This window comes from Pleurodeles waltl, chromosome 1_2 (genome assembly GCF_031143425.1).
Source record: "Pleurodeles waltl isolate 20211129_DDA chromosome 1_2, aPleWal1.hap1.20221129, whole genome shotgun sequence".
Lineage (NCBI taxonomy): Eukaryota > Metazoa > Chordata > Amphibia > Caudata > Salamandridae > Pleurodeles > Pleurodeles waltl.
The window spans coordinates 144,446,684-144,590,862 of record NC_090437.1 but is presented as its reverse complement, the minus strand read 5'-3'; positions in this window follow the sequence as shown (position 1 = coordinate 144,590,862).

Genomic DNA, 144,179 nt, shown 5'->3' with positions numbered 1-144,179 from the left:
TATGTATAACAGCAAAATGTTAATAAAAAAATATTAAAAAAAAAAAAAAATCAAGCACAAGAAAAGGGCTCCCTGCTTTACTGGTGTTAGTGCTGGGAGAGTGCTGTACCTTGTCATTTTATTTTTCTTTAAAGAGTAGCTATTGGCGCTGCCTTGTGTTCATGGCTGGGCAGCTCATGAAGAGTGCTTCGTTTTGGTCAACTATGGGTTCTGAGAGCACCACCGAGTCACTGTTGTCGTGACTGGGGGCTCCTTTCCCTCTGGCACAGTGGAAGCAAAGAGGAGTCTGCCGGCGCAGACACAGCACGCCTTCCTCTGGTGCACCCGGGGCACATGCGTGCACGACTTCCATGGAATCTTACCTCAGCAACCCGGGCCAAAAACACAGAGCTGCCGGCTTGCATTCGCAGACACTGAAGACTGACTTGGGCCATTGCATCCCGAGGAGAGAGGAGGTGGGAGCTCAGATGGCTCTGGGGGGCTCCTGGCAAGCTGCCCCAGGAAGTCAACACTCGTGGACAAATAGCATCTGTGCCACACACACTTGGGTGTCCCCTGTGTGATTTCTTTCCCTCCTTGGTGTGGGGAACTGGAACCTGCAGGGGCTGCCCCTCCCCACAGGTACAACGCCATATTCATTCAGGCAGCTGTGATGCAGGGCTTAGCACTGGGACCGATCCAGGTCCCCTTTAAGAATAGTGTGTGTGAGTCCTTCCTGGGTGGGACCTTTTGCGGCACAAGTAGAAGGATGGAGTGGCGACCCTTGATGGAGGTCCAAGATCCTGCTAGTACTTGGTTGAAGTACAGCATTTTCTGTAATAGGAGTGCAGGAGCCCTGGGATTGGGATGGGTGTGTTCCGTCTACCTCATAATTTTGAAAGGAAGCACAGGCACACTATGACCTTTGTTTAGAAGGCATTAATGGTGAGGACCTCCTAATCCACAGTTCACTGCATGATATCTTTGCTTCCCTCAGTGTTTTCTTCATACCGAGTTTCATGCCCTGATGTGCAGTATCATCTCCTGGCTGGAGAAATAAATGTCTTTCAGTGATTACATTGCAGGCATTGGGCAGGTGTGTTTTGGTATGACATGTACTGGGGAAGAGACAAATGACATATGCAAAGGATGAGAACACTTCTTGTTACAGTCGTGATGCTGATGTTCGGACTACTGCTTGCTTTTCCAGAGTAATTGTAACATGTGTGATGATCAGACCACTGCTTGTGTAGCAAGGTATTAATGATACATATTGTTTTTGGTTTACTGATGCTTTGTGCAATACAGTTTATTTTTAAATAACTTGTTGTGGCGTTTTCTGGTGTATTTATTGTGTACTGGTGTGTGTGTTGTGCAAACACTTTACACATTGCCTCTGTGATAAGCAGACCTGCTCGTGCCAAGCTACCATGGGGTGAGCCAGGGATATCTTGGGTGTGTAGCTCCCTTGCCCTGACTAGAGTGGTGGTCCCTGCCTGGCCAAGATGCCTACCCTAGCCAACCAGGGGCCCCATTTCTAACACATATGAACTGAAGCTCATAGGCAAATCTTTCAGATTATGATAAAAGAAAGGCAAAGCCCTGAATAAGTGGTGAACTCTGCTGCAAAATATGTGTTGCCTGAAAGTTGTCAAGTTGGTTCCACAACAAAATAGCGACATGGAAATAGACCTATTTCGTAAATTGATGTCTTTATTAATGACTGTATGTGATTAGCTAATGATGAGAAGATACATTGTATAAAGTATAGATTTACATTTTCATTAAAAAGAGTGAACCGTATTAATGCAGTTTGGATTATTTGAATGCGCCCAACAAATACAGGTATTATTGTCTAATTCTATAAGCTAGATTGGGCAATTGCCTTTTGTTAAGTCAGATAGGCGCAAAGCACTCTCATATAATTGCCCAACAATTTTCCATTATCATGGGGTACTTAGTAGCTCATTCAATCTTGTTCTGCTGATGTGGTGTTAATTTCTCCTGGGTGCTAGCAGAGAATAAATATTGGTTGAGATTCGAAATTATTCAAGATGAATTGTTCTTATCATATTTTGTGGATTTTGTCTTTCACAGTCAGGAGAGACTTATGGCCGGAGTCACAGACATCTCCTATCCCAGCCTCAGCAGCTCAGGTAAAACAATCTGTAGTTTATAATCCAATAGTGTCAAATCAAACTTATTGTTGAGTTTAAAGATATATTGTAATATTGAAAAGATTTAGTTTAACCTAAGTTAGCAGTGTTGATTTATTTAATCATTAGCAGTTTCTCTAGCTCGTTTCAACTGACCCCTCCACCCTGTGTCAAATCGTTTTAAAGGAGGAAAAAACATCTCACATGTAAATCAGCAGGTGCTACAACAAGAAATATTGTTCAGAGACACGAAATAAGCAAGTAGTGTTTAATTCACAATAGGTAATACATTTTGATTTTCCTTTTTCATGTAAACAAAATATACATTCACAGTCAGTGTCATTGTCCCGGATGACTTTTCACCTAAACGGCCACACAGTGTGTTATAAACTCAATTAAATAATATAGCATCACACCTTGACCCCCATATAATTCTGCGTCGACCAAAGGTTTTCTTTTGACCCAGCGTCACCATAGTCCGACTCCAGGATGAACATATTTTGAGGTGTTTCCTATATACACCTCGAGCCTTGTAGGCCATACCTTCAAATGTAGTGCAGGGATTCAGTCTATTAACCCCTTAGCTGCTGGGCCTTTTCCCCCCCAGTGCTGAGCCCTTTTTTGGCTATTTGGGGTAGTTCGCGCTTAGGGCTTCATAACTTTTTGTCCACATAAGCTAACCACGCCAAATTTGCGTCCTTTTTTTCCAACATCCTAGGGATTCTAATGGTACCCAGAGTTGGTGGTTTCCCATGGAGGAGACCAAGAAAATAGCGAAAATACAGTGAATTTTTAGTTTTTTCCCAAAAAATGGGAAAAAAGGGCTGCCGAAGAAGGCTTGTGGTTTTTTCCCTGAAAATGCCATCAACAAAGGGTTTCTGGTGCTGAAATCACTATCTTCCCACCTTTCAGGAACGGGCAGACTTGAATCAGAAAACCAAATTTTTCAACACAAATTTGGCATTTTACTGGGACATACCCCATTTCTACTATATTTGGTGCTTTCAGCCTCCTTCCAGTTAGTGACAGGAATGGGTGTGAAACCAATGCTGGATCCCGGAATGCTAAACATTTCTGAAAACTAGACAAAATTCTGAATTCAGCAAGGGGTCATTTGTGTAGATCCTACAAGGTTTTCCTACAGAAAATAACAGCTGAAATAAAAAAATATTGAAATTGAGCTGAAAACAACAGCCATTTTTCTTTATGTTTTACTCTGTAACTTTTTCCTGCGATGTCAGATTTCTGAAAGCAATATACCGTTTTGTCTGCTGGACTCTTCTGATTGCGGGGATATAAAGGGCTTGTAGGTTCATCAAGAACCCTAGGTACCCAGAGCCAATAAATGAGCTGCACCCTGCAGTTGGTTTTCATTCTATACTGGGTATACAGCAATTCATTTGCTGAAATATGAAGAGTGAAAAAGAGGTATCAAGAAAACCTTTGCATTTCCAAAATGGGATAAAGATAAGGTTTTGAGGAGCAGTGGTTATTTGCACATCGCTGAATTCCGAGGTGCCCATACTAGCATGTGAATTGCAGGGCATTTCTCAAATAGACGTCTTTTTTACACACTCTCTTATATTTGGAAGGAAAAAATGTAGAGAAAGATAAGGGGCAATAACACTTGTTTTGCTATTTTATGTTCCCCCAAGTCTCCCGATAAAAATGATACCTCACTTGTGTGGGTAGGCCTAGTGCCCGCGACAGGAAATGCCCCAAAACACAACATGGACACATCCTATTTTTTTTATAGAAAACACAGCTGTTTTTTCCAAAGTGCCTACCTGTAGATTTTGGCCTCTAGCTCAGCCGGCACATAGGGAAACCTACCAAACCTGTGCATTTCTGAAAACTAGAGACCTAGGGGAATCCAAGGAGGGGTGACTTGCGGGGCTCGGACCAGGTTCTGTTACCTAGAATCCTTTGCAAACCTCAAAAAGTGGCTAAAAAAACAAGTTTTCCTAACATTTCGGTGACAGAAAGTTCTGGAATCTGAGAGAAGCCTCAAATTTCCTTCCACCCAGCGTTCCCCCAAGTCTCCCGATAAAAATGATACCTCACTTGTGTGGGTAGGCCTAGCGCCTGCGACAGGAAACGCCCCAAAGCGCAACGTGGACACATCCAAATTTTTGGAAGAAAACAGAGGTGTTTTTTGAGAAGTGCCTACCTGTAGATTTTGGCCTCTAGCTCAGCCGGCACCTAGGGAAACCTACCAAACCTGTGCATTGCTGAAAACTAGAGACCTAGGGGAATCCAAGGGGGGTGACTTGCGGGGCTCGGACCAGGTTCTGTTACCCAGAATCCTTTGCAAACCTCAAAAAGTGGCTAAAAAAACAAGTTTTCCTAACATTTCGGTGACAGAAAGTTCTGGAATCTGAGAGGAGCCTCAAATTTCCTTCCACCCAGCGTTCCCCCAAGTCTCCCGATAAAAATGATACCTCACTTGTGTGGGTAGGCCTAGCGCCCGCGACAGGAAACGCCCCAAAGCGCAACGTGGACACATCCAAATTTTTGGAAGAAAACAGAAGTGTTTTTTGCGAAGTGCCTACCTGTAGATTTTGGCCTCTAGCTCAGCCGGCACCTAGGGAAACCTACCAAACCTGTGCATTTCTGAAAACTAGAGACCTAGGGGAATCCAAGGAGGGGTGACTTGCGGGGCTCGGACCAGGTTCTGTTACCCAGAATCCTTTGCAAACCTCAAAAAGTGGCTAAAAAAACAAGTTTTCCTCACATTTTGGTGACAGAAAGTTCTGGAATCTGAGAGGAGCCACAAATTTCCTTCCACCCGGCGTTCCCCCAAGTCTCCCGATAAAAATGATACCTCACTTGTGTAGGTAGGCCTAGCGTCTGCGACAGGAAACGCCCCAAAGCGCAACGTGTACACATCCACATTTTTGGAAGAAAACAGAGGTGTTTTTTGAGAAGTGCCTACCTGTAGATTTTGGCCTCTAGCTCAGCCGGCACCTAGGGAAACCTACCAAACCTGTGCATTTCTGAAAACTAGAGGCCTAGGGGAATTCAAGGAGGGGTGACTTGCGGGGCTCGGACCAGGATCTGTTACCCAGAATCCTTTGCAAACCTCAAAAAGTGGCTAAAAAAACAAGTTTTCCTCACATTTCGGTGACAGAAAGTTCTGGAATCTGAGAGGAGCCACAAATTTCCTTCCAACCGGCGTTCCCCCAAGTCTCCCGATACAAATGATACCTCACTTGTGTGGGTAGGCCTAGCGCCTGTGACAGGAAACGCCCCAAAGCGCAACGTGGACACATCCAAATTTTTGGAAGAAAACAGAGGTGTTTTTTGCGAAGTGCCTACCTGTAGATTTTGGCCTCTAGCTCAGCCGGCACCTAGGGAAACCTAGCAAACCAGCACATTTTTGAAAACTAGAGACCTAGGGGAATCAAAGGAGGGGTGACTTGCGGGGCTCGGACCAGGTTCTGTTACCCAGAATCCTTTGCAAACCTCAAAAAGTGGCTAAAAAAACAAGTTTTCCTCACATTTTGGTGACAGAAAGTTCTGGAATCTGAGAGGAGCCACACATTTCCTTCCACCCGGTGTTCCCCCAAGTCTCCCGATAAAAATGATACCTCACTTGTGTGGGTAGGCCTGGTGCCTGCGACTGGAATAGATCACACAACGGTCAATGTTGGTCCTTACGTGAGGCAGCTGTTGACCCTGGGGTGATCCATTCCTGACACAGGCACTAGGTGTAGGCACTCAAGTGGGGTAGTGTTTTTATCAGGACAGGTGAGGAGTCAGTGGGTGGTAGGAATGTTGTGGATCCCAGCATATTCCTGTAGTTTGTATGACAGAAATGCGAGAACAATTGAGTTTTTTTTCAACATTTCAGCTTTGCAGGGTATTCTGGGTAAGAAAACTTTGGGGAATCCACACAAGTCACACCTCTGTGGACTCCCCTGAATGTCTAGTTTCCAGAAATGTTTGGGTTTAGTGTGTTTCTCTAAATGGCCGCCGAATCCAGGACCAAAAACACAGGTGCCTGCCTTACAAAACCAGTTTGTTTTGCCATAGACAATTTTGATGTCTCCACAATATGATTTGGGTGGTGGAATTTGGGGCTGAACTAAATTGGGGAGCTCCCAAGAGAGCATTCTCTCTCTGCTTGCCGCCGCATTCACCTGCTCTCTGGGTTGGCCTAACCCACTATTACCCAGTTGCACGAACAGCTTGCGAAGGGACAGCAGGACTGTCCTCATCACCTCCCTCATAATGTACTGGAAGAGGAGTTTTCGAATGGGACTCCTCTGACTGAAAAATCACTCCCAGAGTCTGCGCCATTGTCCTATCCCTCAGATGCTGTCTCAGTATCTGATGTCTCAGTCTCTGATCCTATGTCAGAGCGGTCCTCTATAACCCGAGTGCAGGCAGCAGTCATCCATCAAGATGCCATCTCTGCTATTGGCTAAACTGTTGCTCTAAAACACTAGCCTACGTAGACAGTCACAAAATCGATGGTGTGTGTGAGATACGAGCAACAGTAGAGGCCACCTTACCTGCGCTTCTTCCCTCAATCAGCACGTACTTTCAAGACACTCAAAAAACACCTTGTCACATACCATTCGTCACAGTCTTTAGCACCTCCTGCGCCCAGTCCAACAATCATTATTGGTGCTCCCACTCCCTCCTCCTCGGATTCCCTCATTACCACCCAGCAAAAGTGCCCTTCATCTCTCCATAGACTTTACTAATGTACTCAGCTATTTACATAAAATACAGATGTGCTCTTTGCAGTAGGCATATAAACCTTCTGCGCTTCTTTATGGCACTAAAACTGCCACTAGACAAGTCGGACCCTTTTCCCCCCAGGGAAACCACACACATATTGACAAAAGTGATATATATATGACAGCCAACCACCTGAAACTCAACTCAAGCAAAACCGAAATAATCCTCTTTGGCCCACACAAAAACACCTGGGACCCCCCATGGTGGCCCACCACGCTAGGCCCTGCACCCACCCCCGCCAACCACGCACGCAACCTCAGCATCATCCTAGACTCCTCCCTCTCGATGACCCAACAAATCAACGCTCTTACCTCCTCAAGCTTCAACAAACTCCGTATACTGAAAAACATTCAAATGGATCCCCACAGAGACCAGAAAAACTGTCACTCACGCACTCATCAGCAGCAGGCTTGATTACGGGAACGCCCTCTACGCCGGCACCACTCTAAAACTCAAGCGCAAACTACACGCATCCAGAACTCAGCAGCACGACTCATCCTCGACCTCCGCCGACACAAACACATCTCTCCACACCTCAAATCCCTCCACTGGCTTCCCATTGACAAAAGGATCACCTTCAAGATCCTCATCCTCGCACACAAATCACTCCATAACACAGGCCCTGCCTACCTCAACGAGAGTCACCTTCCACACCCCCACACGAAACGTCCGCTCAGCTGACCTCTCTCTCGCCTCTGTCCCCCGCATCCAACACACCACCACCGGGGGCAGATCCTTCTCCTACCTTGCACCCAAAACCTGGAACGCCCTCACAACACACCTTCGCAAGACCCAAAACCTACTTCTTTTCAGGAGGGCCTCAAAACCTGGCTTTTCGAACAGTGAACCTCCCAGCCCCTTTCCCTCCCCCCGTCCCCCCCCCACTCAGCGCCTTGAGACCCTCACAGGTGAGTAGCGCGCTTTATAAATCTCTTTGCTATAGATCTACCTCTATATATATATATATATAGATATATCCATGTACCTAGATATATCTATCTACATAGATATATTTAGATCTATATATACATATATTTTTTTTTAGTTGTTGTATGGTTTCCTTGGGGGCCAAAATGCCCCCCAGGGAAACCCTACATCATCTAAAAAAAAATATTGCCCCCACAGGGGGTCACCCTGCCCAGGGGCGACCCCCTGTCATTTCATTTTATTTATTTTTTGAAAAAAAAAAAATCCCCTGGGGGCACCTACCTTTTTAAAAAAAAGAAAATTATGCCGGGGGAGGGGGGGCGGCCCGTTTTCGGGGGGGACGCCCCCCAAAGTGAAATCCCTGGTGTCTAGTGGTGTTTCCTGGCCCCCGATCGCAGCTGTGCTGCGATCGGGGGCCAGGAAACAGTTTCAGAAGGCCTCGTAAGAATGGGGAGAGTCTCCCCTTTCTTACGAGGCCTTTTCAAAGTGTTTCGATCGGGGGGGCCAGGAAACCTGAAAGTGTTTCCTGGCCCCCGATCGCAGCACAGCTGCGACCGGGGGCCAGGAAACACTTTCAGGAAGGCCTCGTAAGAAAGGGGAGTGTCTCCCTGCTTCCTGCTTTGATGGGGAAAACACCTTTGAAACGTCAGCGCGCTGCGAAGGGGGGGTGGGGGGCGGGGGGAGACACGGAAGCTTCCGTGTCTCCCGAGGGAAGTTAAAAAAAAAAAAATCCTCGGGTGCGACGCACCCGAGGATTTATTAATACCCTTCCTGGTGTCGGCCACTGGTCGTGACCCGCACCAGGGAGGGTGTGTGGGCGTCGGCCAGTGGCCGACGCCCGCACCAAAGGGGTTAATTTGTGCAGTAACTGAGGGCGCCGACATCTCACCAATGGCAAGCTATGTCTCTCTTTCCACCACCATATAGCCTACAACCACCAATGCTCGAGTACTTCTGAGAACCCCAAAGGGGTCCAGAACACTCAGTAGACCACCTTCGGATCAAATTTCAACTGTCTACCCGATAAATCACTCATATGCCCGTCAACAGCCCTCCAGTGGTGATTCATTTCCATCATCCTTCTGCACAGGAAGTGACATCACTGGATTTTCCACCATCCGTCTGCACAGTAAGTGACATCACTAGATTTACCATCAGCTACCTGCACAGGAAGTGACATTGTTGGTTTCCCACCAAAACTGTCTTTAAAAGAAGGAGACAAGCAAGAGCACTTGTTCTATCATCCATTCATACAGAAAGTGACATAACTGGATTTCTCATCCATCTACATGGGAAGTGATATCACTGGTTTCCAGCCAAAGCTGTCTTCAAAAAGAGAAGCCAAGCAAGAGGACTCGTTTCTAACACCCATCTGCACAGGATGTGACATTACTTTATTTCCCATCATCTATCTGCACAGGAAGTGACATGACTTTTCTCCCCTCTTAGGACCTACGTAATGACTGCCGCAGAGTGGATGTGCAGCGGACGCGTTCAGCAAGTGCAGCACTGGTGCGCTAAAGGTATGCCAAATGCAAGCCTGTCTGTGCCTGTCCACGCATGGACTGCAGGGATCACCCCCAGCAGCAGGATCCCTGGCTGTCCCCACTCCTGCCACTACCATGAGTACCTCCACATCCTCAACCCTGCTGCTCAACACACTGCTGTCTCACTACACCAGATAAAATTGAGAGAGCATTCTCCTGTGCTTTCTGCAAGTTTTCTGTTACTTACCCACACCAAGCACTCACCTCACTGACAACCCCCAACAACCCACTCTCTCACACTCACACAGTCCTGCAATCACCCACACAACACTCCACATTTGCATGCCTGTGACTCATTACCCAATCACTCACGAAATACATCACAGAGATCTGGGACCTGCTTCAAGACATTGCCTCTGGCCTACTTTTTCTTATGGAAACATGTCTGAACCCTTCAACGCCAACCCCTGCTGCTAAAACATTGGCGGGCAAAACAGACTTCACAAGCCCGGAGACAGATAAGTCATCATCCACAAGAACACCATCTGCTTCAACAGATCCACGGACAGGGCATTGTCCAACATGGAACTCCTGTCATTCAAGCCAACTTAGTTGCAGACCACAGGGGACCACGCAACAGCTTTACTGACACCACCACAGACTTTGTTGCCACGCTCATCCTCATTGATAACAATTGTATCCTACTTGGAGACTTGAACTTTCAACTTGAAGACCAGGCCGACCCCAACTCAAGAGCACTCTTTGAGACCTTGGAAACTTGGCCTTTACCCAACCAGTAAAGGGACTCTGCCACATTGACTGCCACCACCTGGAACTTATTTTTACTAATTTTGACAACATCTGAGTCAATGATCCCACACCAGTCCCCTGGAAAGGCCATGCCTTCATCAAGTTCAGCATGCCAGTCTGTTTCAAATGCACGTGCCACAAGGCTAGACCAGGCAAAACTGGATTAGCATCACTGACAAGGACTGGAACACTGCTCTCAAAACCCACCCACCCAAACACAGGAACAGCCACCACAAAGCCATCAAGAATTTCCACAATTAGATCACCTGGTATACCCCCTTGTTGACCCCCATCAAAGCAATATAACAAGATTCAGATCCAATCACCATTTGGCACACAGAGGGGCTCTGATAAAATGTCGCTACAAACAACTTGAGCGCAAATGGGGAATGAGCCAGGACAAAGGGGGGAGGTGCACGTTCAAATCCGTCCTAAGATTCAGCCTGCAAATGATCTGGACTACCAAATGCATTGTTATGGTGAACTACATCAATGCCAGCACCAACAAAAGTAAAGAAAGTTTCATCATTGTGAAATATTTCACCTCATCATTGCCCACCTGCAACTCGATCAACCCCTCACATGACCTCTACAACAATCTCTCTCACTTTTTTAGCAACAAACTCCCCACCATTTATAACAACTTCAGCTCACAACTGGACCCAAAAGACCTCCAAAAATCACCCAAAGAACCAGTACTAACAACACAGCCCATCATCATTCCAGAAGAAACCACCATCACCAGGAAGCCCATACACTGAGGGGCCCTATCAGACCCCTACCCGTATCTCACACCTTTGCCAAAGGACAACAAACCATTAGTGCCATGCTCACACCCATTCTGAATGCCTCTATCTTTTATGCAACCTTCCAAGATGCTTGTGAACATGCAATTGTCCTACCATGCGTGAATGAAGAAATAGGCAGGTGCCTCCTGTGTCTGCGTGTGACTGATAGCTGTCTGGAGGGCTGCTGGAGCCGGTAGTTCTCAGCACCTGGCCCCCTTCAAGCAGACAATAATCCCACACTGTGGTAGAGCACAAAGGAAGGCATAGGCAAGCACCTCCTGGTGTCTGTGGTGACTAGTAGCTGGCTTCAAGACCGCTGGAGCCTGTAGTCCTCAGTGCCGACCCCCTTCAAGCAGACAATAACGCCAAGATCTTAGAGAAAATCATTAACAAACCCCTCATGAAAATAGCTCAACAAACACAAACTCCTCGACACCACTCAATCTTGTTTCAGACCCAACCACAGCATGGAAACTGCCCTCATTGCTGCCATGGATGATAGCCACATGACTTTGGGCAGAGGAGACAGGTTAGCCCTCAAGCTCCTGGATCTCTCTTCAGCATTTGAAACAGTCTCCCACCCCATCCTCATCCAACACCTACAAGACATTGAAATCGAAGGACATGCACTCCAATGGATCTGCTCCTTCCTGACTGGTAGGACTCAGTCAGTCAGCCTGGCACCTCAGACACTCATGACCTCATCTAGGGAGTTCCCCCTAGGATACTTCATGAGCCCAGCCCTTTTCAAAGCATACATAACCCCTCTATCCAGCCTCATATGCTTTGACAATGTCAATGCCCTTTCCTATGCCGATGACACACAACTTATTCTCTCCCTTACAGACAAGACACCCAGTACCTGCATCGAGTTCAGTGTCTGCATGACTGAAGACGCCCTATAGATGAAGATCAACTGTCTAAAACTAAACACCCTCAAGACCAAAATTGTGATCTTTTAGAAGATTGGCCAACAGAGCTAGGATCAATACCCACCCCCACCACCCAAACCAAGAACCTCCAGATCATCATCGACCGTAAATTCAACATGACCTTCCAAGTCAATGCTGTCACCGCCTCATGGTTGCATACCCTGGAGATGCTGAATACGATTTTCAAATAGCTCCCACAGAGCACCTGGATAACTGTCACACACTTGCTCTGGTCACATGCATGCTGGAATAGGTGAACATCCTCTATGCGGAAATCAACAAAATGCCCAGCAGAAGGCTGCAGACCGTTAGAATCACTCAAAACTTCCCATGCCGCCCTCATATCACACCACACCTAAGAAGCTCAACTGGCTCCACATTCACAAGCACGCTCAATTCAAACTCTTCATCAAATCTTTCAAGGCACAATGTAATACTGGCCCAGCATGCCTCAATATCACATTGCTTTGACAAACCTTCCAGATACCTCTGCTTTCCTGGACTCCTGTTTGCACAAATCCCAAACATACAGAAAACCAGATCTAGTGGTTGAGCCTTCTTCTAAATTGCTCCTAAAGCTTGGAATGAACTGCTGCTTCCCAATGAGCCTCTTCCTCACTTCTTGAATTTTGAAGGAAGCTAAAGACTGTTTTTTCATGGTAGTTCCACTAGGCCCTAAGTGTGATGCTCACTTTCTCAGCGCCAGGATAACCTCCTAGATCACAGTGCATGGGTCACTGACAGAATATCAGAACCAAAAATTTAATGTGGACAGAATATAGAGTCATATATATTGAGGATCATAATATCAAGAAGGTAAGTGCAAATAATTAAGTATAGCTGTACTATTCTTAACTCCACATCTAAGTACCTAGAAAGTATATACATATATTGTCACAGTACATATATGTGTAGTTATACATAGTAAATTTTTACTTACCGATAGAACCTTACCTTTACAATATTTTTGCCCTCAATATTCTTGACATGATATTCTGCCCCACAATATTTTTGGTTCTGATATTCTGTGCAAACACATAGTGTGAGCTACAAATCTGCTTAACATAACGTAACATAGCATAACATAACATGACATAACATAGCATTATATAACACAACATGGCACCAAATACGTTTCAGTGCAGTGTGCCAGTAGCGGATAGAGCGGCGCAGGGTGGGGGGGGGCAAAAGTGGGAGGAGGCTCTATTATATAACAAGTTTAATGTTTAATGTGGGTCGATAAGTTTGAGTTACAGTTGGTTAACAGTCCATATCCCCACACATCCAGTCATTGATAGGTACCATATGGGATGCCCACTAGTGCAGATTGACATCTTTCCAACCTAGTTCTATGGCGACATGAAACACTTGCCAAACGACACTCAGTAGTTTTTGCTCACCCACAGAAACTAGCTAATCCGGGCTTGGAGATTATCAAAGAACCCGGAGAGCAGACTATTTGAGTAGTGTTAAAGAGCATATAGAAATCAAGGGAGGAAGACCATCCTAAATAATGCTACACAGCCTGCCATAGTGGGTGAATTGCGCCCCCACCTTGGAGTCGGCCTTTATATTGTGTAATAATGGTAGTCTATTGAGTTCCCAATATTGCTGCTGATTAAAGGTGGTTGTCATTCCCAGATAAGAGAAGTTGTCACCCGAAGCCCACATCTATCGAAGCTGGGAGTACCTTTCCCCTTACTGGGACTATCATGGATTTCTACCAGTTTACCCTGAGCCCTGAATCATCTCCCTAGAGACGTGAAATTTCCATGAGATAAGAAATCACGTCCCCAGGGAGCTGGACATATAATACCATACTATAAGCATGCAGGGAGACTATCCTCTAAGTCTCCCAGCCACTGAAAGCTGTGCACCCGGCGTTCACTATAATTTGCTCTGTGAGCAACTCCATGACCAATGCAAAGTGAAACAGCAAGAGGGAGTAGCCCTGATTAGTGTATCACTCTAACGGACAGGATTCCATTAACCCGAACTACCACCCACAGACCAGTATAAAATGTTTCAACCCAGCAAAGAAAACAGTCACCTAATCGCATTTTATGAAGAATCACCAAGAGGAAAGGTCAGTGGACAGTGTCAAAAGCATGCTCCAGATCCCAGTTTTAGAGCTCTGGGAGTTGCTTGTACTTACCCATATTAAGGGGACAAGCAACCAAGGTGGCCAAATCAATGACACCTTCAGAGACTAGCACAGCCTCTGTGGTCTCCCTAACAAGACCAATCCCAACTAAATTACCAAAAGTGAGCCCAGCTACTCCCTTGATTGGCTATTAGTAGGTTTGCTCCAACCACCACTGCTATTACTAGGGGCACTAGAGGTTGCAGTATTGGTTGTGGTAGTGGGAGGTTTGGTGCTTTTCTTTGGACAACTTGCATCAGTTGTCCAATGGCCTATTACTTTACATAAATAGCACCATGGTTTCTTTACTTGATTAGAAGAGGATTTGGACCCACCACCAGAGTGTTTTTGTGGGCCTGATGAAGACTCATTTTTAGATTTCTCCCCACCCTTGTCTGAAGACTTACCATCCTTCTTCTTGCCATCCTTGTCACCCCCTGCATGAACTTTTCTGTTCACTCTTGTTCAGACCCATTTGTCTGCCTTCTTTCCCAATTCTTGGGGAGAGGTCTGATGTGAGTCCACTATATATTGGTGTAACAAATCAGACACACAGTTATTCAGAATATGCTCTCTCAAGATTGAATTGTACAGGCTTTCATAGTCAGAAACTTTACTGCCATGTAACCACCCCTCCAAGGTCTTCACTGAATAGTCAACAAAGTCTACCCAGTCTTGTGAGGACTCTTTTCTGGTTTCTCTGAACTTAATCCTGTATTGTTCAGTGGTTAAGCCAAATCCATCCAAGAGTGCATTCTTCAAAACTGTAAAATTATTGGCATCACTTTCCTTAACAGTAAGGAGCCTATCCCTACCCTTTCCACTGAAAGATAGCCATCTTCCACTTTCAACTTATTGAGTTCCTTTTCTAACATCCTGTCATCAGGGTGGGTGAGTTGGGAATGTTTTGACACAGAAGAATGAAGTGAATGAACAGAGGGAGACCTGTCCCTAACAGTTGGCACCCTAGCAACCTGGCCTGCAGGAACAAAAACATCCCTACTGTGATGGGAGCTTCTATTACTACCATCATTGCTAGGTGGTCTGCTAAGGGGAAGATTAGGAAGGGCACCCTCTAACACTCTTACTGGGGGCTCCCCTGAGTCAGAGTGTGAGCTATCTCCTAACTTCTCAATTGAACTGCCAGCTAAAGACTTATCATTTTCAATAAGCATGTTAGACAATAATTCTCTAGAGGGGTTCTTTCCTACCACTAAACCTCTATCAATGCAGAGACTCTTTAGGCCCTCAAAGTTAAGGTGGTCATAAGCTGTACTGACCAAATTAAGAGGAGTTTCAACATCAGACATGATAGAAAAAGGTTTAGGGAAAGATAAAAGAGAGAAAAAGTTTTAGGACTTTTTTAAAGAACAGGAAAAAAATTGTTTTCCAATTTTTGAAACTTTTTGAAAGTTTAGGAGTACTTTTCAGCACTTAGCAGATAGTGTAAGAGAAGAAAAGCAAAACTTTTTGGTTAGGTGTACATACACTGAACTTGTTTTGTATATTATTCTCTTATGAAAAGTGCACAATGACAAAGTGGTAAGTAGTTGCAAGTACTTATCCTACCCTGCACAACCAATGTAGGAGGCTGGCCTGGCTTGTAGTGGGTACCAAGGGGTACTTACACTCTGTACCAGGTCCAGTTATCCCTTATTAGTGTAGAAGAGGTGTTTCTAGCAGCTTAGACTGATAGAAGGTAGCTATAGCAGAGCAGCTTAGGCTGAACTAGGAGACATGCAAAGCTCCTACTATACAACAGGTGTCATATGCACAATATCATAAGAAAACACAATACACAGATATACTAAAAATAAAGGTACTTTATTTTTATGACAATATGCCAAAACTATCTCAGTGAGTACCCTCAGTATGAGGATGCCTAATATACACAAGATATATGTACACAATACCAAAAATATGCAGTAATAGCAAAAGGAAGTAATGCAAGCAATGTAAAGTTACAGTAAATTGCAATAGGAGCACATAGGTATAGGGGCAACACAAACCATATACTCCAAAAGTGGAATGCAAACCACAAATGGCCCCCAAACCTATGTGAGCTTGTAGAGGGTCGCTGGGACTGTAAGAAAACAGTGAGGGTTAGAAAAATAGCCCACCCCAAGACCCTGAAAAGTAGGTGTAAAGTGCACCTATTACCCCCATAGAGCAGAGAAGTCGTGATAGGGGGTTTCTGCAAAGAGGACCAACACCAGCAAAGCAACAACAGTGGATTTCCGGACCTGAGTTCCTGTGAAACAAGGGGACCAAGTCCAAGAGTCGCGACAATGTCGAGAGTGGGCAGATGCCCAGGAAATGCCAGCTGAGGGTGCACAGAAGCTGCCACTGGATGGTAGAAGCTGTGGAATCTCCAAGAACGAAGAGGGTTAGAAACTTCCCCTTTGGAGGATGGATGTCCCATGTCGTAAAGAAGCTTGCAGAGGTGTTCCCACGCAGAAAGACTGCAAACAAGCCTTGCTAGCTGCCAGAGTTGCTGTTAGGGTTTTTGGATGCTGCTGTGGCCCAGGAGGGACCATGATGTCACCACTTGGATGAGGAGACAGAGGGGGCGCCCAGCAAGTCAGCGAGCCCTCACAGAAGCAGGCAGCACCCGCAGAAGTACTGGATCAGGCACTTAGAAGAGGAGTGAACCAGAGTCCACCCGAAGTCAGAAAAGGGAGTCCCATGACGCCGGAGGACAACTCAGAAGGTTGTGCACTGCAGGTTAGATTGTCGGGGACCCAGGATTGGCTGCGCACGAAGGAAATCCTGGAAGAGTGCACAGGAGCCGGAGCAGCTGCAAATCACGCTGTACCCAGCAATGCAGTCTAGTGTGGGGAGGCAAGGACTTACCTCCACCAAACTTGGACTGAAGAGTCACTGGACTGTGGGAGTCACTTGGACAGAGTTGCTGAGTTCCAGGGACCACGCTCGTCGAGAGGGGACCCAGAGGACCGGTGATGCAGTCTTTTGTTGCCTGCGGTTGCAGGGGGAAGATTCCTTCGTCCCACAGGAGATTTCTTCAGAGCTCCTGGTACAAGAAGGAGGCAGGCTACCCCCAGAGCATGCACCACCAGGAAACAGGCGAGAAAGCAGCAGGAGAAGCGATACAAGGTTGCAGTAGTCATCTTTGCTACTTTGTTGCGGTTTTGCAGGCGTCCTGAGCAGTCAGCGGTCGATCCTTTGGCAGAAGGTGAAGAGAGAGATGCAGAGGAACTCTGGTGAGCTCTTGCATTTGGTATCTGAAGAATTCCCCAAAGCAGAGACCCTAAATAGCCAGAAAAGGAGGTTTGGCTACCTAGGAAGGAGGATAGGCTAGTAACACAGGTAAGAGCCTATCAGAAGGAGTCTCTGACATCACCTGCTGGCACTGGCCACTCAGAGCAGTCCAGTGTGCCAGCAGCACCTCTGTTTCCAAGATGGCAGAGGTCTGGGGCACACTGGAGGAGCTCTGGGCACCTCCCCTGGGAGGTGCAGGTCAAGGGAGTGGTCACTCCCCTTTCCTTTGTCCAGTTTCGCACCAGAGCAGGGCTGGGGGAATCCCTGAACCGGTGTAGACTGGCTTATGCAGAGATGGGCACCATCTGTGCCCATCAAAGCATTTCCAGATGCTGGGGGAGGCTACTCCTCCCCAGGCCTGACACCTTTTTCCAAAGGGAGAGGGTGTAACACCCTCTCTCTGAGGAAGTCTTTTGTTCCTTACTTCCTGGGCCAGGCCTGGCTGGACCCCAGGAGGGCAGAAACCTGTCTGAGGGGTTGGCAGCAGCAGCAGCTGCAGTGAAACCCCGGGAAAGACAGGTTGGCTGTACCCGGGTCTGTGCTAGAGACTCAGGGGATCATGGAATTGTCTCCCCAATGCCAGAATGGCATTGGGGTGACAATTCCATGATCTTAGACATGTTACATGGCCATGTTCGGAGTTACCATTGTGACACTATACATAGGTAGTGACCTATGTATAGTGCATGCGTGAAATGGTGTCCCCGCACTCACAAAGTCCGGGGAATTTGCCCTGAACGATGTGGGGGCACCTTGGGTAGTGCCAGGATGCCCACACACTAAGTAATTTAGCACCCAACCTTCACCAGGTGAAGGTTAGGCATATAGGTGACTTATAAGTTACTTAAGTGCAGTGGTCAATGGCTGTGAAATAACATGGACGTTATTTCACTCAGGCTGCATTGGCAGGCCTGTGTAAGAATTGTCAGAGCTCCCTATGGGTGGCAAAAGAAATGCTGCAGCCCATAGGGATCTCCTGGAACCCCAATACCCTGGGTACCTCAGTACCATATACTAGGGAATTTTAAGGGTGTTCCAGTATGCCAATGTGAATTGGTGAAATTGGTCACAAGCCTGTTAGTGACAATTTAGAAAGCAGAGAGAGCATAACCACTGAGGTTCTGGTTAGCAGAGCCTCAGTGAGACAGTTAGTCACACACAGGGAACACATACAGGGCACACTTATGAGCATTGGGGCCCTGGATGGCAGGGTCCCAGTGACACATACACTAAAACAACATATATACAGTGAAATATGGGGGTAACATGCCAGGCAAGATGGTACTTTCCTACAGTGGTCATTATGAATATGGCGGTAAACACTGCCCCGCCGGCGGTGGTAACTACCGCCAACTGGCTGGCTGGCCGGACCGCCAAATAATGAAGCAAATGAGAAACAAGTAGAGGTCCATCCACACACTGCCATCTTTGTAGTCCTGACGAGGACGGAGGAGGCTGCCTACAGGCCGGCGGAAAGGTCCTTCCCACCCACCAAATAATCAACCACCAGACCGCCAACAGTTATCGGGCGGGAACCACCGGCATGCAAAGTGCAGAGGAAATGAACAATTTAAAAGGAAACCCTCACCGGAGGCACACGCAACACGGCAACGCAGACATGGAGAGAGAGCTGGAAATAATGGAAGCGCTGGTTCTTGCCGTTTACCTCCACGACCGTGACCAACGACGAAGGCGACAACGGTAAGTACCGCAACCTAGTACACATGGGAAAAAAGGGCACACTTACACACCCACCCCACCAACCTTACAATGCACTCCCAACCCCTCCCACATCCCAAGCCATACAAACCATAACAAGATGTACTTACCAGACACAAGGCAACGAAGACCTGCACCAAATTACACATATGTGCACACCACACACCCCCAGTGAAATGCTGCAACAACATCACAATAATGTGCCAAGAGCACTACCGGGCACTGTAAATGTATTAACTGGAGAAAACTTAATGTCCGAATAAGGCCATTGGCCAGTCCATGCGAAAGACCCTGAAGGGCCAAAATAGCCCAAACTTAATTCAAGCTTATGCAAAAGCTACTCCACTTGAAGGGGGCATCAATAGGGCAGCCAGGCACCTCAGGGAACAGGGACAGGTGGTTGCGGGGTTGGAGACTTACGTCTGGAAGGGGGGGCTTCGGCTTAGGTTTGGGAGGTGGAGGGGTTAGGGCTTGCCCTTGGAAGGAGGGGGAGTGGGCCTGGACCAGGGGGTGGCAGAGGGACCTGTGGCAACACGGGCCTCCCTGGGGAAGGGGCACAGGATTGGGAAGGGTGGACTGTGGCAGACTTGGACGTAGAAGGGGTGGACTGGGCAAGGTGATGGGCACATTTAGGGACGAGACGTGGTGGGCCACTGGGTTTGAACAGGTCAATACGGGCAAGGAAAAGCTTTTTAGGGCCAGTAGGAGAGGATTTGGAGCCAGGTCTGGGAGTGGAGGTTGAGGGAGTGCTTGCATGAGGTGTAGATGTGCCGGACGTGGATGCAGGTGCCTGTGAAATATGTGGATGTGTGTGGTGTGGATGTCTGCGAATGTTTGAGTGTTTTGGGAGGAGGGGGGGTGGACACAGTGGGACAAGAAAAGCTTCCAGTGTACATGGATGTTGTCTGGGTGTCTGCAGGTCTGGTGAGTGTGCTGCAAGTGTCTGTAAATGTATTCATGGTGAGTGCAGGTGTGGTGTCTTGGGTGCATGTCGGGTTGTCAGATGTTATGAGAACTGCATGAATGGGGCAGCAACAGTGACTAAGGGTGTAGTGAATATGGGAGTGCATGTTGAGGTGGTAGACAGGGTGGCCAGGGAGGTTGAAACACTGTGGGGAGGTAGATGTTGTTGTGTGTGCATTTAGTATGTGTGGTGTGTGCATGCTTGTGGTGGGAAGTGTGGTGGTTGTGTTTCTCTGTGTGCTTCTTGTGTGTTGATCTATGGGCATGGCTGTCTGTTCGTATATTTGGGATGGGTGAAGCGAGTGGGGTGCTGGAAGGGGTAAAGGTGGTGTGAGGTGGGACGGAAAGACCAGGGACACTGACTGGCGTCAAAGAGGAGACCAGAGCCTGAAAAGATCTCTGTAGGCCAGACATGGTATAGTGAATGCCTTCCAGGTAGGCATTACATTGCTGCATCTGGGATGCTAGCCCCTGGATGCCATTCACGATGGTCTTCTGCCCTACAGAGATGGTCCTCAGGAGGTCAATAGCCTCGTCCGTGAGGGCAGCAAGGCTGACTAGGGTAGGGGATGAGGTGCCTGGGGCGAAGGAGACCTTAAGCTTTTAATCACAGTTTGGTTTTTATTTTTATGTAGAGAGCACTTTAGCACTTATACTGACACATAATTCACTTACACTGCGCCGTTACACAGGAGCACCTTGATTACTTTACTTTAAGTTGTAGAATGTAAGTTTCTAATTAATGTGATATATTGTTTACGAACTTCATCGGTAAAGAAAGTTCTCTACGGTACAACCAACTGTTGTGGAAATGTATTCACATTTTTCCCCTGGAGGAAACAAAAATCTTTTTGTGATATTGTTCACTTACCCAAGTACCAGGGTACTAGGTTTGCCCCATTTTTTCAAGACAAAATATAACATGAACTAAACTCTCTGAAAAGAGGAGTTGTGTGACAGTGCGTGGTGGGGGGTTCATACCAGCACACTGCATCAGAGGAGGGGAACATAGTGCAAGAAGCGCGATTCATAATACTGAGTAACAACAAACATGCCTTCTGTAAATTTGCTCCACGACCTTTTTCAGTCTGTGGTTATCAAACTGCCTGACAAGGGAAGGGACATTGTGCTACAGCATAAAGTAGATTATCATTCAGAGATTTTGTGCCAATTGTCTTTTGAGGAGCACCACAAAAAATTGATAGGTGATCCTACACAGGAGATTGTCTCTGTGATAGAGTCAGCAACTAACATGGGTCTTTTGTCTGACTTCCAAACTAAAAATGAATATGCTCTCCTTAACAGAATGTTTCCCAAGATACCAACATTATATACGCCACTAGTACCAAAGATACATAAGAATCTGGGAAGCCAGTAATGGAGACCAATTGTTTTTGTGAAGGGATCTATTTTGGAACCTCTGTGGAAATCTTTAGACTTTTTTTTAAAACCTATTGTTACCAAAATGAAAGCCTCTATAGAGGATTGTTTGGACATGGTAAACACCTTTGACAATACTCCCCTTTGATTTTACAATGCAATTATTGTCCATAGTTGACATCCAGTCATTGTATAAAAACATTCCTCTACAAAAAGATCTTCAGGCAATTAGATTTGCCCTAAACCAAAGCTAACAACCAAATTTTGTACTCACCGTCTCATCCTCATTGTAGAGACTGACCTAACAAAAATGTCTTCAAATGAAAAGAAATACATTATGTACAGACTAAGGGTATGACAATGGGGCAGGCTTTGCTCTGGATTTGGCCAACATAATATGGATCATTTTGAACATCTATACCTTTACGCAGATAGTAGCCCTCTTGAGACAAAAATAGCTCCTAGGCGCTACTACGCTGATGATATTTTGTTGTTGTTGGCTGGAGACTAGGTCTGCTTGAACAATTTTCTTATTTAGCTCAATTCATGTAGTGATGACATCCAATTTACAAGGTCACATCATTCAAAATAAATTAGCTTTTAGACTTGAAAATAAATTCCCACCTAAAGAAAAAAAGCTATGAATTAATAGTTATTTAGATTATGTTTAAACTTAATTAAAACTAATTTAATTATATTTTAATGAAAATGTTACATTCATTTGTAAATGTGATATTTTTTTAAAATATTTTATAATTAAATAATAAATATATTTTACTTTTAGATTTTCTTAACATTATTCTTATTTATAGTATTAACTATTTTGAATAATGTCATTTAATTTAGCGATATCTAGTATGGGTTTTATTTTAAGTCCTTACCATCGTTATTTTCTAACGGAGGGTTTTGCTGTAGCAGAGGTTGGTCATGTGTGGTGCTGGATTTACTATTGTTTTATTTTGACAGCTGTGAGTTAGACTTATAAATTGGCTCTATACTCTGTTTTATCCTGGCTGTCTGGCCAATCCCTGCTGTAGCATTGATGCAGGGCTAATCACAGAAAGCTGTGCTCAGTGGAACTCCTTCAGGAAACGTCTGTCCACTACAGAAATATCCAAGAATGGGACTAAACCAAACTTGATATGAAACAAGAAAAAACTTTTATATATTGTCCAAGAAATTGGCATTACAAAATCTGTTGATACTCATGGAAGGGTTTAAAGTTGATATCTGGACTATTAGTCCACAGACCATCCTGATCCCAGATTCTCAAACAGTCTGCAGAGTTTAAAAAATAGGAGCCCAGACGAGGGTGTTTCTTGCTCCCAATGTCTATTTCATAATGGCTCTACCAAAGTACAGTATGTGTACCTCAAAACAGTGCCTATATTGCCTTAAAAGTCATAGACCAGGTCCTATGGCCAACTCCTGCTGTGCATGCACAAGGGCCCTGCTGAGAAGGGATAAGCCACCCATCAGCTAAGGAGTGACTGAGCATGGCAGAGGCATGTGATATTTTGTGTATTGTGTGGAATCTAGCAATGCTGATGATCCCTAATCAGGACAAAACTGGTTGATTTAGTTCCCTGGCAGTTTGGGCCGAACTGTTCCTACTTGAGCAGGGTCAAGATAGATTTTCATATGGCTGGATCCAAACTGAGGTGGCATGGCTGGAGAAAAATGATGTACTAGGATACTGCCTGAGCAATTGACAGTGTCTGAGACTAATTCAAGCATTCCATTCATCGCCTTGTTGTTGTTGCATTTGTGAGGCATATGCCCAGATGAGTCCTATGCTCACTGTGCCACCAAAATCAAGCTATATATGGCTGGTGAGACCTAATTGGGGTGATGCTGGTCCTAGGTTGCTTGTGTTCCAATTCAAAGAGGGCCTGGGAGTTCAGGCTGGTCTGCTCCCTTTGGAGTAGGGTCAAGAATGGTTTGCATTTTACTGGGTCTAAATTGAGGTGGAATGGTGGATGAAAAACAATGTACTGGGATGTGACCCGAGCAATTGTCAGTGACTGAAATTAGTTCAAGTATTCCATCCACCTCCTTGTTGTTGGCGTATTGTGTGTCTTCAGTTTTCTTTTGGAAGGAATGAGCATTTGCCTTGGGAGTGTACCCTGCATTGCTGCTCATATAGAGTTACTGGATGTGTCCCTGCTATAAAAGCCTGCCTATAGGGGAACCCAGTTGTTGTTGCTTGGTGGACGAGTTACACAGTGAGATGAGAGACTGCACAAGAAAGTAGAGGTGATCACAGCATTGGGAAATACCAGAGAGAGAGCCATGCTGTAAGGATCGGCTGTGAGCCCCTGTGCTCCTGGCTGCTGAAAAGCCTGTTTCACAGAGGCATAATGGACACCCCCACAGCCCTTGCAGTGCAGGAAAGCCCCCAGGCTTCAGTCCATGAAGAAAGCCCCCTCAGCTTGTCCGCTGTCCGTGCTGTTAACGTGTGGGTTTCTCCAGTGCTTAATTTGTAAAACAACGAGTGCCAGTGCCGAAGGCGCTGCTCAGAAGCCCACAGCCAGTGCTATTAAATGCTAGAGTGTGGAATACCAAGACTGTATAGCCCTTAATCCACCTCAGCCCTCTTTAACCTACTGCCAAACACTTCCTGCACTTTTATTTTACTTGGAGGTTCCAGCTTTTTGCCTTGGTGACACTTTTTCAGTCTTTCACTTCCTTCTTTCCCATTTGTATGTTTTCCTTTCTCAGTCTCGGGAAAGGTCTGATGAGTAAAAATAACTGTTGGTCCACAAAAATTAGTGCTACCCACCAGCAACCACCTGCTCAAATTAAGCACTGGATCTCCCCAAAGCAGCTGCTTAAAGCACCAATCTCAGAGCTGACCCCGTGCAGGCCCAGGATTGTAGAGAAACAAAATAATTAATTTGTTTCTCTTTCAGGCAGCTCCTGCAAAGCCCAACTCCAGAGTGGATGGGGCTCCTTCAGATGGAATATTTTTTGTTGAGCAGTGCTCACCTGAAAGGGAAGACGTAGCACCGGACCAATGGAAATGTTGTAATGTGCTTTCCCATGCAGATTTTGTTTTTTTCCAGTTTGAGTTGAGCATCCCGGGTATGTGCACCTTACTCAGTGGAAGACAATTTCATAATGTATCAGATGAAATAATATCCCCTTGAAACGACATACTGCATAATTTTACAATGTTGAGGATTTCTTTCCTATGTTATAAAGATAAGCGTTCTGGACAATTATCCAGTAATATATGTTTTCACATGTGCATAAATGTAGTTCATTATACAATAAGGTCCGCAATTTTTGAAAAAGCATGATCACATATTTTTTTGTTTTTAGATATGAAAAGCTGAGGGAGGAGGGTACCATGTGTCAATGCGAACTGCCCATTTACAAAGGTGGATTGACACCTGACAAAGACAGGTTCTGGATGCATCACATCACATTGTTACTTAATTGAAAGTATGTTTCCTACTGATTGGATAGGGAGAAATGTAGGGAAAAGTATTTTTTTCTGTGTTATGTTGAATCCCTATGAATAAGTGGTTTGTTAATTAAATAGCCACCCTGAAAAGGTGTCTTGTTTTAAATAGTGTATCAGCAGCTATTGCAGGCAGGACGTCTAACACGAACTTTTCACTATTTATAAAAACACAAGTATTCGGTATGAAACTTTTAGTATTTGTTACCTTAACGGTTTTTAAGTATTATATTGTTACATAATTGGTTTATTACATTGAAAACTGCTATGGAAGAAAACAAGAGAGGACTTCTCGCTTAAGTATGAGGGCATAACACAAGCGCATACTGCCCTTGTGGATTAGTGGGAGGCCCAAGACTTCAGAGGGCTCCTCAACCTTTCAGGGGATTCCAAATCAGCCCAAAGCCAATGAATATCTGTAAGATATGGGAGACTCGGGCGCCTCTCATCACATTTTGCAGTGGGCGGGCATAATTTTGAGTTACACCACTGTGTCTCGGCTGTCCCAAACGTGAGGCTTGAGAATATTTTGTCCCCTCCTTTGTGACCTGGGAGAGTTTAGCAGGGTAGCTAGTTTCACATTTCACTAAACATTAGCCAAGTGAGGAAATCTGTGAGTTTGACTTCCCAAACACCGTACAAGTCCTTCTGTAGCTCCCATAGGAACAAAGTACTTGAATTATTCCGACCAGGACCACTGTTTTTTCTGTTGAGTGTGCTAGTTTGACCTTTAACCCCAATCACGACTGCAGCCTAAGGATCCAGGGGCTTGGGCTCCAGAGGTCAACTTTATACTCTCTCCAAAACCATTAGCTCTCCTTTCCTAGGTGATATCTGGCTGAGATCCTGCTTCGTTTGGGTTTTGTATGGGTATGAGGTTGTGGTCAGGACCAGCTTTAATGCTGGTGGTGTCCGGTGCAACAATCTTTTTTGGCACTCCCCCACCCTCCGAGCAATGACCTCCTCCACTGAGTACATCACTACTACCCACCAACAGTGCCCCTCATCTCTCCACAGCCCCTCTCTCACATGCATTTCATTTGTTTGACAGCACTACTCATACCAGTGTAGGGTGTGCATCACACATACATTATAAACTTTTATACCTATTAAGCTGTGGGCAGCCGAGACACAGTGATCGAACACAGTGGCACTAGAAGTTTATGGACTGGACTAACAACTGGTGCCAAGGAAAGGGAAGAAGCAAAGTGACCTATTAAAATGTGAGGCCATATCTATCTAGTTCCCGTAGTATTCATATTTGCATCAAGTATTATGTATTGATTTGTGCAGTATTTTTTCCCATTGTGTGTAGATAAAATAAAGTACTCTTTCTTAAGTTAAAGCAGTGGTTGGGCAATCATAACATTGGGTGTTAGTTTGTGAGCTTCTGAGTCTCAAACCCCACACCACTTCCCTCAGTAACCCTTGGACTGCTCGGCCTACTACCCTTACACTCAAATGCTAAGGAAGTGTACTTGCTGCTCAGTTTTCAGGGCACCAGCAGGATACGTTTCTAATCACCTCCATTAGAGTCTAGTAACTACTAAGCATCTAGGTCAGATTTCAGTAGAACCAGGACTTCCACCAAAAGAGTGGCAAATGTTCTGACTGACCATTTTGTCTTAGGAAGCTATGCAAAAAGTGCATCTGACATAGTTCAAATAACATAGTTAGGCCCTCATGATGGGGGAGAGACTTACAATCCCTGCCGACATGCACATCCACAAAATTGCCAAAGTTGTGGCTCAGTCCGCCTACAGAGTATCCTGGCCTAGCATGCTCATTTCCATGTGCACAGCATACACACATTAATTACAAAAATGTGTAACTACCACTACTGCGCAGCCCCATTTACAATCCCTGCCACCTACTTGTCTGCCAGCTGATATTGTCTCGCTCATTGACATCCGATTAATGGAACATAAAATAATCTTGCGTGGAGGCAGGGACTGCCTCCTTCGTATCCATGATTTCCTGTTCAAGGATGTCAATCAAATACAAAAATGCCAGTGGCAGGATACACCCTACAATGCCATGAAGGGCAGTTTAGAAAGTGTTAAGTTGCACTCAGGAACTTATAAGATAGGGAAATTCCTCTTATTACTAGTAGACTGGAACTTCCAGTTTTCCAAAAACTATGCATTATAATTTGCACAAACAGGTATATAGGGCCAGATGTATCAAGAATCCATTTTGCGATTCTCAAGTAGCGATTTTTAAGAAATCGCTATTTCAGAGTCGCAAAATGGTATGTATCATATTTGCATTTTGGTAATAGCTTAAAAATCGCAAATGCTATTACCAAATCGCAAATATCGATTCTGATCCCATTCGCACCTATGGGCCTGTAAGCCCATATTTGTGATTTTTTTGCATTTTCCAAATTGTGAATTTCTAACTGGAATTCGCAATTTTGGAAATGCAAACCCCAGGGTGCTGGGGGCCTAAGGCCCCCTCTGCTGCACCCCCAAAAATTATTTTAGGACATGTAAGGCACACACATGCTAAAGGGGCATGTGTGAGTTACATGTCAATTTTTAAAATGCCCAATTCGCATTAAGGAAAAGCTTGATACATGTGCTTAAGAAATCGCAAGTAAGGATTCCTCATTTGTGATTTCTTATTTGGAGAATCACAATTTGCGACCCCGTTTAGAGAATCGCAATTTTAAGGAATTGCTATTTTAGCGATTCCTTAAAATTGCATAGCGAATGCCTTTCATACATACTGGAAGGCATTTTTGCATTCGCAAACGGCCATTTGCACCGTTTGCGAATGCAAAAAGGTTTGATACATCTGGCCCATAATTACTTAGAATTGGCAAGGTTTCCGCCCGACTTCGGGTAAAATTGCGTCACTTACAGTGAAAATAATGTTTAATACCTTAGCCAATCAGTTCTTTTGAACTGTGTGGCTTTTCCTCGTAGGTCAACATTTCGAATGCTAAATACTTGAATCTTTTGAGTACAACAGTAAACTACAGGCATTAAGGGCCAGATGTAGAAAGGGTTTTGCGCCTCGCAAACAGCGAAAAACGCTGTTTGCGAGGCGCAAAAGCCTCCCCGGTATGCAGAAATGCATTTTGCGAGTCGGATCCGACTCGCAAAATGCATTTCCGACTCGCAAATAGGAAGGGGTGTTCCCTTCCTATTTGCGACTCGCAATGCAATTCAATTCCATTTGCGACCGCTTTCAATCGCAGTTACCATCCACTTGAAGTGGATGGTAACCCAGTCGCAAACGGGAAGGGGTCCCCATGGGACCCCTTCCCCTTTGTGACTGGACAAATAAATATTTTTTCAGAGCAGGCAGTGGTCCAATGGACCACTACCTGCCCTGAAAAAATCCGAAACTAAAGGTTTCGTTTTTTTTTTCAAAGTGCAGCTCGTTTTCCTTTAAGGAAAACGGGCTGCACTTAGAAAAAAAAACTACTTTATTAAAAAGCAGTCACGGAAATGGTGGTCTACTGTCTCCAGCAGGCCACCATCCCCGTGAGTGCCCATACTCGCAATGGGGTCGCAAACTGCGACCCACCTCATTAATATTAATGAGGTGGGTCTTTGCGACCCCATTGCGAGTTGCAGAAGGTGTCTGAGACACCTTTCTGCATACCAAATTGCGACTTGCAATTTGCGAGTTGCAGTGACCTGCAAATTGCAAGTCGCAATTTGGATTTTTGCTACATCTGGCCCTAAGTGTTCGTTCTCCTGTTTACTTAGTGCCGCAAAAATGTCACTTCCTCCATGGTCATTTACATTTTTAAGGCCATATTTAGGACGTATAATAGGGACGGAAAGAATGTGTTAAGCCCACCTCAACAGAGAGGATTGTCTTAAAAGACAGTAAAAACCAAGAGATAAGCGTTAATCCATATTAAAAAGTGATGTACTAAAGTAATGTTGCGTAATGAAACATAAATGCATGATGGCTGGATGTTGAAAGCCCCAAAAAAAGAAGCGCAATACATGCTTGAACCTGTTTCATATTTCTTTTTTTCAGGGCACTCAACAACATGATATGGACTACTATTTAGCAATGTAAGTTTAACAAGCCAGCAGTGTTACTTATATTTTCATATACACTTGAATGTCTTATAAAAATACTCCCAGATGCATGTGACGGATGTGATTTTACTTGACTTCGAAGTGGACATGTATGTCGTAATTTAGCATAAATATGTATCCGTTTACAAATAATGGCAAAGCTAAAAGCTATTTCCTTCAAAAGACAGATGCCTACCAATTTGCCCTGTCATTTCTAATTTCTATTCACATTAATGCGCCTGATTCAGACTGACAGATTTGTCATCGCACTTTTGCATGCCTGCCTTCACTCAGAGGCTAGCTTGGAAATCCCATCACAAGATGAGCTCTGTGTGCATTAGGTGAGGGATGTCTGCAGCGGGATTGGCTGCAGGGCCTGAAGGAAAGCCAGCTCCCAGGGGTTTGTGTGCGTGGCCTGGTCAGAATAAATAAAAAATAAATAAAAAAACACAGATATTGACCGAAAAAACACAAAAGTTAAAGTGGTTTTATAATTAGGTGTTGAAATAAGATAAAAATCTAATGTTTAAAAACAAGTGAAATTTGCCAGTTATATTTTACTGAGTTAACTATGACTTGCACCTCTGCCATGCACTGCTTATGACCTCACATATTAGATCACTCATAACATGTTAAATGACATCATTGATCACATCACTGATCACATCTTAAATGACATCATTGATAACATCACTGATGACATCATCCTGTCATTGTGAGAATGTCCTATAGGATTTGTGAACTTGAAGTAATTGAACCTGCTACACATGTGGCCAATTTTCTGTTCACGTTAATGGGATTACCCCCTTAGAGACTTCACGTGATCCGCAATTTTAAGTCAAAAGGTAGACAGGTATACATTTCAATGTAGAAGACAAAACATTGACAGACATATCAGCAGCCTCAGGAAAACAAGGAATGCTATACGTAAGACCCATTTTATAGATATCTGGATGTTTAGGTTTGCAAGACACTCGTGGGAGTCCCTCAGTTATGCAACTTCAAATAAAAGAGCAATCCTTTTGGGTAGAAGGGGCTTTTCTTTCCCCATTGGCCACCTTACTCCCAAGGGAGCAGAAGTTCCTGTGAGTCCTGCATGAATTTGCACTCTGATTCCCTAAGCACAACATAAAGGGAAATGTTGTGGCACCATAATAGGATACTGGAACTTGGTCCCCGTGTCCTGGAAATAAAAGAAAAAAGTTGTGAGGGGGCCCAAAAGGTACCTTGACCCCCTGGACCTTGAAGGGGGTGAAGGTGAGAGGGCCTCCTTGGGGTCACATTAGAATTTATTTTTTGGGTTGCCTCAATTACATGGGACTCCTGTGGGAGCCAGTGTGCCCCCACTTACTCCAGTGAGAATCATACGGGATCAAAAAGCCAAAAAAAAATAACAAGTGACGTGGGTGTCCCTTGAGGCTGGCCTGGCCCTTTGGCCAACTGCACGCCACAACAGCGTGTGGGTGCAAGGCCTGGCCTCTGACCAACCTCTACGGCCAAACACACGCCATTGAGTGTTGGCTGACTGCATATGTTGGTAAAAGGGACGGGGGGCAAGCCTATTTACGTTAACATAATTATGTATGGTAATAAAATCTTACTTTATGGTAAAACAAAACCATGAAATTCACTGAAAAACCCCAGGTTAAAGAATATCTTACTATACAAAAGAAACCCTTAGAATTTCAGTGAAAATGCCGAAGGTTGCAGTGACTTTATAGATAGCTGAAAATGTCAGTCTATACATAACATTTTAAACTAAAAACACAGAAATTTGGCAGTCATAGTTAACTGAAGTAATTTTAACTTGCGCTCTCACCAAGTGCTGAATATGACCTCACATCTTCCAAGATATGTTCAATGACATCATTGATAACATCACTGTTGACATCTGAAATTGCCGTGTGCATGGTGGGCTACAAGCCAAGAACTGCCCCCAATCCTCCATGGTTTGCCAATCCCCGCTTCACATGGACTTTAGAATGGCAAGTGAGTGCTGGCCCTTTAAGTTGTAGGTTTTTTTCAAATATTATTATAATTTTTATTTTTGGAGGGATCACAAAACCCAAAGTGTGTTTGCAAACCCTTAGACACACGTGGAGTGGGTTTGCAAACCCTTAGACACTTGTTGACCCCTTGGGGATCCTTGTAAAGCATCTGCAAACCAAAAGGGGAATTTATTGCTACTGAGTTTGCAATACTCTGGGCCTCAAGTCAATAAAAGCAAGAAAACAAGCTATTTTGTCATAAACATTTGTTCCTGGGGGGTAGTATACTTCTGTACCTGAGCCCGTGGTTTAAGAAATGATCTTCTTACCCCCAATTGCTCCTTCGTGATTTATTAGGACACAGGAACAAAACTACATGTTCTGTAATGACAAATGCAGCAGATGTTTCTCTGTTGTAGCCGGTCCTGGCTCTGAGACCATGTACCTAAAACGGATGTAGGAAGAAAAAGCTAGCTCATCCAATCAAATCTGATTATTTTTAAAATGTTTATCTGTGAATGTTCCTAGAAGCTGGGTTTGTGGGTGGTTTGTCGATTAACAGCCCAGATATCTCTAACGGTTTTAGCCCTTCTCAGCCCTTATGAAAGATAGTTTGCAACACGTAATGTAAGATAGGTTTCACGGTAACGCTCCAAAGCCTTCCATATTTATTTACCTATGAACTATAATACATAACATAATGTATTTTAGAGTCACTGAATATCAGTAAATCACAGCAATCTTTAACAACAGAACATAACAAAAAGAAATTCTATTTTATACATAAACATGAGCTTCACAACCAGTTCCGTTTATTTCTGCTCCAAGTCACTAGAATTCAAAATTACCTTTTCAAATGTTTCATCAATACAGACAATAGATTTGTGAAACACTTCAAATTTCTCCTGAGCAAAACCTCAAGCAACAATGTCTCATCCCTCAAAGCAGAAAAAAAACATATGATAACCAGACAACTGTTGACAATTTGCTGGACTTCCTTAAGTAGGATGTATTCATGTTATCTTAAATTGCTCCTTAGGAACTCAGGACCAGACTTATACTTTTTGTCTCAAAACTGCACAAATGCAGTATAATGTTGGCCATTCCACAGCACCAGCCGAACACCATATTAAAGGCATGGCACAAGCGGGCACTAAATGTGGGCTAGCGCCTTGAAAAAAGACGCTAGTGGGTGGGGTGGCGGTACGGAAGGAGGGGGTTCTGCATCAAAAAATAAAGCTAGCCTGGTTAGAGGCAAAAAAATGCCTCTAACCAGACTAGCTCCATTTCCTCGTGCACAACCACCAAAAACATGACTCCTGTCTTATGAAAGATGGGAGTCATGCCCACCACCCCAATGGCACGCACAGGAGACAAGGGTCCCCTGGGCATGGCCATTGCACCCTCAGCCATGCAGGGAGCCCCAAGTTAGGGCCCCCGGTGGCAAAAACAAAACAAAACAAAAAATACTTACCTGGACTTATCTGGGATGGTGTTCCCCATTCTCTGGTGTCCCTCTGGTGGGGGTAGGGTGTTCCTGGGGCTTTCTGGAAGGCACCTGTGGACCCATTCCATGGTGTGTTACCATGGAAATGGGTCCACAGATCCCCTAATGCCTTGTCTGACCCAGGCGTTAAATAATGGTGCTAAGCAAGCTTTGCACCATTATTTAGCCCCTCCTCCCATTCATGCGTCATTTTAGCACTTTGGGATAAATATGGGGCTATGGGTATAGCACCATTTTTTGGATGGGAACACCTGCCTTGCATCTAATTGACTCAAGGTTCACTTATCCAAAAAATCGTGCAAACTCCAATATTTTGACCCTAGACGTGTCTAGCATCAAAATATAAATATGGAGTTAAGTTTGTGGCAAATTTGCGTAAAAAAATAAATGATGCAAATTCAGTGCAGAGTATAAATATATCCCTCAGAACATGAATCGAAGAGATCGCTGACCTAAAACCAAACCGCTGAAAACTCACAATTCAATTCAACTGTATTATAGGACGGTTAACAACAACTGTTACACCAAGTTTTACATCTCATTTTGTTCACAACAAAAATAAACTTAACCTTTCCATGAGCAATGTTATAAAAAAAAAAAAAAATTCATACAGTAGCAATTATTTTTTCTCACCAAGTCGAGAATGCAATGCCGACCGCACAACATAGCTGAGGCCATCAGGCCTCAAGCTATCCACCTGCTGTGAGGACACCTCACTCACTGATCAGAACTATACATCTCCATCTGAGACTGCAGAGGTTGCACAGTAGGGCACCACCCCAGTGAAATGATGCCCCCGCTCGCATCTGACCTTCGGAGCCACTGTATAGCCTTGAATCTCGACCTAGTCCGGGATTATGTAGCAGTCATCACACTATAACCGAGGGCCAGCAGGGCCCAGGTATTGTGCCTGAACAGAGTATCTGGCTCTCAGCTTCCAAAACCCACCCTAGTACTGCTAACCACATCCTGACCACATCAGGGGCCACAGGACGACTGAAGCCTCCACTGCAAGGGGAGCGCAATACAGGGTCACTGAATGTTCTGGATGGGAGGCCTCTTGCACAAGGTCCAGGAGAGGCACAACCTGCAGCCTTTAACATGCAATACTCCCTAGCTATATCCCAGTACACTGTGATCCTCCCCTCACAGGGCTTTAGGGCTGCATCTGTGATTTCAGAGAACCATCACTTCAAGCCCAGAATGCACTGAATCTTACCTAGTGGGGCCCAAGAAAATAAATCAGTAAGTGAGGTAAACCGCAGACTCACCCTGAGGTCTACCCATTTGCTAGCCTACCAGACCTCGAGGAGGTGTGGGAGTAGTTGGCAGCAACCACGCAAATCTACGGCAGGCACGACAGACCTACAGAAGGGTGAGCATCTTCCAAGGAAGAACCCTAGAATGCGCAACCGCCTTGCAGCTTCCACACAGCAAAATCCCCTTGCTGCAATTACAAAAAAAAGGACTAGGAAAGACTGTACACTTAAAGACATGCTTACTAAAGTCACATCAGAAAAGCCAGACACAACCAGCAATTCCACACCACTCTACATATAAGGTGAACACCCCAGGGTCAGTCAGATACTGTGGAATCAGATGCCTCCATCACTCATGTGTTTATGGAATCCCAGTTTAGTAAAGTCAGAGATTAAATCAAAGCACTTCATGATGAGGTCACTACCAACATCTAAGAAGTTAAACAAGGATGACACAGAGATCGCCCACTGGGTGCCCCTCTCAGAAAACGATAGTGAGGCCAGGGAAGAAGAGATCAATCACTATCAACTCGAACTACCGAAACTCATGAACCGTTATATGGAACTACAAATTCAACTGGAAGTCCTGGAAAATTGATTACGTTGCCCAAACATCAGGTTCAGGTCGCCTGTTGGCAGACTCAGGATACCTAGTAGGTTACTTCACTTGACCTTTCCGCCATATCCTTCCAGACCTGGAAAGCAAAGGACAATGACCTCAATCGCATCCAGAGAGTGGGGTGGAGGCCTGCTGCAACTGGCACCATAAAGACCATCCTCACTTGAGTTCATCTCTACGTACAGAAGGAAACTAGCATGGCGGCGGCACATCAGTCTTATTGGTAGCTGTGAAGCTCTGGCTATGTCCAAGACCTATCATACCCTCCTCCATGACAAAGTAATCAAATTCAAATGGGGCCACCCATTCCACCTGACTTTTGAACATGGCAATGAAACATGCTCGGTATGCACATAGACTAAACCTGAAATGTCCTGGGCCTGAGCAACCCTACTGAGGAAGAGGCCCATCCTACCTGGTCCTCCGGGATCTTCATCTTGAGAGACCAGTGGCAAGTGAGAATGCAGTTCCTTCACAAAAAGCTTGTGCAAGCCAACAGCAGAAGAAAGCCACTGAGAATGATCAGCACTACTCCAGCAACTTCAGCTTCAAGATGTTCTTCACATGTGTATTAACAATCTTGATATTCAAACTTTGGCCTCCTCTATCTGACACACTGCATGGGAGCAGGGTCTCTGACTACACCTCATCAGTGCCAACTGACACAATCCCCATAATGACAGTATTTATGGCTCCAGTGGCTTGGGCGGTTACGTTTCTGGTTCTTTTCCCAGTTATATTTCCCCTATCCAACCACTGTCAAGGTTTTGGGCGGGTCTGATCAGGACTCTGGTTGGGACAACCCTTGAGGTCACCAAATATCCTAAGGAGGTAGTGTACTAGGCAGAAGAGCAGCCAAAGGCATACAAGGGAAAGGACAGCTATGGACAGGCACAGAAAACAGGAAAGTGAAAGCAGAGCAACCCTTGTGTGAACAAACAGGAAACGGATTACTAATGGACAAACACGCTGGGGTTGTACACAGAGTAGGGAGCAAAACCTTCCACAGTGACAGGGAATGCCAATGCCTCTGTGCAGTTTGCTCTTACAGATAGTCACCCTGCCAGCCTCACAGAAAGGAGGCAGCAGAAGTGATTCTGTCTCTGGACCCTACAGCACAAACAAGGATAGTACTTACATACACAAGACACACTTTTGTAGGTCCAGCTGGAAACACAGTGGCGATTCCTGCAAAAACAGCAATAGCACACTGTCACTGTTAGGCACGAAAGACAACGTATAACACTAGACAGGGATGGGGGCTGGAATTGCCTCCTGGAAACCAGGAGCCAACCCCAGTACAAAGGAGGACACTTATTCACTGGTGAAGACTGATAGAACACTTACCAGACACAAATACAGAGAGGAAACAGAAACAGAAGAGACAAATTAAGAGACAGAGGCAGGAACTGGGAACAGGCTCAGGCTGAAGCAAAGGCAAGACTAGGACTGGAAAACAGGGCGCAAACTTCTGGCTGGAGCAAACAGAGACAAGACTGGGAAACAGAGAGTAGGCTCTGGTTGGAACAGGAAAGGACAGGGCTGGAATATAGGAAGTAGGAATAAGCAGTAAACAGGGCTGAGAAACAGAGCAGGATCAGGCTAAAACAAGGCAGGAGCAGGACAGAGAAACAGGGAGCAGGCTCTAGAAGAAACAAACAGGTACAAGGCTAAGAGGTAGGGAGCAGACTGGAACAATCAGGAGCAGGGCAGAGAAGCAGGAAACAGGTTTAAACTGGAACAGAACAGGAACAAGACTGGAACTCCATCCGATAAAGGTTCTGTAACACAAAGGAATCAAACTCCAGTGCATGACGGGGATCTTGAGGAAATGGCTGCTTATAAGGAGTTCCAAGCTGGGCTGCACAGGAGAGGTCTCAGGTGTGTGTAGTTTCAGACACTTGCAAGTCCTAGAGGAGAGAATCCGGTGAAAAGGAGCAACTGGACTTCTCCCTTAGAAAACAATGGGAAACAGAATCCAGGCTTTTCCGACTACCAGGCTGTGCATTATGGGATTTGCTGTCCCAGGAAGCAAATGTAGTACTACACAAGTATACCATGGCCGAAAGAGAAACAAACAGGAGTCAGCAAGGGACTCTAGATAACTGTTCAAGGTGATTCCCAGTCTTCCGACAGTCCCGGTACAGCGCCTCCCAGAGATGGGATGACTGAGTCGTAACAGTATACCCCCCCACCAGTCTGCTAAAGAAGAGAAGGCAATCCTTTGGCTGAAAAAAGTTGAAGAGGAAAAGCCAAAGCAAGAAAATCCAACACCAACCTTGGTGGATAAGTTTACAGTCCTGCCATAGGTGAATCTTCCAATGAGCAAAGCATGTATTAATACCCATATGGGCTCTGATGTCTTTCCTCTTTATTGTTCGATTGATATGGAAGGAGTGCATGAAGTTGGTTTCTGGTGAAGTGGATTCAGGAGCAAGGAGATCTGGAATATCTTTATGGGCGGTATTCTTTAGGATATTAGTTTCCTGTTCAGTACTGTCTTCTCTGGAGGAGATAATTGGCGTATTAGTAACTGTAAGATCTGTAGCTCCTTCCGACAAGCAGGATATGTCTGTTTCTGCAGCAGTATTTGCATTGATTGTGGTCTGATGCTTGCAAAGCATTGAGACTTGGGAGACATGGGTAACTGGTGTTATCAAGGTAAACATGAAAAAGTCAGGATTTTCTTTAGTTTTGGATGACTTCGGGGTATTAATCACAGGATCAACAAGAGTTTTTAATTCTTTAGAAACTGGATTAACATCTGAAAATGTAGAAGTTCCACAAGGTAATTCTTTGGGATGATCTTCAGACAAGACGGAGATTTCATCATTGCAAGTTCTTTGTGGTGTATTTGTGGTATCAGAAATGGTTTCTTTGCAAAGCGTTTCTGCTACAGGTAGTTGATCTTCAACTTTGTGAACACTGAAAGGTTGTTCTTTGGAAAGAAATAGAACTGGAGTCCCTTCAGAAATCTCCTTTAAACTGTTACCTAACTTTTCAGCTCTAGCCTTTGAATTGATGATGGTTTCTTGCAATAAAACACTAAGAACAGTACTTATCATCAGATCTTCAAATACAAGATTCAAATTCAAGTCTTTAGTGGGAAATATTACATCTTTCAGTACTTGAGCTTCAGTTTCAGAATGCTGGTTTTCAGGAGTCTTTAATTTCAGGAACACAGCAGGTGACATTGGTGTGGCTGGTTTTACATTAAGATCAGATACCGGTAGATCAAAGATCTGTTCTTTACTGACCTTTGAGCTGGAAACAGGATACACAGTGGCAGGGAACAGTAAGTCAGGATCAGTGGTTGAGGCTGCAACTGTGTCCAGGTCTAGGAGAAGGCTATAATTTCTTATGAAGTGCTGCTCAGTTTCAGACTGCTGGCTTTTTTCCTTGTCTGAAATCTCTACAGTTTGCTTTGACACTGAAGAGATTTTTAGACTTTCTGAAACGTCCATTACATTCTTAATAACTGCAGGCATTTCTTCACGGTCAGAAAAATTCATTAATTCACTTGAAACAGGAACTGTCTCTTCATTATCTGCAAATTCTATGATAGCATATGCAAGGGCAGGAGTATAGCCACAATCTGAACATTCTGGTGTGTGTCATTTGAACAGCACTATTTGCAGGTTTGTTCACCGCAGGGCAGGAACCATTGTCATCACTAGATTCAGATTCTTCAACACTGTTGCACAACTTGCCCTTACTCTCCAGTAAAGTCAGATCTTGGTTTCTTATGGTGCAGCTATTGAAGTCTGCAACAGCATTGTCTTCTTCCTTTGACTCTATTTGTTCTGATAGAGGGGCTAAGACACTTCCTTCTGAAGACTCTGATTCATCCTTTAAATCAAGAGGTGCCAAATCTCTCAGAGATGTCAGAGATTCAGTCAACTGTTCAGGGATATTCTCTGAAGAAATACAAGCTGAGAGAGAGTCTGAAGAAGAGGCTGATATATTAATAACTGGAGCTGTCTTTTGACTGTCAATAATAGAAAGGACAATTTGCTCTATAGTAGTCTTTGGAGAGGCACATGAAGTAGCATACTGTTCTGTGAGCCAAAGCTGGTGATCATTTTCTTTTTTCAGGTTTTCAAATTGCCTTGCAGTAGTTTCCATCAGCTGCTCTGTTACTTCCTCTACCTTATAGATAGACAGGATGTCTGGTTCAGGCAACAGTGAAATATGCCTTGATAAAAAGAGCCCACGTGCAAGATTTCTTGTGTATATTACAACATATTCATCATAGAAGTCCAATATCTGCCTTTTAATCTGCCAAAACTGCTCTTTTAGTGTGTGTATGTCCATATTGTTTAACGCACTCACAGTCGAAAAGGGTTTAGCAGAGCTTTTAGGGATTGAGACTGGTGTATTATCATTCAGTTTGGGAAGAGCACAAGACTTTTGAGTGGAACTAAGGAATCCCACAGTCTTTACTGATCCATTTGGTACAGGTTCTATCCTGCTGATCTGAAAGCTCTGAGGGACTGGTAGGTCTTTACAAGAGTCAGTACACCACTTAGGAATTGAGACTGAGATACTGTCATCCAATTTGAGAAGGGCACAAGTCATTTGAGTTGAACTAAGGAATCCCACAATCTTTACTGATCCCTTAGATACAGGGTCTAGCCTGCAGACATGAAAGCTCTGAGGGATTGGTAGGTCTTTATAAGAGTCAGCACTGCACTTAGAATTCTGAGAAACTGACCTAGATGGGCTGAAGCACGCATCAGAAAACAAGGGAATCCCTAGTGTGTCTTCTTGGACAGTGTCAGGTTTCTTTGTTATAGCAGATTCCTGGAAATGATCTTGGGATGCACTAGCATGAGGCAAGGAATTAATCAGTTTTTCTTGAGAGTAAATGTCTTGTGCAGAGGTAGCAAAAGCACTTTCACTGTGAGGAACATTCTCCCCTGTTTGAGGTAATAGAATCTCCAAAAACTCATTATTTCTTTGTAATTCTTCTACAGACAGGGATTAGGGGTCATAATCACAGATATGATAATAGTTGAACATTGATGAATCAACAAGCCACGCAATGTAGTACTGAATTTTCAATCTTTGATTTTTTTTAACAAGTCTATCCTTTAAACTAAGGCCTTTTTTAGAGGTCTTCAGAGAATGTATAGGTTTAGAAAGGGGTGTCTTAACATGACAGGAAAACATTTTAGGTCTGTGTGTGCCTCTGCTGCCATTCTGTCACGGTTTCGGGCGGGTCTGATCAGGACTCTGGTTGGGACACCCCTTGAGGTCACTAAATATCCTAAAGAGGTAGTGTACTGGGGCAGAAGAGCAGCTAAAGGCATACAAGGGAAAGGACAGCTACGGACAGGCACATAAAACAGGAAAGTAAAAGCAGAGCAACTCTTGTGTGAACAAACAGGAAACGGATTACTAATGGACAAACACGCTGGGGTTGTACACAGAGTAGGGCGCAGAACCTCCCACAGTGACAGGGAATGTGAATTCCTCTGTGCAGTTTGCTCTTACAGATAGTCACCCTGCCAGCCCCCAGAAAGGAGGCAGCAGAAGTGATTCTGTCTCTGGACCCTAGAGCACAAACAAGGATAGTACTTACATACACAAGACACACTCTTGTGGGTCCAGCTGGAAACACAGTGGCGAATCCTGCAAAAACAGCAATAGCACACTGTCACTGTTAGGCACGAAAGACAACGTATACCACTAGACAAGGATGGGGACTGGAATTGCCTCCTGGAAACCAGGAGCCAACCCCAGTACAAAGGAAGACACTTATTCACTGGTGAAGACTGATAGAACACTTACCAGACACAAATACCGAGAAGAAACAGAAACAGAAGGGACAAACTAAGAGACAGAGGCAGGAACTGGGAACAGGCTCAGGCTGAAGCAAAGGCAGGACTAGGACTGGAAAGCGGCACAAATTTCTGTCTGGAGCAAACAGAGACAAGACTGGGAAACAGCAGGCTCTGGCTGGAACAGGCAAGGACAGGGCTGGAATATAGGGAGTAGGAATAAGCAGTAAACAGGGCTGGGAAACAGAGAGCAGGATCAGGCTAAAACAAGGCAGGAGCAGGACAGAGAAACAGGGAGCAGGCTCTGGAAGAAACAAACAGGTACAAGGCTAAGAGATAGGGAGCAGACTGGAACAATCAAGAGCAGGGCAGAGAAGCATGAAACAGTTTAAAACTGGAACAGAACAGGAACAAGACTGGAACTCCATCCGATAAAGGGTCTCTAACACAAAGGAATCAAACTCCAGTGCACAACGGGGATCTTGAGGAAATGGCTGCTTATAAGCAGTTCCAAGCTGGGCTGCACAGGAGAGGTCTCAGGTGTGTGTAGTTTCAGACACTTGCAAGTCCTAGAGGAGAGGATCCGGTGAAAAGGAGCAACTGGACTTCTCCCATAGAAAACAATGGGAAACAGAATCCAGGCTTTCCTGACTACCAGGCTGTGCATTGTGGGATTTGCAGTCTCAGGAAGCAAATGTAGTACTACACAAGTATACCATGGCCAAAAGAGAAACAAATCGGAGTCAGCAAGGGACTCTAGATAACTGTTCAAGGGGATTCCCAAGCTTCTGACAGTCCCCGTACAGCGCCTCCTAGAGATGGGACGACCAAGTCATAACAACCACAGCTGGAGTTCTTGACCTACAAACCAATACAGGTACTAGGCAGGGCATGAGCACACATCAGATTAACAATCCCTCCCACTCCCCCAAGTGCACTCTATATACCATAGTACACATGATTAAAATATTAAGTCCCAATATCTGTTACCTTAAATTACCTACAAAATGCCTTGTACTCTTGTCTCTGTTCCGAGACTCCAAGGGCCAGATGTAGCAAACCATTTGCGAGTCGCAAACGGTGAAAATCGCTGTTTGCGAGTCGCAAACGTGTGTTTGCTATGCAGAAATGCATTTTGCGAGTCGGAACCGACTCGCAAAATGCATTCCAGAGTCGCAAATAGGAAGGGGTGTTCCCTTCCTATTTGCGAGTCGCAGTGGTATGCAACTCCATTTGCGAATGGAGTCGCAGTTACCATCCACTTGAAGTGGATGGTAACCCACTCACAAACGGGAAAGGGTCCCCATGGGACCCCTTCCCCTTTGTGACTGGACCCCAAATTATTTTTTCAGAGCAGGTAGTGGTCCCAGGGACCACTACCTGCCCTGAAAAAATCCGAAACAAAAGGTTTCGTTTTTTTTGTTCTAAGTGCAGCTCGTTTTCCTTTAAGGAAAATGGGCTACACTTGAAAAAAAAGAAACTGCTTTATTTAAAAGCAGTCACGGACATGGAGGTCTGCTGACTACAGCAGGCCTCCATACCCTTGAGTGCCCATAGTCGCTATGGGGCCGCAATTTGCGACCCACCTCATTAATATTAATGAGGTGGGTCTTTGCGACCCCATGGCGACTCGCAGACGGTGTCTGAGACACCGTTCTGCATAGCAAATTGCGACTTGCAATTTGCGAGTCACTCGGACTCGCAAATTGCAAGTCGCAATTTGCTACGTTGCTACATCTGGCCCCAAATGTAATATTTGCCTCCTACATCAGATGCATCTCCCGAGGAAGGACTGAGGGAATTTGAAATCCCACTGGTTTGATAGGCAATACTTTTCTTGAGGATCAGGCAAGAGAGAGGGAGTGACAACTGTGCCAGTCACTAAATTCCAGGGATGGCTCACTCAAACAAACACAGGCAGAAATACCTGGGACACTCCTTTCGATACGAACCTCCATGTACACCTCTACTTTTACACTTTCCACACTATTTGCACCTTATGAAAGACAGGAACAATTTATACTTCACGCACTGGGCCTAGTCACCTCATCCACAAAGGCCGACCTTATAAAAGGTGGAGATTTTAACCTTGTACCCCTCCCCAGTTTAGAAAGATCAGCCCACAGAGTGGGATAAACTGTGACTTTCAAACAGGAAGGCAACACTGGCTAACGGAAATAGGACTAATTGATGCCTGCTGTCCCAGCACTCCATCAATAGAGAATACACTTTTTTTCTTGGCCTCACACCAGACATATGCCTTTGTGGATTAGTCCCTGATCTAACATTGCATCATGATGGCCAAAACTCAGGCAGGCACAAGTGTTTCAGCGCTTTCAGACCACTGACCTTTCACTATCTCTTTCCAGATCCCAGGGCTGACCATCCCCACCAGATCTGGCTCCCCAATAATAAAGTAACATATGATACCAGAAGTTAAGGAGGTGATTCAGCACTTCCTTCAAACCAACAAGACTCCATACACACCCATTTGCCTACTATGGGACACACTGAAAGTGAATATCAGAGGCACAGACATAGCCATTTTGGCCTGTCTCAATAAATTAAGGACAGAAAAAATTGCCTCCCTACAACGAGTAAGAGATTTCAAAAGGACCCACAAGCAGGACGGCGCCCATAGGGTGCGATGACAACTAACCCTGGCTAGGATGCAGCTTAAGGTGCTAGATGTGGAGAGAGCTGAATATGCTCCTTCCTTCGCATGAAACTAAAATATTACACCAAGGGCAACAAAGCGGGCTGGCTCCCTGCTTACAAACTGCAGGCTCAGAACCATATGGCTAGAATAACAGAAATCCAGTCACCATTGGGGTGGAGGGCACTCACAGAAAAGGACATTGCACATGCCTTTGAAAGCTTCTATGCAGATCTATACACAGCAGAGACCGTAACTCGATTGGGGACCACTAGGTACCTTGCTACCACTCACACAATGCACCTGCCACCTGCAAAGAAAGTTTTGCTAGAAGTGGACTTCTGCTTAGAGGTCTTCTCCATCATAAACCGGCTCCAGACCACCAAAGCCCTCAGACTAGATGGGTTCATACCCAGCTTTTGTAAGAGCTTTATGCCCAATAGCCCCCTACACTCACTCGCCTCAACAATTCCTTTGGGGACACGAGTACCCTCACTAACTCTATGAAGGATGCAGTGTTCATTGTTCTACCTAAACCTGAAAAGGATACCACAAAATGCTCCTTGTAGTTCCTCATCTCCCTACTCTGTGTGGATGCTAAACTCTTCATTGGGATCCTGGTCGCTCACCTTAACACATATGTGGAGGACCTTATAGCCCCAGACCAGGCTATTTTCATACTGGATGTAGGTTGCAGCGATAATACCAAATGGCTCAAGTGACCTCTTACCTGTGCTTCTAATATTTATTGACCGTGAAAAAGTATTTGACTGGGTACACTGGTCCTTTCTCTGGCATGTTACCTGCACAGTGGGCTACAGAGCTTTAATAAATGTATGAAATGTAGATACACTGGACCTGTAGCTAAGGTGAGAGTTAATGGCCTACTCTCACAGGTCTTTGCGATATCTCGGGGCATCAGTCAAGGCTGTTCTCTCTCTCCTCCTGTTCGCCCTGAACATGGAGCCTTTTGCATAATGGATCTGGGGAAACAGGTAGATGAATGGCATTACCATCAGCCACAAGGAACATAAAATAACATGATATGCTAACGATGTCATGGTGTCGCTCACTCAACCCTCTGCCTCCCTGCTGGCCCTCCTGCATGAACTTATGTTATTCGATGCCGTCTCTGGCTTTAGGGTAAACATCCAGAAATCACAGGCCCTTAGTATTGTGGTACCCCAACATGACAAGTTTCACTTGGAAAGGCAGTTCACTTTCCCATGGGCAAAGCATGCAGTACCAGTACCTTACTTAGGCTTTTCAAATGACACTGAGCCCCCAGGGTATATATATTATCCATTTTAAGAGCCATAGTAGCGGCATGGGATAGAGTTATGATTTCCGGGGCACTCTCCGTGCCTTCTTCCCGTCTCAACCTCATTATCAGCAATCCAGAGTCCCCATCCTGCCAAGTCAGGCTCCACTTATCATTCTTGGCAAAGAGCGCAATAAAAAATTGAAAAAAAGAGTTGAAGATCTCTTTAACCACACAGCCCTCATGGGCTTTCAGCTCGTGCGGACCAACTACGGAATTCCAGCCAGGGTAATCTGATGCTACACTGTATTAAGCACGTGGTCACCCATGAAGTTTGAAAAATGGCTCATCACGAAAGCAAGAGACAAAGGCCTGCTTTCAGCTTCATACTAATTTCTGAACATGACAGTAGACAGTAACAATTTACCAGCACAAAGAAGGTGGGAAGCTGAACTAGAACAAACAGTCACTGCCAATGAATGGACTTATATCTTTCACAGGGCATGGATCTTCTCTTTTAGTGCAACTTTGAAAGAGGTATTGCTGAAAATAATGCATTATTGCTACTATACCCTTGTGATTTTAGCAAAATAGACTGCTGGTGCAACTACTGCTATTTTGGCACTTTGACACACCTCCTTTGCCACTGGCCCAAACTTAAACAATATTGGGTCGAGGTCTTGAAAGATGTAAACGTGATTTTTGACGAAGAGGTCCCGACTTTTCCCAGCTACACCCTGCTAGAACTCCGGAACGCACTGACCTTCCAGATTCACTCCAATAAAGTCAGGTCTATCACCATAGCACCGTGCGCAGCCAAGCAAGTCATCACCTCTAAGTGCAGCACCGATTTTGGGACATTATTGGAATGGAAAACCTTACTGCCTCAATCGATAACAAACTGACACACCTTGATGCCTCTAGTTCCCCTCACAAGACTATTGTGAACTCTCTTGCCCGAAATATCTCCAAGTCCTTAGACTCACACAGCTGGAGCCTGATCCCAACCACCATGACTGAGAAGGGCCAACCTGAAACAGACACTTCATATCACCAACCAAGAGAGCCTAAACACCAGCCAGCATAGTTGTTTGAGTGATACCCCGTGCGTTCCTTTTCAGTTCTCCCTTTTATTACCCCAATACCTCCTTCCCTGGCTATAGCAATTGCTCTTTTCCCGCCTTACTTCCCCTCCCCTCCTTTTATCCTTGCCCATTTATGTACCTCAATGGCCTGTGGATGTAGGGGAGTGTATGTGGAAATGAAAGCTCTGTCTGGAAAATAGGTAAAGCATTCGCCCAGCTCGCCCATTCCTTTAATTTCTCTAGAAGACTTTTGCCAAATTTGTTTGCTTCACAATCCAAGGTGACCGTTTTTTGGATCATCTACGTTACCCTTCTTGTACGTTAGGTGCAGTGTAGAGCCCTTTCAAAAAGGCCTTGTCCAAAAGTCTGATCAAGCTGTTATCCATGTATTAGAAATTCCATTCGGTCTTGGCGCCCAAAAGATTGAAGCTATTTCATTTTTAAGGCTCCATCTTTTCCATTATATCAATTATTTTAATTTCGCTTTTGTTGATATCTCAGTACTTATTGTTGAATCATACTACAAGTCCATTAATTTTGTGATCTAGGTTTCCCCATGGATTGCAATGATGTTTTGGTTCCTGTCAACATTGTATAATGTTGAAGTGAGAAGCCACAATGTTCTTTGAGTTATGTGGTTTCGCCCATCTTTTTATACCCTCACATCTTTTTATTTCAAGCTTGTTTTGTCATTCAGCAGTAGGTTTTGAATTTTATTTTTTATGGTAATATCTCAATGTTTAAGATAGCTTTTATTTCTTCTTTACTAGTTTATATTTTTTCTTCATTATGTACAATTCTTCTGTGTACCACTGGTTGTTATACCTTGTCTGATAGCTCCTTAAATGGCAGGATTACTTACTATTATTCTTCATTACTCCAATTCTCCTTACTTGTCCAGTGGACATCCATATTTAAAAGTTTTTGAGGACTGTGTAATTCTCTCCCTGGCCCCAAATGTTTTAATAAAACTAAATTCTAAGATTCATAGAGGTAAGAAAATTATTCCCCCTGCTCTCACAACTGACAGTAATAGAATAGATCCCTTGATACATCTTTTGGATGTAATAAGGATTGTGAGGATGTTCCTGAATAGAACAGCCAAATTTAGAGTTTCAAAGTCCTTTTTTGTCAACTTCGGACCTGTGAAGAAGGGTGAAAAACCTTCTTCTTGAATGTTAGCAAGGTTGATAAAGGCAAAAAAGGTTGATAAATACTCTTGCTTCCATTAAGGCCTACTCCACTATGGTTATTTGTGCGTCTTGGGTGGAATGGGCAGGTGTTTAGGTTGAAGATACTTGCAATGAAATGCAGACGTAATGGCTGGCTTACTTACCTGTAACCTTCATTACTTCAATTCTCCATACTCGTCCCAGTACCTACAACCCTCCTTTCCTACCAGTTATACTTCATTAGCTTTAGCTTTAGCTTTGTCTCGGTAAAGAACAATAAGTCCTGGAGGAGATGTAAGCTTTAATGAGTAGAGTCTACCAGTATGCACTAGGGTAAAGCAGCTGGAAAAGTGATGGGAAAGGTGGGTGAAAACACACATTCAAATAAAACATGTCATGTTTTCAAGGTTTTGATTTTGAGAACATTTGAACAACGATTCAAATATGTTTTCCTATATTTCCAGCTTCCATGTTCCTGTATTGATGATTAAAAATGTCTCGATTGGAGGGCCACATATGTTTCTCCTTCATCATGTACAGTGGCTATCAACAGCCTTAGTCCATTTGAAGCACCTAATGCGTACTGTTTCATCCCAACTTTAAGTTGACTACGTGCCTGTGGTTGTCACTCTCTGAGCTTTTGATAATGTCAAAGAGGATTTTTGTTCTCATAAAGAAAGCGTCATCAATGTGTAATCCAAAATGTTTCCTTTGAACGCTACATAATGTGAAGCTTTTACTTGACTGTCAGAGACTGTTCTGTCAACTAAGTTTAATCATGGAATTGAACACAATGTAGACCAAAATGTGTTAATTCCTTTCCTTCTGTTTGTAGAAGGTGACCTCATTTTTTAAATCTTCATTTCTGTGAGAAAGAATACCACTGCAACTAGGGTCTTAGTTCTTGTTATTAAAGTCACCTACCACTATTAGATTTAGATTATCTTTGGTTGCTAATCACTCCTTGATGTGCTTCAATGGAGTGTTTTTGAATCAGTATTTTGCCGAGTTTGGAGGAATTCAGACAGAATCCTCACATGGAGTATGTTAGAAATGGATGTTTCTGGTTGTCAGAGTATGCACCCTGTGCAAGCTGGAATTACCACTCTAGTCGAGGTAAATCGGATACACAATTTAAATTAATTTGTGCTCATTCTCTAGTAGTTAGACACAGAGGCTGGCTTAACTTAAGAGGCAATGGGTAAATTATTTGTGCAACACACACACACACACACAGTAACACAATGAAAAAAACACAAAACGACTTCATACAGGTCTAGAAAAATAGGGAATATTTATCTGAGTAAACCAAGACTAAAATGACAAAACTCCAATCAATAGAAGGCGAGTTATGATTTTATAAAGGATAAGCTAAGGTCACAAGGAACCAGTGCAAATTCAAAGTTCACGCAACTGCGATGGGGGGCAGGCCAGCTACAGAACCCATGCAGGGTCTGCTGAAAAAGTATTTTTGATGGAGCAAAACTTCGACATTGCGGGCACGATGCGTCGATCTTTTCCAGGCAGTCGGGTCACTGTGTCGTTGTCAGCCTCCGCTTAAATATAGGCAATGCATTATCGTAGAGCCGCACAGAGCATTGCAGGCTAAGGATCTGCTGTTGTCAAACAGCCTCTGTGTCAGTGTCAAAGGGTGATGCATCGATTCTAAACAGCATAGTGGTGACGATGTGCCAGTGTTTGAAGAAAACAGCTGCAGAACCCAAATAAGAGGCCCAGGACTGGAGGGGGCAACTCAGGCAAGGGCATGACTAGCAGGGGGCAGAGTCCAGCAGTACCAGCAGAGTTGCATGCATTATTTTGTGCCCCTGAGACTTCAGTAAACAGTAGGCAAGCCCTTGGAGTCACTCTAGGTTCAAGTAAGGTGGGTCCAGTCCTTGTCCTCAGCAGGGCAGAGATCAGCAGGCAGCAAGTCCTTGCAGCAAAGCAGAAAAGTAGTTCCTCAGAACAGTCAGTCAAGGCAAAGTAGCAATTCTTGCAGTCTTTACTCCAGCAGATACTTCCCACTTCTAGCAGTGTACTGATTAAGTAGGACAGAGCTCCAGTACTTATACCCAAATGTGCCTTGAAAGTGGGGGGTGACTTCAGAGCAGCTTCTTGAAGTGTACAGGCCCCCCTTTCATCCCAGCCGTGGCTCCAGACTATCAGTAGGGAGCAATCAGCCCTTTTCTTGGTGACAGGCACTTTCCTATTCATGTGCGTCAGCTCCCCTCCACCCTTCCTGCCCAGGAAGGCCCATCAAGATGCTGATGAATGCAGATGAGTACTCAGGCACACCTAACCTTTTCGTGTTTGTGGCTGTATTGAGACAGTGCACAAGGTGTAGCTGCCACCTACCCCAGATGTGTATTGAAGACAAAGATACAGACCAGTAAGAGCAGAGAAATTCCCACTTTCTAAAAGTGGCATTTCTTAAATAGTAACGTTAACTTGGAATTTAGCAGTAAAGTGGATTTACATTACCATTTCAAAGATATGAAACACAATAAATCGACTCCATTCCAATCAGGAATTACAGCTTGAAAGTATATTACAGAATATCCAATACTGGTGTATGAGAGGAGTAAGCCTCACAGTAATGAAAATGACTTTGGGAGTTTTTCACTACCAGGACATGTAAAACGTAATGTACATGTCTCACCTTTTACGTAAATAGCACCCTGCTCTTAGGGTTACTTAGGGCCTACCTTAGATGTGACTCATATATAATTAAAGGCAGGCTTTAAGGCTTGGCAAGAGGGGTTAAATGCCAAGTCAAGTGGCAGTGAAACAGCACACACCGGCTCTGCAATGGCAGGCCTGAGACAGGTCTGAAAGGTTATTTGTGTGAGTGGCACAATCAGTGCTGCAGGCCCACTAGCAGTATTTCATTATATGCCCCAAGTATATGGTATACCACTTACAATGGTCTCACATGTCAATAAAATGTGCCAAACAGGTGTAAACCATTGTCACCATGTTTAGGGCAGAAGCACGTGCACTCTAGCACTGTATACCAGTGGTAAATTGCTCAGAGTCCTAAGGTCAACAAAAAGATACAGCAAAAACAGGAGGTAAAAGGCAAAAGATCTAGGGGAAAACCACCCTAAGGCTGTCAGGTCTAATAGAGTACAATATGCTAAATGAAGTAGGTTGATGTCTCCAAATTTCAAAACTGAAGAAATATATTAATATTCAGTAATATCCTATTGCTAACTACAAACAGTATAGAAACATGCTTCCTCTAAAAAATGTAATTTGCATTTAAAATTCCATGTGAGGCATAACTTTCAACCAGCATAACATTTCTCTCTGTGCATTTAATAAAATCATTTTCAGGAAAGATAAAAAAGCAGTAGTTCATTTTCATGTAAAATGTTCATCTTCTTTGAAAATTCAAAGAGTTTCCACAACGAGATATAATCCATTGTCAGCAGTCTGAATGTAAATATTTAAGCAAACAGGAGGATATGTGGTTACCACTGACTCATACGTTTTAATATAGTTGTTTCAACTCATATATTTTGTATGGCCTTTACTGGAATGAATTCCAAACAAAGAGACACCCCCTGCAGCCCCCTGTAGAACTTCATAGAGTTTCATAAACTTATCAATAACATTCTCCATGAATATAAGTCATTCTCCTTAGACCAACATACCTAGGCATTCAATCTAACCTCTATCTTTTTGTCCATTCTTGAGACTTGAAGGGTGAACTAAAGGGCCTTAGTTTTGCAGGATCATCTGAAATCCTCTATCTTTTTAAATGTAATTGAACTCATCAACATGTGTGAGACAGTAGAAGCATAGCCTATCAGATGATCATCCTATCAATGCTGAACCAGCAAACCTGGCATTATCAATGCCAGAGAGGCCATGCCACTTCCTATCCATAATAAACCTTTTTATAAGATCCTCTACAATGTCCAATAGGTAATATAACTGATTGTCCAAGCTAAACACCTGTTGAATTTGTTTCTGTCATCATCTTCATATGTAGAAAATGTTGAAGACCTTAGCACTCCTAGTTAATACTTACTTTTAGAATTTGATCCACCAGTTGTTTTTTGTGTGAAAACATAGGTGCCACTCACTGATCACTGGATTCTCAAAATACAAGAGTCTGCACTATTGTATCATTTTTTAAATGTTATTTATGACCATTGCCATAACTGTCCAAGAATCGTGCATCTTAAGTTTCATCCAATTGTTCACATGGTGCATTCAACAATTTCACTCCCCAATCCAGAGTACATTTGGGGCTTATATCCTGGGACGCCATTATTTAAGTGGTTGACCTAACTTATCGGTTTAATACAAGGAAAGTTTCTTGGAAAGGTGGTTCTAACCATGCAGCTTTTTTACTTGTATCTTTCTGACCATCTGAAGATACTTGGACTTTTATGACAATGGTTATGAAAACAATTCTAAAAACTATACAACAAATGGCAGACAATGAATTTGTTTGAAAAAAGCAATGAGAAAGTGAAAATATTGTTCCAAGAATAGAGATCAGTTTACACTGGTGAGGAACTGCATCCAGGGAGGATGCGAATTCTCAGCAGGGTTAGTGTGTCATCTATCATCTTCAACCTACCCAGAAGATACTTTCCTTTGAGTAAGGTACTGTGGTCCAGGCAAGCACTGACAACATTCTATATTCAACTCAAATGCTTTTTGACATCCTACCTCCCAGATACTCAAAGTACTGAATAGAAAAGGTCAGTCTTCAACAACAAAAAGTAACCATACCTTAAGGGACATTGCATTGCCAAATCCCAGACTATGTGAAAAAGAACCAGCTCTGCTTATAAGTGCTATATGTATTTCATACAGTTTTGATTTTATTTTGTTTTTTACTTCTATATTTTTGTGTCAGATTTGTCATTTGTAATTTATTATTATCCTTTGTTTAAAAATGTGGACAAATGCAATGTTATTTTTTTACAAAAACAGTGTAGACTTTAAACTACGTTAAGATTTATTGGGGCATATTTAAGAAAAGTGGTGCAGCACACAGTGCAGCAGCACTTTTCTTGTACCCTTTAGTGCCCCCCTAAAGCCACCATGTGTGCATTGTATTTAAAATAAGGCGCACCATGGAGGTATTTAGGGGACCAACATCAGAAATGTTTACGCTAGTCCGGCGCCTTGCAGGACAAGCGTCAAACATTTGGCCGCAAATCATTCAAAGCACCAAGAGGCCCTTTGTAACCAATGGAAGCCACCTTTTAACACCTGCACTGTGCAAGTTGAAAGTGTCATAAAAAATGTAGCAAAAAAATCTCTTAGTGCATGCATTGTACCACTTTGTAAAAAGGTGCAGCGTTTATGGCCTTCTAACGCCACATTAGCATAAACAAATTACGCTAATGTGGCATTAGGATGGCGCTAGGGCCTCTTAAACCTGCCCCATATTCTCAGATGTCTTGGATCTGTTAGAAACACTTCTTGTCTCATTCAAAATTGAAAAACATTTTTGAGGAAGATATTTCTAGCCACAAACTGAAGAATCTAAAGTGTTTATGTTGATGCAATGTCATTTCACATTATATAATTTTATGTTATGCTATGTTACATGTTCTTTTGATGATATGAGTCACCAGTTCTTTGTGTTCTTGGCCAATGCGATCTTGTGAACAGATCAATTGTGTGCGAATTTGGGTTTCGAACCTTGGGCATTCAACCGTCCCATTTTAAGTATTTGTGTAATTGTCTGTAAAGTGAAAATTGTATCTAACGTGTTGACGAAAGATCGTGTGCCTTCAAACCTAGCCTGTCTTAGTGAGATTTATATCATGGTTTGTACCTAAAGGATGCTCTACCAAAGAGAGGGGGCCTTATTCACCACCAAATCTTATGAACCCTTGTTACAAATGACATTTGTTGCCATGCAAGTGACATGGATCCTGTGAATTTCCAAAAGTCCGAAGTAGCAGTGGTAGAGACTTTATGGTGCAGAGGTCGTTGCTTTTCTGTTTCACATATGCGATGTATTTATACTTATGTGGGTTCTAATAAAAAAATAACACTCTTGGTTTTTGTTTTACTTTGTCTTGTTCTGAAACAGGTTTGTTTCTGGCTTGTACAATCTTTGTTAGGGTCAATAAACGTGTTGATGTGGGTAGTGAATATTCACTATCACAATACCCTCTAACTCTACAATAACATATTCATTTTAACATGTATTTTTTTTTTTTAAATTAATTTTGCCAAAAAAGGTTTTAGAGAGCTACCTTTCTAAAGTTATATTAATTAGCTATCCATAAAGTTAAAATCGATAACAGCAATTCCTTTTGCTACTCGTCCCATAGAATCAGACGGCTTTGTCACTAGATTTGGGACCTGGTCAAAATTTATGGCACTTTTAATGTGCTTGGAAAGCATCTTAATGAACAAAACACTTCAATCGCGTGGCTCTAGACATCTAGTGGCAGAAATTGGTCGAATGGGACATTTTACCCAAACTTTTGAAGACAATGCAAACCCTGTACACAGGAAAGTGGCTGCGAGTAAAATCGGGCTAAAGGAATAAGCTATCACAGAAACCATGTTGTTTCGTTTGAAGGAAGGTTGGGTTTAGGCACCACTCCATTTTTATTTCTGACCTGTCAACAAAACTGGATCAAGTGAATGCGCATCCATCAAAATTAGGGGGCACACCATGGCAAAAAAACTTGACTTCAACCTGAACAAAGCAAAAGTGCTGACAATTGGTATGAAAATAAAAAAAAACTAGAAGAACCATTGCAAATTAAAATGAAAATGAAAATGAGTACAAATATCTTGGGGTCATTGTAGACAATAGGGGTTCCTTTAATCGCCATAATCTCTAAATTAAGGCTAAAATCGGTTTACTTAATTTCACCTTTACAATTCTGGCAAAATGGTCTGACAGAAGGTCCCTGTTAAAAATCCTCAGTGATAAACTGAGCCCTACCTTGCCTACAGGAGCAAAATAATGAGAGGGTGGTACTCCGACGTTTCTATATCTGTTAATAGAGAAAATTATATTTATACTTTTTTTAGCGCCGCATTTGCGTCATTTTTTGACGCAAAATCGGGGCAAACTTACAAAGTACAATGGTATTTTGTAAGTTTGCCCCGCTTTTGCGTCAAAAAGCGGCTCAAATGCGGCGCTAAAAAAAGTATAAATATGGGCCTGAATCTTTTAACGTTTGCCTACCGAAATTCTCCTCCCAGAGTTTGGTCTTTAAAAGCAGTACCCGGACAGGCAAAGGGCCTTCTTTAAAGCATGTCAAAGCTTTAAATCTGCTCTCCCGGGCACCTTGGACAGCCTAATCTGGCAAGAGTTAAGTGCCCCTTCGAGTGCTTCCCCATTCAGGGATTATATCGTCTGTTCCCTATGGTTACTATAAACCACCGACCTCTAAACCGGTCCTTGCAGAATGGATGAGTTGAAGCAGATTCACTGGTTCTCAATCTGAGAGGACAAAAATAGTGGGCTAAGCAAATGAACTTCAGGCAAATCGTAAATTTCAATTTCCTTCGTCCAAAACGTATTTTTCCTCTTGCTTCTCTCACTTTTTAAATAGCAAATTCATGCAGTGTCTTTTTGATGCCCTGCCCACGTTGGACAGCTCAGACCCTCAATCCAAATAGACACAAGCTACTACATGTAGACTGTGTGGCAAGGCCGAAGAAGACTAATACACATAGAGCCACATTTATACTTTTTGACCCAAAACCGCGCTAAAGCAATTTTGCATAAAAAAATTTAACGCGGGCTAACGCCTTTTCTTAGCACCACCCGAGCGTCAAATTTATACTTTGATGCACGGTGGCGCTAAGAACAGGCTAGAGTAATTTTTTTTTATGCTAACCATTGCGCCGCGTCGTAAGGCAAAACGACGTTAATGCAGGGAAAATGACTCTAATCCGGTTTGCGATGTCGCAAACCGGATATGCACCATTTTCCACCGCAATAGCATAAAAAAGCAATGCAAATGCAGCAAACAGTGCTAAGGAGACCCACAATGGATCCCAGAAGCCAGGAGAGACCCCAGGGAGATCTCAATCTACCAGGGACCAGCCAGGAGGACACAGACAAGACCCAGGGAAGAAACAAGAAGAAAATGAAGCGTTGTTTCAGCGCAGAGGAGCATGACACACTGGTCAAAGAGGTGACGGAGCACCAGCATCAACTTTTCATTACCTCTAAATTGCCAATTGGGAGGAGAGAGGCAATTTGGCAACAAATTGTCAACAAGGTAAACAGTGTGGCAGAGGTCAGGGGAACTGTCATGGAGTGCAAGAAACACTGGAATGACTGCAAGTGCAGGGCAAAGGAAAAAATGGCAAGAAACAGGAAGGCAGCATTGCAGACTGGAGGTGGAAGTCCAGCACTGCAGGAGTCCCTGGACGAGATGGAGGAGATGGTTGTAGCCGTCATCCCGGAGGAGATCATCACAGGAATCGCAGGACATGACAGTGCAAACTACCAGAAAACAAGACATATGCAGGGTAAGTTGCATGGGGGACCAAAATGCCTAAATGTTAATTGCAAGCAGGGGGAGCTACATAACTACTACATAATGCATGTCAGCTATGGAAATCAGGCAGTGGAAAGGTGAAAGGGGCACAGCACGGGTGCATGGGCTGTGCAGGGGCATCCAGGGGCACAGCACAAAACAACACCAACAACCTTTGCATGGGGGTACACCGCCATGCCAAGGCTGCCGGAAATGCTGTAGCACTCCAGGAGGGTAGGGTAGAATGTAAAACTGGGCTGCTGTCACACGACAGCTGGTATTGCAGAATGTGAACTAGGGGACAATGCCCAGTCTCAGGCCATTGCTTCAAGCGGCATTTACCATTGACAACATTTGCTACTACTACCTGTGCTGTGTGTGCTGGTCAATTAGGAAATGCCAGTTAGGTGCCCATGGCACAAACACACTCAAAATGAGGGTTAAGGATGACTATGTGATCAATCCCCTTCGATTCCTAACCTAGTGTAACTCCTGTCATTAGCTCATGTCTATAGGCGCAATAAACATCAGGTATTGTTACTTACATTATGACCTACACAGCAGTAATCTCATACCCATGCTGCCCATTCCAGGGTCTACCCCGTGCCTGTGTTACAATAGCTGCAATGGCACCTAGCAACATCACAACTGTCATACTGCTAAGACAACAGCATTGAGGGGGAGGACATATGTGTGTAGCTAGTGGAACACACCCGCACAGTCAGAAGAGGAAATGCAACTCTGCCAGGCCCATCAGTGCAATGGAATGTAGCACACATTCGCAAACATCAACATGACCCATTACCAATGCTGACACCTGTATCGTGTCATGCCAATGCAATACATGGTATGTGCTAGGTCTCAGCAACTTATAGGTGTATGTGAAATATCATAGACTGGGTCAGTCCAATATTGTTATGTGTGGTGCAAGTGGCGTCAAAACACCAACAGGCATTGCAAGGCCTCACCATGCTAGTGGTAGTAGAGGGAGGGTTGAGTAGGACAAGAAGGTGGCAAGTCACAATTTGGACAGAACCTACACCGACAGGATGTGACCGGGCAATTCCCCAAACTGCCCACACTACATGTGACATGCAGGTGGGGCATAGGCCCCATCAACAACTCTTTAACTACAGGAACTTTTCCTGTAGACCTGAAAAAGGCATACATACGACCTTTATTAAAGAAAACAAACCTAGACCCGCAAGACCCCAACAACTACAGACCAATCACAAATGGACCTTTCCTGGGCAAATTGATAGAAAGAGCAGCATTCGCCCAGATGTCACAATTCATTGAAGACAATTCTATACTTTCAGACTTCCAAACTGGATTGCGCCGAGGAAGAAGTACTGAATCGTCACTCATGACAATCTGGGACGATCTTAAAAACACAGTTGACCGAAATGGAGTTGCTGCACTACTTCTCTTGGTCCTCTCAGCTGCCTTTGATACAGTTGACAATGACACCTTAAATCAAAGACTCAACAAAGCCGGCATACAAGGGATTGCTCTCGACTGGATTACTTCCTATCTTCAAAAAAGATCTAATATCATCCACTCGCCCCACTTCTCGTCCGAACCCTACCTCACAAAAGCAGGGGTTCCCCAAGGGTCAATCATCTCACCTTTGCTTTTCAACATCTACATGATATCTTTACCAGAACTGATCAATGACTTCCATCTCACATGCTACAACTATGCAGATGACACACAAATACTACTTAAATTAGAATGCCCCAAAAACATTGAAAACTCACAAATCTTCAGTTGCCTCAGAGCCGTTGATCAGTGGATGACCTGGAGCAATCTCAAACTAAATACCTCCAAAACAGAAATACTCATATGTGGTGACTGGAAAAATTATGACCCTCTGTGCATCTGGCCTGACAATCTCGGACCACCTCCTCAATTATCCAAGGAAGTTAAAAACCTAGGAATCGCCAAGGATTCCAAGTTAACTATGAATGCCCAAGTAGCCAAATTAGCATGCACAAGCTTCATCCCCTTGAAGACTTTCCACACAAGGTGCAAGCTACTATCTCGCTTGTACTATCCAAACTGGATTATGCCAATAGCTTCTACCATGGATCATCTCTATCTGTTATGAAAAAACTACAACGTATCCAGAATTCCGCAGCCAGGCTACTATTACATATAAAGCCGCAAGCCCACATCTCCCCTGCCTTGAGAGCACTACACTGGTTACCCGTTGCCAGAAGATGCACTTTTAAGCTGCTTTGCATCACCCACAAAGCTATACATGGAACAGGACCACTTTTTCTCAGAAAGAAAATTACCAAATACATCCAACAAAGAACCCTCCGCTCAAGATTGGCACCCCGCCTTAGAACACCACCATACAAGAAAAAGACTATAGGTGGTACATCCTTCTCCGTCCAAGCAGCCAAACTATGGAATTCATTACCCCCAACTATAAGAGCCACAGATAACTTTCTTGTCTTCAGAAAACTACTCAAGAGTTGGCTCTTTCCTTCATAACCACCATATTCAAACAACTATGAATGCCTATGTTGATAAATATTTTTTCAGATTATATGTATATTTCTATTTATTTATAGTTTCTTTAGAAAATATGTATTGCTACTATGTCATAACAATAAAATACACACACACACTCGTTAAACCTGTTTGACTAAGTATTTTTTACCCATGGTGCTAATTATGTATTGTATGTGCATATGTGTGTGTATTCATGTGTGTGTGTGTGTGTATATATATATATATATATACATATATATATATATATTTATTTATGTGTATATTTTGTTTCTGTGCTTGGCATGTTCGTGGATCATTGCATGGCTCCTGGGTGGGTTGTTATACTAGATATCTATGAATTCCTGCTCTCATCTTATCACACTTATCTACTCATCATCATATGTCATGTCTATATCAAACTATCCTCCATTCTCACTCTGACTCATCCCAAATCCTTTCTACTACTTTCATCTCCTAAATAACTCTGCCTAAGCTCTTCCCTACACTTCCACATCTAACTCACCAAACCTCACTCTACTACTGTGACCTCCCACACAACCCTACTAAATTCTCCTGCATTTCTCTCACCCTGCTACTATGCTCTCCCTAACCCTTCCACATACTCTTCCCCCCCTCAGCTCCCCTTTACTCATCCCAAGCCTTTGGGTTGAGTAAATGAAGGATATACTCCCAATTAACACTTCTGGATTTCTTTCCTCCTCCACCCCTCCATTACTTCAGTCAATCTAACTAACAAACTCTCATATCCGCGGCTCAAATTAACTCATAATAATACTAAAAATTTACTCATTATTTAACAATACTAATCCATCACTAATTCTTGTTGGGCTCCAAAGTAGCGTGCCACTCGAAAAGCGCTTCGACGCCTCGCCAGGGGTAGTAAGCGCTACATAAATACGATGACAATACAATACAATACAATAGGCCTGTGAGAATGCTAATATTAATAACAGGAACAAAGAACAGGAACTCAGATTACCATGTTCCACTAATAGGAAGTCAGTGACGTCACATTACAACTGCCACAACACAGACACACCAATTGTACAATATCTCATTGCAGAGGACGATGGCTCTCCTGTGGATATGCCTGTCCTTGACTACCCTGATGACATGGATGATGAGCTGACAACCATTAGCCAGGAAACCCTCCATGATGTCCTGGGAATGCTACAGACCCCACCTTCAGTCGCAAGGAGGAGCACAGATGTAGCAGCCATCACAGAGGACCCACTCACTACCCCAATAGTACAACCTGTTAGCTCAAACACAGCTGAGGACTCTGATGACACTGGGACCACCTTTGAGAGGACAGTTGTGGGAGTTCAGCGGGAGCTGGCCAAGGAGGTGCAGGTGGGGATGCAAAATATGGCAGCCAGCCTTGAAGGCATGCGCATGTGCATGATGACATCTGCAGAACAGTCAGCCGCCACGCAAGTCCAACAATCACTACTGCTAGGACTACAACAGTGTGTAGGGGACTTCACCACTGCAGTGAGGGAGTTGCACAGCACCTGGCCTCCCAAACTTTTCACTGCATGCATAACCACAATCATGACCCCCTCAGGGTGACCTGGCTGCCTACCACAGAGATGTTGCTACTATATTTAATAACCAGCAGCTCAACCTTACTGCAGTTATGCCCTTAATAGTTCCACAGTTGGCAGCTACCGGGAATTCAGAGTCCACTTCTCCGAACACTGAAGTGTGCGTTGCCCCCTCAAACCCACCACCACCAAGGGCAGAGGACACTACACACACATTAGAAGATGAAGACATGGAACAGATCACCTTCACCCATAGGAGTTCCCATGGTGCATCACCAGCCCATGTCTCATGCGCAGTGATTTTCCTATGTCCTGTGCTTGACAACATGCCAGTCTTGCTACAGTTGGTAACATGCACGGTTCTCCAAAACACTGTTTACCTTACCACTATGGACTGCAATTGTCTGTCACTACCTAACTGGCAATTCATGTTCCTCTGCACTGAATGACACTTCACTGCAGCATGTTCAATGACATGTCCCTCAACATTGCGCCTGTGTTGCGTCACAATAGAATGTGTCACACTAATGGACTTACAATCCTGGACTATGTAAATATTGCACTATAGCACTTTAAAGTAAACAGCACCTACACAACCACGTTGTCTCTGTGTAATGTGACACATCTCCTGTGCAGGAGTTTTGTGATGCATGTAACATGTCAATAGCCACAGAATGTCAATACAATAGTGTAGAAAGACTGTGATCTGATATCTATGCACAAGGGTCTGGGTTTTACAATCATCTGTGCTGCTTGTGGCCCATTTCTGAAGTTAAAGCATTACAAACAGTATAATGCTGTGTAAAAATTGTATATGTCATGCCCAAGGTATCTACAAGATGAAACTCAATGCTGCCCACATCCCCTACAAGACAATCATTGTGTATGTGACATACGACTCTAAACCTAAATCCCACAACCACACCATACAGCAGGAATGGATGTGAAAGAGTGTTTGGACAATAACGTCTCCTGGGAGTACAATGAAAAAATCTCAGAGGTGTGATTTATGTATACTGAACTTCATAAGATTATGACACCACTCAGTTTATCAAGGTTCACATGAACATCAGGCTGCAGGCAGATGTCCCACAGTGCCCAAGATTCCAACACAGGACCCAAACGATGACAGCTTTAAAATCACACTTACCTCTACAATACATGGGAACCATAGCCACTTTGAGTGGTGGGTTCAATGGATGGCAGATGCATAGACATGTAGCTTTGTTGTAGCTGCCAATGTGACAGCTCATTTGGAAGTGGGAATAAACATGTCAAGAATGGGATGTGGATGCAGGATTGAACCCACAGGTAAACACAAATCTGCCACTTTACACTCATGCAAAGACCCAGATCCCCAAGCATATGACACATACAGTAAAGGAGTACATACAACTTTATGACATATGTAAGAAAGGAACCTTTAACTGTGTCAAACACCTATACTAACCTAACCTATCCTAACTATACATCACCAACAACTGGCCCTAACTACTCCATGTTAAATTTACTTACCGCATGGTACTAAACACTCTAAACATCAACCACCACCCCCCTTACATGACTGGACATGTGTAGGACAACATATACTAACCTAAACACATATGAACTAATAGTAAACAAATATATATTTTTTTGTATCTTTTTCTCTGGAATACACATAAACCCCAACATCAACCCAAAAACAAAAACCAACATGTAATAATATAACTCCCCCCCACCCCAACCCACTTATCCTATCTAAACTAATAGCCTACTCTAACCTATCACTAAACCCCCTAAACCCACTAAAAAACAGTTTGAGGAAAGAGGAGGGAGGGGATGGAATTAGGGGTGAGGAAAAATGTACTCATAGGTTTGCCCTCCTCAGAGTTGTCTTTATAGACTTCAGTCTCCTGCTGTTGTGGGCCACCTCTTGCTGGAGACTGTCCATGTGCCTAATCATCCTTCGCATGTGGCAAAATACAGCCATGTCCATACCACCTTGTGTAGTGGTTTGTGTCGCACTGGATGTTGCAGGTGCTGGAGCAGTGGTTGGGGGTGGTGGTATAGATGGTGCAGCAGTTGTGCCTTGTGCTGCTGATGTTGAGGGTCCAGCTGGAGTGGCTGAGATTCCAGTGTCCACTGTGCCTGCAGTCGGGGTGGTGGTGGCACCTGTTGTGGCCAATGCTGCCCCCACTTGGCTAAAAGCCCTCCATGCTCCTGTGGCTCTTTCTTGACGATAGCACCTTTCTATCATGTGATACTCAGCCTCCACATCGAGGATGTGCCTGTACCGCACTGCCCGTCTCTGAAACTCAGAAATTTTCTGGGCATTCATGTGGGCAGCTGTAAAAAAGAGACAGGCAAACATTTGTGTCATCATTGTGTGATGCATGTACAGATGATAATCTAACACTTCCTCACAAATAGCACATGCAGTCCAAATCACGGTAGAGATGATAAATATCCCGGAGGAATGACATGCCAATGCAGCCTAACCATCATCTATCTAACAGCACAGCAATGCACAATAAGGTGTGTACCAAATTAACTGATCTGTGCATATATGTAGTGCTATTGGTCACATTTCATATGCTGCAAGTACTCAACATGTGCCAGACCAAATAATCCCTATCATTTGGATCAACTTCAAGGCACACAAGACCTGGGATTTGTATATGCAACTTGCAAGATGGTATGCAGTTGCTAATCATAAGGGGTCAGTGTAGTTTGGCACACATGAATGCTTGAATTACATGTCTGTCAGCTACACTGTGACCATTACACCTAGCTAGATATATTTTCTCCCCCTAACCCTGTGCTTCAGGGGGGATGTGCATGCAATACATTTTTTCTAACTCAAGGACAACCACAAAGCTTTGTTCAGCTGTACATGGATTTAGGCAGTGTAACACAGGTAAGGAGGCCTGCCAAGGAGTGAGTCAACCATTTGTCAATCACATCTACATTCATGTCTCTATTTGTGGACAACCATCAACATCAGATCTTACTGACACATTGATGCAAGCACACAGCTGGCCTTGACCTGCATGCAAGCCTATAACATAGCACTTAAGTGCCATGTAAATAGAGTACAACACGTAGGGCTACATTCTGGGGGACAGTCACCAATACAGCCCTACATGTTCATTACATTACAGGGATGCACAAGTTTGTGTGTAAAACTGATGTATCACTTTTTTGTGTGAATTGGGGGCTGGTCCACCTGTAAAACATGGAAGGGAGATATATGCTCAATGTCTGATCACTGTACAAACGTGGGAACAACAAATCACAGTGTGTGTCATATGATAGAGCTGCACATCAGGCATGTAGACACTCCAACAGACATACCACTGCAAACTTGCATTGACAGTGTCACTCCAGTGAATGATAGACACACATATGCACTGGCCCTAACAATCCTGTGGTGCCGAACCTGACTACACACTTTTGTGGCTAGTACATTCCAGATGGTACTCCATTTCATCATTTGTTATTGGGTGACAAATGCAATGCCACATTACTGGTGCACTGCAATACCAGCGACTCAGGTATTGTGGCTTGTGCATCAAGGGACAATGAGTAACTGTGTGATGGACGTGTGGGTTGATTTGCTTTCAGGAATTATTGTGCTTTCAGTGGTCCATAATAGGTGTGCTAGTGTTGTATGTAGGTTACATATGCCCCATTGGCAGTGTCCCCTAAGCCGTACATGCCCCCTATGACAACATGATGGAAGGGATCCTGTGTGTGAAATTATGACAATTCTGTTCCAAAACTGCAAAATAATGTATGCTGACAGTGTCTTAGTTGATCATCGTTGACAGAATGCATGGGCACAGGTGTAGTCATTGCACCTGAAATGTGTCACTTAGGGCCATGTGTAGCTATATCAGGTATTGTGAATCACACATTGCAAGATTCAGCAACTAGCATTGAGCAAGTGCGATGATCAGAGGTAGCACACCCGAAATGACACTGTTTGCAAATGAAAAATGAGGTAGCAAATTACCTACCTCTTTAATCATGATGAGGTAGGTCTCTATTAGAAAACCCCTTGGGAATGGTGCCAGTCACAGGAATGCTGGCCTGCTGAGCTCAGCAAACCACCATGTCTGTGACTGCCTTCATATTAAGATGTTTAAAATTGTTAAAATGCAGCAATATTTCAGCAGGGGTGTACAGAAAGTAATTTAACAACGTATTTCATCACTAAAATAGTATTATGGAAGCAGTCAGTGGTCCCTTGCACAACTTCATGTTCAGAAATAGTTTGTGGCCATGCATTCACAAAGAGGAGGGATCCCATGCTGACTCTTTCCCTTTTGAAAATGAGTTGCCACCAATGTGACACAATTGTGCCCAAGAAAAAAATGTCTTAGGGGCCTGCTACTCAATGATAGGATTTCAACTCCTAATCCTAAATGCCATTAGAAGACCCTGTTTTGTGATAGTGCAATCTGGTAGCATAATGGCCCATTTGGGTTTGTCCATGTGAATGATTGTTTGTCCTGACGAAAACACACGAATACAGTGAACTTAGGCCCAGATGTATATTTTTTTTAGTGCCGCATTTGCATCATTTTTTGAGCTGCACAAATTTTCAAAACATATTTGCATGTTGCAAGTTTGTGCTACTTTTGCGTCAAGAAATGACGCACATGCAGCGCCAAAAAAAGTCAAAATATGGGCCTAAGATAATAGGGAAAGTTATGAAGAGCTTGGTACATATTGCTCTGAATACTGTTTGGACATGGCTGAATAAAACTGTGGACTGTATTGTTACCATGTATTACTATGTGTAATACATCACATTCCTGGTACACTTACAGTTTGTTCAACTTGCATTGCACATGCCCACAAACATTGCATGCAGCATGTCACAACATCTGCTATTGTCACTCCAGAGCATTGAACTGTACTCATTTGTCAATTTGATACTCACCAACAGGGCCACCAATCACCACACCCAGGTGGTCCAGCAGGTCCTGCTCTCAGGCCACCAGGTCAGCTCAGCGATGCCTCAGCTGGTGCTAACTGAGTGCGGTGTTAAAAATCCTCCTCAGGTGGAACAGCACCTTCGCCCACTGCAGCCGTCTTGCTTCCTTGTGATACCCCTGTATCACACGGCCCCCAGCCTCCAACATCATGGGGAGGAAGTGGCACGCCAGCCACACAAATGCCCCAAGTTCCTCCTCACCCACGCGCCCCAGTCATGCCCTTTCCAACATCATACAAAACACTATTTATTAAAGTGAATAAGGAAAAACAGGGAAATAAGGTAGAAAAAAGGAAACTTATATAACCCAATTAAAGCCCCAAACTACCCCAACTAATCCTATCCACAAACAGACCCTCAACAGTACAAATACAAATCTAACTACAATAAAAGACATAAAAACACTTACATAGGTACAAAAAACAGTTACAAAACACCAAAAGACAAAATATAGACCACACAGGAGACAAAATTACAAAATATATAGAGAAACAATCCAACACACAGCCACACAGTCTAGAAAAATCACAGACTGCAAAGTGAAAGTACACTCACTGTACCATTTCTGTAAACAGGATATCCTATTACATCACTTCCTGTCTCATTTGCTGCCCATTTTTGTCTTGCGTGTAAATTATTTGACGCTTACGTAGTTTGAGTCAATTTGTTTTGCCGCATATGCGTCAAAAACCCATGCATTCATGGATCAATACATTTTCAATGGTATTCGTCCATCTGGGGTGCGCTAGTGGAATTAAGCTAGGGACCCATTGATGTATATTGTGCGTTTGCGTCAATTTTTGACACGTTTGCATCAATATTTCTGACTCACACTGTGTTTGCGTCATTTTCCATATTTTAACATGCATGCAGCCTATAACTAGTCAAAGACAGGATGGTATGACCTGCAGTGTGTGTTCTAGTGTTTGGCCACATGTGGCAGACCATGCTACTGCAGCCCACAATACTCATATCACTGTGCAGGATTAGCATTCTTAACTGACGCAACAGCAGAGCAAACTTTAGAAATTAAAATGGAAACTTTAAGTTTGCGCAGGTATTGCAGGAGGACAGCAAGGCTATTCTACAAAAATATGAATCATGGCCTGTGTTTTATGTGTGAAATGACTGCTAAAACTATTTTTGTGCTTCTGTTGGAACGGCATGCAATACATTTGGCGTAATGTTCATGTATGAATGTGTTACAAATGGGTATCACCATCAGATGCCAATCAATGATGTACAACAGTCATGAGATGTGTTTGTAATATCTGTTGCCTCTTTTGCTGTGAGTAGTTGCTTTACTTTGGGGACAATACATTTCCCATGACAAACAATACACAGGAAAGATCGAGGATTGCTGATGAGGGCTATGTCAGATATGTTACCCCTCACATGTCATGAATTGTTGGCTACCACTTCATGGTCACTTGTGTGTATACTACCCATGAGTCAGCATTTGAACATGTTTGGTAGGTACAGTGTTTGTGACACAGCCTCAAATCCAATCATAACATTGTTATGTACACCACAGTTTGACTAATGTAAATTACCTATGTTCTTCCTGTGGCTGTGGTGGACCAGCAGCTCAGGCTGCATGTGTTCACATATTTCCAATGGTTAATTGCACAAAAGTGTCCAGTTCAAGTGTGTGGTCATGTATACCCGGTGTCAGTATTGGCCTCCATAGTGTAACGCTTACATGTAGGTCTAGTCAGGAGTCTGTGGAGCCAACCCTTGAGTTAACAGAGTATCTTTCAAAGCAGATTTGACCTAAAGCCAAAGATCAGCTAAAGGCATACAAGGGGATAGGGCAGCTATGGTAAAGCAGAATAGTGACGACAGAGCAACCTTGTTGTGGTCAAATATGTTATCGATCAGTAATTGACAAACACGCAGGTTTCATCACTACATTTGTACACAGGTTAGGGCTCTTAACCTCCCACAGCAACAGGGTACATCAGTGCCTCTGTGCAGATTAATCTCACAGCTAGTCACCACGCTACCCCATTGAATGGTAGCAGAAGTGAATCTGTGTCTGGACCATCAGGGCATAAACATGTATTGTCCTTACATACACATTACCAGCCCTTGTTTGTTGGGCTGGGGGCACAGTACCAAATCCAGGAATACAGCCATAGCACACTGTCACTGTTTGGCACTAATGCATACATGCAGAACCAGACAAAGGATGGGTGCTGGATTCACCCCTTGGAAAACATGTCCCAGTACAAACTAAAAAGCAAATTAAACTATTATATACAGTTGAGGACTGATCGTAGACTTACCAGACACAATACCACAAGAGGAAACGGAGGGTTTGGAAACCAACTATGAGGCAAATGTAGGCACAGGGAATGGCTCTGGTTAACGCAAAGACTGGAACCAGTCTAGCAAACAGGAAGCAGGCTCTGTCAGGAACAAACATGAACAAGGCAGAACAACAGGGATCAGAGTCTGACTGGAACAAGCAGGAACAACACTGTGGAAACAAAGAGCAGTTTCAGGTGTACTCAGCACTGTAACACAATCCAACAAGGGCTCTGGTACATAAATGAATTGTACTCCAATGCACAACAAGGAGCTTCAGGGAATGGCAGCATCTAAGCAGTTCCAGGCAGCAGCAAGGCCAGGGCAGAGTTAAATGGCTGTGCTGCATGAGAGAGCTCACAGGTGTGTGCTGGTTCAGTCTCTCATAAGTCCTGGAGTAGAGAATCCAGTATAAGGGGCCAACCGGACTTTTCCCGTGGGAAGCAATGGACAGAAGATTACAGGTCTTACTGACTACCAGGCAGTGCATTATGGGACCTGAAGTCCATGCAGGCTTATGAAGTTGAACTATGGTGTGCCATACTGAAAAGGGAAGCACACAGGAGTCAGAATGGGAGTCTGGATGAATGTAGATGATGATTCCCCGGGTACACATAGTCCATTTACAGCGCCCTCTAGAGAAGGGTGGGCAGAGACTTAAAACATGGCAGTGGCAGGACTTATTACCTTGGATGGACTGCGCAGGGCATGTCTTGTGAGCATTGCTTGTCATACTTGGGACACTCGTGCAATCCATTTACAGTACTGATGCACCACTTGTCATCCAAGCTCCCTCACAGGTGTGTGCAGCTTCAGTCTCTCACAAGTCTTGGAGATGAGAATGCAGAATAAGGGGCCAGCCGGACTTTTCGCATGGGAAGCAATGGACAGAAGATTACAGGTCTTACCGACTACAAGGCAGTGCATTATGGGACCTGAAGTCCATTGACAGCGCCCCCTAGAGAAGGGTGGGCAGAGACTTGAAACATGGCAGGGACAGGACTTATTCCATGGGATGGACTGCGCAGGGCATGTCTTGTGAGCATTGCTTGTGATACCTGGGACACTCGTGCTATCCATTTTCAGGATTGATGCACTTCTTGTCACACATGCTCCTTGCAGAGGTAGCTGATATCACATTTACTGATGTCAAGGGTCTGGTAATACATTCCTGTTACCAATGCTATTTTACATCCACTGCCTCATGTATGATGCACTTTTTTACCTTATGATTGATGGTGTCATAGTTGGGTGTCATATTCTGCAATAGACCATATTGGCAACATGGATGTCTCTCATAGCTGTGGTCCTATGGATTTTCCCTTCAAATGTGAAATAGACAAGATGTCTTTCATACAAATTGTGTGTGATGTTTGCTGTACATTCATATCCATCAAATGTGATGTGACATTAGAAGTAGTCAAATTTGTCTTTCTGCAATGCTCCCTGAGGTAGTACTCTGATTCCTAGAGAACAAGTGATGCATAAATAATTACCCAGAGCATGACTGAGTGATAAAGTGAGGTGTTTAATTCCATATCGTGACAAAGTGTTGATAGTGACTATTATTGAAAAAGGTGTTGTACTATCTGTTGTCTGCGATGCATTCCTGCAGCTGTGTTAGAATGTTCCCCTCATTTTACCGGACAGCATCCACCTCCTCCTCCTCTTCAGGCAGCTGTTGTTCAGGTTCATATAGGGGAATGTTCCTACTAACACAAATGTTGTGCAGGATAGCACAGGTCAAAATGATCTTGCAGACCATTTCTGGGGAATATAGGAGGCTACCTCCGGTGATGTCTAGGCACCTGAATCTGGACTTCAGGATGCCAAAAGTCCGTTCCACTATAGTGCGTGTCCTCCGATGTGCCTCATTATAGGCACGCTCTGCTGCTGTGCTTGGGTTGGCAAATGGGGTCATGATCCATGGCTGGATCCTGTAACCCTGATCAACTGAAAGAGAAAATAGGGGTAAGTATTTTGTTGTTGCTTGCACCAGGAATGTCATTTTGCATGGCAGTTGTTATCTTGTGTTGTCTGTGACTCATATGTGTTTGTGGTACTGTGTGGGATCCTAGGCTTCTGTGAGGTTCTTTCTACATTGGGTTGTTTGACTTGAAAAAGTTATGTTTGGCTAATTGACCTGATATCGCTGGTATATTTTCAAACTTGCAGTTCGGTGTGTATCTTCCATGTGTTACGTAGTGAACAAGATGTTTTAGTGTGTGTTGACTGGAGGTCAGATGATACTTTCACACACACAGTAGATTCCACTGTAGTGGTAACATGGTTACACTACATGGCCTGGACATCCCATCCAATTAGACATATGTCATTGCAGATGAAATGGAACGGTAAGGCCGTTTGATTAGGCTGGGTGGCAATGCACAACACATCTCCATAAGTTGGCAGCACTGAGGTGTTCAGTATTGATAATGCACAATTGTCCCATATGTGACTAGTTCTATGCAAACCTTTTTTGTTCCCTCTGCCAGTTGGCTCATGTGCAACTGTGCAACTACACTACTGAACTTGCTCCAGGTGAGCTGGCTAATGTGGTTGTGGAGGTGGATGTATTTGTGTAGGAAGGTCCATCTCCCTGTACATCTGTTATGTAGATGGGGAATTGTTTCTTTCAGTATGTGTAGCAGTGTGCACTTTGCATTAGTGTCACATCAACATGTTTTCATAGCACAGTCCACTTCCTTATTGCTAGCTGGCAATGTCACCCCAGGAGTGATGTGAGATGTTGGTACTGCCTCAGTAATTCCATGTCACCTTCATTTGAGTCAGCGTCATCATGCTATGTGTCTCATGGTGTTTGACATGCAGCAACACACATTGCACACCCCTTACACATTACATATTGCTTGGAAGGGTGTGGGATTGACTATGTGGCCTTATGTGAAATTGAATGGTTAATCTTCCAAGTTGTACTGCCAGTGCAGGGCGTGTCATTGTCACTGTGTGGTTTTAAATTGGTCCCTTGTGGCTCTAGAGTGGCATCTATTGTTGTTGGCAGCCGTCATTTGTCCATAGGTGTGAATCCCATTTGGTCAGGATATCAAACATAACTACCAGTGTCACACCTCAGTGTCTTCCTGGCCACATGTCAATGTAGTGGTGTATGTCTTGTGTGTCCTACAGGGTTGCTGTGTGTACATAACTAGGTTTCTGGACTTACCGACAAGAAGACCATTGCCATATTGTCCATCCTGGAAGTGCCGATTGATGGTGCTGTGGCGGAAGATGAAGGAATCATGTACTCTCCCAGGATACTTTGCCATGATGTTGGTGAACAATGCCTGGTGATCATCAATGGCCTGCACATTGATGGAGAGGGTGTGCTTTCTCTTGTGGTGTAGGTGCTCGTTGCAGCAGGTGGTACTATCCGGACATGCGTGCAGTCAATGGCACCAGGCACATGCGGGTAGCCATTTATTTGGTAGAACCCCTGTTTGGTCTCCTGCTGCTTTTGCTGTGTGTTGGGGAAGCTGATTTGGTGGGGTGTGAGGGAGATGATGGCATCAAGAATGTTGGGAAGGAAGGTGGAGAATGAGCACTGTGAGACCCCAGCAACCACGCACCAGTAGTTTGAAATGAGCCACTTGCCAACATGTGCAGGACAGCTAGCAGCTTGGTCTCCATTGGAATCATTTGGGGTGTCTGCAGACGGGCTGTTAACTGTGGCTCAATTTGGCGCAGCAGCTGCTGGATGGCTTGCCAGTTGAGTCTGTTCCTCTGGATGATATCCTGTTCCCTGAGGCCCAGGAGGGTTGTCCTGGCCCTGAATAGCCTCTCCTGCCTTGTGTGTTGCCTTTGTGGTCCATGTTGGTGTGGTGGTAGCTGCTACTGTTGGTCCTGTGCTCTGAGTCGTCTGGCATGCTGCATGAGTAGCACCTCCATGTCGTCCTCCTTGAGTAATGATGTTACTTGTGTGAGTTTTTCTTAAGTAGTGGTGTGTTTGCCCCATTTTAACGCCTGCCCTGATCCAGACTTAAAAATTTGACACAAATCAGGCTTTGTGTAATTTTTCAGGTCCGCTTCCCCGCCGTGCGTTATTTTTGCAAGGTTGGATAAATATGGTGGAGGGGTGTTTGAGTAATTTTTTGGACGGGAATGCCTACCCTGCATCTCATTGATGCAAGGCAGTTTCACGCATCCAGAAAATGACGCAAACGCTGACATTTTTACGCTAGACGGGTCTAGTGTCAAAATATAAATATGGTGTTAAGTTTGCGCCGGATTAGCATAAAAAAAAATGTGGCTAATTTCGCGCAAAGAGAATATAAATATGGGCCTTAATGTGTATCTGCCAAAGACTCTTGGCTAAGAGTAGATGCCTCTTAAGGAGACCTTTTATAAGCCTGTGGTCCCGTTATTTAGGCTAGCAGTCACTAAGTGTATGAAGCCAACAAACACAACACTTACCATAGGTTTTGTTAAATGTTCAATGGTGTTTGTAAAACAGGTTGATGATGCCATTTCCCCTTAGTTTATTATACAAGCTTCAGAATAAGAGATTGTCTAAGAATTGGCATGGTCAATTGTTTCAGCCATTTGCTGTTCAACAGGTCTGATTCTTTCCCCATCCCATGCACCTTATCCTCTGCCAGTTTTGCACAATTTGATTGAGGTGAACTGAGAAGTGACTTTGAATCATTGCCGGTTTCATACTTATTACACTTTACTCGGCCCAGCCATTGTAGAAATCGTGTCCTAAGTAGAAGTTTATTTAGGCTCCAACTGGGCCATTTCATAACTCAATAAATTGCAAGTGTGCAGCATACTTAATGCACTTGTTGGACTTGGCACTCTGCCAGGTCACCCCCAAACCTTTTTGCCTTCACCCACCCTATTTCTCTGAATCTGTTTTTGTTGGATTTTAGGACTCCACACTTTACCACTTCCAACCAATGCTAAAGTCTGTTGTGCTCCACTTTAAACAGGGTGACATTGGCTTACACCCAATTGGCCCATTTATTTTACTTGTAAGTCCCAGGAAAAGTAGTACCATATGTATCCAGGTCTTGTAAAGGTTACTAGTGGGCTTATAGCACTTATTGTGCTACCCACCTAAGTAGTCTTTTTAAACATCTCAGGTCTGCCATTGCAGCCTGTGTTTGCAGTTTTAAGCTGCCATTTTGGTCTGGCAAAATTAACCTGTACCAGGCCCAAAACATTCTTTTTTATTACATATAAGTCACCACTAAGTAAGCCCTAACTAACCATTAGGGCAGGGTGCCTTGTACTTAAAAAGTTAGGCATGCACTTTTAAGCTGTATGTGTCCTGGTAGTAAAAAAAACCTCACAAGTTAGTTTCTCACTAGTATGAGGCCTACATCTCTCATAGGATAACATTGGGCTACTTTATTAAGTACAGGAAAAGCTAGCTTTTGAACAGGTAGGAAAGTTATATTTGATGTCCGATTAACTATAATTTAAAATCCTCTTTAATGGGAAAATCAGGTCTTAAGTCACAACTCTGAAAATGCCACTTCTAGAAAGTTGACTTTTTCTTGTCCTAATCATTTGGTCTCTGCAGCCTGTTTCCTCAGTCTAGGTGTAGTTAGAAGATGTCCTTTGTGTATGATTCCCTCGGACACCATCACAATAGAGGGTCTTGATGGGCCATCTCTAGCATGAGGAGGATGGAGCTGTTACCTACCAAACTTGCACTTCAAAGGGGATGCCTCAGCACACTCACAAAGAGTATCACTGTTGTTTGTCACAATTTGTTTGGTGTGACAATCTGGGGCCATGGCAGAGAGGAAGGACATTCCAGACACTTCCGTGGAAGGAAAACGCTAGAAACTTCACCCACTTGAAAATGGGCACTATGTGTAAAAATAGGACCCACTCTTCTGTACACACCTGTACCTGTGTATTCTACAGAAGAAGGACTGCCCAACTGACCTGCTGCATTGGTCCTGCCAGGACCAGTAGCTCGGACTGTTTGAGGCCTGCCCAGCTGTAGGGGAGGGAAGACAAGACATGCACCCTTTATCCCAGGCTGAAGTGATTCCAAGGATCAGCTGTTCTGAGCTACTCAAACACAACAAACTTGAGAGGCATCCCTGCAAATGCTAAGCAGACCTGTGCACTGGAGCGACCTGCACCTTAACTGGCTGGGCCCTCCTGGGCTCTGCTGAAGTGAGTTTGTGATCCTCAAGTGGGGCTTCCCAGATCCTGGCAACAGGTAAGCTCCTCCTTAAGGAAAAGGAGAAATTTTGAAGTTTTGGACTCCTTGTGACTCTATTGAGCACCAATACAAAGCTCCTGTGAATGCTACTCCACACGAGAAGCCACAGCAAGTAACAACCAGCAATGTACCATGTGCACTTTGTGCTACAGCATCAACAGCCCGAAGTAGCCGCCAACTAGAATCTCTGGCAACAACCATCTGCAACTCCCAACAGGATCTTCTCACTACAGCCACCCCCATCTGCAATGCCTGACCTGCTCTTTACGCTAAAGCGACGACCAGCCATGCTGCTCACCACTGCTCCTCTCTGCTCCACTCCTCTACTGCAAAAATAAGTCTTTGTGCTGGACATTAGAAGGTAACTTTTTCAGCTGCTGTTGGAGGCGGCAGGTTCTGGTTGGCTGAGGCGAAGCCTTAGCCAGCCAAAACCTACCACTCCTGTCACTGGTGGATGATTACACTTATTGTATAACCTGCACTTATCCTTGGGTAGCCTGGCACAGAGCAGTCAGGCTTACCACAGAGACAATGTTCAAATCAATGGCACAGCACTTCCACACAATAATTACAATGAGCATCACAAACAAGACTTCACATGAAGTAAAGTTTGTATTCAAGACACATGAATTAACACCACATGAACATCATGTAAATCTGGACATAAATCACCTTCAAAACTATAACTAGTAGAGCGAGGTGCAACAGCGTTAATACAATATCATCAACTTGTACACATGAGAAAAATAATACTTTCTCTCCCCCCACCCACATGTGGTACTACCGTGTTGGCAGCACAAGACCCACCTCAGCAATCACCCTGATTCTATATAAAACAATTATAGGATGCATCCCAGTTCCCAACAATAGCAGCAATATGTACATACAGAGAATTCAAGCACTTTTAAAATAGCTCTGCAGCCTAGGCCACACCACTAAATGTCAATGTCAACCATGATAGAAAACAACTTGCACAGCAATGCTGCTTCGCAATGTAGTCAAGCCCAGACAGTTGCTCCCTTCACACTCACTCTGCACCTCTATGTGGTGCCACAAATATCAGTCACGCTAGCCTACATGCACTCAAACATACTCACTTCCAGCACCCTAATGTGGTGCACTGACAGCCGGCAGGTGAGGTGGAAATGAGTTTGTAGACCCCTCTTGGACCAAAACTGTGCTCCACCCTCCAACTAATGCCCGCCTCCCTCAGAGTTAGAAGTGAAGCGACCTTTCCCTGGATAATAAGCCGCTTGCAGCCAGTGGTTACACTTAGTCAGGATCCCTGGGCAAACGTTTGGGGGAAGAAAGAGAATGGCTGATCGGGCAACATTCAGCAAATGGAGGTTTGGTCCTTACTTGGGAATTTTACTCAGGGATCTCCACACCGACCTTCCTGAACAAGCCATGGTCAGCAAAGCACAGGGGGAGGGTCGCCTTGGACATGCAGTTCACAGTGGCACCTGGTGAAGCCAGATACTTCACTTCATAGTTAGTTACCAATTCGGCACCTCCCAGGACAGGAGGCACCAAGTCTGGGGCATGAGGACTTGGGCTGCCCCATCTGTCCTGGTTGTAAACAGATAGTTTACCAAATTCTGTGCACTACTGGTTTGAGCACAAGGTCTGGTGTACGGAAAAAAAATGTAATTATGACCATGGCGGTTACCGCCATGGTCATCCGTCACTTCTCCACTCCGACCGCCAGGGCGGTGACGACCGATGGGCTGGAGACTTTGGTCTCCAGCCCGGCGGCCATCACCAGACCGCCGGCGGTATCAGGACCCTGCATACCGCCATGGATTTCGGGTGGTTTGGAACCGCCACGAAATCCATGGTGGTAGGCACTATCAGTGCCAGGGAATTCCTTCTCTGCCACTGATAGGGGTATCCCCCTCCCACCTCCCCCACCCCGAGTCCTCCTCCCACCCCCCCACCTCTCTGCCAGCCCCAAAAGGTGGCAGGACCCCCCTCCCCAACCCCACCCTCAACATGCACATACACATACCCCTCCCCACCCCCAACATGCACATACACACACCCCTACACGCACACATACACTACAACAACACATAACCACACACATACAAACAGACATGCACACAGACTGACCCCCACACATTTCCCATACACACAACACCCCCCGCATGCATACATGCACTCACACACCTCCTCTACATACTCAAATGCACACCCCCATGCACGCACACAACACACAACACCCCCCCAACCCCTCCCCTAACGGACGATCAACTTACCTTGTCCGTTGATCCAGTGTTCTGATGACGGTGTGGTGGAGGTGGAGCAGCCTCCACTTCCCTGCCGACGGCCAGTATGGCTGCTGGCAGCTCTCTGTCCGAAAAAGGACGGAGGGCTGCCAGCAGTCATAATATGCTGCGTGGAAAACCACCTGCACTGGCGGTCTTCAGCATGGCGGTACCTCAGCAGTCTTTAAAAAAGACCGAAAAGGTCGAAATGAGGGCCCATGTCCGGTGTGCGATTACTTGACTCTAACCAGGCATTTCTGAACACACGATCAGTTCCTATTCCATACCTCCCTGGATTGAGGCACAACGTCTGGTGTGCGATGACTTGAGCAATACCAGACAAATCCAGTCACACACACAGAGACACCAGTTCAGCTATACCGCATATGGCAGAATGCAGCACTGTTACAGGTATGCCCCACCTCTGAAGGGGTACAGCCACTGACATGGACACTGCAAGCAGTCGGGTGTTGCACTAGAGAAATGCAGCACACACTCAACAACAGTGGGCCACATGGGTTTCCACAACTAGTAATCCGCTCATTACCAATCAAACTATAATGCTTGGCATGGCCCCCTAATGAAGGGCCACACTCCTTAAATGTGGGCAGTACTTTGTATGCTCTGCACCAGGCAAATCCGGTCTCCAGGCACAATACTTAGTTCTAGCAGATGACTTAGACGCATAGGAGGGCACTGCTGTCCAGATGACCCAGGTAGAAGGAGCACACTTTAGAGTGGCACACTGTAGCAAGCAGTGTACCCAGACCAGCCACAATGCAGGAAGGGTGTGCAAACCCTTCCTAGGGCAGTAAATACTCCTGTGCTCAGCAGATTTTTCTGGAAGTTTGCACCACACAGTTCACGGTCTCCGTCCTGTATTCCTTCAAGTGTATCTCTAAATTGCCTAAGTTATACTTAAGTGTGCTTTGAAGTTGGGGTTGGTTCAAAGGATTCCTCTTTTAACCATAGATATCTTCCCTATATCCTCAGTGCAGCATCACTTTCCTTGCACCCCTTAGCGCCCCCCCAAACGCCATCATGTGTGTGCCATATCTAAGATATGGGACACTATGGCGCAGGGTAGGGGCCAATAGCATCAAAGGTTTTGAAGCTATTGATGCACTGTTCAGGGTTAGTGCCAAAATATTCGCAACAATCCCGAACAGTACATAGGGACCCATTGTAAACAATGGTGTCCCCCCTTTTAACGCCTGCTCTGAGTAGGCATTAAAAGTGCCAAAACAAATGATGCAAAGAAATCTCTTCGATTTCTTTGCGCCATTTTTTCTACCCCTATAAAAGGGGAATGTTCCCTTTGCATACATTATGCCTGGTGCAGGTATAATGTAGCACAAAGGGTTACAAAGGTGCGCAATGCATGCATTGCTCCACTTTGTAAATATGGTGCAGGGAAAAGGCCACCTTAGCACTGTTTTAGCATCAAACAGATGATTCTAAAGGGTTGCTAAAGTAGGGCTAAGCCCTCTTAAATCAGGGCATTAGATCTTTATCTTTAGTGGTGCCATGTGCTGACTTTGAGAGGCCACGTGTCAAAATCTCTCCATCCTGTCTATCCAGCCAGGCCCTCAAATGTCAGAGGTCTGTCGTGCCAGTTGCCTAAGTTTCATAGCTGTTGCTGGGGAGTGCACAATGGGTTTTTGTCCAGCCCCCAGTGAAATGAAGCTTGAATTAAAAAGGCACACATGGAAATGCCAACGTTCTAGAAGTGGCTTTTCCAAGGTGTTACTGACAAAACTACCTTTGCCAGTGGAAAGGGTTTGTCTTTCTGAATTTAATAATAGTAAACATTTTGAGGCTGGTCCAACGCAATCCACTATTGCAGCTAGGATGAAATATCAACTTTCACCCATATTAACCTACAGACAGAGCAGCTGTTAGTGGGAGTGAAAACACACATTGGCATTCTTCACTTCCTAGGCACATGTGTCCTGGCGCATTCACAGGCCTGCAGGGACAGGGTGGACACAAGCATTGTGAACACTAGAAGGGTGCAAGTGCTTTGCCGGCTGAAACAGGTTCAATATATATATATATATATATATATTTATATATATATATATATATATATATGAACCTTAATGTGCAAGTGTGCATGCTGGCAAATTGTGCCTGGCTCAGTATACAAATGAAAACACCAATGTGCAATTGTGCACATACTAGCAAGCTCCACTTCCTAGCAGATGTAGGATGGGCGTGTACACTTTCACTTTGTACTCACAATGCAAAAAGTACCCAGGGCCCAGGTCCACTCAAAGAGAATCCGCTAAAAAAATCAGCAGAAAAAAAAAAAAAAACTTGGGGAACCACTACCTCAGTGTGCCAGGTCTAACAGCGGTGCTAACCTGGTCCCTGTCTCCGACCTGCACTCCATTGTGGTTGGTCTGAACTTGTGACTTTTCATCTGGCCTTGCATGACTTGATAACCCCAAGTGGCGCTTTGTGCCTGTAGGCGCCATACTTACTTCAAATCTTTGAATTCGCATCACTCTGGTTCCACTGAATGTATTTTTGGCGTTATTGCATCAAATAATTTATTAAATTTTACTCTGTATGTCTACATCGGTGTAGGCTTTTTCTCGTCCTTTCATTGTATTACTCTTTGTGTGCTGCATAAATACTTTACACATTACCTACTCTAAGTTAAGAGTGTTAAGCTGAGGTTAATTTAGTGACTTTTGTGATTCACCGCAACAGAGATTGTGGCTTCTGCCTGAGAAGGGCTCACACCCCCTCAACCAGCAACCTCATTTTTGGATTCACTTTAAATAATTGTGTTGATTGTCACCCTTACCATAACTGATCTCAGATTGTGATTCCCCCTGTTGCCATAATGAACACTAATTTCATATTTAATAATTTTAAGGTTGCAAGAATTGCCCCTGTGCTCACTGAAACTCATAGTTCGTTTTTGGTATCAGGGGCTTTGCTCCATACCAGGTACTTTGTCAGCAGACCCTGCGTGGGTTCTGTAGCCGGCCTGCTCTTCATCGCAGTCATTCTGAACTTTGGGTTTGCACCAGTCCCTCGCAAACTCAGTAACCTTTTGACCGATAGTGACTTCTAAGCAGTGTTTTCACATGTAATGTTTAAAAATTAATATCTCAAATTCTACTTATTGGAATTTTGTCACTTAGGTCTCGTTTTACTCAGATGAATATTCTCTACTTTCCTTAACAGGTATGGAGTATTTTGTTGTGTGTTCACTGTGTTACTGCAATTTAAATATTGCACAAATACTTTTCACATTGTTGCCTCTTAAATTAAGCCTGACTGATGTGTGCCAAGCTGCCAGAGGGTGAGCACAGGTTAATGTAGGTGGTGTATCTGACTTACCCTGATTAAGATTGTTCGACTTGCTTGGATAGGGTGCATACCTCTTCCAACTAGAGACCCAATTTCTAACATTGGTGATCAGTGGTGTAGCTAGGACTTGTGTTTGTGCAGTACCTTACAGTAATTTGGTGTACACTACTACTCACATCTAGACCAATTTTAATCAATTGCCACTGATCCCCATTGGCATTTTTTTCCTACTCTCTTCACTGCATTGTAATTTAAGTGTTGCACAAATACTTTACACTTTGCCCACTCAAGTTAAGCCTGACTACTCTATGCCTAGCTACCAGAGGGTGATCACAGGTTTAGTTTGGATGTGTATCTGGCTTGCCTTGGCCAGGAATGTGGTCCCTACATGGGTGCATACCTCTGCACTTTTGCCTACATTATTGTACCATTACTTAGTACTTGGCAGAGAGGATAGGTAGACAAAGACTAAGGTCCTAGGGCCTTCCTGGCCTTGAACAAATAACTCATTAAGGCTGACAATAGGACTAGCAGTCAATTCTCGGAATAGGCATCACCCCCAGAAACTTCAAGGAACTTACTGCAAGGCAAGGGACCCCCATGAATCCCCTCACTTGTGACTCCTTTCCCTCATTATATTGACAACACAGTGCCAACGGCATAGCACCTCCATATGATGGTTAGTGGTACACTTACAAATGCAGAAGAGCAAACACTATGAAACATGCAGCAAGCTTCAAGTCAGTGCTTGTCATCATTTTGCACGTAGATATTTAGTCTACAGAAGATGTATCAGTTCGTTGAACAATAGTAGTCCAAGGGACTTTTGAGTTTCTTTATGGGTTTACTAGCTTGGTTGGTTTTCTAGTTTAAATGTAGAGGATTGTAATATCTCCACTTATGCTTCCTCTCACTTCTTCTTGTGTGATATACCTTAGTATGTTTTGCTCACTATGGGCTGATTTAGAGTTTGACATAGGGCTTACTCCTTCACAGCGGTGATCTGCCAAAATCTAAATAACACACGTTGCAATGCGATTTAGAACTGGTGGATGGGATATCCGTCACTATTGTGACAGAGTAACTCCTCTGCAAAACTCTAAATCATGCCCTATATCTAAGTTCCTGTATCTTCTTCTTAATTACATCAAAATTTATTTTGACATGCCCCCTTGTGTGATATAACATGGCATGGTTTGACATTCATATATATTACTATATCTTCTTTTTAATGACACCAAAGGGCTACATGAGGTGATAGTAATATCATATGGAGTCCCTGATGAAATAAGGAAGTTAGGCTTGACTTGGCAGACACTGGGTAACAGATAGCCTGCCACAATAGAGGAGTGGAAATATGGAGGAGGGAGAGTCTGGTGTCACGAAGACCAGATGGAGATCAGATGGGCCACATTGGCTGTCTGGAGGCATCACCTGTTTCGGAAGTGACAGTAGCTTTTGGTTAAGTTAGAGGCCCACCCGAGTCGAGCATAGCCTAAGGGGGCTGGCATAAGGCTTAAGATGTGTAAAAGAATGAACTAGTACTGAAAGTCGAGTCAAGGTATGTTTTCTGTAGAAAAGCAGAGCACATTTGGTGTTGGGGGTTGGCCTTCTGTAGAGACTAGCCAGTACCTCTCTGTGTCTAGAAGAGCAGACAATAAAAGTGACCTTGTAAAAGCAACTGAGTGCTTTAAGAAGGTGAAAAGTGTGAGCCCTATATGAGAGGCTGGTAGGAACCAGCAGTGGCTGGTAATATATATATATATACATAGTGGTGGGGCTAGGGTTGTGCCTCACCACATCCAAAAACAAGCATACCACAAGCATGAAAAATAAAAACACTTGCATGCATTATATTAGTATTAAAAATTAAATTAATGTACTTACCTGGCTGCTTCCTTTTGTGTCCTTCGCAGTCTATGGCTCTGACCAGCATGATTGGAAGAGGAAACTTTCCTAAGTATTCCTGGTGTTGCTCTCATGCTATTAACCAGCATGACACCAGCGCCAGGATTGGAGGGAGAAGGATGGCCAGACTCTCTTTCAGGCCCTTCAGTCCTGTGCATGGTCTCCACCCAGCTGTCCAAGGCAGCCAGGTGAAGGGCTTCAAAGTGTTAGTTTGGCCGGCCCAAGTCTGCCAGCCGGATTGACAGACACACTTTTCAGTGTTGGGCCAGCACTGCTGTACGCCTCCATTCAGTAGAGGACACACCCCTCATTGCTCTGGGCAGGCTGAGGGCTATGGTGCGCCTTGGGAAAAATAAAATGGCAATGAGATCATTTAATTGACATTTTATTCTTCACATTTAGTGCAGCTCAGTGTGGGTGGGGGGGTGGGTAACGCTCCCCTGCCCTCATGGAGAAACCGCCGGTGAACTAGGAACACAGTGAGGGCAGGTACAGAGGAATCTCCCATTATGGGTGGGGGGAGCACATGATAGCAAAGACACACTGAGTTACATGAGTATACTGAAGGCAGATTTGCTAGGTGTGCTGCAGGCAGGATGGAGTGAAGCTGGATTAAATCTTGCACAAACCACACACACGTACAAACACACTTTAAGGAATGAGAAAGACTGCATAGCAGCTCAACAAGCACTATGAATGTAAATAAAAATACCAAGCATGGACCAGTCAAAGGAAAGAGAAAACATTCGAAAAGAAGGATAGTGAGAGTTGCTCAATAAAATATAAAACAAATTGGCAGGTTCTTTTCAGCATAGAGCGTTGTTGTATTATTAGGTTGGACAGCTGTTGGAGTGTAGTTATTATAATCTAAATTAACATGAAATGTTTGCAAATAATTGAGTAATGATGCTGCATAGAAAATGTATTAATGTGTTTTTAACCTACGCGTGTGAAATGTGCCCACGGGGAGTGGCCACCAATGTATACGATGATTAACGAAATTGACTAATAATGAATTATTGATGTACTAATGTGTGGTTTTGTATTAGTATTAAAAGCTATATGGTAAGATTTTGCTAAAATAAATTACTAGGTCTTAGTTAGCATGAGTCGGGCCTAGCTGCCGGTCTCATATTAAATGTGTTTTTCTAACGTGCAATGTGCTGACTTACTGAAGGACATGCAGCCGTACTTTTCCAGAAGCTAGAAGATGTGTGTAACCGTAGTAAGTTCTTTCTCATGAGACCCGACTTGCTCAAGGAGACATTCTTGCTGAATGCAACAGTGTAAACTTGCAACAGGAACAAGGTCGCCTGAACTGGTAAAGACAATGGGACTACTGACTGAGCCTGCAAGAATAAAAGTTTGTACCTGACATTCTACCCGTTGGAGACGTCAATTACAGGAGCCAATGAACTACGTGAGAACTGTACTAAAGTGAAAATCCTAGTGAGGTGACAAACCACTTATTGGTTTGAGACAATGATGCACCAGAATTTGCCCAACTGGAAATTAGGAGACTGTACAACAAGATTAATATAACACAATGTCACAAGGAGAAATCAGCCATTTCGTGCCATTCTTTGTTAGTACCTAGCCACTTTGTATGCTGTTTGAATCCTCAAACCATCCTTACCCTTGCCTTGCTCGTTCTATACTTTTCCTCCTTATGAGGGAAGTGTTCCTTATTGCCCGGTCTTGCTGAACTTTGCTGAGTTTCCTGGCTGATGGCGAATCAACTGATGTCCTGAGGACGAAGACTGACTCTGTATGCTGACCCATAACGGAGGGTAACTATATGATAATGAAATTGTAATTGTCTGTTCGCCTTTTCTTTCTAGGTATCAACTGCTTCTTATGATAGAGACCATAGATTGATGTTTTCAAAATTTCTGTTGCTAAATTGTTTTGAATGAAGCCCAACATGCCAATGCTAATTCGAGCTAGTTAAGGGGTTCACGAAACGGATGCAAATAGACAAATGACTGAATCAATGCTTTGTTGAATAATGCGCCAATGGTACTCTGCTAAGATTAGTCCATGTTGACGTCGTGCTTTGTTCTAATGCTTATGATCTTTGCTTTGATGAAATCTTATTCGAGTTGCCATATTGTGACATTGTTGATGTGTTTCCTGGTATTGAGACTAATAAATTTGCTAGTAGAGTGTAATCAATAGGGAATAAAATACCATAAATCTTACTAAATTGTGTGTGGTTATTCATGACTGAAAGGTCAGGAGGTGTTTCGTTTTTCATTAATGTCACTAACCAATTTGATTAATTTGCTGTTGTGAATATTGATGAGGTTATCGATCTATTGATTGACATGTTGATTAGTTATCTCATCTTAAGGAGTCTCCAATTAGGTTCAAAAGATTCATTGGCCTTAAACGAGTCCCAGACTAAGTAAGTTACATGGGGCGGGACCTGTTATCCGCTCTGGTAGTAGAGGGCGGTTTAGGCCCTTTGGGGCCCTAAGACGAGGGACCATTGTTTTAGAATTGTTTTAGAAATAATGCAAATTGGAGAGATGATGTGCCCCTAAGTCCCAAATGACTTTTCCGGAATCTCGGAGCCTGCCGAAGTGAGTTGGGTATGTTCTTGGTGTTCTAGTGATAGGTATGTGTGACGTAGAATTTGCGCTTGCTCAGCTTATGCATACCGCAGGTGAATTGTGAAGTCTGTGAGAATTTTTAGGCCAGGTGATGTTTTAGTAGGAGTGGCCGTACTCCGCAGTATGAGAGTAGGGAAGTCGGCGAACTTTATGTGAGTGTGGCGCTTGGTACTCAAAAATTGTCCACCTGGTTGTTGGTGATGTACAGACCCGGCGTGGTTTAAGGCTCCGGAGTATATTGATAAGTGTATGAGACACTTGGTTTATGTTGAAATTTGCGCGTTTAATAGGTCAATCGGGCGTGGCTGACGAGTCAAGTTTGAGTCAAAGTGTCTGAGTGAAACCTTTAATGGAGATTTGGGAAGTTCTAAAGTGCACTAGGATGAACCATTGACAAGTCGAGAGTGAAATTTGCGGGTCAAATTTTGCTTGCGAGTGCGGGATCTGAGAAGGAGAGAGCAGCGGCCGAGGCTTCAAGTGAAATCTTTGTAAAGTTCTGAAGCAATTGTGTTACCCTTCCTGTAGTAAATCGGCAAATTTGAGTTTGGTGTTAAGGTGCTCGCAATATGTTGCATTAGTTTTGCGTGACTAGAGAGTGAGGAAGACAAGCTGCAGGACTTTGTCAGCCGCAGTGTGTGAGTGTGACGTCATTGGAGCTGCGCTGGGATAGGTCAGGTAGTAAGAAAGGTCGCGCATGGACTGGCAGCCGTCCGTGAGGGGCAACTGGTTGAGAAGGTAGGCGAAGAGTGTTCTGGGAACTAAAGTCACTTCCTGATTAGATTCTAAACAAAATAAAAGACGCAAAGATGAAGTTTTTCAAGGCTTTAAAGAGTGCTTTGAGGGGTGATGAGTACATTACAGCGACTGTGGGGGAGCCTACACCGCCAGTTGATACTCCAGCTTAAGCCGTAATGGAGGAGAAGGGAGTTGCGCCATGCAATGGTGCAAATTAACAGAGAAAGATGGGTGTTTGGCGTTTCCAGAGAATGGAAACTTTAACATAGGGTTTCTAGAAAATTTGCGGAAAGCGTTAAATGAGCAAAAGCCGCCTCTGAGACCAGCTCAGTTTGAGGCGTTAGCGATTTGGGAATTAATGGCCATACGACAGAGGCAACAGAAATTAGAGAGGAGAATGAGGAAAGCGGAAAAGACTCTAGCGGAGGCTAGATGGGATAGCGAGACCAGGATGTGGAGGAGGGAAATAATAAACGGAGTTAGGATGTTTCCGGCAATAACTCAAGAAGCTGAAACACAGGGGAGAAAGGCCACTTGTAAAACAGATAAGGGCTCTAGTAAGCAAAAGGAGACTCAGAAGTCTTGGATAGATGTAGATGATTCAGATGATGATGAGTTTCTCAATCAGTTGTTACATGATCGACCACCACCATATGCCATAAATGACAATAGACCGAGTACTAGTGCAGGTCCTGTAAGTTCGACACAGAATCAGGGGACCACGAATATAGCACAGGCAAACAATGTTACCACATCAGCTCCAATACAGAATGGTGCCAGTGTATCCACTGCACCCGAGACGGAGATACAGTTGCAGCCACCACCAGATCAGAGGCTCTACCCTGATGTCCCACTATTAGTGACGTCTACGAGTTTGATGGTACCGTCTGATCCAGTATACATGAGATCAAAGTTAGTGCAGATTGAGCCAACTCCACATTTACTGCCCCAGCCGCAGCAACAGGTCGTTCCGAATTATACTTCCGTCACAGGACCGCAATCAGTTACAGCACCTATAATGAATGAAGCTATGGGAGTCAATGCCCCCCCGGGATTAGGAAATGGACAGTCACCAGCTGCTATATCTTTGCCAGTTACCGTTGGTCCGCCAGTACCGCTGTATGCGCAGGCGAAGCCTAGTGCGTGTGACCAAGGAGTAATGACTCAAGAGGTGAGAAGAGGAGGGTACACAGGAAGCTCCCAAGGGATGATACCGGGAGAACAGACAGTGGAGAGGTCTAGAACCTTATTGGACTTTAAGCCGATTGGGGTTCCGTTAGAAACCATGAGACAAGCAGGCTTGGGCCTACTGACTCCACAGGTATTGAGTGCAAATACGTCACAAACTCCGATGGTGCAGGCTGGAAATATCTCATTGCAAGGCTTGACAGTGCAATGGTTGAATGAATAGTTAGACAAGCTTAACACTCCACAGACTACTCCTGCGACAGCAGAGCAGTCAGACAGAGAGGAATACCTGAATTTTGTGAGGTTGGGGTGGAAGCAGCTGAGCTAGTTGAAGGGAGCATGGGAGTGAACAGCTAGAATCATACACTGAAGCAGAATTAAGATATCTGTGCCCGAAAATAACCAAAGAAGTGAGTAAGGTGCACCAGAGGTTGGCAAACCTAGCAGACAAATACGGCATAGATTTAGACAATACTAAGCATCTGAAGAGGAGTTATAGGTTAGACTTCGTACCTAAAGATTTTGATAACATGAGGTCTACTGGGATGAAGGCACACCTTAAAGAGATACTACAGAGTGCTCAAGTTTGGGGAGCTTTAGAGAAGTGGGAAGGCAGATGGGCAAAGAAGAGAGATAAGAGGAAAGGTGACTGCCTGGAACAGCAGCAGGTGAAAGCTGTGCCAGACATGGGAACAATAAATATGTTACCAATGAGAGAGACAGCTGGAGGGGTTCTAGTTCATGTACTGTGGTCTAGAGTTGACATTTTGTCATTCACAAATGACTACCCCAGGTTGAGGGTAAAGCCGATAGAATGGTATCAGCAAACTGATATGTTTGTGAAGCTTGCTAAATGTCTTTGGGAAGACCTGAAGGCACTGTTTGAGATTATATTTCCAGCTGATTTGTGGCTTGAGTTTAAGAGGAGTGTGGATTGGCCGACGGCAGAACTGGCAAGGGACAGGGTTACAGGAGCACCGTCTCCTGCGGTTATAAAATACTACTAAAAGGTGATTGAGTTTTTGAAGCAGAAGGTGTCGCCGCAGAATATTGATTGGCAGAAAATGTATCAAACGGCACAAGAAGGCAAAGAGTTGATACATACTTACTATAAGAGGTTGTTAAAGGTGTTCAAACACTACACTGGCACACAGGTCATAGAACCGAAAGACATGAATCACCTTGTGTTCAGGTTCGTTGAAGGACTGAGGTCAGAGATTAGCCAGATGATTAAGAATCATTTGATCTGTTGGCAAGCAAAGCCGATTGATGAGGTGTTGCAGTATGCAAAATACTGTAGTGATGAGATTGAGTTGAAGCAGAGAAAGCTAAAAGAAAAGGTGATGGTGATGCAAGATGCCACCATGCCATGCGTGCGGGGGCGTTAGACACTGGAAGTGAGACGGTGTTGTTCAACAAAGCAATGCTGTTGGTGCATTTGAAATGTGAGGGGTCCAAGAATGAGGGGTCCAAATCCGAACTTCCAGAATAACATGGTTCAGATGCTGGGTCTCCAGCCCATGCAACAAATTCAAATGCCATGAGTACAACCAGTGCAGGTGCAGCAAGTACAACAGCAGATTCCCATGGTACCTAGACAGCAAATGCAGTTGCCTTTAGCTCCGATGGGACAGCAACAGGTGATGCTTCCTCAACAGGTCACAGGTCAAACAATGAGTCAAAATAATGCAGTACAACAGTTTCCATTGCGTGGTGAGAATGGAATAAACGATGAATAGTTGGATGACTGTTCGGATAGTGAGGAGTGCAGGCTTGCAGCGTCCCTATAAGTAGATCAGAGGGGACCTTATGTGCAAGGAAAGGTAATGGGTCACAAGGTTTCATTCCTGGTTGACACAGGAGATACACGCTCTACAGTCAGAAGTGCAGAGGTTCCGAAATTGCCGCTTTCAGGGCGTACTATAAAGGTGGTAGGAGTGGCAAATCAGCTCCTGACTAATCCAATTACAGATCCTGTTCAGGTTGAGATTGGTACCTTTCAGGGGTTGCACAGGTTTGTAGTCTGTGATTCAAGTCCTGTGTCCCTACTGGGAAGAGACTTGCTGTGTAAGACAAGGTGTTCAATCACCTGTTCCAATGAGGGCATTGAGGTGCAGACCAACAGTGATGATGAAGGGGATGATGGTCAGATCTCAGAGCCAGAGACGGAGACCACAAATGAGGAGTACCCTTTGATAAGCTTCTTCCCGATGTTCACAGTGACCGATTTGCCAATCAAATTGCAGGGGACAGTCACTGAGAAAGTGTGGGATTTGACAGGAAAAGAAGTGGGACTGATAAAAGGAGTAGAACCAGTCAAAGTAGATGTGAAGCCAAATGCTGTGTTTCCCCAGGTACCACAGTACTGCATGGCACAAGATGTCCTTATACAGGTGACACAGATAATTGCGGACTGTGTGAAGCAAGGGGTCCTAAAGGAAGTGATGAGCAGCCCATGTAATTCGCCAATAATGGGATTAAGCAAGCCTTGTGGGAAAGTTTGAATTGTCCAAGATCTGAGGAAAATTAATGAGATGGTGGTAAAATGCTGCCCCATAGTGCTAAATCCAGCCGTGATCATGTTTCAGGTTCCATGTGATGCAGAGTGGTTCACAGTCGTGGACTTGTCCAAATCGTTCTTTTCTGTGCCTCTTCATAAGGTTAGCCAATTTCTCTTCAGTTTCAAATTATTGGACAAGGTTTACAGTTGGTTTTGAATTCCTCAAGGGTTTTCAGAATCCCCTTCCATCTTCAATCAGATATTGAAGAAGGATTTGGAATCATTGGAACTGCCTTTTAATTCAACTCTAGTACAGTACATTGATGATTTGTTGTTTGCGTCCAAAACAAAAGATGACTGCAGGTATGATACTATTGCTTTACTGAATAATTTGGGAAAGAACAGGCATAAAGTGTCCCCAAAGAAGCTACAGTACTGTCAGAAAGAGGTGAAGTACTTAGGCCACCTGATTGAGAAGGGGTCAAGGAGAATATCCAAAGAAAGAGTGACAGCCATATTACAGATGAGTCCCCCGACATCCAAGAGAGACGTTAGGAATTTTTTGGGAATGGTGGGCTACTGCCGCCAGTGGATTCCCAACTTCTCAATTATCTCTAAGCCTTTGGTGAGGTTGACCGTCAAGGAGGTTAAGGATGGCCCGGATACCCTAACTATGTCCGAGAAAGAGATGAGGGCATTCATTGAACTGAGAGTGTTTATGTGTAGGGCTCCAGCTTTAGTTATGCCTGACTACACAAAGCCTTTTGTCCTGTTTTGTCATGAACGTGATGCTTGTTCTTTGTCTGTCCTGACACATTTCAAGGAGCTTACTCAATGTGAAGGTATAGTGATGGGACATCCCTTAACAGTAATGGTCCCACACTCAGTCGAAATACTACTCACCCGAACCAAGACGCAGCACATGACAAATGCCCGTCTGACCAAATATGAAACGATTATACTGGGGTCACCTAATGTGTCACTAAAACCCTGTACTGTGTTAAACCCAGCAACTTTGCTTTCTAATGAAAATACAGATGTTGATGATGCTGAAGAGGTAGAACATGATTGTCTTGAGGTAACAGAACTGTGCACCAAACCGAGACCTAACATTCAAGATACCCAATTGGTGTCAACACCAGGGCAGTGCACGCTCTATTGGCAACTAGAATGCAAAAACCCAACACTCTCAAAACAACGTAATTTATGCATTGTGCTGATACGTTGTTGTTTCACCTTTTGCATTGCAGAGTTCAATCCTGAAGACTTATTTTTAATGTGCTTACAAATGCTGTTCATTTGCAATGTATTGCTGCAGGCTTTCAGAGTGTGTTAGGGTGTGGTCCCTTTCCAGGGCCTTCTAGAGACTTTCCCTGCAACATGCCTGGGTGTGGTTGTGGGCTGGGCCAAGACTCTCTAAAAAGGGGCCAGCCCAGCTCCAAGTGCTCACTATTCAGAGGTCCCGGTGCAGAGCAGCAGCTACTTCCTGACCTCCTGTCCCGGTGGCCTATTTGATCTTCCAAACATCTGACTTTCATTCTTCATTTGGAGATCCTTGTTCTGGGCGGTAAGATGGTGGTTGGGCTGGCCTCCCGACGCCATTATAGAGAACTCTCATGTTCTTGGGCCTAATTCTTTTATGATTTGACAGAGTACTTTGCGCGTGTGAAATATGCACTTGAGTGTTTGTGACATTTGCAGGGTGACTTGCGAATTGGCAAGACGCGCAATTCGTTTCATGATAATTTAATCTTGTTATTCATTGCACACTACAATTTCTTGACAGTTGCATGGTGGCTTAAGAATCAGCAAGACGCGCAATTTGTTTTATGGTGTTTTAACTTTGTTGTTCATTGCGCGCTACCATTTCTTGACATTTACATGGTGGCTTAAGAATCGGCAAGACGCACAATTCGTTTCATTGTACTTTGATCTTGTTATTCATTGTGAGCTGTTATTTCTTGGCATTTACATCGTGTTTTATGAATCTGCAAGGCGCGCAATTCGTTTAATGATGATTTGACTTTGATATTCATTGCGTACTACCATTTCTTGTTTTTGTACATGGTGACACTCGAATTGGCAAGACGCACGATTCTCTCCTCGAGTTTAATTCATGTTGTTTATTGTATGCTACTATTCTAAGATATTTATCATGTAATATTTGAGTTGACAAGTTATGTGATTTGTTTTTCCTGAATCCATATTGTGTTATTCATGGTGAACAATCCTTTTATGGTGTTTACTATATATATATATATATATATATATATATATATAAATCTACAATATGCGCAATTTGTGTTGAAACATTTTAAGAGTACACAGAAGATCAGAGTTTCTAGATGCTATATTGTATGGTCCTAGTATGCATTCTCAAAAAAGGGATTTATATGACTGGTTTAAAATTTAGTCAGAATGTTTTTATGATTCTCATGTAAAGGGAAGTACTTGAATAAGAAAGTTTTCATTTAATCCATCTTGATTCCCTTACAGGTATTCGGCCATCTTGAAACGTAGTCATTTTAAACTTAATTCTTAGATTGTTCGTGTTTTCAGAATGACTATGCTTAGAATCATAGTCTAGTATTGATTTCAGGAGATATAATTTTCATATTGTGTGTTCTAACCTTTTTCTTACTACAGGTCTCCTTCTCAGCTGTTTCCCTTCCTAATCCCCTCTTCCCCTCTTGAACTCTCTTAGCCTCTGTGATTTATCTATCAGAGTCTTGGAGCTGTTCAGTGGTGGACGTGTTGGGAACGTGCGCACACCCAGAGGATCTGGTGACTCTGACAATTGGAAGAGAATGATTACATTATCTTTGTTGATGGTTCATGCCTGAGAGACTCAGTAGGAGTACTGAGAGCTGGATACGCAGTGTGTACCATCACTGGTATCCTGGAAGCATCTTGGCTCGAAAGAGTGTACTCTGCTCAAGTGGCTGAATTGGTTGCTCTTACTAGGGCATACCATGCCGCTGACAAATTGAAAGTCACTATCCATACTGATAGCAGATACGGATTTGGAATTGTCCATGATTTTGGCCATTTATGGTCACAGAGGGGTTTCATGACCTCTTCTGGTTCTCCAGTGAAAAATGGTGAAAGAATTAAGGAGTCGTTGCACGCAATTCAGTTACCTCTTGAAATTGCCATGGTGAAATGCAGCGCTCCTGTGAAATCACAAGACTTTGGGGGTCATTCCAACCTTGGCGGTAAAAGGCGCTTACCGCCGTGCAGAAGACCGCCATAACACCGCCGCGGCCGTGGTAAACCGCCATGGTCATTCTGACCCACAACAGGCAAACCGCCAAAATACAGACATCCACAAAAGTCCGCCACACCAAAGGCCAGCGAGAAACTGGCGATGACCAAACCTCCACAGTCACGCCAACAGAAATACGCCCATGCCATTACGACCCATGAATCCACGCAGCGGTCTTTCAACCGCGGTATTCCATTGGCGGTACACACCGCCACGCTGAAAATACACACACACTTACAAAACACAGCCACAATGGACAGTTCAAAATACACACACCTGATACACATACAAACAACACTCCCACACACCCATTACAATATAAAACACACACCCACATCACCCACAAACCCCCACTCCTAGAATTCGTGAACATGCACAGAGAAAAGAGATCCGAGCACCCAGACGTTCAATTCACTGTCACCCAGCAGTATTACCACGCACTTCAAATTACACACCAATACACATCACCACACTTAGCACCACACAATCCACCCCACACATCGCCCACACCACCCCATGGCACCACAAAGACACCCCAGGTTTTCTGAGGCTGAACTCAGGGTCATGGTGGAGGAAATTGTATGGGTAGAGCCACAGCTCTTCGGGACACAGGTGAAGCACACCACCATTGCCAGGAAGATGGAGCTATGGAGCAGAATAGTGGACAGGGTCAAAGCTGTGGGACAGCACCCAATAAATCGGGACGACATCAGGAAGCGGTGGAATGACCTACGGGGGAAGGTGCGTTCCATGGTATCCAGGCACAACATCGCGGTGCAGCGGAATGGCGGCGGACCCCCACCTCTTCCCCCAGAATTTACAACATGGGAGCAGCAGGTCTTGGCGATCCTGCATCCTGAGGGCCTCGCAGGAGTAGGGGGAGGAATGGACTCTGGTAAGTCAAATCTTAACTACTTCATCCCCCCCACCCCACCAGCAAGCCAACTCATACCCCCAACCTCACCCCACCCCCATCACACCTACTCCTTGCAAATGTCTCACCATCACAACCCACTCATCCCAACACCAAGCCCTGCATGCGACCACAAAGCATGGACACCCATCACCTAAGCATGCCCACTGCACATAGCCACCCCCCCCAAACCACCGTCACAAAAGCCCCCACACAGGAATGCAAGCACAGGGGTACACGGGCACCCACCCATTGCACGCTATGGCACACACAGAAGCAATAACCATACTTTTATACCCCTGCAGGACCCGAACGCCACGTCACCGAGCAGGAGGGTCCACAAATGTCCACTCCACCCCCAGAAGAGGCCCACAGTGATGACAGCAGCTCTGTCTCCCTGGATCTAGATGACCAGCCCGGCCCATCGGGACCTCGGGACAGTCGGTTCCCCTCAGACAGCCACAGGCCACAGCAGACCTTCCCACCTCTGGGAACACCAGCACAGCACCTACTCAGCGGGCCCATATCTCTGTCCCCAGGACACGTCAATCAGCGGTGTGTCCACCACTACAGGGCACCCAGGTTAACCCACCACCCCAACAACAACAGGGACCTGGGGGCAGTGGTAGTGGGCACACGGTCCAGGGGACAGAGGCCCAGGGAAACAGGGGAACTGGGAGGGCTGCTGTGCGACAGGGGGGGACAGGCCCAGGGAACCCACTCTCCACGAGGCCCTCACTTCCATCATGGGAGCCTACCACCACTCCCAGGAGACGATGGCGACGGTCCTGGCAAGGTTTCAGGAGATCCAGCTTCTGCAGGAGCAACAGTATATGGGGTTCAGGGAGGAACTAAGAAACATCAGTTCCGCCATGGGCACCATCGTAGTGGCTCTGAATCAGGTAGCCACCACATTGCGGGACACAGTGGCACCACAAAGGGCCCCTGCCACTAGCATGGACCAAGAACTGCCTACCACCTCCGCCGGCGCTAGTGGACAGGAGGCCCCGACACAAGACCAACAGGCCACCAGAACCCCACCCCCTGCAGAAGGAGAACCACCCCGCAAGCGGGCCCTGAGATCCAGGAAGAAGACAGAGTAAGAAGCCAAGACCCCCGCCAGGAAAGGATACCTCCCTGATTGTCATCCCACTGGCCCACATTGACACCCTGTCCATTCTTATACTTCCCCTGCTCCACTTTCCACAGGCATTTGGACAATGCACCTGTGATACTGATAGTCTGGACTCTGCCATGGACAATCCTCCACCATCACCCCTCACCGATTTGCACCCACCCACCAATTTAGAGCACTGTAATAAACACACTATTGCACAAAACAATCTGGAGTCTGGCTGTGATTTTGTACAAATGTATTAGACATGACCGTGCCAAAATGTATATGTACATTGTGATGACAACATACCACTGTCACACAGCTGTAGTCCATGGGGAAACAAAGCAGATGTCACGCAGTGGGGCCCACATCTCTGAAATCGGAAGGGAAAGTCACAACTCAGTTACCATACACTGGGGTAAAAGGTCTGACAGTAGAGAGGTAGTAGTCTTTAAGTAAATGTAATATGCCGGTGTGGATTCCTACCTGTGTGTCATTGGAAATACTGCTGTATTACTGTGTTCCTGTTCTCTATGTCGTCCTCTTCGCCTTCCTCCTCTTCAGTCTCCACAGGCTCCACAGCTGCTACAACACCACCATCATCTGGACCATCCTCCTGCAGAAAAGGCACCTGGCGTCGCAAAGCCAGGTTGTGAAGCATACAGCAGGCCACGATGATCTGGCACACCTTCTTTGGTGAGTACATTAGGGATCCACCTGTCATATGGAGGCACCTAAACCTGGCCTTCAGGAGGCCGAAGGTCCGCTCGATCATCCTCCTAGTACGCCCATGGGCCTCATTGTACCGTTCCTCTGCCCTTGTCCTGGGATTCCTCACTGGGGTCAGTAGCCATGACAGGTTGGGGTAACCAGAGTCACCAATTAGTCACACACGGTGCCTCTGGAGTTGACCCATCACGTAAGGGATGCTGCTGTTCCGCATGATGTACACGTCATGCACTGACCCAGGGAACTTGGCATTAACATGGGAGATGTACTGGTCAGCCAAACAGACCATCTGGACATTCATGGAATGATAACTCTTCCTGTTCCTGTACACCTGTTCACCCCTGTGTGTGGGGACCAAAGCAACATGTGTCCCATCAATGGCACCAATGATGTTGGGAATATGTCCAAGGGCATAGAAATCACCCTTCACTGTAGCCAAATCCCCCACCTCAGGGAAGACGATGTAGCTCCACATGTGTTTGAGCAGGGCAGACAACACTCTGGACAACACCTTGGAAAACATGGGCTGGGACTTCCCTGATGATATGGCCACTGTTGTTTGAAATGACCCACTTGCTAGGAAATGGAGTATTGACAGAACCTGCACTAGAGGGGGGATCCCTGTGGGTTGGCGGATTGGTGACATCAGGTCTGGCTCCAGCTGGGCACACAGTTCCTGTATAGTGGCTCGGTCAAGCCTGTATGTCAGTATGATATGTCTTTCCTCCATTGTCGACAGGTCCACCAGCGGTCTGTACACTGGAAGATTTCTCCATCTCCTCGCATGTCCCAGCGGACGGTGCCTATGAAGGACAACAGCGAGCACAGAGTCAATCAACCCACAGGTACGTTCCCACAGCTTGCACATAACACGATTCCCAATGCATTGTATGGCTTGTATGAGTGTCGATGCAAGGCCTAAGTATGTGTGACGCAGTAGAATTTAAGCCATGTGGGCCCTTGAAATGGCGGCTGCCTGACCTGTGAAGTGCGACAATGGGATGTGAGGTCAATGCGCTGGCGTGGCACACAGTGGCGGTTTAAGCGGTCGAAGACCGCGGCGCAAAGCAGCATTGGTTAATATTGAACCCTGTGGGTCTCAGGAGCCAATGACGCTGTGCGCCGGCGGTCGCGGTACGCACCGCCGCGGTACGCACCGGCACGGGTGTGACCGCCATTTTCTATCTGCTTAATCACTCGATACCTGATCTTCCACAGGAGAGGAACTACACTGCAAGTGCTGCTGTGACCTCGGTCTGGAAGAGACAATGGCTCATGCGACTGGGGAAAGGGCCCCTGCCTTCACTGCTCAGGAATTGGAGAAACTTGTGGATGGGGTCCTCCCCCAGTATGCGCTACTCTACTGTCCTCCAGACCAACAGGTAAATACACTGGGACCATACTTTGTGGGCAATGCCTGTGTTGAGTGGGGTGGATGAAAGATGGTGGGGAGGGGAGCCATTGAGGCATGCATCAAACGACAGATGAGAGCATGTGCCACATGGCAAGGGTGGGGATGGGGGGCCACTCACATCGAGCAGGCAGAAGGTGATGATTATTCTTCTCAACCTGTACATGTCACATAGGTCAGCGCCCACCAGAAAATTGATATTTGGCGTGCCATCGCCAAGGACGTCCGGGCCCTGGGGGTCCACCACAGACGGGGCACCCACTGCCGGAAGAGATGGGAGGACATCCGACGCTGGAGCAGGAAGACGGCGGAGGCTCAGCTGGGGATGGCCTCCCAACGTGGGAGGGGTGCCAGTTGGACTTTGACCCCCCTGATGTCCCGGATCCTGGCAGTGGCCTACCCCGATTTGGATGGGCGCGTGAGGACATCACAGCAGGCACAAGGGGGTGAGTACACTCAAATCCTGGTGGCTTTGCGCGCAGTGGAGGTGTCTGGGTGGGGGAGGAGGGCTGTGGGTATCCCTAGGCCAGGGCGATATCTGTAGGCTAGGCCCCTCCGTAAAGCATGGCCCTGTGCCCCCGCCCCCCACTTCTGTAGGGTGCCAAGTACAGCTATTCATTGCCCTGTGTCATCTGTGGGCAGATGTCGCCCATAGGCTTGTAGACCATGTCCCAGGGATTGCGTAGTCGACCCCAAGTGCGCGGCGTAGTGCAGGGGGCTTCTGTGTCTGTCCTGTCCACCAACGGTGTCGTCAATGCATGCACTCAACATTTCTTTATTTTTCACCACCCCCCTTTTTTGTTGTTTTCCTGTTCATTTGTGCATTAGCATCATCAGGCGGAGGAGAAGTGGCATCGGAGCACGAGGGAGCTGCATCTCACATGGTAATGGCGGGCCATGCAACGGAATCGGAATTCACCAGTGAGACGGAGGGCGAGGGGATCTCCACAGCGGGGACTCGTGCGGATGTCAGTGACAGCGACTCGTCCTCTGAAGGGAGCTCCCTTGTGGTGGCGGCAACATCTGTGACCCCGCAACAACAGGTACAGCCGCCACCCAGTGCACCAGCACCGCCCTCCCAGCAGCCCTTCAGCGTCTGCCCCGTGCCTGCTCACCCAGGAAGGTGGGCATCTCCTTCGCCCCAGGCACCTCAGGCCCTGCCCCTGTCACCCCTGCTGCCCTCAGTGAGGAGGTCATTGACCTCCTGAGGAAGCTCACTGTTGGGCAATCTACCATTCTGAATGCCATCCAGGGTATAGAAAGGGAGGTGCACCAGAGTAATGCATACCTGGAGGGCATTCATTCTGGTCAGGCTGCCCTTCAGCGATCGTTCAACACTCTGGCCTCAGGACTGATGGCAGCCATTGTCCCTGTCTCTAGCCTCCCCCCTCCAACTTCCTCCACCCATACCCAATCCCCTGTACCTCTGCCTATCCCAGACACACCATCAGGCCAGCCTGCACACACCTCAACACCCAAGGGAAGCTCATCCAGACATAAGCACCACTCATCACACAAGCATTCACACAAGCAACATCCACATGCAGATATACCAACACCCACTGCCTCCACTGTGTCCCCCTCCTCCTCGTCTCCCTCCTCCCTCCCTGTGACGTCTCCACTCACACCTGCATGCACAACATCTTCAGCCACTACGTCCATCAGCAGCACACCCACCAGAACCCCTGCACACGTGCAGTCACCACCCCCAATACCATTCACACGTCCCCTGTGTCCTCTCCCAGTGTGTCTGTCACCCCCTCTTCCAAGCTACACAAACACAGGCAGCCACCCACCCAACAGCCATCTACCTCACGACAACCTCCAGCCCAAGCACCTGCACCCAAAGACACCAGACTTCAAACTCCTACAACCACAACCTCTTCCTCCACTCCCATACCTACTACACCTACCCGTCCCTCTCTTCCTAAAATTCTTTTCCTATCAAAACTTGACCTCTTTCCAACAACTCCCCCACCCCGTCCATCTCATAGGACTCCAGTCAGCACCTCAGCCACCACAAAAGCGGGCCCTGTGAAGACAGTCTGCCATGGACTGTGGAGTCTCCCACCCTCAAGGGCAGCCAGTTCAGTAGGGAGCCAAGGCATGGCCAGCCCACCCCCGCAAAAACATGCGAAGATTGTCAGTGGCCGGCGCGAGAGGCCTAAAACACCAGGGACCAAAATCCCTACCTTGGCTCCGGCAGGAAGTGTGGTGCCAGCTGGCACACCGCCAAAGGTGGGGAAGGGCCACAGGCGAACAGGGAAGGCTGGGAAGGGCAGCACGCCCGACAAGACCGCCAGCAGCCCAGCTGGCCAGGAGGGCCCCGCCAGCCCCATCCCAGGTGGGCAGGAGGACACCAAAAGGCCCGGTACTGCAGTCCAGGAAGGCCCCACCAGCCCCATCCCAGGTGGGCAGGAAGGCGCAGCCAGCCACAGGTCAAGTGGCGAATGACCTCCACGCCATAGGCGGATCCGCTGAACTGGGCACTCATCTGAAGCACCGCTGAACTGGGCACCGCCGTCTCAAGCACCACTGAACTGGGCCCTTCATCTCAAGCACCGCTGAACTGGGCACCGCCGTCTCAAGCACCGCTGAACTGGGCACTGCCGTCTCAAGCACCGCTGAACTGGGCCCTTCATCTCAAGGACCGCTGAACTGGGCACCGCCGTCTCAAGCACCGCTGAACTGGACACCGCTGTCTCAAGCACCGCTGCACTGGGCCCTTCATCTCAAGCACCGCTGAACTGGGCACCGCCGTCTCAAGCACCAGTGAACTGGGCCCTCCATCTCAAGCACCGCTGCACTGGGCCCTTCATCTCAAGCACCGCTGAACTGGGCCCTTCATCTCAAGCACCGCTGAACTAGGCACCGCCGTCTCAAGCACCGCTGAACTGGGCACCGCCGTCTCAAGCACCGCTGAACTGGGCACCGACCTCTCAAGCACTGCTGCACTAGGCCCTTCATCTCAAGCACCGCTGAACCGGGCCCTTCATCTCAAGCACCTCTGCACTGGGCCCTTCATCTCAAGCACCGCTGCACTGGGCACCGCCGTCTCAAGAACCGCTGAACTTGGCACCGCCGTCTCAAGCACCGCTGAACTGGGCACCGCCATCTCAAGCCACCCACTGTAGAGACTTGAGAGACTGTGGCTTTGCACTCCCCAGGATGGAACAGTGGGCAAGCCACCCACTGTAGAGACTTGAGAGACTGTGGCTTTGCACTCCCCAGGATGGAACAGTGGGCAAGCCACCCACTGTAGAGACTTGAGAGACTGTGGCTTTGCACTACCCAGGATGGAACAGTGACCATGGAGGCCCTTCGTGGATCTGGCGTTGTGGACTCATTTGGCTGAGGCGCCCCCCCTTCCCCCTGAGGTGCCTGTAGTTTTCCTATCTGATGCCCCTGCAGTGTTCTCTCCGTTGGAGTCAGGTATCCTGTGTGGGCTTTGCCCATGTGATTTGGGCCCAGTGGTCCACGAACATTGCCTGCTACAAATATCGGACTTGACAATTTATGTATATAAAAGTTTTAGATGTGTGATATATTTTTAAGCCAGTACTACAATATATTCCAATGTTTATAATCATTTCCTTTTGTCTTTGCATTCTTCTGAGGGGTTTGGGGGGGGTAACTGTGATGTATTGCTATGCATTGATGTGTGTGTTGTAGTGGGTGAGGGTGGGGGTGGGTGTGTCGCGTATGTGTGTCCCTGTAATTTTTTGCCTCCCCTGTGTCGTAGGTGCAGTACTCACCGTTGTCTTCTGCGCCGGCGTTCGTGCTCCTGGTAGAGGAGCAGGAAGACAATCGCTGGGAGGATGTGGAGTTTGGGTTCCATGCTGTCCAAATTCCTCGTGGGGTGTATGGAGGTGAGCGTTTTCCGTTTGAAATGGCTGTTTCCGACGTGTTTTTATCGGCGGGGCTACCGGCCCGGAAAAGGTGGCGGATTGGTGGGTTGTGATAGGGTGGGCGGTACATTGACTCCCGCCTGTCTGTTGGCAGTGACCGCTGCGCTGTTTGTTTGTCCCGCCGTGGCAGGCGGTGTGTTGAAGTGGCGGTTTCTGTTGGCGGTTTCCGCCAGGGTCGGAATTCAATTTTTTTTACTGCCAGCCTGTTGGCGGTTTAGCCGCCGCTTTAACACCGACCGCCAGGGTTGGAATGACCACCTTTGTGTCTATGGGAAACGGATATGCAGATCAAGTCGCAAGGTTTTCGTGCATTGAACTGTATATCATTCAAAGATCAGTGGGAATTGTTACCTGAAACTGAAAATGAGACATGCACAGGTTATGCATTGAGGGTGGTTGACACAATGGAAGAGTTAAAATTATTGCAGGGACGTGCCAGCAGAGAAGAGAAACGTTCTTGGCTTAAAATGCAATGTGTACAAAGACCAGATGATTTGTGGGTTTCAGATGAGGGGAAAATGGTTTTGCCAAACGGTCTCTTGTCACAGTTTGCAAGGTTTTACCATGGTCAAGCACATATTGGGAGAGAGGCCATGATCAGGTTGTTCAAAATCAATTGGTTCAATCCAAAATTCAGGCAAGCTGCAGAAGTAATCTGTCACAGGTGCATCATCTGTCAGCAGATGAATGCGGCGAAAGGGACCGTGGTGAATTTGAGCCACATTGGGAGAGCAGGAGGTCCATTTAGCAGAATGCAATTGGATTTTATCGAGATGCCTGTGTGTGGAGGTCTGAGGTACGTGTTGGTGATTGTGTGCATCTTTAGTCATTGGATTGAAGCTTACCCTACACGTAGGAATGACAGTCTCACAGTAGCGAAGTTGCTGCTTAGGGAATTGATACCACTTTTCGGTTCCCGATCTCTTTAGAATCAGATAGAGGAAGTCACTTCAACAATGAGGTGGTTAAGCTCTTCTATGCAGCATTGAACATTGAACAGAAGCTGCATTGTAGCTACCGTCCTGAAGCCTCAGGACTAGTGGAACAGATGAATGGTACCTTGAAGTTGAGAATGGCGTAAATGTGTGCAGCTACAAATCTGAAATGGCCAGATGCATTGCCCTTAGTGCTAATGTCAATGAGAAATACACCCAACAAGAAAACAGGACTGTATCCTCATGAAATTCTCATGGGCCGAGCTATGAGATTGCTCGCAGTGCCTGCAAATGCTCTTGTGAATATCTCGGATGATATGGTGTTGGACTACTGCAAGGGTCTGGCTGACTTGGTCCGCTCTTTCTCTCACCAGGTGGAAGAAACCACACTGCCACAGAGAAATGATCCAGGTCACAATCTGAAAGCCTGTGACTGGGTTGTTGTCAAGAAACACGTGAGGAAGTCGTGTTTGGAGCCACGTTGGAAGGGGATGTATCAAGTGATACTGACAACTACTACTGCTGCGAAGTGCGGGAATTCCAAACTGGATCCATGCCAATCACACAAAGAAGGTGACATGTCCAACTGATGAGGAAATTGAGTTGTCGAAAATGACAGCTGTAGAAAAGGAAGTCTCAGGGCCGGAGAATAATCAAAGGGGCACTGAGACTGGAGGAGAGCCCGTTGAGGACGGCTTGGTCACTCAAACAGCAAACAAGATCCAGAAGGGTGACGATGAGCCTATCTCAACTGAGGCAGCAGGAGGACCGACCCAAAGAGAGGTTCTCCCAGAAGTAGACGGATATGGGTTTGAAGTCGACCCCCTGACAGACCCAGAAGGCGAAGGAGTTGAGGCAGAAGACAGTCAAAGTGTTCAAACTCCTCCTGAGCCCCTTGCAGGTCCAGCAAGAGAAAACACCATAGCACAAGAGGAGGGCATTGAACAGCAACCTGAACAGCCGGATGGTAAAAGGACACTGCGGGGAGATAAGTGGCCAGAATCACAAGAAGGAAAAGGGAAAGTGGTCATTAATGAAACAACAGAGGAAGAGGTCAATACCACAAGGACAGAAGATCTGAGTGAAGGAGAATTACAGGGTGACCGCAAGTTGAAAAGAAAAAGAATAGCAAACAGAAGATACACAGGTCCCGAATAGGCTTATGCAACGTCAGCTGAGTGGCAACAAGAGTTCTTGGCTTTCTGTTTTGATTGTGAAGTTCCAGGTCAATATTATGGCACTTGAAGTTGGCTACAAATAAAAGAGACTGTGTTAAGCTGAAATTGAACAAAGGGAAACCTGAGAAAAGAGACTGATAAATTCTCGGATATGACACTGTTAACCTGAATTGACTTTTGAAAAATCAATTGTGACAAGCTGCTAACTGGATTGACAAAGAGACCCGAGGAGTGAATGAGAAAGCTGTAAATACTTGCTGAAGAAAGACTTTTTGCTTAGCTTTATTGGGAATGAAAAAAAAAGAAAAAAAAGAGAATGTTATTAACCACCCTCATATTAGTTGATTACATTTATAGTACTTTACTTTCTGATTCTTTACAGATCATGCCTAGGTCAGGAGATGACGTTGAGGGGAATAATTGCTGTAAATATTTGGGTATTGCTTTGGGTGTTATGTGTGTGATATTCATTATAGCTTTGTTGGTGGAAATGAGTTTGGTGGATGAGAGTGAAGCTAAAAATGCTACAGTTTCTGAGACTGCTACACTAACACCATGGGAGAGGTTTGTGCAAGATACGAAATATCTGCATGATGAAACTAATACAAAAGGGGAGCTGTCTACTAACGTTTTCTATCGCTTGCTGAATGAGTATGTTGACACTATGGATTCAAAGGCTTGTTACGTGTGTACACAAATTCCTTTTCAGTCCAAGAGGGGGTTACATACCACAGTTTGCCATTAACCTATGGGATTAGTTGTAGTCTGCTACTAACGTCTTTCTATAACCAGGAAGAAGTGCAATATTTTTACTCTAACTATGATTTGGTGTTCTCTTATGTGCCTATCATAGAAGATTTGAATAGTGTAGCTAAGCATTATGCTATAAAGCTGATTAAGGGATTCTTCGAACCTAGAATGACAATTAGTACTTCATATGTGTACCACAATAATTTGACATGCTTGCTTACATCTGTAGAAAAGAGTTTTTTAGATCACACTGAAGATCGAAGGAGGGTTTTAAAGGGGAAATTAGAAAAGGGCTTGCAGCAACGATAATTTCTTAGTAATAGCAATAACTGGATTAGGGAACAAGGGAAGCTAGCTTTAGATGCGAAACGTGTAGGTAGGCTTTGCATTATGCAACCAAAATCATATTATAACAATGTGTTTGTGGGAACGAGTGAGTGTAAGCACGTGTTTTTGTTTCAGAATAAATGGACTTTCATGCAAAATGGAATGGATCAAGCGATCCCAGGGGTTTATTACATTTGTGGACTTAGTACTTATTATCGTCTTCCGAAGGGATGGTATGGCACATGTTATTTGGGAATAGTTTTTCCAAAGATCTATCAACTAGATGATTTAAAGAAATTTCCGAAAGTGACAGAATTACTTTGTGCTAGACAAAAGAGAGAAACTGCTGCTGGTGTAGTAGGAGACATATTTGGAGCAATAATTCCTTCAGTGGGAGTTGTTTTGAACTTCAAAAAGATTCGAAAGTTGTCTACTATTGTGGATAACATGGTGACAAACTTCACAGGGGGTATACTCCTGATGGATACTGAACTTGCTGTGGAGAGGGCTATGACTCTTCAAAATAGGCTTGCTTTATACATTCTTTCAGCGAAAAGTGGAGGAGTCTGTAAGATGCTTAATGAGCGGCACTGTTGTGCCTATATACCTGACAATAGTAATGAGATTAGAAGTATGCTTACTAATCTAACAAGAGGTAGTGCAGATGTGAAGGAACTGAAAGATCCAGGAGTCTGGGAAAAGGTTGGAGAAGGATTTGCGTTTGTGGGAAGTTGGTTTAGTAGTCTTTGGCATGGGTTGTTGGGAAAATTAATACAGGGAATGGTAATTGTTTTGGCTTGTTCATTTGGATTCTGGGTACTGAGCAAAGTTTGCGAAAGGGTTAAAGAAAAATTGGCAAAACATAACGTGAGGCGAGAAGAAAAGAAAAGGGAAAAAATGTTCAGAGCAAAATATGAAAGGGCGAAACAAAAAGAAGAAATTGAGATGAAGGAGCTGAAAAAGTGAAATGGTTGTTAAAGAATGGATTTGTGTGATGACAAGTGTCATCAGAGGAGGGATTGTTGGAGTGTAGATATTATAATCTAAATTAACATGAAATGTTTGCAAATTAATGAGTAATGATGCTGCATAGAAAATGTATTAATATGTTTTTAACCTACGCGTGTGAAAGGTGCCCACTGGGAGTGGCCACCAATGTATACGATGATTAGCAAAATTGACTAATAATGAATTATTGATGTACTAATGTGTGATTTTGTATTAGTATTAAGAGTTATATGTTAAGATTTTGCTAAAATTAATTACTAGGCCTTAGTTAGCATGAGTCAGGGCCTGACTGCCGGTCTCATATTAAATGTGTTTTTCTAACGTGCAATGTGCTGACTTACTGAAGGACATGTAGCCATACTTTTCCAGAAGCTAAAAGATGTGTGTAACCATAGTAAATTCTTTCTCATGAGACTCGACTTGCTCAAGGAGACATTCTTGCTGAATGCAACAGTGTAAACTTGCAACAGGTACAAGGTCGCCTGAACTGGTAAAGACAATGGGACTACTGACTGAGCCTGCGAGAATAAACGTTTGTAACTGACATTCTACCTGTTGGAGACGTCAATTACAGGAGCCAAGGAACTATGTGAGAACTGTTCTAAAGTGACAATCCTAGTGAGGTGACAAACCACTTATTGGTTCGAGATAATGATACACCAAAATTTGCCCAATTGGAAATTAGGAGACTGCACAACAAGATTAATATAACACAGTGTCACAAGGAGAAATCAGCCATTACGTGCCATTCTTTGTTAGTACCTAGCCACTTTGTCATTCTGTCTTAAAGACTTTGCTGTTTGAATCTTCAAAGCATCCTTACCCTTGCTTTGCCTGTTCTATACTGTTCCTCCTTATGAGGGAAGTGTTCCTTATTGCCCGGTCTTGCTGAACTTTGCTGAGTTTCCTGGCTGATGGTGTATCAACTGATGTCCTGAGGACGAAGACTGACTCTGTATGCTGACCCATAAAGGTGGGTAACTATGTGATAATGAAATTGTAATTGTCTGTTCACCTTTTCTTTCTAGGTACCAACTGCTTTTTTTGATAGAGACCATAGATAGATGGTTTCAAAATTTCTGTTGCTAAATTGTTTTGCATGAAGCCCAACATGCCAAAGCTAATTCGAGCTAGTTAAGGGGTTCACTAAACAGACTTAAATAGACAAATGACTGAATCAATGCTTTGTTGAATAATCCGCTAATGATACTCTGCTAAGATTAGTCCATGTTGACGTTGTGCTTTGTTCTAATGTTTATGATCTTTGCTTTGATGAAATCTTATTCGAGTTACCATATTGTGACATTGTTGATGTGTTTCCTGGTATTGAGACTAATAAATTTGCTAGTAGAGTGTATTCAATAGGGAATACAATACCATAAATCTTACTAAATGTTATGTGGTTATTCATGACTGAAAGGTCATGAGGTGTTTTGGTTTTCATTAATGTCACTAACCAATTTGATTGATTTGGTGTTGTGAATATTGATGAGGTTATCGATCTATTGATTGACATGTTGATTAGTTATCTCCTCTTAAGGAGTCTCCAATCAGGGTCAAAAGATTAATTGGCCTAAAACGAGTCCCAGACTAAGTAAATTACCTAGGACGGGACCCATTATCACAGCAACACCAGTTGATGCTGGTTAAACACATGAGCAATAAACCTATACAGAGCAATAAAATGGATCAATATGTATTGAAAGGTTAAAGACGAAAAGGCGCTGCTGTTGCAGGGGGCCTCGCATCCACAGGATATCCTCCCTAAGCCATCCGAAGCAGAGATAACTTCATGCAGAGTAAAGTTTTAGATCATTTCTGAAAACAAAAATTTATTTTATTTCAGTAGAGGTTGATCTGATCACGGTTGATCAGGTAAATGAGTTAATAGAGCTCATAAAACACAGTAGATAGTCAGACATCTACAAGGTTATGTGAAAAATTTGAAGATCGAGGTATAATGCTGATGGAGCTCATTCGCATGCTGATAGAATACACAGAAGATGTGGTGAGCCCATCAGCAGATTTGTTCCTAGAGAATGGGAAACTGGACACACAACACCAAAGGGTCTGCTTCATTGTTCGCTATAGAACCTGAACATTAACATTGGCTCCAGGGCATTGCCAACAGTTATCATTGCAAGCCTGGTCAATTATCTGAAGAGAGACATTATATTGCTGCATACCAGAAGGCTAGGCACTCTGATTTAAAGACTGTACTATAATGATTTTCACAGACTACATGGAAATGGTACAAAAATGTAAGTTCTTTGACTTTATGATACAAAAGGTGCAAGTACTAATTGTGAACTATTGTTTGTTAGACAAAGCCAAACTCAGATTCATCCATTAACGATAAATAATTTTTTTACTGAGCCTGATAGGAAATGGGAGGGGCTCGATATGTGAACAGAGCAACACCATTGTAAAATTGAATGGGCACTTGAAGGACGTAGAAGGCAAATAAAAAATTAAAGTGAACCTAGAGCAGACACAGATTTGGACAAGCAGTAGAAACAATGGACAGCACAAACCATATCGAGATGGGAATGCCTAAGGCAGTAGTAACTAAGAACCCATAAATTTGACAATTCTGAAAGGGAGCTCACGAGCTGTGGATTACAACTTTGCATGAAGAGTGAGGATAAAGGGGCTAGCACCTTAGTGTCTGTCTCCAGATAGAAATGTTGCTCTTTTACAGCCAATGCCTAAGGTCTCGTGACACATGGTGATAGGGTTAAGCTCTGTCTTCAGGGGATGAGGTTCAGGGAGACCTGCAGAAAAACCTGAGTTACTAGTTATGTCAGTGCTGGGATGCAAATGTTCACATGGCTGAGTTAGGCATGTATTTAGGGGCCTAATGGTGGAAGATTGTTTTCTTTTTTTTTCCATGACTGCAGTTCTGGATCTTCTTAGTTGCTCTGCTGGTCTCTTAGTTATTGTACCAAAAAAACAAGGTAAACGGCATGTCAGTGTTACTGTAACATCACAGAACTCCCACGGTCTGGATTATAGTAATGGGAAATGAAGAAAAAATGTGCTTCCTGTCGGATGAAATGTAAGATGTGAAAATGTTTGCCGTTCTCTGGTGCCATAAATAGTGCTAATGGTCATGTAGTCAAAACCCTTGAGTAGAAGCAGCTAAGTCCTCTTAGTGTGAAGAATCTCATGCAAAAACATTTTAATTACGCCAGTCTGTGTGTATAGCATGTAGCTATGCTCCATTATACATTTCTAGGTGCTGTTGTACAATGCTAAATGCACCAGAAGAATGAAAGACTGGCGTTGCCTTACCAGTATTGCACCTTATGACCTTCAGGTCACATCTAGAGACAAAAGCGATCTTGGATTCCTCCCTTGTAATGCCTGGGAGGATTGTTGTTACTTAGTGTTGGACCTGGCCTTTTTACAGGGTCATCCCCAAATTTTTTGCCTCCTTCCACCAATTTTTTCTGACCTGTTGTTGTTGGCTTCTGAATTCTGGGCACTTTACCACTGCTAACCAGTGCTAAAGTGCATATGCTCTCTGTGTAAATTGTACTGTTGATTGGTTTATCCATGATTGGCTATTTGATTTACTTGTGAGACTCTAGTAGAGTGCACTATATGTGCCTAGGGCCTGTAGATTAAATGCTACTAGTGGGCCTGCCGCACTGGTTGTGCCACCCACTTAAGTAGCCCCTTAACCTTGTCTCAGTCCTGCCATTGCAAGGCCTGTGTGTGCAGTTTCACTGCCACTTCGTCTTGGCATTTAAAAGTACTTGCCAAGCCTAAAACCCCCCTTTTTCTACATATAAGTCACCCCTAATGTGTGCTCTAGGTAACCCCTAGAGCAGGGTGATGTGTGGGTAAAAGGCAGGACATGTACCTGTGTAGTTTATATGTCCTGGTAGTGTAAAACTCCTAAATTCATTTTTACACTACTGTGAAGCCTGCTCCCTTCATAGGCTAACATTGGGGCTGCCCTCATACATTGTTGAAGTGGTAGCTGCTGATCTGAAAGGAGTAGGAAGGTCATATTTAGTATGGTCAGAATAGTAATACAAAACCCTGGTAACTGGTGAAGTTGGATTAATATTACTATTTTAGAAATGCCACTTTTAGAAAGTGAGCATTTCTCTGCACTTAAATCTTTCTGTGCCTTACAATCCACGTCTGGCTAGATTTAGTTGACAGCTCCTTGTGCATTCACTCAGACACACCCCAACACAGGGTACTCAGCCTCAGTTGCATTCATCTGCATTTTGAATGGATCTTCCTGGGCTGGGAGGGTGGAGGGCCTGCCCTCACACAAAGGACTGCCACACCCCCTACTGGGACCCTGGCAGACAGGATTGAACTGAAAGGGGACCCGGTGCACTTTTTAGCCACTCTTTGAAGTCTCCCCCACTTGAAAGGCACATTTTAGTATAAAACAGGGCTACCACCTCAAACACTTGCTGGAGAAGAAACCTGAACCAGAACCTGCATCCTGCCAAGAAGAACTGCCTGACTGCTCAAAGGACTCACCTGGCTGCTTTCTACAAAGGACTGCTGCCTTGCTGTTGGCCTGCTGCCTTGTTGAACTCTTGCCTTGCTGCAGAAGTGCTCTGCAAGGGCTTGGATAGAGCTTGCCTCTTGTTCCCTGAAGTCTCAGGACCAAAAAGACTTCTCTTTTTCAACTGGACTCCTTGAGCGCCAAAAAATCGACACACAGCTTGCTCTGTGGTGAAAAATTCACTGCACGCCGATCCGGAAAGACGGCGCTCGACCCCGCAAGGAAAAGATCGACGCGATGCCTGCGGTGCGACCGGAACTTTGATGCACGGCCCACCTGGACAACGCCGCCCGACTTCCAGAGAGGAAATCAACACGACGCCTGCCGTGAGGAAGAAAATTCCACGCACAGCCCACCGGAACGACGCGCAGCCAGATAACAAGCCTAGGATTCCATGCACAAACCCGGGACATCTGGTAATCCTGCAACCCACAGAAAGAGACGGTCCGTGTGCTGGAAAACGACGCCCATCTTCCCCGCGGAAAAAATAACGGTGCAAGTCGGTGTGTGAAGGGGCAAAACCAACACACACCATTTTTCCCGGAAAATAACGCACGTCTTCCCCGCGTGGAAAATAACGAAGCAAGTCCGTGTGGGAAACCGACACACACACCATTTTTCCACGCATCTCCAACTCTGCGGCCCTCTGCAGAGATTTTCCACTTCAAACCAGGTACTTTGTGCTTGAAAGAGACTATGGGGGTGATTCCTACCCTGGCGGTCATGGACCGCCAGGGCAGGGGACGGAGGAAGCACCGCCAACAGACTGGCGGTGCTTCAGGGGCCATTCTGACCGCGGCGGTAAAGCTGTGGTCAGAAAAGGGGAACCAACGGTTTCCCGCTGGTTTCCCGCTGCCCCAGGGAATCCTCCACGGCGGCGCTGCTTGCAGTGCCGCCATGGGGATTCCGACCGCCATCCTGTTGCTGGCGGTTTTCACCGCCAGGAACAGGATGGCGGTAACGGGTGTCGTGGGGCCCCTGGGGGCCCCTGCAGTGCCCATGCCATTGGCATGGGCACTACAGGGGCCCCCTAACAGGGCCCCATTGAGATTTTCAGTGTCTGCTTGGCATACACTGAAAATCGCGACGGGTGCAACTGCACCCGTCGCACCCCTTCAACTCCGCCGGCTCCATTCGGAGCCGGCTTCATTGTTGAAGGGGCTTTCCTGCTGGGCCGGCGAGCGGCCTTCTGGCGGTCGCCCGCCGGCCCAGCGGGAAAGACGGAATGGCCGCTGCAGTCTTTTCGGTAACCGAATGACCGCCTATGTTTGCTTTTTAAAGACTTAAGACACTTTGGGGGTCATTACAAAACTGGCGGATGGCGGAGAACCGGCGGTAAGACAGGCTGGCGGTCTTACCTTGGTGAATTATGCCCATGGCGGTTACTGCCATGGTCATCCGCCGGTTCTCTGTCCCACCCGCCAGGGCGGAGACGACCTGGGTCTCCAGCCTGGCGGCCGTCAGTATACCATCGGCGGTATTTGGACCCGGCTTACTGCTGTGGATTTCCAGCGGTTTCAACCGCCATAAAATCCATGGTGGTAAGCTCTATCAGTGCCAGGGAATTCTTTCCCTGCCACTGATAGGGGTCTGCCCCACCCCCCACTCCCACCCCGACTCCCTCCCCTACACCCCCCACCACCCCTTCCACCCCCCTCCCCACCCCGACCCCCAACATAACATTACTCACACACACCCGACACGCATGCAGGCACCACCAACACACACACGCACACAGCCCGACATACATGCCAACATCCACACACACAGTCAGACACGCACACCCACATTCAAACATACACACACATCCATACAGACATACCCACAACCATACACGCACTCATTCCCATACACACAACACCCCCGCAAGCATACACGCACTCACACACCCCCTCTACATACACACACACACACCCCCATGCACGCACACAACACACAACACCCCACCACTCCCTCCCCTAACGGACGATCGACTTACCTGGTCCGTCGATCCTCCAGGAGGGGACGGGAGCAATGGGGGCAGCTCCGCCGACACCACACCGCCAACAGAACACCGCCACGGCGAATCGCAGGACGTGATTCCCTGGGCGGTGTTCTGTTGGCGTGGCGGTGGAGGTGGAGCAACCTCCACTTCCCCGTCGCCCGCAAGTATGGCTGTTGGTGGCTCTCCGTCTGAATAACGACGGAGAGCAGCCAACAGTCATAATACGCCGAGCGGCAAACCGCCTGCAAAGGCGGTCTTCCGCACGGCAGGCCCTCAGAGGTCTTGCAAAAAGACCGCTGAGGTCGTAATGACCCCCTTTATATCACTTTGCAGTGATAGCTCTACAATTTCATATTGCATCTTTTAGCGTTTTGACCTGCAAATACCCAGATAAATATTATATATTTTTCTAAACACTGTGTGGTGCATTTTTGTAGTGCTATATTGTGTTATTGTATGATTTATTGCACAAATACTTTACATATTGCCTTCTAAGTTAAGCCTGACTGCTCAGTGCCAAGCTACCAGAGGGTGGGCACAGGATAATTTGGATTGTGTGTGACTTACCCTGACTAGAATGAGTGTCCTTGGTTGGACAGGGGGTAACCTGACTGCCAACCAAAGACCCATTTCTAACACTTAGTTAAAAATGACCTTGGAAAATCCAAATTGAAGAGACACAAGTTTCAGGCTGGTATTTGGATGTCCTGTCCTGCTCTCTGCCAGCTTGACACATGGTGAAAGCAATTAAAAGACGGCGATGTAAGTGGGGCTCTTTGAATGATTGTATGGCTAAACTTATGTATGGTTTTGTCGACCAGGGTTCACTGCATACCGACGTTAAACAACTTTGAAAACAGTGTTTTCTTCCATAAGACACAACACATTTCAGGGAAAAAAGTTGCACTTGTGTGCAGCTGATATCTGTGTTGTCGTGAGAAATTCTGCAAATTGTTTCCTCCCAAATTATTCTGTCTGACCCTGTCTATTTACTTTGCAAGATGCAATCAATAAAGTGACACTATATGGCCTGTAGAGTTTAACAAATGGTCCTACAATAAGGTGGCTTTCACAGTAACACTTGCTTGCGTTCACACCTTGTGTTGCTGTCGCTCAGAAAAACAGAAGCTCTCTATCCTCTTTGAAATGCACAACTATATGTTAGAATACAAGGAAACCTGCAGTCCCTGTAGACACAACTATCTCTAATTTCCGTATTACAACTGAGATGTGATATCTTTCATCATGTGTAATAACAAGATGACATAGCGACTCAACAGCAATAACTTATTACAGTTGAACTGTGATGTCAAAATGAATGCTTCCGGTGCTGCAACCAAGCTGAAAGTCAGATCACAAAGCATATTTACACCTGCAGTTTAAACAACGAAATCAAGAACTGGCGTTTTCCTATTTTGGTATGTTCTTTATAAAATAGACTGATCAGCAGTAAGGAGATATGACATCATGTTTGTTGTTTGCACACTGTGGAACATTATAGGAAAGGGTGAATATCCCTTCATCTATCTACACTTTCTCAGCTAAAGCATGTTTACAGTGTGACTTACATTACACTGATTCCAATACTGTTTGTGCAACACATTACTAAATTATTTCTGGTGTGCTTAATTTCATACTAAAGATTTAGGGCCTGATGCACAAAGGTAAACTTACACTTTTGTGTAAGTTTACTATTTTTGCATTTCACAAAATGATTTTAAAATGTAGCATCGTTTACGACTAAATATCGTTTTAATTGCAGTCTCCACCGCAAGTGTGCTACTTGTAAAATTCCTTTTGAATAGCAAAAAATTGTTACTTTGTGAATCAGGCCCCTGCTACCCAGGACCCCAGCGACTGTGTGCTCTCCCTCTAAATTTGGTTGCTTAGGACTTAGCACACCCCACAATTGGCATACTGGTGCTCCCATATAAGTCCCTATTATATTGTACTTATGTACCCAGGGCTTTGGGGCACCAGAACTTCTCCATGGGCTGCAGCATGTATTGTGCCACCCATGAGAGCACATGCAAAATGTGTATGCAGGCCTGCTATTGCCGCCTGCATATGAAAAGGTGCATGCACCCTTTCACTACAGGTCACTGCACCAGCTCACTGTAAGGCTCACTATAAGGCACGCCTAGCCCAGATGGTATAGTGAGGGACTTGTGTGTGAGGGCACCCCTACATGAGCAGAGGTGCCCCTACGAACTCCAGTGTAATGCAGGGAAGCCCCTGTGTCCAGCTACATATTGGTAACTACAAACCTGGGCATGTTTGATATCAAACATGTCGAAATTATACCCCAATACTGTTGACAGTACTGGTTGTTTGATCCCATGCACTCTGGGGGCTCCTTAGAGGACCCCCACTATTGCTCCTATTAGTCTGCTGGGGGTTTCTGGGCAGCCCGCACTGCTGCCACCCCTCAGACAGATCTGCACCCTACTGCTGCTTGACCAGCTCAAACAGGGGAAGGCAAAACAAAGGAGTTGCTGTGGGAGAGGGGGCAGTAAAACCCTCTCCCTTGGAAATAGGTGTTACATGGCTTTGGAGGGGTTGCCTCCCTAAGCTATCGATATGCTTTAAAGGGCACATTGGTGCTTTCTTTGCATAAACGGGTGTGCACCAGTCCAGGGACCCCTGGTCCCTGCTCTGGCACGAAACTGTAAAATGGAAAGGGGAATGACAGCGCCCCTGTCCTTCACCACCACAGGGGTGGTGCCCAGAGATCGTCCAGGTGGCCACTTGATTTTGCCTTCTTGGATCCAAGGTGGGCAGAGGCCCCTGGGAGCATCTGAGTGGCCAGGTCAGGCAGGTGAAATCACAGCCTCCTCCTGATTGGTGGTCACCCTGCTAGGAGACCAATCCCCCCTCCTGGGCTATTTAGGATCTCCCTCTCAGGTGGGACCTCAGGTTAAACATGCAAGAGTCCAGCAGGACTCCTGTGCATCATTTACTTCGTCTTCTGACTACTGGGACTGCCAATGGACCCTTCAGGAACCGACAATCTACATCTGCAGAGAAAACCCAGCTCTGCAACAGTGTGTGTCCTATTCCTTCCAGCAACATTTCCCCAGCTGTGCATCCTCTGAAGGCGACAAGTCTTCAGCCTGCACAAGAAGTAAGAAGGAATCTACCTTGGAGTGAAGGAGTCACTCCCCTACATCCGCAGGCACCAACTGCAATGACTGGCTGCGTGGATCCTCTCTCCTCCAGAACTGCGTGGATCCTGCATCACTGGTGGTAGTCTGGAGTGGTCCCCTTGATCCTCTCTACCAGCTTTCCAACTTGGGAGACGGTAAGCCCTTGCCTGTCCTTGTAGGACAGTACCCCTGTGCACTGCAACTCTTGCAGGTACCATGGCTTGTTTGTTCCTCCTCTGAGGGGTCTCCGGTCCCCAGCACTACTTCCTGAAAAGCACATTCTCCTGCCTGCTTCTCCAGCGACGTGGGACTCCTCTTCAGGTGTGCTGAGTGGGCCTCACTGAGACTCCTGTGCCTGCTGTCGCCTGTGGGGGCTGCCTCCCCTTCTTGTGACTCTCCCAGCTGCTGATGGTCACCCTGGACTCCCCTCCTTGGGTCGAGTCCCCTCGACCTTGCTGGTCCTCTTCAGCCTTGCAAAACCTTCTTCTCAGATGCTTTCATTTGCCAAGTCTTGTTGGTGGTTTTCCAGCAACACTTACTGACTGCATCACCACTGCCGACATGGGACATCACTTGCATCACGTCTAGAACTCCTTTTCTGCCCCTATGCTGCACTGCTGACTTTCTTCATCTACCTCTGACCTGATTGGGTAGTGCATCCTGCCACAGTTGAACACTCCAACTCAAACTGCACATGGTCCCCTTCTTTTGCTGGTCCTCTTCTGTCAGGATCCACCCGTGGTTTCTTCCAGTCGTGTCTGGGTCTTGCACAGTCCTTTTCCAAAGTCCTCCTGTTAGTTTTAGTGCAAACCAGATACTTACCTCATCTCTCCTGGTCGCTGGGGTCACCCTGATACTCACCTCTTGGGATTCCTAGTTCTTCCAGCTTCCCTTTACTTATTCCACTTCCTTGGGTGGGGGATTGACTTTTACATTCCACTTTTTTAGTACATGGTTTGGCCCTCTCCTAGGGCCGTCACTGTTTGCTGTTGCTTTTACCAACGCCTATTGCTTTCTATGCTATTTCCTGATTGCTAATTTGTACCTAATGGTGTGTTTACTTACCTCCAGTTGGGATATTGCCTATACAGTGTTTTATTATTTGTGTTGCCATAATAAACTACCTTTATTTTTGTAACACTGTGTGGTTCTTTCATGTGTGTAAGTGCTGTGTGACTATAGTGGTATTACAGAAGCTTTGCAAGTCTTCTAGATAAGTCATGGCTCCTCATGCACAGCTACCTTTAGAGAGCCCGGCTTCCCAGACACTGCCTACACTTCACTAATAGGGTACACCTGGACCTGGTATAAGGTGATAACACCGTAGGTGCTCACTACACACCAGGCCAGCTTCCTGCACTTCACACCAGCAAATATTCTTTCTGTTTTTGCATAAAAGAGCAGGATGCCAACAGTTTAGGCAATTTGTGCCAAAAGTGATGGGGTGTCCATGTATTATAATGAATAACATTCCCTGAGCCATAGCTTTAAAGTAAATTGCAAGTCACTTCAAAGTTCCAATACCTTATAAAGAAACTTGACCTATGGCCTTATTCCTGTATATATTGTGAGAACTCCTCTGTGATTTGCAATATCCTTACAATGTATGGCAGGTGGTACCTTATCAAATATCTTATATTTTGTCTAACTTTTAGCCAAAAAGTACACCTTGTCATGTGCTCACCTAGGCTGTGTTAACCTTGTTTTTAAAATGTGATTCATAGGCCACGTAGACACTAGTCACAAGACCCACAACAACCACAAGCTAACTTTGAACAAAAATACTATCTTATTCAGGAAAAATGACCAAAGAAACGGGGTTAGTGCCCAACTATAAGGTCTGTGATAACATTATAATCTATTATATTGAAACGCAATCCCCAGCTACACTAGTGAATCATGCTCTTTTAAACTCCCCACCGCTGCTTTCTTTCCATTTCATTATGCGATGCTTTGAACACAACCAGCGGGTGAACGACCTGCTATCATATTTCAGTTATGCAGTGGGTTTAGTGCCTGCGGAAAGTAGCCAAAAGTAGAAGACAGTGTTAAAGAATGGGCAAAAAAGCAGCAGGATTCTGCTCATTACAATACTTCAGCATCGCCAATAAGACATTATACGCTAATGTTTTGGATCAAAATGTGGGTAGCATCTTTAGATGCAAGAGCATGAATTATATGTGTCAAATAGAATGTCAGGTTGAATGCAGATATCTTTTAATCCTTCATCTAAGGCATCTAAGTAAAATCTGAATACAATTAACCCATGGGTTTGCTTGAAATTGCCCTTACTAGTTTCAAGACAAGTGCTCTACATACCATGGAAGGAACAACCTTTTAAAATGACGCCCAACATCAGAGTGAACATTTGTTAGGTGAAGGGAACCAAGCGTACAATTTTAAAAACAATGTTTACGTTTTTTCAGTGTTACCAAATGTTCCAGTGAACATGCACTGCGAGACAAGTGTGGTAAAAGTCCAATGTCATCTGTACTATGAAATATGAAACATGAGTCTAGCCCCAATAATCCAAAATTTGAAAACACCATAAATCTCTTTTCGAGTTTCGGTGGAAAGTTCCTGATTAGCGTTTTTGCACTACTTTTACTCCGTGAGTTCTGTGACACGCTGTAGGAGACTAAGGGGGTCATTACAACCTCAGCGGTCTTGGAAAAAGACCGCCGAGGCTGCGGGAGCCAGAATACCGCCATTGCCGGCGGTATTGCTGGCTCCCCATTATGACTTTTCCGCTGGCCCAGTGGAAAAGTCACATCAACATTGCTGCTGGCTCGTAATAGAGCCAGCGGCAATGCTGATGTGCAGCGGGTGCAGTAGCACCCGTCGCGCATTTCACTGCCCGAAATTCAGGCAGTGAAATGCGCGATGGGGCTATGCCTGGGGGCCCCTGCACTGCCCATGCCAAGTGCATGGGCAGTGCAGGGGCCCCCTGGGGCACCCCAAGTCCTCTTACCGCCAGCCTTTCCATGGCGGTGTTTACCGCCACGGACAGGCTGGCGGTCGTGGACTCATAATCCCCAGGGCAGCGGTGCAAGCACCGCTGCCCTGGGGATTATGACCGGCAGGCGGAAGCCTGGCGGTATAGTGGAGGGGCCGGCGGTATGGCCGTGGCTATTGCGCCACGGTCATAATAGCTGGGGGAACACCGCCAGCCTGTTGCCGGTGTTACCGCCAGCTTTCCGCCGGCCGCCAGGGTTATAATGACCCCCTAAATGGCAACCAAGTCCTTCTTTCATCTTGAGGCTGTGATACACCAACTTGTGTGGAAAATCCAGACACAGTAGCACCTGCTGGGGAAAAGGAGAGGTGAGGTTTCAGAAGTGATTACTGGCTTGGGATTGTCGCCTTTGTAATTCCCTGTGTGCGCCCCTGAATGGAGTCCATGTTGGTTCTACCTGAAATCTTTACAGCTCATAATGAGCTGTAGTCTAGGCGAGGTCCAGCTTATTGTGTTTGTGGTTGGACCATGCAGAACTATAGCGAATCCCCCTGTTCATTGATTACTACTCATTCGTCTACAGAGGAAAGAGAAGCTTCCCAGTTTATTCATGTTCGGTAAGTTAATTGTTATAATAGGACATTTATAGTAAGACAGTAAGGGCTGTGAGAGGGGAAGCAGCCAGGGAGTTCAATGATACTCATTGCAGCTGGAAGCTCAAGATCATTTTTAGGCGGATCATCGTAATTTACTCTTTAAGATGGAAGCAGAGCTACAAGATATTATTTGCTGGGATTCTCAGTGTAAGGGATAAGTCAAAAGCAGGAAACAGACGTATTAGGTCAGTGATCTCTCCAGAAGGTTTGCATCTAGCAGAGTTCTCTTGGAAAGGAATGGATATAGGGTGTCGAATAGGGCGTTTAGGAAATAATAGGAAAACCAGCATAAGAACACTTACTATGGTACCCAGGAAGGCATAGGATTAGTACATTGCTGCTGCAGAAGATGCATCTAAATGATGTGGTGTAAAGGGAAGTGCCATAAAAAATGTTACAATACGTATTCAGTTGTTTATTCCATGTATGCGAGGAGAGTGAAAAATAGGTTGTACCAGAGATACCATTGAAGCATGGCTATAACAAAGGCAGGTGTGGGCAGCATATATTAATTAAATATATACTTGATGGCCTGAAAGATAGACATACATCTAGATTTAAACTGAAACCACGCATGACTGAGACACTCAAAAAGTAATGGACAGGTGAGCCTTTTGAAGGGTTCAACATCCTGCAGAAAGGAAATGTTCTTGCTACTCAGTTGTCTGTGTTACATCTAGGAGACTAACAGGAAAGACAGCTGTATTTGGGCAGGAGAATAACTGAAGGACAGCAGAAGTAATGGTCTTTGAAAACAAGACCTCCCCATGGGATTTCTCCTTTTGACCTCATACCCACAGACAACACAAGAAATCTAGGTACCATCCTAGATGACAAGATCAACATGATGGCTAAAGTGAAATCAGTGTGCACCTCCTGCTCCCACATCCTATGCATGCTGTGAAAGATCTTCGGATGGTTCCCTCAGAACACCAGATAGGTTGTCGTACAAGCACTCATTTACGGCAGGCTGGACTACAGCAACACACTCTTTGCCAGAATCTCCAAAGACTGCAAAACTCATACTCGACCTCCCTCGCTGCGCCCACAACACACAAAGCTTCACTGGCTCCCCATTCACAAGCGCAGCCAATCCAAACTTCTCACTCACACTTACAAAGCTCTAAACAATAGCTGCGTACACTTCCCTTAACCCATTAGAGACCTACACTCTGCCTCACTTGCACACAATCTCTGTATCGGCAAAAGCAAAACAGGAGGTCTCGCATTCTCCTACATCACACCCATGACATGGAACGACCTCCCTCATCACAGCAGAGTCTCACATCTTGAGTTCTGCAAAAAAGGTGAAGACATGGCTCTTCATATAAGCACAATAGGACCACAAACCTGCACACATTGCTCAAGTGCCTCGATACCCTCTCGGTTGATTAGTACACAATACAAATCAACAGGACATAAAAAATACATTTTGAAAAATTCACATTAAATTCTCATATAGAATTCAAAATGAATTTGGATAATGCAAGACAATTAAGAGAGTAATTAGTTATGTTGGCAATATCTTATATGCACTTGGGCTATTTTTGTTATAACAACTACCTTATTTGTTATTACCTTGCATGAATACAATATTTAATCTACACTAGGATATTGAAGAGCTTTATTGTATGAAAATCCAAGCTAAACTGAAATATATATTTCATGTTTTGTATGTGGAGTATAGCCTGCTACTTTTTCCCATTGTCAGAAACCCTTCCACAGGACCTTGTGGCTCGCACGGGGGCTATTCAGCACCACCATGGAGGTTGAGACCTTTTACTCTTGATGTCCCAGAGCCTGAACCACTATGGATCCTGAGCAACTGGGCCAAGTCCCCCTTCTACAGTTGACTCTAAGTGCCAGATGTGGACAAACAGGTCAAAGCTCCCTCTGGGTGGGTGGGGTGAAGGTGTGGCTAGATTAGTGGATGTGGGCTCACTACTTAAAGAGCTCACAGCATCAGCAATAACTCAATGTCCAGCCAAATATTCACTTTTATCTTAAAAAAAAGAGAAGTATTTTATTTCTTACTCTACTCATTCAAATGAACAATACGACATTCACACACAATAACACATTTCCCCTTGAGGTTGGAGCACTAGTTTTTCAAAGGCAATTTCCTGTCCTACTCTTTCCTCGCAGTGCAATACGGGGTATCCCCATTTACTGATGGCCACATCCAGTAAGTGCCCAACCAGCAGTCCTTTTCTCGAGTTCACTCTGACTCTTAGGGGCATATTTATGAAAAGTGGCGCTGCACCTAGTGCAGAACCACTTTTTTTGCGTCCCTTAAAGCCATTCTAATGCCACCGTGTGAGAACCATATTTAATATACCGCGTACCATGGCGGTAGTTAGTAAACTAGCATCAGAAGTTTTTATGCTATTTCTGTGCTTTTCAGGATTAGTGTAAAAAATTCTGACACCAATCCTGCAAAGCACTCAGGGGCCCATTGTAACCAATGAGAGCCTCCTTTTAACATCTGCTCTGAGCAGGTGTTAAAAGTGCCAAAAGAACTGACACAAAGAAATCTCTTAGATTTCTTTGTCCATTTTCTCAGCCCCCCTAACAGGGGATGGCCCCCCGTTGCATACATTATGCCTGGCGCAGGCATAATGTAGCACAAAGGGTTACAAAGTGGCACAGTGCATGCATTGCGCCACTTTGTAAGTATGGCTCAGTGTTTTTGGACATCTAATGCCACATTAGCATCCAACAAATGACCCTAATGTGTCATTAGAAAGGTGCTAGTCCCTCTTAAATCTGGTCCTTAAAGTCAAGTTAAAAGTTTCTTAGCACTGCAATGCTTTCAGCAGCAAGTCCCACCAGGGCAAGTAGGTCTGAAACAAGTCTTACCTGGCCTGGTAGGAATGAAGCACTCAGAGTCTTAGATTGTGCCCTCTCCTCGGTCTCTCTCAGCATCTGCAGTCCCGGTCAGGTGAGTCGGCTGCATGGGGACTCAGCAGATGCACTCGATAGAAATAGGCTATCTCTCTCTGTACCTCGAGGTCACTCTGCAGCAGTGATAGGAAGGATTTCCTAAACTCTTCCTGCAGGGTATGTTTCCACGCTGCAGACAGAAGAGGGGGTAATTCCGATGCAGCTGTCCTTGAGACTGAGCTGAGATGGGGATGCTTCCATGGTGTCCTCACTTGGTCTATGGGGTCGGGTCAATTACAGTCCCCTTTGCTCCCAGTGGCCTAAGGATCACCATTGCTCACAGTTTATGGGAGCATGGCAAGTACTTCCTGCAGCCGCTCTTAGCACACTGGACCACTGCAACAGTGCTGAGCAGGCTTGTGTCTTTACCACATGACAATTTATCGACTGCTGTCTTTAAGGTGGCCCTATTCTGGCAAATGGGGGTACTGACTGAGTTTTACATATGGGCAAGGACCTGATCAGTGCAGCGGCTGTTTCCTCACACGCTCCATGAGAGTCCACTCGACAGGGCTCCCTTTTGGACCTTGATCCCTCCAAGGCTTTCCTCTTCCTCACAGGGCATACAGGTCTTTACAAACAGGCATGCCATGGTGCTCCAGGGCAGGTGGTCTGGTTTTCCTTGGGTGATGTTAACTCACCGAGCAGGGAGACAAGCAGGCTTTAGCACTCAGTCCCTATCACAGGCAAAAATCTTGCAGAGCTTCCCCTCCTAGCACAGCCCATCTGGCTGCTTGACAGATTACATTTTTTGGGGTCTCAATCTTCCCTCCTTATAGTCAATTTCCAGGCACAAAATGTGATTAAGGGTTCGGGTCTTTGAAGTTTTGTGTGCGTTTTCAGACACCAAATGTGACTTAGGGTCAGAGTCTTTGAACTTCTATGTTGGGGTTCTGCTTCTTTTGAAGTACATACTCCTCCACTCCCTCTTCCCCCTGAAAAGCCATCTGTCACAGCAGGAAAGACTCTGAAGCTGATAGTTCAATAACACAAGCCATGGGAGTGACTAGGATTTAGCCACAGTGATATGTGCATTAAAAGGTTAATCCTGGGCTCCCATCCCTATTCTTTCTGATTCCCCTATCAGCCCCACCTCCTTCCTGAGATGTGGCCAAGCACCTAACTTACACTATCTCAATGAATCAAGAAGCAGCGTTTGAGGGGTATATGGGGACCCTCACTCTCCTCTTTCCAGTATGTCCCACCCAAGTCATAGAAATTTAGCAATACTCAAAACTTTCAGGTATTCCTCTACCTTCTCATGTCTTCACCATGGGGCCTGGGTGTCCCAGAATGGACCCGCGGTCCTCCATGAAGAGTACCATTAAAGGTCCATTGCTTGCACACAGCACACACACTGTCTGGTACTGTTACCTCCATTGTGCCACCAATGGCACACATACACTTAGCACACAAATTACATTTGCATGCGCTGCACAGCACACAGCCTTTCTGTATTGTGCTACTTGCAGACACACATACACCCAGTACACACATTCACCATGTACATGCTGAACAACTTTACCGCCTTCATGCACTGTACTTCTTAAATGTACACACAGAACCAGTACATCAGTACATGCTCTCACCATGCATGCACTACATCCTTCATCCACTTCACTCCTTGCAGGCACACATACATCCAGGATATGCTCTCACCATGCACGCACTGCACAGTACTACATCCTTCATGTAATTTATTCCTCGCAGGTACACATGCATCCAGTTCATGCACTCAACATGCAAGCACTGCACAGCACTGCCCTTTTCCCATCTTGTATCCTTACCAGGTACACATACATCCAGCGCAGTCACCATATTTGCACTGAGCAGCACTTCACATCCAACCAATGTAGGCCAAGGAATAAGCTAACACAAAGCAGCAGAACTGTAAATAGTGAGTGATCCTGTAAGTCTCACTCCCATGATACAAGTTAAAAAGGACCTGTTCACTCCTACTTATCACGACGCAGTATGCTGCCACCACTGCAAGCGTACTGCTTAAATCCTAGTAAAAGTGATAGTCTTCCGCCACTTATGGTGATATGGCTTTTGGCACCACTCCCAGTCCAACAAGACCACAATCGGTGAGACTGGTCTATGTCATGGTGCACATGCATGATTCGTGTTTGTCTAGACAGCAAAAATCATCATTAGGGATACCAATAACCATGCAGTTGGTCATTCAGGGCAGGAGGACAAGTCCATTACCATGCAGAGGCCAGAGGACTTTCCTTCCAAAGACTCATTATAACTGTATTTTGCTTGACATTGTTAGGTTCATCAAATTAGTGAGAGAAAGGCCGTTACTGTGATAGTAGAAATCGACTCCATTTATTGGCTTCTATTCACAATAATTTGGAGTACATAAATAGTACTCCTATCATAGCTTTTTTTATACTCTTACATGAATTGTGAACTGTCACAAAACATCTAACATAACACCTAAAGGAGTGTTCCTTTTTTTTTTTGCACGTTTACTAGAAATGAATTGGATATTTAGGCGGTGTAAAAGAGTACTCCTGTAGAACTGCCTCCCATACTTATAAGTGTTTTATGCTTTCATGAATTGTATTTACGCTGCGCTTTAATTATGGACATCACACTGCCTGTTGACTTGGATTTGCTGTTGATGCGGAACCGAAGCATAAGATTTGCTAGCTGAATTCTGCTCTGCTGTTTCTTTAGTATCAGAAATACTGACATTCCTGCGGTGGAGAGTGTATTCCCTCCACCCAAAAGTCCGCTACTGGGTGCAACAGCTGCTGCTTTTTCAGACGAGGGTGAGTTTTTACAAACGTAAATAAGTGAATTTAATGTATACGCATGTATGCCATTAATGTACCATGGATAAAATAAGAACTTATATCAGTTACTTCTCCTGTAACTAAAAAAAGCTATGGAATTTGATGAAAGCTGTTGCATCTGACATGCCTATTGAAAACAGTCTTTCGAAGTGTTGAGATATAGAAATCCTATATGGTAGAAGCAAAGATTGCTATCCTTGCAGTGCTATGGTCGGGAAACAGAAGTGCCTCGGAAGCTAAGCAATAGGGCCTGCTGACATGAAACTCAGTTGAGTGCGAATGTCAGTAATTCTAACTTTGCCTAAAATAATTTGTAGGAAAAACAATGTTGTGCATCGCTCTCACCGAGCCTCACAAGCGTTAATGTCTGATTCTACATCTGGTATTCACTACTGTGACTGCGACAGTGTAGGAGGCTGGCCTGGTTTGTAGTGGTACCAAGGGGTACTTACACTCTGCACCAGGTCCAGTTATCCCTTATTAGTGTAGAAGAGGTGTCTAGCAGCTTAGGCTGATAGAAAAGGTAGCTTAGCAGAGCAGCTTAGGCTGAACTAGGAGACGTGTAAAGCTCCTACTATACCACTGGTGTCATATGCACAATATCATAAGAAAACACAATACACAGATATACTAAAAATAAAGGTACTTTATTTTTATGACAATATGCCAAAAGTATCTCAGTGAGTACCCTCAGTATGAGGATAGCAAATATACACAAGATATATGTAAACAATACCAAAATTATGCAGTAATAGCAATAGAAAGTAATGCAAGCAATGTACAGTCACAATAGATTGAAATGAGAGCACATAGGTATAGGGGCAACACAAACCATGTACTCTAGAAGTGGAATGCGAACCGCGAATGGACCCCAAACCTATTTGAGCTGGGACTGTAAGAAAACAGTGAGGGTTAGAAAAATAGCCCACCCCAAGACCCTGAAAAGTAGGTGTAAAGTGCACCTAAGTTCCCCAGAGAACACAGAAGTCGTGATAGGGGAATTCTGCAAGGAAGACCAACACCAGCAATGCAACAACAATGGATTTCCAGACAAGAGTACCTGTGGAACAAGGGGACCAAGTCCAAGAGGCACACTCAAGTCGGGAGTGGGCAGATGCCCAGGAAATGTCAGCTGTGGGTGCAAAGAAGCTGCCACCGGATGGTAGAAGCTGTGGATTCTGCAAGAACGAAGAGGACTAGGAACTTCCCCTTTGGAGGATATATGTCCCACGTCGTGACGAAGCTTGCAGAGGTATTTCCGTGCAGAAAGCCAGCAAACAAGCCTAGCTAGCTGCAAGGGTCGCAGTTAGGGTTTTTGGTCGCTGCTGTGGCCCAGGAGGGATCAGGCTGTCGCCAATTGCATGAGGAGACAGAGGGGGCGTCCAGCAAGACAAAGAGCCCACTCAGAAGCAAGAAGCACCCGCAGAAGTGCCGGAACAGGCACTATGAAGAAGAGTGAACCGGAGCTCACCCGAAGTCACAAAAGAAGGTCTCACGACGCCAGAGGACAACTCAGGAGGTCGTGCACTGCAGGTTAGAGTGTCGGGGACCCAGGCTTGGCTGTGCATAAAGGAAATCCTGGAAGAGTGCACAGGAGCCGGAGCAGCTGCAAATCACGCTGTACCCAGCAATGCAGTTTAGCGTGGGGAGGCAAGGACTTACCTTCACCAAACTTGGACTGAAGAGTCCCTGGACTGTGGGAGTCACTTGGACAGAGTTGCTGAGTTCCAGGGACCACGCTCGTTGTGCTGAGAGGGGACCTAGAGGACCGGTGATGCAGTCTTTTGGTGCCTGCGGTTGCAGGGAGAGGATTCCGTCGCCCCACGGGAGATTTCTTCGGAGCTTCTAGTGCAGAGAGGAGGCAGACTACCCCCACAGCATGCACCACCAGGAAAACAGTTGAGAAGGCCGCAGGATCAGCGATACAAGGTTGCAGTAGTCGTCTTTGCTACTTTTGTTGCGGTTTTGCAGGCGTCCAGAGCAGTCAGCGGTCGATTCCTTGGCAGAAGGTGAAGAGAGAGATGCAGAGGAACTCTCATGAGCTCTTGCATTCGTTATCTAAAGAATTTCCCAAAGCAGAGACCCTAAATAGCCAGAAAAGGAGGTTTGGCTACTTAGGCAGGAGGACAGGCTAGCAACACAGGTAAGAGCCTGTCAGAAGGAGTCTCTGACGTCACCTGCTGGCACTGGCCACTCAGAGCAATCCAGTGTGCCAGCAGCACCTCTGTTTCCAAGATGGCAGAGGTCTGGAGCACACTGGAGGAGCTCTGGGCACCTCCTAGTGGAGGTGTAGGTCAGGGGAGTGGTCACTCCCCTTTCCTTTGTCCAGTTTCGCGCCAGAGCAGGTCAGGGGGATCCCTGAACTGGTGTAGACTGGCTTATGCAGAGATGGGCACCATCTGTGCCCATCAAAGCATCTCCAGAGCCTGGGGGAGGCTACTCCTCCCCAGCCCTGACACCTTTTTCCAAAGGGAGAGGGTGTAACACCCTCTCTCTGAGGAAGTCCTTTGTTCTGCCTTCCTGGGCCAAGCCTGGCTGGACCCCAGGAGGGCAGAAACCTGTCTGAGGGGTTGGCAGCAGCAGCAGCTACAGTGAAACCCCGGGAAAGGTAGTTTGGCAGTACCCGGGTCTGTGCTAGAGACTCGGGGGATCATGGAATTGTCTCCCCAATGCCAGAATGGCATTGGGGTGATGATTCCATGATCTTAGACATGTTACATGGCCATGTTCGGAGTTACCATTGTGACGCTATACATATGTAGTGACATATGCATAGTGCATGCGTGTAATAATGTCCCCGCACTCACAAAGTCCGGGGAATTTGCCCTGAACAATGTGGGGGCACCTTGGCTAGTGCCAGGGTGCCCACACACTAAGTAACTTAGCACCCAACCTTTACCAGGTAAAGGTTAGACATATAGGTGACTTATAAGTTACTTAAGTGCAGTGGTAAATGGCTGTGAAATAACGTGGACGTTATTTCACTCAGGCTGCCATGGCAGGCCTGTGTAAGAATTGTCAGAGCTCCCTATGGGTGGCAAAAGAAATGCTGCAGCCCATAGGGATCTCCTGGAACCCCAATACCCTGGTACCTCAGTACCATATACTAGGGAATTATAAGGGTGTTCCAGTATGCCAATGTGAATTGGTGAAATTGGTCACTAGCCTGTTAGTGACAATTTGGAAAGCAAAGAGAGAGCATAACCACTGAGGTTCTGGTTAGCAGAGCCTCAGTGAGACAGTTAGTCATAACACAGGTAACACATACAGGGCACACTTATGAGCACTGGGGCCCTGGCTGGCAGGGTCCCAGTGACACATACAACTAAAACAACATATATACAGTGAAATATGGGGGTAACATGCCAAGCAAGATGGTACTTTCCTACACACACCAACCCCCCCCCCCCCCAAACGAAGGACAATAAGACTAGCCATGACCTGATGAGTCTTCATTGTCTAAGTGGAAATATCTGGAGAGTCCATCTGCATTGGAGTGGGTACTCCCAGGTCTATGTTCCACTGTATAGTCCATTCCCTGTAGAGATATGGACCACCTCAACAATTTAGGGTTTTCACCTTTCATTTGTTTTAGCCAAAGTAGAGGTTGGTGGTCTGTCTGAACAATGCAGTGAGTGCCAAACAGTTATGGCCTCAACTTCTTCAGTGCCCAGACCACAGCAAAGGCCTCCCTCTCTATGGCAGACCGACGCTTTTCTCTAGGGGTCAACCTCCTGCTGATAAAAGCAACAGGTTGATCCTGGCCCTCAGAATTAAGTTGTGATAAGACTGCCCCTACCCCTAATTCAGATGCATCAGTTTGGACAATGATTTTTTTGGAGTAACAGGGGCATTTTAGGACAGGTGCAGAGCACATGGCCTGTTTCAGCTCCTCAAAAGCTTTTTGACAGTTAGCTGTCCACACTACCTTTTTAGGCATCTTTTTTGAAGTGAGGTCATTAAGAGGGGCTGCTATGGAGTCATAGTTCTTTATGAACCTCCTGTAGTACCCAGTAAGGCCTAAGAAGGCTCTCACCTGAGTCTGAGTTGTAGGGGGATCCCAATCTATGATAGTTTGGATTTTCCCCTGAAGTGGTGCAATCTGTTCTCCACCTACCAGGTGTCCAAGATAAACCACTTTCCCCGCCCTATCTGGAACTTTGAAGCCTTGATAGTGAGGCCTGCCTTTTGCAGGGCCTCCAAAACTTTCCACAGGTGGACCAGGTGTTCATCCCAGGTGGAGCTAAATACAGCTATATCATCTAGATATGCTGCACTAAAAGCCTCCAACCCTTGCAGGACTGTATTCACCAACCTCTGAAAAGTGTCAGGTGCATTTTTCAAACCAAAGGGCATTACTGTGAATTGGTAGTGCCCTCCAATGGTTGAAAATGCAGTTTTTGCTTTAGCATCCTCTGATAACTTGATCTGCCAATACCCTGCAGTCAGATCAAAGGTGCTTAGATACTTGGCAGATGCCAGTATATCTATTAGCTCATCTGCCCTGGGTATAGGGTGAGCATCAGTTTTAGTTACCTGGTTGACACCTCTGTAGTCTACACAAAATCTAATTTCCCTTTTCCCATCTTTGGAATGAGGTTTTGTTACAAGTACCACAGGAGAGGCCCATGGACTTTCAGAGTGCTCAACCACTCCCACTTCAAGCATTTTCTGAACTTCTTGTTTTATGCAGTCTCTGACATGGTCAGGCTGCCTACAGATCTTACTTTTGATAGGCAAGCTGTCTCCAGTATCTATAGTGTGCTCACACCAAGAAATGGTGCCTGGCACAGTAGAAAAGAGTTCAGAAAACTGACCCAGGAGATTTATGCAGTGGTCTTTCTGCTCAGCAGTAAGACAATCTGCTAGAACCACACCGTCCACTAGAGCATCTTGTTCTGTGGAAGAGAAGAGATCAGGGAGAGGGTCACTCTCTTCTTCCTGTCCTTCATCTGTTGCCATGAGCAGGGTGAGATCAGCCCTGTCATAGTAGGGTTTCAGGCGATTGACATGGAGCCCCCTAAGGGGACTCCTGGCAGTGCCTAAGTCAACCAAGTAGGTGACTTCTCCCTTTTTCTCAACAATAATGTGGGGACCACTCCATTTGTCTTGGAGTGCTCTTGGGGCCACAGGCTCCAAGGCCCACACCTTCTGTCCTGGTTGGTACTGAATCAGAACAGCCTTCTGGTCATGCCATTGCTTTTGGAGCTCTTGGCTGGCCTGAAGGTTTTTTCTGGCCTTTTTCATGTACTCAGCCATTCTGGATTTTAGGCCAAGTACATAGTCCACTATGTCTTGCTTAGGAACTTTTAAAGGTTGTTCCCAACCCTCCTTTACAAGTGTTAGAGGACCTCTTACAGGGTGTCCAAATAGGAGTTCAAAGGGGCTGAAGCCCACTCCTTTCTGGGGTACCTCCCTGTAAGCAAAAAGGAGGCAAGGTAACAGGACATCCCATCTCCTCCGGAGTTTTTCAGGGAGTCCCATTATCATTCCTTTGAGAGTTTTGTTAAACCTCTCAACCAGTCCATTTGTTTGTGGATGATAAGGTGTGGTGAATTTGTATGTTACACCACATTCCTTCCACATGGCCTTTAAGTAAGCAGACATAAAGTTGCTATCCCTGTCTGATACCACCTCTTTTGGGAAGCCCACCCTGGAAAAGATTCCCAGGAGGGCCTTTGCCACTGCAGGAGCTGTAGTGGTCCTTAGAGGAATTGCTTCAGGATATCTGGTGGCATGGTCCACTACCACCAAAATAAACCTATTGCCTGAAGCAGTAGGAGGGTCAAGGGGGCCAACTATGTCAACCCCTACCCTTTCAAAGGGAACCCCAACCACAGGCAGTGGAATAAGGGGTGCCTTTGGGGTGCCACCTGTTTTGCCACTGGCTTGACAGGTGACACAGGACTTACAAAATTCCTTTGTGTCCTCTGACGTTCTAGGCCAATGAAAAAAGGGAACAAGCCTGTCCCAAGTTTTCATTTGTCCCAAATGTCCAGCCAAGGGAATGTCGTGGGCTAGAGTTAGGAGGAACTCTCTGTGTTGCAAGGGAATAACCAATCTCCTGGCAGCTCCAGGTTTTGGGTCCCTTGCCTCTGTAGACAAGAGGTTGTCCTACCAGTAAACTCTGTGAGAGTCACTGACATCCCCATTTTGCTGTTTGACAGCCTGCTGTCTTAGACCCTCTAGTGTGGGACAGGTCTGCTGTGCAACACTCAGCTCCTCCATGGCAGGCCCCCCTCCACCCAAAAGCTCAGCAGTGTCTGCTTCCAGCTCCTCTGGTGAAGGTTCTGCACAGGGTGGAAATTCTTCTTCCTCAGAAGTTGAATTCACTGTAGAGGGAGGGATAGTAGGTAGGGATTTACCTTTACTAACCCTAGCTTTAGGGAGCACTTGGTCCATTGTTCCAGGATCCAAGTCACCCTGTCCTTTTTGCTTTTTGGCCTGAGCCCTTGTCAAAGCAAAAATATGCCCAGGAATGCCCAGCATTGCTGCATGAGCCTCCAACTCCACTTCTGCCCAAGCTGATGTCTCTAAATCGTTCCCTAGTAGACAGTCTACAGGTAAATCTGAGGCAACCACAACTTTCTTTGGACCAGTAACCCCCCCCAGATGAGATTCACAACAGCCATGGGGTGGCTAAGAAGGTTGTTATGAGCATCAGTCACTTGGTACTGGTGACCAAGTAGGTGTTGTTCAGGGTGGACCAGTTTCTCTATTACCATGGTAACACTGGCACCTGTGTCCCTGTAGGCCTGAACCTCAACACCATTTATTAGGGGAAGTTGCTTGTACTTATCCATATTAAGGGGACAAGCAACCCAGGTGGCCAAATCAATGGCACCTTCAGAGACTAGCACAGCCTCTTTGGTCTCCCTAACAAGACCAACCCCAACTAAATTACCAAAAGTGAGCCCAGCTACTCCCTTGGACTGGCTATTAGTAGGCTTACTCCCAACACCACTGCTATTACTAGGGGCACTAGGTGTAGCAGTAGGGGTTGTAGTGGTGGGAGGCTTGGTGCTTTTCTTTGGACAACTGGCATCAGTTGTCCAATGGCCTTTTACTTTACATAAATAGCACCATGGTTTATTTACTTGATTAGAAGAGGATTTGGGACCACCACCCCCACCAGAGTGTTTTTGTGGGCTTGATGAAGACTCATTTTTAGATGTGTCCCCACCCTTGTCTGAAGACTTACCATCCTTCTTCTTGCCATCCTTGTCACCCCCTGTATGAACTTTTCTGTTCACTCTTGTTCTGACCCATTTGTCTGCCTTCTTTCCCACTTCTTGGGGAGAGGTCAGATCTGAGTCCACTAGACATTGGTGCAACAAATCAGGCACACAGTTATTAAGAATATGCTCTCTCAGGGTTAAGTTATACAGGCTTTCATAGTCAGAAACTTTACTGCCATGTAACCACCCCTCCAAGGCCTTCACTGAATGGTCAACGAAGTCTACCCAGTCTTGTGAAGACTTCTTTTTGGTTTCTCTGAACTTGATCCTGTACTGTTCAGTGGTTAAGCCATAACCATCTAGGAGTGCATTCTTAAGAACTGTAAAATGATTGGCATCACTTTCCTTCACAGTAAGGAGCCTATCTCTACCCTTTCCACTTAAAGATAGCCATAGGATAGCAGCCCACTGCCTTTGAGGGACCCCCTGTACAACACAGGCCCTCTCAAGTGCAGCAAACCACTTGTTAATGTCATCCCCCTCCTTGTAAGGGGGAACTATCTTGTGCAGATTCCCAGAATCATGCTCTTTTACAGGATTACTATCTGTAATACTGCTGCTGCCACCATGGGGTCCAAACCCCAACCTCTGCCTTTCTTTTTCTAAGTCAAATGCTTCCCTGTCTAGATCCAGCTGTTGCTTTTTAAGCTTCAGCCTGGACTCTTCCACTCTCAATCTATTGAGTTCCCTTTCTAACACTCTGTCATCAGGGTGGGTGGGTTGGGTATGCTTAGACACAGAAGAATGGTGTGAATGGACAGAGGGAGACCTGTCCCTAACAGATGGCAGTCTAACAACCTGGCCTAAAGGAGTGATATTCCTACTGTGATGAGCGCTCACATTAGTACCAGCCATGCTAGGTGGCCTGCTAAGGGGCAGGTTGGGAAGGTTCCCATCTAACACTTTGGCTGGGGCTACCCCAGAATCAGAGTGTGAACCATCAGCTAATCTGTCACCTGATGTGCCAGCTATGGACTTATCATGTTCAATGAGCATATTAACCAACAATTCTCTAGAGGGATTCTTCCCTACCCCTAAACCTCTATCAATGCAGAGACTCCTTGCACCTTTCCAGTTAAGGTGGTCATAAGCCTTGCTGGTCAGATCCAGAGTTTGACCTGTACCAGACATGATAGAAAAAGGTTTAAGGGACAGAAAAAGAAAGAAAAAGTTTCAGAACTTTTTAAGGAACAGAAACAAAAACTTTTTCAACTTTTAAGAAACTTTTTGAAAGTTTAGAGGTACTTTTCAGCACTTAGCAAATAGAGTAAGAGAAGAAAAGCAAAACTTTTTGGTTAGGTGTACATACACTGAACTTGTTTTGTATATTTTTCTCTTATGAAAAGTACAAAATGACAAAGTGGTAAGTAGTTGCAAGTACTTATCCCACCGTTGCACAACCAATGTAGGAGGCTGGCCTGGTTTGTATTGGTACCAAGGGATACTTACACTCTGCACCAGGTCCAATTATCCCTTATTAGTGTAGAAGAGGTGTCTAGCAGCTTAGGCTGATAGAAAAGGTAGCTTAGCAGAGCAGCTTAGGCTGAACTAGGAGACGTGTAAAGCTCCTACTATACCACTGGTGTCATATGCACAATATCATAAGAAAACACAATACACAGATATACTAAAACTAAAGGTACTTTATTTTTATGACAATATGCCAAAAGTATCTCAGTGAGTACCCTCAGTATGAGAATAGCAAATATACACAAGATATATGTACACAATACCAACATTATGCACTAATAGCAATAGAAAGCAATGCAAGCAATGTACAGTCACAATAGATTGCAAAGAGCGCATAGGTATGGGGGCAACACAAACCATATACTCTAGAAGTGGAATGCGAACCACGAATGGACCCCAAACCTATGTGAGCTTGTAGAGGGTCGCTGGGACTGTAAGAAAACAGTGAGGGTTAGAAAAATAGCCCACCCCAAGACCCTGAAAAGTAGGTGTAAAGTGCACCTAAGTTCCACGAGAGCACAAAAGTCGTGATAGGGGAATTCTGCAAGGAAGACCAACACAAGTAATGCAACAATGATGGATTTCCAGACGAGAGTACCTGTGGAACAAGGGGACCAAGTCCAAGAGTCACACTCAAGTCGGGAGTGGGTAGATGCCCAGGAAATGCCAACTGTGGGTGCAAAGAAGCTGTCACCGGATGGTAGAAGCTGTGGATTCTGCAAGAACGAAGAGGACTAGGAACTTCCCCTTTGGAGGATGGATGTCGCACGTTGTGACAAAGCTTGAGGAGGTGTTTTCGTGCAGAAAGACGGCAAACAAGCCTTGCTAGCTGCAAGGGTCGCGGTTAGGGTTTTTGGATGCTGCTGTGGCCCAGGAGGGACCAGGATGTCGCCAATTGCGTGAGGAGACAGAGGGGGTGTCCAGCAAGACAAAGAGTCCACTCAGAAGCAAGCAGCACCTGCAGAAGTGCCAGAACAGGCACTACGAAGAAGAGTGAACCGGAGCTCACCCGAACTCACAAAAGAAGGTCCCACGATGCCGGAGGACAACTCAGGAGGTCGTGCACTGCAGGTTAGAGTGTCGGGGACCCAGGCTTGGCTGTGCACAAAGGAAATCCTGGAAGAGTGCACAGGTGCCGGAGCAGCTGCAAATCACGCAGTACCCAGCAATGCAGTCTAGCATGGGGAGGCAAGGACTTACCTCCACCAAACTTGGACTGAAGAGTCACTGGACTGAGGGAGTCACTTGGACAGAGTTGCTGAGTTCCAGGGACCACGCTCGTTGTACTGAGAGGGGACCCAGAGGACCGGTGATGCAGTCTTTTGGTGACTGCGGTTGCAGGGGGAGGATTCCGTCGTCCCACAGGAGATTTCTTCGGAGCTTCTAGTGCAGAGAGGAGGCAGACTACCCCCACAGCATGCACCACCAGGAAAACAGTCGAGAAGGCCGCAGGATCAGCGATACAAGGTTGCAGTAGTCGTCTTTGATACTTTGTTGCAGTTTTGCAGGCGTCCAGAGCAGTCAGCGGTCGATTCCTTGGCAGAAGGTGAAGAGAGAGATGCAGAAGAACTCTGATGAGCTCTTGCATTCGTTATCAAAAGAATTCCCCAAAGCAGAGACCCTAAATAGCCAGAAAAGGAGGTTTGGCTACTTAGGCAGGAGGATAGGCTAGCAACACAGGTAAGAGCCTATCAGAAGGAGTCTCTGACGTCACCTGCTGGCACTGGCCACTCAGAGCTGTCCTGTGTGCCAGCAGCACATCTGTTTCCAAGATGGCAGAGGTCTGGAGCACACTGGAGGAGCTCTGGGCACCTTCCAGGGTAGGTGCAGGTCAGGAGAGTGGTCACTCCCCTTTCCTTTGTCCAGTTTCGCGCCAGAGCAGGGCTGGGGGATCCCTGAACTGGTGTAGACTGGCTTATGCAGAGATGGGCACCATCTGTGCCCATCAAAGCATTTCCAGAGGCTGGGGGAGGCTACTCCTCCCCAGCCCTGACACCTTTTTCCAAAGGGAGAGGGTGTAACACCCTCTCTCTGAGGAAGTCCTTTGTTCTGCCTTCCTGGGCCAGGCCTGGCTGGACCCCAGGAGGGCAGAAACCTGTCTGAGGGGTTGGCAGCAGCAGCAGCTGCAGTGAAACCCCGGGAAAGGTAGTTTGGCAGTACCCGGGTCTGTGCTAGAGACTCCGGGGATCATGGAATTGTCTCCCCAATGCCATCTGGCATTGGGGTAACAATTCCATGATCTTAGACATGTTACATGGCCATGTTCGGAGTTACCATTGTGACGCTATACATATGTAGTGACATATGTATAGTGCACGCGTGTAATGGTGTCCCCGCACTCACAAAGTCCGGGGAATTTACCCTGAACAATGTGGGGGCACCTTGGCTAGTGCCAGGGTGCCCACACACTAAGTAACTTAGCACCCAACCTTTACCAGGTAAAGGTTAGACATATAGGTGACTTATAAGTTACTTAAGTGCAGTGGTAAATGGCTGTGAAAGAACGTAGACGTTATTTCACTCAGGCTGCCGTGGCAGGCCTGTGTAAGAATTGTCAGAGCTCCCTATGGGTGGCAAAAGAAATGCTGCCGCCCATAGGGATCTCCTGGAACCCCAATACCCTGGGAACCTCAGTACCATATACTAGGGAATTATAAGGGTGTTCCAGTATGCCAATGTGAATTGGTGAAATTGGTCACTAGCCTGTTAGTGACAATTTGGACAGCAAAGAGAGAACATAACCACTGAGGTTCTGGTTAGCAGAGCCTCAGTGAGACAGTTAGTCATCACACAGGTAACACATACAGGGCACACTTATGAGCACTGGGGCCCTGGCTGGCAGGGTCCCAGTGACACATACAACTAAAACAACATATATATAGTGAAATATGGGGGTAACATGCCAGGCAAGATGGTACTTTCCTACAGACAGTAATTATAAAAAGTTGTCACACACTGTTGCTACACTATAAAGGAAATCCAGGCTTCTCTGGCAGTGCTCTCACGGAGCCTGTCAGTGCAGCACTGGGAGAGCATAAAGGACATCTGGATGATAGGGGAGAGGAGGGGAAGCAAGGTACAAAGTTTTGTGGGGGTAAGTGGAATAAGGTCAGGTTTTGTTTCCATAGGGAGGAGAAGCCATTCTATATATGGATTCCAGATTACTCCTCTGTCCCTGCAAAGTACTTAAAAGCAGGGGTAGATGATTTGGGTAGGCAAAACATAAATAAAATAAATAAACTACTAACGACTCCTAAATTGGCTTTACGAATGTATAGCAATCCACAGTTTGGAAGTTTTTGTATTGTGGGTATCCCAATTTACGAATTACTACGTGATGTATTAATGTTTTGCAAGCATAATGTTGAAATATTACAGGGGCTAGAGTCTGCCCATTACTTATCTTTACTTGCCATTGGTTAGCTTCCACATTACTCCTATTGTTTTGTGTCCTATTGGTCAGCAGCTGCTCCTGGCCTCAGCTTCCTCCTACACTTCCAGTTCTTTGTCCATGCCGTGCTGCTTGGATGAAGTACTGCTTCCTGTGGCCAGTGCCCATTCACTGGTTAGCAGGTACTCTTTATTTTTTTTAATTTTTTTTTTACATGCACTGAGAGTGCATGTGTCTGCAGTCTCTCTTCAGCTCCTCACTCCTCCCGCTCTGTTGTCTTTTGATCCTGCCCCCACCCCCGCTGCTCTCCGTTGCATTTTGAACCTCCCTTACCAGTCTGCGGCCTCCTTCATTCACCTCTTCTCTTCTTCATTATAATCTGCGTGTAATTGCACCTGTCTCTGCCTGCTGCTGCACTGCTTCTTGCATCTTGCCCCCTCTCTAGTCAGGCTCTTTTCATCTGTGTGCCTCTCTCTGATTGCCAGCTCCTGTTCTCCACTCGCCAGCCTGCCTTTGCTTTTTCTCTCCTCTTCATACCTCTCTCCCTCATTAGTATGTGCTCTCCACTTCACCCATCTATCATCTCTCCCCCACCAGTTCCTGCATACTGCTCTCATTTTCAGTGGTTCAAACAATATTTGTTTCCGCATTAGTCCCTGCTTTTCTTTTTACCTGTCTGACCCCAACACCTCTCAATACCTTGTGTTCAGCTTTCAGTATCTAGTCTACTCTCCCCTCACTGATCTTTTTAGCAGTGTGTCCCCCTTTTCTAACACTCGTCTCTCTTCTCCTATTATACTATGTGTCTCCTGCTCTCTGTTTCATCCTCCTGTCCACTCTCCACTAACTGGTCCTGGCATTACCTCCTTTTTTCACCTTCAGCTCTCTTCTTCACTAATCCCTGCAGCCTTTTTATGACCCCACCCTCCTTCCTCACTAGTTCCTGCACACCTTTTTATCCACCAGCTCCTTCTCCCCTCATTAGTACTTTCTATCCTTTTCCACAGCCTGTCCCTATCCCCACATTAGTTCCTGCTGACCTTCTCATAGTTGGACTCTTGCTCTAGGCAAGACTGCTGGTTTAAGGATGACAGTACTTATGTTTGTAGGCGACTATGCCAATCCTGCAACAAAACGCAACTGTCATCCCAACCCTTCCGGCTCACAAGCAGTACCTCACCAAAAACCCAAAACAGTCAAAGGTGATTTGTGGAAGACTTTACGCATCGACTCAAGAGTGTGACATCTCAGGGACTGTTGTGGTTAAACGGAGATTACCCGTTTCTCACATTAACAACATGTCTCAATCACACAAAGGCAATGAAGAAGATGCAGTAAAGTTTCAATAGGTTTCAATAGGTTTTATTTTAGTAAAACTGTAATCTATAATAAGTTGCATGGGCTGCAATGATTAGGATAATGAACAGTGCAAGAAGCAGAATGGTAAAGACAAGAGTCATTAATACAAAGGCCCCAACCATCTTGCAATATCATGAAATACCATGAAGTATGTGATATGTCCTAATACCCCAGCATGTAGTCTTAACCTCTAACCTAGAAGAGAGCCAGGTATGTTAAACCTCAATCTGCAAATGACATGTCAATGAGAAGAACCCCCAAACCTTGTTACCTTGGAATGAGGTCTCTAGCTCAGACTCCACAGGGACACGAAGACTGGGTCAGTGTCAAGGCGATGTGCCGCATCGATAGATGGGTTCTCCCCGTCTGCTCTTATCCCACAACATAGATTAATTTCTCAACTGGACTCCCCTCTCTGCCATGGCCCTGAAGCACAGCCCCTCCCTATCAGCACCTGGCCCTGGTCCTAGATATATGGAAGCATATAATGCTGATGTGGGGCTCTATACTGAGGCACACCTGTGATTTGCCTCTGGCTAAAGGGAGTTTGTAATTCTGTGACATCTGTCACAAACATTCACTTATCATGATGCTGTACTGTGGTTGTAATTTTTTTTTAATGTATTTCTTTTTTTATCCAGTGCCAATCAGTGGCAGCCAACGCTAATCTCAAGTAGAGAGAGGTCGGGGGATTGATGGGGGATTAGGGAAATAATAATTAAAAAAACATACCTGTCGCGCCGCTGAGGCTGCTGGCTGCCTTGCTCCTCTTCTCTTCAGCAGTCCGTGGGACACCCGCACAGGCTCCCCATGCAGTCTTAATGCTGCTTTCATGCTATACCTAGCATGAGAACAGCGCCAGGATTGGTTTGAGTGGATTGGTCTGACACTCAGACAGTGAATGGGAGTCTGTGCTGTTTCTCCAACCTGACTGTGCAACACAGCCGGGTTGCAGAAACCTAAATGCGCATGTCTGCTTGACAGGCTTAAGACAGCCGGCAAAACTGACATGCGCAATATTAAGTGCACTCCACTCCTCATCTCCCCCTCCCATGGCCTGGTCCTTCCTGCACACGGTGGTTTAGCCAGCAGCTGAAAAATTAAACACTAATAAAATATTGTTTTATTTTTCAGCTGCTGGCTCTAAGTCAGTGAGGTGACGCTCCTCCGCCATTGTGGAGGAGCCACCACTGGTGCTGACATCTCTCGTACAGCAGCTTTGGTGCACTTTGAGAAATTGCATGTGCCCAGAGTGAAGTTGTGCTGTACTTTAAGGGGCACATTTTGGGTGAAAATTTAGCTTTCTGAGCACAGCGGGTGGCTGCCTTTTATTTCAATATAGTCTCAAATATATATAAAGAAGCAGAAAACATGAAAATGAATTCTGATGCAAAACTAGTGCCTTGAGACACAGGATCGTATAACTGTCTTTTTTAGGAATAAGAATAAACCTGAAGAAATTGTACGCTGCGTGCCGGACCAAAAAGCAACATTTTGTCTGAGTATGTTAACAAATTCACTGTGGAGGTTTGTGTGTTTATTCATGAATGTATTTGGTTTATACAAACCGTCCAGTGCGGTGTCACTGCATCTTTGGGGCATAAAGTTAGAGAACATCAGTCACTGGTAACATGGAGCAATATTCCATTTGAAAATTGTCACATAACCGGCAAACCAATTCTTTTGTATGAACATAATAAATGTGACTGCTTGGTGGGTTAATGCACCTGCTAGAGCTCCCATAGAGAGAGTGTATCTATCTATCTATCTATCTATCTATCTATCTATCTATCTATCTATCTATCTATCTATATGTATATATATATATATATATATATATATATATATATATATATATATATGTGCACAAGGACAATCTCAGAGCGTGGCCACTGGCGGTTTTGGGTGGAAAAGAGGGAGGAGTAGCTTAAGCAAGGTTTTACAGAAGAACAAAAGTGGTCTTAGGCAATTCGTTTCTGGGGCCTATTTGTATTTTAACAACATAAAACACAGATGTTTTAAGACTACCAAAGTGTTTTAAGGTCCTGTAAATTGTGAAAATAATAAAAATGGGTACAATGATTTTTGAGGACCACTAGCGTTGGGCTAACTGAACAAAAGCTACAAGTCAGTGTGTTAATGTTGTGACACATCGAACCCTATGTTCATGGAATTTGTTGATTCATGTAGCGCTATCCTGCGGGCCGCTTCAGGGCGCACTAAAACAGCACATATCTAGACAGAAAAGAGGGGTGTCATGCATGGAGTGAAAGTCACCTACAATAGTTCCTTCTGCTAAAGTGCAAGGCTGGCATTCGGCTTTGTCTTCAAAGACCCCCCTGGAATTGGACCAATACAAAAATTCAGATATTGAAATGCTCAATTTCGTAGGTGTCTTTTGTTGGTGGAAATTCCAGTTGACTGGTACATTTGAATTCCACTGGACCCAGTTGCTAGCTTTAGTATGGTTGGGGTGCACGCTTGACTGCTATAGAGGAATTCAATTTGATCCCAGTTGTATATAGTAATTGGTTTCTGGTATTTGGTAGTGTCTGTCAATGTTTTAATTTGACCAGAACATCACACATGGTTAAACACACACAGACATGCTACATCTGGATTCAGCCGAAACCATGTTTAAGTTGTCAGCCAGAATTTGCTCCATGGATGCCTTTTTATTAGATAAACAAAATAATAGCAACGCTGCAGTCTCCAACCTTTTCTGTAGTGAGAGCCACCTCTGATCAGTGAAAATCATTGTGAGTTACTGAAGGCTACACAACTTGCGCATTATTACCAGGCACCCCCACGCCTAGCTTCATTGACTTTAGACCTAATATCCATGCAGCCAGATACCATGGTTTAAACAAAATACTTTGACGAGCGGCGCTATGACAGGTCTGCCATGTGTGTCAGTGAGAGTGTGGTCTTTTGGGAAAATATGAACATGTGTGTGTATGAATGGGATATGTGTATGGGTGACTAAGTGCCTGTGTTTTATGTACTTGTGGCACAGGACATGCCTTTCACCATTTGTGGCACCGCTACATGTACACAAACATACAACCATTTTTTAAAGAAATTTAAAGTGCAGAAAATGTTTCTGCCAAAATATTACAAATATGGAACATTTTTCTGCACTTTAAATTTCTCCCATTTTAAAAACAAATCTGTATTTTTCAGTTGTACACATAGCACAGTGCCTACTGGCCACTGGGAGCAGGAGGCCTCCTATTTGTAAATGTGACAAGTCTGAAATGGTAGAAAGTTAAAATGAAGAGTTAACTTAATTATAAAGGCAATTTTCAATTTTCATTTTCTCCCATTTAAAAACATTCAGAAACATCATTTTGTTCTCACCTTCCAATATTGAGTTGACAAGGACAGTTACTTTAGAGTTAGGTGCTTCAGTTTTTCACCTCTGTGTCTCAGCTGCAGCCTGGGTCCTAAATCTGAGTGAGCATTGCTCATTATCAGGCCCTGCTATCTGCAACCTGATTATAAGAACACAAAAAAAGACAGCCTTCCCTTAACTTTAAAAGTCAGGGCCACAAGCTACACTGGAGATGTCTGGGAGCTACTGACAGCTTGCGATCGACAGGTTGGAGGCACCTGGAATGGACAAATGAGGCAGCAGAGTGGGTTGTTTTGCATGCTGCTGAGGCACAGGTCACAGATTACAGCCACAATGAGTTTGGCTCAAACGTCATCCTCATTAGGGCTTGGCTCAGGAAACTAGGCAGTGATAACAACTGTTGCTGATAGTGCCACAAAGCCATAAGAATGTTCTAGCACATGAAATAACGAAACAAATGTACACTTTGTAAAGCTTTTCATGGCCTAAAGTCTGGTAAAAATTGGAAAGGCTTAGGGCCAATATCCTCCACCTGTTAAAAAAGTAAGAGTATGTGCCCACCTAATCTCAAAGGGGAGAACTCCACCCAGTAGCCAAGCCATCATGTCTTGGGCCATAGTACAAGGGAGAAAATGGCCCCACCTGTTGTTTGAATGATAAAATACAACAAAAGGGTTCAGTAGGCTGGCCAGTGATCTGTGTCCCGTTGCCACAGCACCAACTGCACCAACAGAGGATCTGTGCCCCTGCTTCTCCCTCTTTTGCTTGTCTCAACACACACAGTTTTGAGCTGTTTCACTTCAATACCAATTCTTTTTGTAATCATTTTTTCCCCCTCTTCTTGGCATGGTTCCACCCCCACCCACTGGACAGTACAACGTATTATGCAGTGAATGTCTGTGGTCTCAGTCCCCACCCCACGCCAGATCCTCCAACCTCTCCGATGTTGTTGACAGAGTGTATCCTATGGCCCAGCGAGAGCCAGCAGGCTTTCTGGTTCTTAGGGTTGGAAATCAAGTGAATAAACAAGCATTTGCAATGCAATAGATCTCGCACTTGCGAGAATTTGAGCTAATGGCATTGTAAATGATAATGGGATCATTACGACCCCGGTTGTCGGTGTAATAGTGGTGGTAGTACCGCCAACAGGCCAGCAGTACATACCACCACTATTATGACATTGGCGGTTTGGCCAAAGCCAAAGCGCCAAGTTAACACACCGACGGCCACAGAGGTAATGTCTGCCGGGCTGGAGACTACAGTCTCCAGCCCAGGGACCGTAAGTAGGCCACTGATGCCATTTTGAACCCACCCACTGCCCTGGTTTCCGTGGTTTCTTTATCGCCACAAAAACCATGGCGGTAGGCAATATCAGTGCCAGGGAATTCCTTCCCTGGCACTGATAGGGGTCTCCCCCGCCCCCTCCCCGACACCAGAGTCCTACCCTACCCTCCCCCCTCCCAACCCACCAACATATACACACATACAGGCACATACATACACACTCACATTCCCACATTCACCCACGCATTCATACATTCGTTAACACTCACAACAACACTCAATAACATACATCCAGGCACGAATGCAATCACACGACACAACATGTACGTACACACATACCCATTCATGCAGACCCCCCTCTCCTGTCGGAGAACCCGACTCACCTGCTTGCATGGGGTCCTCAGGCAGGGGACGGGATGTGGCGCTGCTGCCAGCAGCAGCGTCTGCCAGCAAAACACCACCAGGCCGTATCATGGCTCAAAATACCGTCGGCAGCGATCTGCAGACGTGTGGTTGCTGCTGGCAGCAGCGTCACCTTACCGCTATCGGCCACCATGCCCGTAGACGGAATTCCACCAGCCTTCTGCTGGAATTTTGCCTACTGTCATAATTGGGTGAATGGTCGCTAGCCACTGAGACGGTATGTTGGCGGCCGTCACCGTGGTGGTAGGCAGCATTTGCCGCCAATGTCATAATGAAGCCCAATGTCTTTTACCTAAGTGTTTTGGTTTGGAGTGTAGTGGATGTATGTGATGTGGAGTGTAATTGTATGGGTTGTATTGGAATTGTTAGTTGTGGGATTGTGTGGGCTGTGGAGTGTATTTATGTAGTTGAATTATGTGGCTTGGTAAATAGATGGGGTGAGAGCTGCACAGAATAGATAGAAAGAAAGTTAGAGAGGGACAGATAGTTTGTGCAGGAAGTGGTGAATAAACTAACCAATTAGGAATGCTACAAAAAAGAGTGATGATGTAACGTACACATGGTAAGCAGTGGGCGGATTCCAAGCCCTTTTTGTAAACAATACTGTAATTAAGATGCATGCACTAGTGCATGCTCTCGAAAGCTCGACCCTTAAAAGAGCACAGGAGTGGTAGAATTTAAAGGAAAAAGCTTGCATGACCTAATTTGCTTTCATCAGCATTCAGTGCAGCACCAACAGTTCATATATTTGGTCCACTGCAGTACCCTAGGGGCCAGACTTAAAAGATTGCAGGAGAAAAGACCTCTCCGTTTCAACCAGGTTAACTACACGTTCTGCCTTGAAGGCCACCTCAGTGATTTTAGCAGTCAGGCTCTTCCCCAGCACTATAAAAGACTTTGGGGTTTATTTACAAGCCATCTGGCGCCAGGCAGCGTGGCAAATGTCTTGCTGCGCCTTCCTCCAACACTGGGAAAGGGTAGAAATGCACCATATCTACAAGATACGGAGCATTTCTGTCCTGTTCCCCTGCGCTGGTGCACAAATTGCTGCCTAGCGCCAATGCAGTATGCCTGCATTGTGGGGATGATTGTTTTAGTGCAGGACTGGACACCCTCCTGCACAAAAGAAATCAAGAGAGGTGTTAAGGAGTTAATAAAGATACTACTCCCTGCTCCGTCACTTCTCGTCACCTCTGAGGTGATGTAGGAATCTGACGCATTCCCAGATTTGTAAATCTGAGAATGCGTCAGATTCCTTAGCGTTCCATGAGTGTTGCATTGAACTCGGTTTTATGCATGAAAGGGGCCCATATTTACAAGACCATGAAAGGCCATGCAAGGTGGCTTTGCCTGGCCTTGTAAATATGGGCTGGCACACTGTGCCACCGGAGCATAAAATAAAATTATGCTCCTGTGGTGCAGTGTGCTGACAGGGCCTTGTAAATGAGGCCCTTTGTTTGATAAGTCCTGAGCTTTCATGCAATATATGAAATGCAGGAGATGAAACAACTACATCCTTTAAAGAATGCTCTTATGTCATACCCCAGCAAAAATATTAATATTGCTATCTTTTACAGACAAGCTGGGAGAGATGGGGAACAACACTGAAAGTGTGAGGGGAGGGTATTTTAGGCAGGAAGGAGTACATGAGACAGAGATCTAGAAAACACTCTTGTGGAGTGTTACATGAAAAAGAAATAAATGTAGTTTCCTGACAAAGGGGGACAAACACAAGAAGAGAAAGGAAAGCAATCTAATTAAGACACAAGCAAACGAGAGTGACAAGAATGTTAACATGCCCACCTTTAAATCATGTTGTTGAATCTCCCCCTCCCTCTGTGATGGTAGATGCCACTTCATTTTTTGCTGTGAAAAAATCCTTCTTGTGACTAGGTGCAACTTTCCCCACGTGATACTGAAAATCTGGAAAGATCCCAGTTAAGTTTTCCTCTGATCCTTGTGATTTTTTATTTTCCAGTAATTTAGTTAATTTTGTACCTCTGGTGACAGATGACTCCGGATTCATTCATCAGGGCGTTGCATGTTCAGTCACAAAGCAGTGCTTGGGTGCACTGGTGAGCGCCCCCAATGAATGGAGGCAAATGACAGCTCAGTGAGCTAGTTACCCAGCTGCAGGCTCAGACTCTGGCAGGGCTGATTCAAGTTTTCTTCATCCTCAGAAGGTTGATAGAAATGAGCAACATTGATAAGGGTGGCTGCAAAACTGAGTTGTTGCAGTTCGGGCCGTAATATAAATAGTTGTTAGACTTTTCATCCTTGATGTGGTCTCCCTTAACTTTTTGCCTCTGTTTCCTAGATTGTTAATGTGTGCTGGACTCTGATTTTGCTGTTTTTGTTACTATGGGCACTTTACCACTGCTAACCAGTGCTAAAGTAAAGTGCTCCTATACAAAATGTGTCACGTTGTAGATGCTCCTCAGACTCGGCGCGATGCAAATAAGGGTCCGCCTCCTGACTCCACCAAGTCACCTATATAAACCACGGTGCATTGGAGTAATCAGGTGAGGGAAGGAAGGGGAAGGAACAGCAGGGACGGGATATCTGTAAAGAGAAGAATACACAGTGTTAATATCACATTGCCTGTCTACTCTCGCAATGTCTCGCTAAAGTACCAACGACCGTACCTGCCCATAACTCATGAGGGCAGAACTAATCCAACACCTATCTGTGCTCCATCTGAATCATAGATGGACGCCCCAAGCCAACAATTAATACCGATGATCTCTAATGGGTTGCTCAACACCCACATTTATACAAGATAGTCACGAAATAATGAGGAGACAGAAACGAAGAGAAAGGGAATAAAATTAACGATGATAAGAACATATCTCGTAGTCCTTTCTATGACTCAGTTAATCCACTAAGCCCCAGGTCATAGTCACGCAATTTGTAGGAATAACCCGGTGTTATTTCATTACGTATTGAAAAGAAAAATCGTCCCGGCAGTTCAATTCCCGCAAAAATAAACATTAACCCCTTGTCGTAGCCAAACATATAATGTTCTCTGGCCCCAAGGATAATCGTGCTTTTATTGGTAACTCAAACAAAAGACCGCCGTGCTTCAGAAGTTACCAGTGTCCTTGTCGAACTGAAAAAGAAAGGCGAGGGATTCCGGCACCAAATCGTCTCACCGCTACCACTTCTCCTTCGTGGCAGGTTCCTCTGGGAAAATAAACTCGACACTCCCCCTGATATTGGGAAGGTCCCAGGCTCCACGGAAAACAGAAGGAGGAATTAAACCTCCTAAGCAAACAACTCAACCTCGGAAACGCCGTCAGCAAGAGCCCTCGTTGTCCATCCGACTGGTTTCTAGGAAACGAATAACGCACATTACTTCCTGTATGTGCTTGCTTTTTAAGCGACCTCTTCCCCTCTAGGCGTCATGGGATATGTAGTCCAAAAGGACTATGTTATCCCGATCGGCAATGTAGGCGCCGTGGCTAACACCTGACAGTACGCCCGCCTCCAAAGCGCCTCCTAGGACCAGGTTTAGAGGGATGACGGGCATGAAACAGCCGTACTGCCCTAGGGGCATGGACATTGCTTTCCGGCTCCCATGAATCGTCCTCAGCCTTGTACCCCTTCCATGAAACCAAGTACCACAGCTTACCCCCCCCGTCGTTTGGAATCCAACACTCTGCGCACCTCGTACTCCAGCTGCCCATCTCTGACCACCGGAGGCACCGCCTGCCGGGTCGCTGAAAGAGCCGGTTTCAAAAGGCTGCAATGAAATACCGGATGGATCCTTAAGGAAGCAGGTAAGTTGAGACGGTAAGCCACAGGGTTTATCTGGCGTAACACCTCATAGGGACCAATGTAACGAGGATGAAAGACGCTACGCATCTTGAAGCGTATATACTTGGTGGAAAGCCACACTCTATCGCCTGGCTGATATGCCGGCCCCTCACGCCGATGTTCATCACCCCACTTTTTATACTGTTCTTTGGCCTTCTCCAGATTGAGTCGTATCTTCTTTTGCACGGATTGCAGATTCTTAATCATGGCATGAACCGTAGGTTGATCCATGACTTCCCTAGGTATGTTTATGGGCAACATTTCCGCGTGGAACCCCGTGTTAGCACGAAAAGGAGATTCACGTATCGAGCTATGCCAAGCATTGTTGTATGATAGTTCTGCCAGCCATAGCAACGAAACCCAGGATTCGTGAGCGTCCTTTGCATAGCACCTCAGATATTTTTTCAGGGTTTGATTGAGGCGCTCCGTCTGGCCATCGGTTTGTGGGTGTAAACTGGTGGACAGTGCGGATTCAATGCGCAGCACCTTGCACCACATACGCCAAAACCTAGCAACAAACTGGG